At 37.7% G+C, this 138,786-nt stretch overlaps 3 protein-coding genes across 5 annotated transcripts; 2 read left to right on the forward strand and 1 right to left on the reverse strand.

The window, feature by feature from the left end:
* Positions 1–30,525: 30,525 nt before the first annotated feature.
* prox1a (prospero homeobox 1a) lies at positions 30,526–64,131 on the forward strand. 3 transcript variants are annotated; one of them, XM_036563722.1, is made up of 5 exons: positions 30,526–30,810; positions 32,682–34,471; positions 38,610–38,717; positions 44,260–44,454; positions 60,207–64,131. In XM_036563722.1, the coding sequence occupies exons 2-5, from the start codon at positions 32,750–32,752 to the stop codon at positions 60,390–60,392; spliced, it is 2,211 nt and encodes a 736-aa protein (XP_036419615.1). In that variant the 5' UTR covers positions 30,526–30,810; positions 32,682–32,749; the 3' UTR covers positions 60,393–64,131. The 3 variants fall into 3 exon arrangements, with proteins under 3 accessions (XP_036419615.1, XP_036419616.1, XP_036419617.1); XM_036563723.1 differs by lacking the exon at positions 30,526–30,810 and adding an exon at positions 30,866–31,079; XM_036563724.1 differs by lacking the exon at positions 30,526–30,810 and adding an exon at positions 31,439–31,758.
* Positions 64,132–80,130: 15,999 nt separating this feature from the next.
* On the forward strand, positions 80,131–102,768 carry smyd2a (SET and MYND domain containing 2a). Its single transcript, XM_036563714.1, has 12 exons — positions 80,131–80,526; positions 80,684–80,747; positions 83,601–83,711; positions 86,302–86,362; positions 88,573–88,697; positions 97,526–97,593; positions 97,685–97,787; positions 98,110–98,220; positions 100,558–100,681; positions 101,098–101,272; positions 101,420–101,528; positions 101,946–102,768. The coding sequence occupies exons 1-12, from the start codon at positions 80,354–80,356 to the stop codon at positions 102,027–102,029; spliced, it is 1,308 nt and encodes a 435-aa protein (XP_036419607.1). The 5' UTR covers positions 80,131–80,353; the 3' UTR covers positions 102,030–102,768.
* A 4,165-nt stretch (positions 102,769–106,933) lies between these two features.
* On the reverse strand, positions 106,934–119,722 carry ctsba (cathepsin Ba). Its single transcript, XM_036563707.1, has 10 exons — positions 119,576–119,722; positions 116,941–117,064; positions 116,702–116,787; positions 116,074–116,188; positions 115,782–115,897; positions 113,196–113,281; positions 112,974–113,120; positions 112,521–112,637; positions 109,197–109,325; positions 106,934–107,387 (listed from the first exon to the last, which is right to left on the reverse strand). Exons 2-10 carry the CDS (start codon positions 117,061–117,063, stop codon positions 107,314–107,316), a joined length of 993 nt encoding a protein of 330 aa, XP_036419600.1. The 5' UTR covers position 117,064; positions 119,576–119,722; the 3' UTR covers positions 106,934–107,313.
* Between the last annotated feature and the right edge of the window lie 19,064 nt (positions 119,723–138,786).

Below are 138,786 nucleotides of genomic sequence, written 5' to 3' on the forward strand. Positions count from 1 at the left end.
AATATAGTTTATTATAATTACATGCTAAGAATCCCTGTATAAATGTGTGTGTGTGTGTGTGTGTGTGTGTGTGTGTGTGTGTGTGTGTGTGTGTGTTCGGTGGTGTGAAGGCTAGTTGAAGACATGCATGTGCACCCTACTATTTAACTGATCATGATGCTGATTCTGACATAAGAAGAACAATCCTGATGCATTTTGCCTCTAACCTGTCATTTTGCAAACGTTAATGGGGGACTTAATGCCTAGTTCAGTGTTAAACACAATGGTCCTTGTCTTCTCTTGGTTCTGTAAGCCTGCTCCTCAGGCTAAAGAAAACAAATGCAAGCTGTTTACTCTTAAGCATCACACACAGAAAGGTCATGATCCACACGAAAGACAGGGGGAATTGAAGCAAAGGAAGAGGGTTGGCCTTTTTAATCCTTGTTCTTTTCATTTCTCTTATCCCATGGGATTGGGATGATTTTATTTAAACTGTCAGCAGGAGTCAAGGGATTGAAAATCAGGATTTGCGAGTGATTATCATTTTATGAAAAAATATTGTCTAGCCCTGGAGTATTAAGACATTTGGACAGAAGAACATAAAATCTCTTTTTTTGTGAAACAGTGTTGCAGTGTTACAACAGACATTATTACACTACTATTAGTCTGAATAATTACATGTTTCACCTCACAAATTGTGTTTTCCAGCTATTTACTCAGACTAAAACATTTTTTCTGATATCTAGACAAAATGTTAATGAATAGCATGTAATGAATTATTTCAATTATAGTATTTAGAAAAAAATGTTGCATTAAAATTTGCCATGCTGACAATACATTAACATGACCATTTTTCTGTTCTAAAGACTTCAGGAACATCAGGAACATCAGGAACATTTTTCACCTCAACTCTCTCTCCTACTGCTGTACACTTTTTACAGAAGAATGGGAACTGCTGGATGGTTAAATCTCCTCCATTTTTCATGTGTTTTAACAAGAAGGGGGAAAGGCGAGCAATCAAGTGTTCATTTTAATGAGTTAGCCATGACTAATGGTTGGGAAAGATACTTTAAACCACTCCAACCACCCAATCTCACACAAAACAAGGCAACTGTTTGAAACAAAAAGGACATCTGGTAAGTGTAGTTCACATACATTAAGAGGACTGTTGTGCTGGCTTAACAGGCCTTTTAAAACTAATTGACACTTTTTGGCAGAATCCATTTACTTTGTTGAGAAGTAACATTTTGGCTTCAACCAAGAGATCCTCTGCGTCCTTGACACACTTTTTAGCAGAGAAAATAGAGGTGTGCAATTTTTGACTTTGATGTTTTAAGTGAAATAAAGAAAATGAAATTGGAAATATTTGTTCATAACTGTTCAATATTTGTTTCAAATAATAATAAGGTTAATTAATTAATAATAAATAATTAAGTCTGTTTTGCCTGAGTGTTTTCAATTTTCTCCATAAAAGATTACTGCTTGGTCAGTGGGGGACCTTTATTTTAAAACAATGCATAGCAATCTACAAATACAAATCCAATTAGAATTTCTCATAGATAGAGTTAAGTCAACAAAGAGTCAAGGATGCCAGGCTGATTGCTTCATCTCGGTTAATGACTTGAGACATATGCCCCCAGCATCCATGGTCAACTTAGAGTAAGATGTTATTTTTTATACTATATGAAAAGATGACTACTTAAAAAAGCTTGCGTTTAAACAAATACAAAAAAACATTGCAATATATCAGGTGACATCAGGTAGGAAAATCTTCCAAAACATAAAAATAATTTGTGACATTTTATTTGGCTTTGGAGATGCTTACCTTGCCTTCAATTTAGAAAAAAATAATTTGCCTTGATTTCACCTAACCTTTATCCCCTAACTCTCATTCTAACCTTAATCTGAGTTTCTCCAGACGGATCGTTAAAAATTTGAACATCTGGATAATCCAATAATTTTGTGTCCTTTAATTAAAAAATGAATAGAATGAATATATTCTAATGAGAATACAGAGATACACAAGATTCACACATTTTCTTACCACATCATGACTTTACTCTTCATCTATGATGGTCATGTTTTTTGACAACGTGAAGGTCCAAGTTCTATTGTGCTGACTAATGAACGCCCAGATGAAGAGGTTATCATCTCACAATCACTGCCATCCATCACCTTTTTTATAGATCTCCATTCGCAATTACCTCATCAGCCCAAATAAACTATGTGTCATCCCCATTATATCTGATTCACTGAAGCTAAAGAAGCTTGTGGGTGTTTGTCTAAGCAAGTCCATTATGCCATTCATACTTAATTCCTCTCAATATCCTTCCTTTCCTGTTTTCTCTTCCTCTCTCACACTCTTTTAAAACAAAAGCAAGACACTTTTACCTACACATCCATTCTATAATGCATCTCAGATGACATACACCTACAAACAATTGACTTCAATCCTAGCATTTAGTGGGCACTTCTGTGTCTCTGCTACCATAAAAGGAAGTCCCATATCAAATCATTCGGAGTGGGCTTATTGTAGCAGATGGAACAATGCCTTTCAGTTTTGCTGTCTATCACTTCCTATGATTTTTGTTCACCAGAGATTAATGCTTTCCACAACCTCACAAGAAAATAACTGTCATCATCCCATAGGGAAAGATCAAAGAAGAATCGTCTATATAAAAAATCTCGAAAATTAGCACCTCTGCATATCCACCCTTTCCCAAGATAGGAGTACTGAGTCTTCTCTGCTGGATGAGGCTGGAAAACATAAAAAGAGACCATTGATTTTGATATAAAATCTCCTGCTATTTGAAGATGTGAATGAACCATCCTCTTCACTGTAAGCAGGGGCAAATGCATCCTGGCAAGTTTCAGTTGTTTGACACTTTCTAATACATTAACACCCTAAAATCCCAGGATTATTACATACTAAGTATTATTATTTAATAACTAAATGGACTACAATGCAAGCTGGAGTTATTCTTATAAAAGTCTGTTGTAAAACTTTGGAGCCACCTGTGGGTCCTGGCTACTTAAGGGGTTCAATTCAGCCTGAAGTTAGAAATGACTTTTTTTGCCTTGTTAGTTCATGTGCCTGATCGTGTTAAGCACAATTAATCATATTATATAATTTAAAAGACATCATTTTTGTTTTTCTATAATCCATCATCAAGACATAATGAATTTCGCCCACCTCTAAAATGTCTTCTGACTTTTGGCTACATCATCATGCACCTATGTAAAACTATTTTTGGCTCTGAAATATGTCATGGTATGGATGAAAAATGTAGTATGATTTTCGGTTCATGTTGACTTTTAACTGTATGTGAGACCACAGTTCAGCTCCTAACTCACACAACTGCATAACTCACTTTTTGTTTTATAGTAGTTACTGAATAATTAGTAGCTACAAAATAAAATGTTTGAAGCTTAATTATGAAATAATAAGCCAACGTCTTATAGTGCAACAATCATATTTGACTATTTTTTTTTTTTCATAGTGGAAAGTGTTTTTTATTCCAGAGCTTTGAAAACCCTAGACTTCAGAAAAAGCAGACCAATAATTATTATGCACCAAGCAGCTCCAAAGAATCAATCCAGTGGTATGACAGGCTTGGTCTAACCATTCTCATCCCCTAACTGAGTGGTTCCCCACTCTAGTCCTGCAGAGCTTTACACATTTTAATGCATATCATTCCACAACTTTGTAAAAAATAATAAGCCCCTTAAGAAGCACTGCCTTAAACAACACATAGCCTGCAAGTATCACAGGAAAACAAAGGGAAGAAGACCTGCCCTCACAAACAAAATAAAAATGTTATGTTTAAAGGCTAAAGAAACTGTTCAAAACTGATGTTTAAAGATGATGCATATTTAATATGTTAAACATAATTCATATGTGAGCAGTGATGTTCATACTTCATAATAATTTCTCCGTTAATTTTCACCATGTTCTGTGTTTTAAAATGGTTGCTTATATAGACATATTCTATATGCCCAAAAGTATGTGGACAACCCTCTTTATCATTGAGTTCAGGTATTTCAGCCACACTAATTGCTAACAGGTGAATAAAATCAAACACAGCCATTCAATCTTCATAGACAAACATCGGCAGTAAAATGAGATGTTTTGAAGAGCTCAGTGACTTTAAATATGACACTGTGATAGGATGCAACCTTTGCCACAGGTCAATCATGAATTTCATTAACATGAAGCAACATCAGCACAAGAACTGTGCGTCAGGAGCTTCATTAAATGGGTTTCTGTGGCTGAGCAGCTGCACACAAGCCTAAGATCTATCTAAGCTATTCAAAGTGATGGCTGGAGTGGTGTAAAGTATGCTGGCACTGGACTCTGGAGCAGTGAAAAACAGATTCTCTAGTGTGATCAATCATGCTTCACTATCTGGCATTGCGAGGGATGAATCACTAAACGCCACCACCACGTCAGTGTCACTGCAGTACTACCCAAATAAATACCTGCTCTGTGATGGTCCTGTGGGGGTCCTGACCATTGATGAACAAGGTAAAAGGAGGCTTACATTGTATGCAGAGAAATAGATGAACTACAGTCTGTAATTGGGGAACTACAATGTGCATCTATATGGTAAATGCAGGTGATAAAATGGACAAAGAGTGTAGATACAAGGAGGTGTATATAATAATGGGCAAAAGCTTTAGGTACCTGAGAAAAGTATATTTAAAAAGCTATTTATGTGTGGAGTAAATGTTTATTTGCTCAGAAAAACTACAATAAATGCAAATACAGTAATACAGCTAATACAGTAGGTACTTATTACATATGTCAACCTGTCAACCTGCAATCATTTAAAAACCTCGCCTCATGGAGGTCAGTATTATTTGTAGTTATCATGCAATACCTGGTTTAGCTCATCAGTCCTTGTACTATCTAATAGCTAGGGGGCATTGAGGAGAAATCTGGATCCAAACTTTGTTCTTCAAACTAGCTTACAAGACATCACTTACTTTTTTTGAAAACAATACATTCTTGTCCATTTTTACTGTATTTGTGCTCATTTCTATTTATTCTAATGGTGTTTTTTAAAAGCACAAACACACTTATTGTGAGGATAAGTGGTTTTAAAAAATGTGCTGAGTAGTGCTGAAGTGACTAAGACTTTTGCACAGTACTGTATGTGAATATGTAATTGTTTGTAGATTGTGTGGGACATTTAACCTTAATTGTGGCTTTTTTTTACTTGAATCTTAAATTCATTCATAATAATAAAATAGTAAATGAAATAATACTAGCATGAAATCTGAGTTTTTATGCCTCTTAAGATTCAAAAGGGAGGAAAATCATACTGTAATTAGAAAACAATGCCTTATTTTCCAAAATGCCTAAATTTGCCTGTGGCGACTAGGATATCAGCCAAGGCAGCCACACAACCAAAAAGAGAAACAGAAAGATCCTTTCCTTCTCTCAGATATCCTCTTTCTCCTCTGAAGTATTTGGGGAAACACTTACATGATTTGTTAAAAGTACTCTTTGAAACTCAAACAAACATGATATTGAATAAATATTGAACAATACAAAAGTAAAACATCCCCTTACTGTACTGTAACAGTTTGTGACTGTTTCACAGATTCAAGCTTCTTTGTGTAACTTCTATGAGTTTGGTATAGAGGGATTATATGTAGTACACCCACACACATGCAAACAGACAGAGGGGAATGACCTCTCCTGCCCAGACACTTTCTCCAGGGTCCATATGGGTTTGTAGGCCACACGATATACAGGATGTTATGGTTTACTTTAACATTTCACAGTGGTATCCCGACAAGGTGCATGGTGCCCTCCACTCATGTCTAACTGTGATTTATGGCAATAATGGCTACATTTTCCTCTGGGACAGCTTTGGAAGTCTTTATGAAGGATGCAGCTTCATGGTTTGGAATCCTGTTGTAAACACAAGTGAAAATTCATATGTGACAATATACATTAGACATGAAAAAAGGATTCTATGGAAACACAAGCAGAGAAAGTTCTTAAGGTTAAGGATAAATATAATGTAATTTAAAAGGGAGAGTAAATCATAAAGTGGTTGTCTCATTTCTAGCCAACATGTATTTTGCAGTGACATATGGAAAAAAAATATAGTTTGATTCTGAGTGGAATCTGAATCATTTTATCAAATTCTTTCTGCAAGAAAATGTTTCAGAGGCAGCAAAAAACCTTACAGTCCACTGTAAAATGGTCCTATTTATGATGTAATAAGTCTGCAGCTTGCCTTAGTGAATGTTTCATAGCACTTTATAGCAGTGGTCACCAACCCTCCTCCTGGACATCCACTTTCCTGGAGAGTTTAGTTCTAACCTGCATCTAACATGTTTCCCTCCCCTTATATAACACTAAAGCATCTGATCCAGCCAATCCAGGACTTGTGAAGAAGATAATTAGACACTGTGGCAGATCCTGGTTGAAACGAGAGTCTGCAAGACAACAGATCTCAGGGACAGAGTTGGTTACTACTGCTTTATGGTGACCACATAGACATGAAGTATTCATGAAGAGTACAGTACCTCTCCAGTACAATTGTATAATCATTTTAAAACAGTAATTAAAAACTTTGGTTAACGAGTGAGGAACCTGCAAAGTAATGTATAATGTTACAGTTCAGTGATGCTTAGTGTATACTAATTAAAATGTATTCAGGAAATAGAGAATGATACTAAGCATAAGCTAAAAGATATCCCAGTTATATTCATGAAATGTTTATGTTAATAAAGCATTCATGTTTAATACAAAATCTTTGCAAATGACAATACCTACTTGTCCATAACATATACATGTAGAATTCATGAACTGTATAGTAACATTACAGTAAAATTAGATTATCTTTCCAGCTCTCTATAGCTCAGTTGAACTCTTTTGTTTTTCTGCAAAAAGTTTGAAAGTCTTAAACTTAAAGGGTCAGTTTCTCTGAGAGGGTTTAAGCTTATTCTTCAATACAGAGCATTCTGACTGGAGATTGTCCATTGAAAAAAAATTTAGTCCAGGACTAGGCTTAATCCTTGCTTAAGAAACCATGTTTCAGTAAAGGATTAGCAAGTCAAGTTAAGTCAAGTTAAAGTTTATTTATATAGTGCTTTTTACAACAGGTGTTGTCACAAAGCAGCTTTACAGAAAAATCCAGGTCCAAGCCCCCATGAGCCAAGCCAATGGCAACAGTGGCAAGGAAAAACTCCCTAAGAGCAAGAGGAAGAAACCTCGAGAGGAACCAAGACTCAAAAGGGGAACCCATCCTCCTCTGGTTGACACCGGACAGATTAGTTTTAGTTTAGAGGGTAGGAGGTCAGTGTCCAGCTGAAAACATAGTTTTTTCTTTTTTTGCAATCTTTTCTGAGGTTGTTCTGAATATGATTAAAAGTACATTCATGTTCTTTGTGGAAAGTTAAAATCATAACACAAAATACTATATATTAGACACCCATTCCTTGAATTAGCTTTTATTGTCTCTCAGTAGTTCGTAGCTCATAGCTACCTGTTATATGTTTGTGCTGTTTGTGTGGCAGACTGTTAGGGGCTTCCTGTGCATTAGACAGACTCAGAGACTGACTGATTCCAATACCCTGTGTCAATGATGAGTCAGATACCTACTCGCTGAGCCATAAGAATCTAAAATCAGTAAACATGCCAACCTCAGAGCCACTATGGGGATCTGACCAAACAAGTTCTTATCATAATCCGTTCACTTTGTCTAACTATGTAGACATGATGGTTTCTACCACATTCGACTGGAAATGAGCCAGAAGCATTAAAAGGGCTGATCCCACAGAATGAGAGCTATGAAGGCACCCATGCCAATAACAAAGACATGCAAATGTGAAATAAATCATAAGATATTGCAGTCATTTAATTACCTTTTGCATTTCATTTACACTCAAGGCCACCATACACCAAGTTTGCCACACTGTGCAATGTCACGTACCCTTGCGCAGCAGTTACAGTACAAAGCACTGCTATACCAAATAGAATGTGTTGTGGTGAAAGCGCCTGTAAATGTAAAGCTCAAGTTTATTTTTACACTCTACTTGTATTTATCATGTTTGGTATCAGCTTACTATCTCTTCACAAACTCGCTGTTTTTGAGCTGAAAGATAGATAAGAAGTGGAAAGAGACTAGGCTAGTAACATTAGCTGATGTAACCTACCATTAGTCTGTTTATCTGAAAGATTGACTGCATCTCCATGTAAATTTTTATGTTATTTACTACGGCTTTCTGTGATCTCAATGTGGTTTTAATTTAACATAGTAATGATAAGCTGTGTTGCGATGAGAAACCGAATAATGCTTTGAGTTGCCCAGTTCTGCCATGTCTGCTCTGCAGTTTGCACCTTAATAAAAAACAATGTTGTGGCTTTTTTTGACAATGTGTGACATGATGAGGCAAATCCAAAGCCTTAAAAGTTACATGTTGTCATAAAATTTTGAGCATATGCTAATCAGAATCAGAATCTTTATTCGCCAAGTCCCAGGTGTACAAGGAATTCTGTTGGTGCAGGTGTCAACATAAAATTAAATCCAGTAAAATACATAGAGAAAAAGATATACCATACATTAACTTAAAATATACAATACAGAAACAATCTACAAACAGGGGTGTAGTACAAGTACTGTTACTGTAGTGATAATTTACTCAAGTACAAGTAAAAGTATCAGTAAATTAAATTACTCAAGTAAGAGTAAATGAGCAGTTCATTAAAAAACGTACTTAAGTACTGAGTTACTTCGTTACTTTTCCGTATTTCTGCTGTCACAACCTGAACATATTTCTGAGCTGACTCGGGTACATCGCTGGAAATAATCTGTACAGAAAAACACTAAAGCAAAGCATGATAATATGTGGGAAAAAGTTCTGAGAGCTGAAACTGATTGCAGTTCGTTCTGCTAGTGTACATTTACACACCTTTCTGTGAACTGTGTAAGGAACAAGGTTTACCTTAAACTGCATGCATTCCATGGTCGGATGATTATGTAAAACCTCCTAGTTTATCTGTTTCCAATAAAGTATTTTAGAATCCCTGAAAGACTGAGCAGAGGCGGTTACTGTTTAATTAAGTTAATTTAAGAGAAAAAACCTGAGTCAAAATTATGAGTAGATTGGTTAATTAATAATGTAATTTTAGTGAGAGTCCTGCTGCCCATCAGCTCCCTGGACGCTAGCTCACGTTAATAGGTGTGAACCTCTACAGACAGTAAACACATTCACAGCCTTCAAGCTGTATATTTTCAGTGATATCAGTTCAGAACATTTCTACTGTTAAAATCAGTAGTAACATCAGCAATTTACCCAGCTTTGTTTTTACTGTAATATATTTCACTAGTAATCAGGCTGATGACTTCATACAGAATCAGACATTATTACTGCATTTCACAGTTAAACAGCTACACAGCCTCTCACAGTTAAAGACAAACACCAAGGCAGAGAGAGAGAGAGAGAGAGAGAGAGAGAGAGAGAGACAGAGAGACAGAGAGAGACAAAGAGAGGAAGAGAGAGAGAGACAGAGAGAGAGGAAGACAGAGAGAGACAGAGAGAGAAAGGAAGACAGAGAGACAGAGGAAGAGAGAAAGACAGAGAGAGAGAAAGAGAGAGGAAGAGAGAGAAAGAGAGAGGAACAGAGAGAGAGAGAGAGAGAGAGAGAAAGAGAGAGAGAGGGGACAGGGAGGTGGGGACGGATCAGACTAGGCCAGTCAGCTTAAAGAACAACAGCATGACAGAATCACTGTCCAGAGTTTATGAAGAGCCTGTATTAGACTAGATTTCTTGTCTCACAGCTGTAAACGACCGTTTATCTCCAAAACAACAACTAAACTAGGCTGTATAAATGGGTAAACTGTAGGCTGTGGGCGACACCTGTTAACTGAAGAAGCTGACAGACACTTGTAATAAAATATACGCAACAGATTTCAAGCTTAATAAACAGAAGCATTATAAAAAAAAGAAAACCGTAAACACGGTACCTGTTCAGCTCGGATCAGCTAGCTTGGCTAATGCTCCCCCTCAGGCTGGAGTCGAGCTGTGAGAGTGGATCTCAGCAGGTTTCATGTTTGGCCGCTGATAATAACGCTGTTTTCTTTAGTTTATGTGAAATTCAATACAGATGACCATTTGAATGCTCCTCATGTGTGCTGGTTCAGTTCTTCTCTGTCCTTCTCCACTAAACTGGACCTCTCTGTAGTGTTTTTCCTGCCAGAGCTGCTGTTTTTTGATTGGTGAATCTTTTAAATTTAACGGCATTTCATTTGTACTGGTTTCTGAGCTGATACACTCATAATTTATTTTTACTCTGTAACGTTATGAAAATTAAAGTAGCAAAGTAAAAGTATTGAATTAAAAATTAACTCAAGTGAGAGTAAAAGTACTATGATTTAATTCTACTCAAAAAAGTACCATCACAGGGAAAACTGTACTCAATTACAGTAACAAGAGTAAATGTAATTTGTTACTTACACCTCTGTCTAAAAGTAATATAAAAGATGTGCAATGGGAGATAAGTACAGATGCAGTGAAGTACTTAAGTACTAAAGTGCATATATACACTATGTAAAATATACACTAAAAGAATTGAGCAGCAAATATAAATATAAATGTAAAGATATTAAATATGTGTCTTGCAACAAGTTGAGTAGAGGAAAGTGGCAGAGGCTCTTGTTCATTCAGAGAGATTATGGCATGGTATATACTGTGGTTAGAATACTTGCTTAGAGGATTATGGCCTCTGGTGCTAGCAGAGCATGTTGTTACATTACAATGTTTATTGCAGAAAGAAACATTTTAATACACTTAAAAAAAAATCCCCTTTGTTCATTCAGTGGCACAGTACTAATTCCTGCTGATGCTCAAATGAGATTTCTTATATTTTGTTAGCACCAAGCTAACACATTAGCATTAGTATTTAAGCTCTGGAATAAACACAAATATCTGAAGCTTTGAACAGACATTGAGGTATTTTTTTAACTTTGTATTTTGAGTGTTTGTATGTTGGAGTCGTAAAATAAATATCAGAACTTTTAAATATAGATTGTCTGAATATTATTGGCCTGTCAGCATATTAACTATTTGCTGGTCACTGATACTTTAATGAAGCCAGAATATAGTCCAGTTAGAAAGAATATAAAATAAAGACTAGATAAAGAGAGCCTGTTAACAGCTGTTTTTGTTTAACTTTCTCAGAATAAGCTCTGTCATGAGAACAAAGTGTCGGTCAGATTGAATGACGATTAAATTGTGTTGATTTTCTAGGTGAAAATAAGTCAACACATCCTTTGTGGAGAGCAAACTTGTCATTTACTACCAATTTTAGTGGACATGTTGGTTTAACATGTTGGAAAAATATGTTGCAATAATTATTGTGTCATAATTATTGAATAGGCCAGATTTTGTTTTATGTTCTATCCAATATAATGAATACAGTTAATAAACAGCACTTGTGCTGAAAGATTTTTAGAAATGTGTTCTCTGTATAGAATGTGTACTTAGAAAATAAACAAAATACTTATACATACATATATTATACATATAATTTGACCAGCGATGCCCAAACTTTCACATACAACTATAAGTGAATATATAATTGTTCCAGTATGTTTATTACTGTATCTTACACATCATATACATACAATTATAATGTAGTAAAAAAATTGTGAATATTTTATGAAACTCATGCACAGAGTTGTGTAATGTAAAGGAATTTAAAATGAGCAATAATAAATGCATAATTTATTACAATATAAATAATAAAAGCATGTGCATTGTATTTGCACCCTGAAAAGAAAGGGTGAAATCGTGACGTATACACTGTCACTGAACATGTGTTCAGTCCATTTCATTATAAAGTAACTCCTTGATGAATTCTATAATTAATGTTTTTATTGGAATGTTACTATATTGTTCATGAATATAAATGTTCTGTGTACACCGTAAAAATGTTTGTCAGTTTAATGTAAAAATTACTTTATGTGGTACAGTGTAACAGTGTAACAGGTCAGAAGTTGATTTGAAGTGCTTTAAATGTTTGAATGTGTTGTTTTTATTCATCTAAACGATTTTTTTTTTCGTTTACAAGAGTTAAATAAAACCAATTAAATTGCTAATTACTGTATGAAGTCATTTTTAGATTAAAGAAACAGTGCAACAATCACCATAACTGTTTTTATTCTAATCAAATAAATACTTTGACTGAAATAAAGCAAAGCAATACATTAGATGAACAAAAACAATATTTTCATCATTCCAAAATGCAAAAACACTTTCAATCAACTTCTGCTCTGTTCCACTATTCACAGTGTATGTAGTTACTGTAAACCATTACTGAAATTCCTCTTGCTTTCCCAAGGAGAAGGGTATATGTAAAACAGGGACATTAAGGCTGGTATGGCAGCAAAAAGATCATTTGGATGAAGCCTTTCTTATGTATTAAGGTAAATAGTATTATGGTAAATGGCAAATTATGGCAAATTTTCGAAGTGTGCTGTTAGAAGTAAATAGCACCTCCAGTCACGAGGAACCACTAGACAGACGGAAGACTTAAGGGAGTGATGACAGGAGGGACGCGCACCTGTTGTTTGCTTTCCTCCAGAAGGAGCAGGTTGAGGAAGTCGATTGGCTCCTTGGAGAGGCTGGAACTCATGGATAATGCATTAGGCTCAGATGATGGAGGTCATACAGTCAAACACCGTTAATGAGCAGAACAACACGTAACCAGCATAAAGAACAACACAGAGCTCAGTTCTTGTGATTTCTCTCTTATTTTCTCTCCTTCTTACTCTTTGAGATAGATTCCCATATTCTCGATCATGCCTTCACTATAGTAAGCAGTTTAAATGTGACAAATATTAACCTTTGCTGGGTCACCACAGAGAGTTGAGGATAGGACAAAAGCCATTGATTAAAAAACATGCTTTTTTCTTGAGTCGTATTTTCATATTTTGTGTACATTTTCCATAAAACATTTCACATGACCTTAATCTGTAATCTGTAATGGAGGGTGTTATGATGTAAATGAATTAATTAAAGTATTAATTCATTTATTCATTCATTCACTTCAGAAACATTCTTCTTTTTGTCACTTTTTTAACACTAGTCTAAAACATGACATGAATCTCTTTTTGTTATCTATTTTTTGTTTATTTGTTTTTTATTAGGGTTTTTTTGGTGATATGGGGTTTTGTTCCGATAGGGATGATGTGAAAACCTGAGGCAAATATAACACATAATATTTAACGTGAGAAGTCTGAGTAGACCCCTTCTCCACACCTTCCCAAAAGCCTGTATCACAGTATAATTACTGGCAAATCAATATAATTATAATGGATACAATCCATTTTTGTGGGTGCATTACAGTCGAACAAATGAGTGTGTAAACAAATCAGAAAGCACCAGGAGGGGTCAAGCCGTCTGGACACATCACCATTCACCAGCACCACTAAGGTAAATCAAGCGTGGGGTATTTCAAAGCCTAATTGCCAGGTACATCTCAGCAGAAAGAAGTGTTTATGGGTAATCATCGGCAGGTGGGGTACTTAATATGGTGGACGGATGGCCAAAAAAAAGACCCTCTCTATTTTTTCCAAGCCCTAAAAAATGACCCAAAACAAATTCAGCATGTTCACAGAGAAACTTGGTAAAAGCATGGAGCTGAAAGCATCCCAGGTTCCCAGCCATGACTGCTGATGAGGAGCTGAATGATTGGCTTGAATGGTAATGATGCTGAAGATGCTGGAAGAAGACATTTGTCCTAAAGAGTATGACATGTTTATGGTTCTGTAATTGTTGTTCTCCTAAAGTGTTATGTCTTATAGACCAAGTCATACCTGACAGCATTCTTAATAACACATTCAAGCTACCTATGCCTTTCAGACTGTTGACAAAATGGAATTAAACTGTTTTAGTCATGAATGTATGAAATCATGAGGGGTTTATATCACCACTCAAATAACTTTCACTTTTCACCACCAAACCTCTTTCATTTGCGAAACCAGGACATCACATGCCTGAATATTATATAGATGACAAAACTGAATACAAGCTGGGAAAAAGAATTCTATAGTTTTTATCTGTACATAAAATATCTGTCATAAATATCAACCTGAGCTCAGTCCTGTATTTTGCTTGTCTCAGCTAACCACCCTGAGTAGTCACTCAGACATAATAATGATGATAATGATAATAATGACTCTCTAAATTCTTCTCAGCCACATCAAAACCTTTAGCAGAGGTGAGGGGGTTGGGGTAGTTTAAACTATTTTTTTTTTCTAAAACTGGACACAAATAGAAGTTATTTTAAAGGGCTGATTTCCCACGTCATAATGTATATAAAGAAATGTCTTTCTGAAAAGTAAACAAATCATTTATTTTATTTCCAGTCAAAATAGACATAAAATTATTCATTTTTCAGTGTCAGAAAAAAGCATGAAAATCATACAGGAGCCTCAACAATTAAATATAATATCACATTTTTCAGTATGTAGTATGTAAACTTTTGGACATAGTAAATTGCCTTTATTACAGCATCCATTCATTTGGGAGACTTGCCTTCAGTTTTTTGAAGAAATTTGCAGGGATGTTTTTTCCATGCTTCTTGTAGCATCTCCAAAGTTCAGGCTTAGAAGCTGCATTTTCTGCTTCTCATGAAGTAAACAATTCCAACTACAAATTAGACTCAAATCAGTCTATAAAACCTTCCTCCACATCGCAGATTTCCAGTTAGATATAAATAGATAGATAGATTCAGCTTTATTGTCATTGCTCAGTACAAATACAAGGCAATGAAATGCAGTTACGGTGTTCTAGTGCAAATTTTCTTCCTTTTACCCATGAAGGCATCTTTTCAGAGCCGTAGAATTGAGTTGTTTCTCACAGTGGAAAGATAGACATAAGCTCTTGTGGGTTTTTTCAGATCTGAAGCAAGAGTGGAGCTTGATTTTCTCCTCTCTCACAAAGATGAAAGCTTTAAGCACTGTTTATCTGATGCTGACATTTTTGCTGGTTAAGAGGTCTTGCACGGTTGCTGGGAGTCCCTTTTCATCTACATCTTTAAATAATATTTTGTGCTCCAGTTTTGGAAACTCCTCTGTTTCACTTATTCTCCTTTGAATTTCCCCTTACTTATGCAAGTAGATTACTTTATATCTAACCTCAGAAATATCTGCATTTTAGCCATAGCCATTTTAGATGCACAAGAGAAAAAAACTGCACAGCAGCTAAGGGTGTGTAGTTGCTTTATATGAATGTTAATGTCTCTTTGATAGGTAACAGAATGTCAGGTACACCTTTGGGAAACTTTTGTTTTAAGAGTGGAAGGACAGAATAGTTAAAGTGGCAGTAGGGTCTGCAACAGTATACTACTATAAAATATACCACTATTATACTTAATATGTTTTGAGGCGTTTTGTTGTTTTGTATAATTTTCTGAGAATAATATGTGTTTCTTGTTTTTCATGATGCTGAAAAACAAAGAACTTGTACTTAATGGCTCTTTTGACTGGAAATTAAATAAAGCAAAGGGTAGTCTCTGCACAATATTGTATGCAGACCTTAAAAGAAGCTCAGTGTTCTTATAAACGGTTTAGCATTGCATTATTAAGAGATCTGACATAATATATCCTCCAAAAGTACCTCTTGGAGCACAACATCACATTTTAGTACTTATACTAACGTAATAAGAATGTGTTTTCCTTCAAGACATATTTAGCTAAGCTTGGATGAGCAGATCTCTAATTAGTAATTATTTACATATTTTCACTGTTAACATCAGTATAATTCTTTTGTTACTGGCCAAAGAGCCTCAGGCATTTCCTTATGTGCCTATGTGGAAGAATACATTTCGATTCTGATCATTTTCTTTTCTCTTTCTCTCTCTTTTAATAATAAGAAGAAGGAGTAATCCTAACTGATTTAAAGTGCATGACAGGAAACCATGACTGGCCTAGTTTCTAATACATTTAAATGAACTCCTCATCACAGTCATTTATCCAGGAATACAACAAACTTACAGAACATTTACATTTACAGCATTTTGCTGATGGTCTGATTCAGAGTGATGTACAAAAGTGTTTTGTTGTCTACATAGAAAACATATGCTAGATACCTTCAAGCTGATACACTGTCAGAAACCAGGGATGGTGCTGATATATAAATACATGAATCCAGAGTAGCTTACAAGAAGGTTCTTCAGTCTATGGTTGAAGACAAGGAAAGTTCATTCCATCACTGGGTGCCAAGAAGAACCTTGATGCTTGTCTTTCTTGGGTGTAGGGTGGTGGCAGTTCAAGCCGTGTCATACATGTGGTTCAAAAAGCTTGAGGTACAGTGAGGATTTGACCAAGCTATCAAGTATGGGGAGATTGGTCCATTTTTGGCCTTTTAAGCAATGGATTTTTAAATATAATACAGGAATCTATAGAAAGCCATCGAAGGGAACGGAACAGTCGAGCGATGTAAATGAACTTAGGAAGCTGCATTCTGGATCAGTTCCAGGTACCTAATGTCACTAGCATAATGATTTATATGATTTTATGTACTGTATACTTCTATCTTTATAAGAGTCATATATACTTCATTATATATTTAAAAAAAAATGTTATTAAGGACAAGAAAATATATAGTTACAAATTTCCTTCCTTTCTTCCTTCATCTTTTATGTCCTTTTTATTTAGACATGCATAGCACATAAAAAGCATATTGCATAATCACTGGCAACCCAACATTTGCGCATTTCAATAAATGAAAACCTTAATGTTTCACATTGAATGTCCATATCAGGCTGATTAAGAGTTAAGGAGGCTGATGGACAAAAACTCTCTTTTGTGCAAAATGTCCTTTTTGGTGGTTTGGCAAACAGACCCCAGCGCAAATAAAAATATCCAAATGGAGCCAATGTGATGATTTTCATTTTATTCAGGAAAAAATGCAGTCACACATGACCCTGATAATTTCATCAAAGCTGGAGCCAACACTATTGTATAGTAACCCAAGCCAAAGGTCCTCTACTCCTGACGCTTTTTTTTTGGGCTGTCATCTTTCTTTCTCTATCTGTCATGAATGTGTGAAACACGAAGATAAACACACAAACACACACAAAACCAAATTGCTGAAGCCTTCCCTGAGCTCTGTGGACAAGTCAGTGGGAGGAAGAGGAGCCAGATAGAATTGTCTGCTTAAAACGCTGCTTCAGTTCAGTGCATCGGCGTCTGAAGATCTCTATTCAACCTGGAGGCCAGAGGGGTGGTAGTGGTCTGGGCAGGGCCCTGCAGGCACTGAGGCACAGGGCCAGGCGCCTCTGCCAACTTGCCTCAAATGCTGACCTACCGGCTAGACTCAACAGGGGGGGAGAGAGACAACGCAGGCAGTTTAGTCTCAGTGGCAACTCATTCATTCAAAAGCTTATCACAGGCAAGGCTGACAATTGTGTGTAGTTATGTGTTAAGTATAAGACCTCTGTAGTGACTGAAATAAAAAAAATCACTGAAAAAACACACATGGACACTAAGGAATTAGTTTAGAGTAAAACCACTGGACTGTTTTTGAAGTTGCCCAAACTGATTATTTTTTCATCTCTTTAATTGTAAATTGTTAGGCATCACTATGCAAAACTTGAATATGGATACAAACACCCCAGACTTAAAGATGCAATAACTAATATACTTCCTGTCCTACTATTATAAATAACCTGGAAAAACAGTATGTGGAATAATTGTTAAAGTAGTGCCATCAATGCAAGTCATATGCCTGAAAACAATCCTTCATTGTGTTTACAAGCAAAACTCACAGTGGATATCTATGGTAAAATATTACTTAAGTAAAAGTAGAGGTTCTCTATTTATATTTCTACGTGAGTTAAATATGTTTGTGCACAAGTATCAAAAGTAAATGTACGCAGTTACTGCTGTATATTGTATTTTGATGATTTCTATTAAGATCAGTGTGGCCAGTTCAAAAGAGAAAAAACTGTTTAAAACAGTTTAGAAGGCAAACAGTCCTGTTTTTTTAACCAAAATTATTTAATCAAAACCAAGTTCCATTTTCAGAGCAGAGGCAACACAACATTATACCAGACACCTTTCTAACACAAAATTACTACATTTGTATTATGGCTACAAATCTAGCTTTCTGCATAGGTAAAACAATCAGGGAATTGACCCTTCATACCTCCTTGATTACTGCTACTACATCTGATGAGCTTTCTACTATGCAGTTTTCAAAGGCAACAGCAGACAATTTAGCTTGTGAAATTTTTGATAATTTTTGGATCAATGCAAAATTTCAAAAAGGTAATTGGTACCAGTGTGCATGTGAAGGATATACATAACATTGTGATCTATCAGCAGCTTTATATCACTTAAAGGATAAAGATAGAAAGGTTTAAGCCTACAGACTGCAGTCAAAAAGTAAGAAGCCCGTGACCCATGAACAGTAATTACATAAAAATAAAACAGCAGCACTGCTGATGTATTGGATGGAAGAAAAATGTTTGATTATATGCACTAGGGTTTGGATATTCAGGAGTAGGCTGCACATTCACAATGCTACAAACAGCTAACTTAGTCATATGCTTTGGTGTTCTGTCTGATTTTTAATTATAGAATTAATAAAGTTACATCAGGGGTACAGCCTTTTCATACAAAGCCCCTCAAGCTTTGGAATAACCTTGCAGTCAGTGTCTGGGACTCAGACACAACCTCAGTTTTTACGTCTAGGTTAAACCCCCTTTTCAATTAGGCTGCAATAGCTAGCCAAAGTCACTGCTTACACTATATACTGTTCCCAGTCACCCAAACAGAACTAACTGTCCGTGCGTTTCTTTGCCGAGCTGAACAACTGCCCATCCTGTGCAGTCTGATGCTGTTGCTTCATCTGCCTTGATCAGGTGGCCTGCTCACCTGCCTTCTGGACCAGTTTGACCACCATGGAGCTTCCTGCTGTCCAGTGCTGTGCAGAAAGCCTCACCTGCATGCCACTCATCCTCTTTATGAAACTGGCACCTGCACAGACTCAGACATTTCACTTGCCTCACAATACAGTGAACTCTTCTCATACTAACAGATTATCAGGATAGGCTTCTCACAGTAGTCAGTGATATTGATGGACTCTCATTTTCACTGTGATATGCTCCTAACAGTATTCACTGGTTTTCACCTGTAAGAGTGACTGATTTCATAGATTTATTTCTCATTGTTTCTCTGTCCCTAACAGTAGTTATCAGCTATCATTGGTTAATCAAAATACTTCTGTCCAGTGACTGGCTGGCTTCTTTTTTCTTTGTATTCAATATATTATGTTGTATTTTAATTGTTAAATCCTATCCTCTATTCACATTGCTTTTGTTGTGTTGTTGTTTTGCTAGCCAGTGTTGACCAGAACAATTCGAATCATGGTTCCCCTCAAAAGCCGCTTTTCCACTGCATGGCACCGACTCAACTTTTTTTTTCATTTACAAGTAAGCAAACCTAGTACCAGGTACTTATCATTATTTTTGGTATTACCTCTGTTGAGGTTCCAAGCAAGCTGAGCCAATACCAAAAACTGCAGATTACTGAATAGGTGGACAGAATGTTGGCTACCAGGTTAGTGTACCCTCTTGCATTGTCTTTGAGCAACCAGAATCATCGCATCATCTGAACTCTAATGCGGTATTTCCCAAACTCTCCTGTTTTTGTCACCTATCTTTTATCTTGCTGCCATCTGAACGAAATTTGTCTCCTTCGCGTCACTGCAGTTGCATGTGGCGTCGCTATGACGATTGATTTTCATGGATCTATTTCTCACTGTTACCCTGATTTGCCCCTAACATTAGCCAACAGTTATTATTGTATTATATCTGCAGTGGAAAATGAAGTAGCTGGCACCAAAATCGAGTAGAGTCAAGTTGAGCTGGTACCATGCAGTAGAAAAGCAGCTATAGTTTCCTCCTCTTGCTCTTAGGGAGTTTTTTCTTGCCAATGTTGCCCTTGGTTTACTCAATGGGGCTTAGACCTGGACTTTCTGTAAAGCTGCTTTGTGACACTGTCTGTTATAAAAAGCACTAAATAACTTTAACTTGACTTGATTTTTGATTATTTAATTGGTAATGTGGTCTTTCACATTGTTTAATCCAGATTCTACACCTTAACTTCCATGCAGTGTTGGGTAGTTACATAAAAAAGTAATCTATTCCAAGTCACCAACCAGTTAGAACATTTTTTGTTCTAAAAATGTTTTGAGAATGTTACGCACATGTTCTATTAATGTTTTCAGTGCAAAGTTTGTTCTGCTTGTTTCTGAAATTTTCTTCTTAACATTCTCTAAAACAGTATCATGTAAAATTATCTGTGGCCTTGATAAAATCCTCAAAACATCCTCTGAATGTTGCAGCTACAACATCATGTCTGAGTTAACATTTAACCTCATAGGAACATAAGTAGCCCACAAAAAACGTTCTAAAACAGCCACCTTGAAATAAATTGCAAAGATTACAAAGAGCCATTTCTGAATGAAACTCCAGTCTGGTCTGTTTAGGTAAGTTTGGGTTTACCTCTTCTTCAGCACAGGGATCTTTATCCATCAGTTTTATATTAGTGTGATTAAATGTTGCGATGGATTGTTCACTGATTTTACAGTGCTTCCCACGCTCATGGAGGTCATGTTCACAGAATCACGCAGTGATATGTAGAGATAATTTATGAATTAAAAACATTATGTGTCATTTATTTTTGTTCTTTCGAAGACTAACAAGTAATGCAAGTAACGCAATTCTTATTAAGTCAGTGACCGTCATATAAATTTAAACTGTAAATTCCTTTATTACAGGAAAAAGTAATCACATTACTGTAATATGTTAATTTGTGTTGGGCACCCAAGGCTCATTGATGCACGAGGGCAATGAAGGCCATCCCATTTGGTCCAAGCCAACAGAAGGGCCACTGTGGCACAAGGCACAAACTTTTTTAATGATGGTTGTGAGAGGAATGTGTCACAACACATAGCACATCACACACTGCTGAGTATGGGACTACGTAGCTGCAGACTGGTCCGAGTGCCTATGCTGACCCTTGTCCACCATTGGAAGTGCCTACAATGGGCACACAAGCATCGAAACTAGAGTTTGGAGCAATGGAAAAAGGTTGTCTGGTCTGCAGGGTCCCATTTTCTTTTACATTAGGTGGATGGCCTTGTACATGTGCGCTGTTTACCTGGCAAAGTGATGGCACTACGAGAAAAAGACAAGCCAGTTGAGGGATTGTGATGCTGCGGGCAATGTTCTGTCATATGGACATCAATTTAACACGTGCTACCTATCTGAACATTGATGCTGACCAGGTACACTCCTTCATGGCAATGGTATCACCTGATGGCAGTGGCCTCTTTCAGCAGGATGATGCACTCTGCCATACAGTACAAACTGTTCAGGAATGGTCTGAGGAACTTGTGGAAAAGTTCAAGATATTGCCCTGGCCTCCAAATTCCCCAGTTTGCAATACAATCAAGTACCTATGGGATGTGCTAGAACAAGAAATCCAAACCGCAGTAGCTCTAGAGAACTCTTGCAGAGTTGATGGCTCAATGAGTTGGAGCTGTTTTGGCAGCACTCAGAGGACCAACAGCATATTAAACTGGTGGTCATAATATCTGGCTCATCGGTGTATATAGATTTATTGTTGAAATAATGAAATAAGGCCCAGGAAAGACACTCCTTGATTGTGTTTACGTGTACCTTTTGTCAGTCTTAGAGACATCCCCCAAAACTTTGCTCCACCCCCGTGTCAGTCTTTGGAAAGGTAAACATAAGGGAATCCAGTGATGAGCACCAGGACTAACTACAAAAAACACATTCTTCTACAAAACAAAATAACAACATAAGAAGAAAACTGTCTCAAGTTGATGGACAACAAGCCTGTCAGTGGCCCATGGATGTAAGTTAGCGTGGCTAAAAAGTCCCCAAAAAAATGTTATTATGCATATAGTTCTCATGTAGGTGGAGACATTACATGTGCTAAAAATAGGCATTACGTCTCGTCAGGGAAAAACAGTTACATTAAACCAGACTATACATTAGCTCTATGATATCACTGGGCAAGTAATAAAAGCTAACAATGGGGTACAAGCAGCTTTATGGGGCCTCTGTCATTCATAGTTATTACAATACAGCTGGAATAAATGTGATATGGAAAGAACTGGCAGCTATGTTTAAGAAAAGAAGAGATCTATGATTTGTTTTTGAGCTAAACTTCGTCCACAGCTATTCCGGCAGGCTGCTGATGGTATAAGTCTGTCTGAAATCACCTGAAGCTATTTTCTTGTCCATTCTCATGATGTGACTTGTGTATGTAGCTGGAATCCCTTTTGCATTTACAAAAAGAACGTCCATTATGGACAGTAATGGATATATAACTGAGACCCTTTTTTTATCTTTTAAACATTAAGTTGTAAACAGCTGGCCAGGCATGGTAAACTACTTTTTACCATACCCTGTTGACAAAGAAGCCAAGACAATTTTGAAGCACACTTCTGACAAAACTAGATCAAAGGTAATTTTTGTGAACGTGAGCTAATGATAGTATTTCGCTAGCGTTGTTGATTGTACTTTAGACTTTAAAAGAGCATGTGCTAGATGAATTTGGAGGCGAATTTTAGAGGGTCCCTACCCCAGATTCCAATGGATTTCACCATAATCCAGCACCAGTAATTTAACGGGTTTTGCCAGATGTGTATTCTGGATACAAGATCCCATCTGGCTCCATGAGATTACGTTCCACCTGGACAGGTAATATAATTGGTATAAAATGGTAAACTCAATCAATAGCTGGCTTTATGTAAAGAGTAGAGGCATTTTGTCCACTGGAGCACTGCCCTAACAGTTACCACAAGCAAAAAAGGAATCAATAGCTATAGTGAAAATTACAACAAATTTTCTATTAAACTAAATTAAAGTGTTTGTTTCACATTATGTCTGTGAAACTGGCTGGAGGGTCAAAAAAATATTGTCACATTACAAATCATATTTAAAACAGCTAAAAGCTGTCATTGTGGCCTCTGTCTCTGCAATGTGGCAGCTGCCACAGCACCCTGAGTATTCCAAACTCTCTGTCAGATTCAATGCACTGCCATTAGTCAATCAGCAGTGCAAAAACATACTGGCTCAGGGGGATGGAGAAAATGCCTTTGACCAATTGAGTGGCTGTTGCTAGGCAAAATGAAAACTTTCCTTTAAAACAATTGACTAATTGCTAGCACAGTTGAAGTTGAGCAACTTTTAAACATATTTCATGTTTACATGAGCTTTGGTGAGTATCCCCTCAGTTTTGGTGAGTATTTCAAAGGGGTTTGGTTTTACCAGTCTGGTTTATTATTGCTGTATAATTACACTGGTGACCTTAAAACCCAAATTCAAAATTTTAGTTTTATAAGTGAGGCACCTCATAGACCTAGCTTGTAACCTATATTAGCTTGTCTCAAGTACATCAATATTCTGTTTGAAACTGATCTGAACTGTCTCATTAGCACTAGTGAAATTATACACTCTCAGTTGACAAAACTATGCCACGCCACACCAATAAATCAGGCTTATACAGCTTTATCAGCCTGATGAAGCAATGCTTTAGATAAACTACCTTAGATTATTCAAAGTGTTAGATAACTGCAATTTACATTGATTACAAGCTAGCTGGCTCACTTTGCTAGGCAATAATAATAAAAAGCAAGTCATTTTAAGTATATTTTAGTCTATCAGCAGTAGCTAGCTAGCTGGCTTTGATTATTGCTTTATCAATTAACTATCCAGATAAAGCAATGCTTTTGGATTAACCACTTTCATAAATTGTACGTAATGATAACTGATAACTGCAGTTAACAGTACTTGCAACCTAATAAATTTGAGCTGTAAACTTCCCAGTATTAATGAGAGCTCATTACAAAGAAGAATGTCTTCCTCTCTTTCTAGGCAATTCATGTCATTGTGAACAAAGTATCATATGTATCAAAAGTGATCTACTTAATGTGTTGAAAACTAATAAAACTGTTAGAAAATCAACAGTTGATGTGATGTCTTGAAAAATATGTTTAGTCACCTTTCAAGCCACATCAACTTAGAATAATACTAGTTAAATAATTTGCAATTTTGTTAGTTATATCATGTTAATGTTATTTGTGAGGAAATCTACTATAATTCAACTCCACCATTTCCCCAAATCTGCAGCACCAGAAGCACTGCTCTCAGAGTCACACAGGATCTCTCCTCTGCTCCATATCCCTCCCAGTCAAATACGTAAAGTAATCTAAGTGATAAGCTGCCTTTCTGTGTCTTTCCATGGACAGGTTTCTTCAGGTTAATGTGAGTGGATGGCCAAACTTCTTACTAACCTCTTACTAGAGATCCAAGAGATCCAAGTTGCTATGTCTCTTTGGACTGAGCATGCTGCACATTGGTGTTCATAGAAAGCCACCAATAAATCAATGGCCACAGTTGGATCTTGTCCTTATGGTTTTATGTGTCAAGAGGCTGGGTCCTCAGGTGATGCCTCTCAGTGCCACTGGAGCAAAGACCCATTTTAACAAGCATTTGTTTATCAAGCTAAACACTAGCTTATCACCAGTAGCATGCAGATGCCAGCTCTGAGTTTGTCAGGCAACAATGAGTTTTAACTTCACATGCAGTCCTTTTAAAATTTCTATTTCTGTGGAAAAGTTATTCAGACTGCATTGGGCATTAAAGCCGACATGGCTTAGTTTAGCTTGTGCAGAAATCAGTTTGGAGAGGCTTAAAAACCGTCACCAGGGGTGAACACGCAAGGCTATTTCGCTTAGTAGCTTCTAAACACTTTAGCTGAATAGTTTTTAAATAAAATCTCCATAGTTGTGACCAGCTTAAATTGCGATAGATATCAAACGCTCTGTACATCTTCAGGCAGAGCATCTGAGGCTGAGACTAGGAACCAGCAACACTGCTGTGCCTAGTACACTACCAGTGCAACATTCACTAGCATGGCAGTATCACTGTTGTGTTAGAATGGTCTGTTACACAGATAGTATGTGGTCAGCAGTGGTCTTGTGGTCAGAAACTGGCCAATAATGAATGGAATAGAATTTGGCAGACATATTGTGCATAACAATAGATATACTACTTGTACCACCCAGTTGATCATGAACCTCTTAAACTGGCCAGTATATATTTATGTAAAACAGGAAAATAAATATAGTTTGCTTTAGATTGTAGTTTGTCAGACATTATATATGTTGAAATGTTAACTTCACAGGAAAATGTTCCTTACTTTGAATGTAAGTCAATGCTGTGCTTAACTGATGCAGAATATTTTGTTGTGTTGTTGTTGTTGTTGTTGTTGTATATCTGGCTTGCATAAATCCAGCCTTATTAGTCCCAAACGTATAAATTGTCTTACCTAATATCCCTTTCGTTATACCAAGAGAGCATGTCTCAGGTGCCCAGAAACACTTTAGAACAGCTTGCATGTTCTGTAATCACTAGCTTGTATAATTCACAGTCTTCTTGCCTACTTGCCTTTTTACCTGTGTTTCTTTGCCCTCACCTGACTGAACTTGGTGTGACACTGGCTCTTCATAATAGTTCCATATCACAATATCATACTCACACATTCAGACTCATGCTTCCTCTGTCTTGTAAATGAGTCCTAGACCATGTCACATTGTCACGTTGAGAGGCTGCCATTTTACACGTAACAGGGGTCCCTTAAACACTGGCCACTTTCAGTGCCTCATCCTTTTTCCTGAAGACCTCCAAGACCCTTCTCAAGCATAAGAGCTTTTAGCTAGCCTGCGCTAATGTGTGGAATAATAGCTACTCCCTGAATCTTGATGGCCCCCCAAAAGCTGTCTGAATTTGTACACAACAGCATCTACAGCACAGTATTATCCTCCTTTTTATCCATTCTTGTGTGCTTCCATACCTAATCTTATCTTATTATATCTCTCCCCTGCTATTCCCTTTCCCTCATTCGACCTTTCTGTCATATGATTAGTGAGGTGGAAGATATTATCTCCTCACAAATATGATGGAATATTATGAAATGAGAATAATATTACAATTATGTTGTGCTTTACAATTACAGACAATGAGACAGGAGTTATCATATCAGCACAGTGCTTTTAAGTGAATTGGTGCATGAATTGTTCACATCTTTTTAGGACATGTTCACAATTCTTAAAACCAACACTGTCCAACTGGTAGAAACACAAACTAACATGATGTAAAAGTTGCACTTTTAGAGCAGGTTAAACAGTTTCTTCTTCTGGAGGTGTTATTGCTGCAAGAATTGCTTTTTACTTACTTCCGTCATTATACTGGAGTAAAATTAGCAACTAAGATCTTCAAGATGATATATGTTGCTTATTCAGTGTTGAAGTGACTTTCATTTGATGTTTGCTGTATATGTTTTTGTGATCCGTGATTGCCACTCACGTGTAAAAATACTGCATGTGGTTCTGTTCAGGGTATAACGTGTAAAGAGATAGCTGGTATTAGCCGGCAAAAGTAAATCTACTTCACAGTTTAATGTCCACACAGCATCATGTTGATCTACTTACAGCTAGAGTGTGTTCCATTGATCATCTCTAAGCGTCAACATCCAAGACATGTGTAATCCACTGCAGTGACCTTTTGAAACCTGGTTGCTTTCCGTTCTTCATTGTTTGTTGATCTAGCATCTGAATTGCTAATGTGTTAGGATGTCAACTTTGGCCATTTGAATAAATGCATGTTTTAACTGCATGTTTTTAAAATGAGAGAAGCAGAGACTTAGTGAAACTGCGTGTTTTTAAGGCAAAATGTACCTCAATAGCCCCCAGTATCAATTTCATTTTCATCTTTATGACTTTCCTGTATTGTTCAGTAGCATAATCCCTGTGTGTCTACAGTATTCACCTTATAGGTGTGTGGTTATTGCTGTAAGGTCTTTTGAGGAAACATAAAAAGTCTTAAAAGCGTTTACTTTCATGTAATAATTTGCACGCATTATGTTTATCCACAATGCTTATATATTTTTAAGGCCCACTATACCCCCTCCCCCAAAAAAGTAAAACGCACCCACTACCATATAATCACATCAAATAATCAGTAGCACTCGTCTGTAATGAGAATATTTATTTGCCTTTAATAGGTTTTACAAATGCTTTGACCTACAGCACGCATGCAACTAACAAATAAAAACTTCTGGAATATTATCAGGTTTGCTTCAAATACCTTCCTGTGACTCAGTCACATAGCTGAACGACCTTATAATTGTAAAATATTCTGCCAAGTGAGAATGAAGCTTATATGTGGAATCTTCGGTAATTATGCACAGTGCAATACACTGACAATCGCATGGCAGTAGGTTGTCGCATTGCAGCATACAGTAAAAACTCATTAGTTAATCCATATAAGCTTATGAATGGAGAATTATTAATGAGGTTGTTACATTTCATTTACATATTACATCAATACACAGGAAGACAGCTGATAACCCGTCAGCACCTCCAACTCTGACAACGAGTGTCAGTAAAGCAAACTCAGGAAGGGAACTATGTGTCCACATATGTTTTGGTTTTCTTATGTTGGTATTATTTTTTTATTATTGTTATTTTAAGGTCAATGAGATCACAATTCTCATGAAACTATTTTGGTTCTGCTGTCCCTGCTTTCCCTTCATCCCTGTACTGCAGTCATATTAAGTATAAAGTCTTCTTTAAATTGCTGCTGTTTGTTGTTCTTCTTCTTCTTCTTCTTCTTTTTCTTCTTCTTCTTCTTCTTCTTCTTCTTCTTCTTCTTCTTCTTCTTCTTCTCTGTATGCTTCTTGCAAAAATCAACATAAGTACCGGCACCTTTCATTTAGCAGTTTTTCATATTTTGCTACCGAGATCATGCCTTTCGCTCTCTTGTGACAGATTCGTACCAGCCACACAGTGAAGTCTGCTGAAAACTGTCGGAGAGAAGCTGAAAAGCTGTGCTACGCTGCCTTAGTATCGGAATTTTATTTCATTCACTTTTACATAGCTGTGTCAAATGTTCTGTAGTGGCATGTTCGTTTTTAAACACTTCTTTTTCCCTGTTTGTTTTGAATTTGCGAAGCTTTTAAATCTTTTCGACACAAAGTGAAGTTTACCGGGAGAAGAACAGGTGAGCGCGCTGTCGGTGCGCGGACAAATCAGAGGTCGTCTGCGCTGGAGTCAAAGCTTACTCTGTCACAAACGACTGAATGTACTTAATTTGAGTCCAAAAATATGCGCAACGTTAATATAAGAATCATTTAAATTGATAACAGAAGAAGACGGACGTGATTGCTCCCGAAAGAGCTGAACAACATTATATTAACTAGGACATCAGACAGTGGCAGTCTTTTCCTCTTTTCCTTATTTAAACACATTTCCTCTACGCTGTAATGTGTTTTCCATTATACTTGCGCATCACTGACGCCTTTGGGGAAAGATGCCAGCGGGGCCAGCAAACACGTGGAAAAAGAATTAATGATACCGAAATCCAGTTTCGCCCAAAATAATGTTGCTGTAACTTGGAAATAGCTTGAAAAAATAAATTCTGTTGTCCACTTGGACAAAAGTTGCATTTGAAGAGGTAAGATCATAACTGTGCTTACCTACGTACATTTTGTTTTTTGTTTGATGAGCTTAACTTGCACACGGGACACAAGGAAACTTATGTGTATAAGAGTACAAAATTTCAAGGAGATGAAATGTCATGTAACCTACGAGAACACTATTATTATTATTATTATTATTATTATTATTATTAATAATAATAATAATAATAATAATAATAATAATAATAATAATAATAATAATAAATAATAACCTGGCCGTTGAAAAATGATAACTCTGAAAGAAAAAAATAGGAATTATAAACTGGGGTTTGTTAAGCTTAACACCCGCGTGAACTGGTACAGTTAATAATCTCATTAACTGGTCAAAAGGTTGAGCTGCGAGCTGCTGTGGGGATCCGCTTGGACATGCTGGAATTTGCTCAGAATCATCCTAAACCTGCTTCTGAATGACTGTGACCACTTATATGAGTTGACATAAAGCGTTCTAAATTTAAACATTGTAATTATTAGGGCTAAGCAGTCACTGTAAGCCAACACTGACCCTAATATCTACATTTTTGCATTACATACTTTTCCTTTAAATTATATGGCACCACAACTCCTTTTTCCCTCATCACATTAAGTTCATTTGATTGGGCAGAATGTCAAGATGAACCCGAAGAAATTAGTGTCAAGGAGAAAATCTGGAAGTTTTATATTGTGCCTGAAATCCCAGGTATCATGCAAAAATGCGAGAAAAGACAACCGGACGGTCGCAGAGCTCTGTCCATCTGTTAAACTGTAACAAAGAGCAAAACATAGTTCAAGGAAAAGTAGGTTAGGGCTTTCAGAAATCTGCTTACATAGGCTGCCATGGCGCCCGATTGGATGCCGAGAGCACTCACCGCTGAAAAGTGACACAGCTTTTGATTGGCTGAAATTATCTATCAAAATATGAATATAAAATATATTTTAAAAGATCGTGTTATTGGTAACTAATTGATGCCTTGTTGACTAGGAGTATGTAGAAATGCACTATTCATCAAAGCTGATTCTCAAACTAATTTAGCAAAAGTCATACAAAACCTCAAAAGACCTCAGATTATATATATATATATATATTATTATATATTATATATATATATATATATATATTCTTTTCCCAAATCCAAAATCTTATTAGTACCCCTGAAAGAATGCGGCTGTAAATTCTGCGCAAAACTGCATGCTGCCGAAGTTGTTGGATATGTGTGCTCACTGGAGACCAACAGACGGACAGTGTCTAGCAGGTTCGGACTTTCCACAGTCCGACAGAAGCCTGGTCAAATGGATTTTGATGAGGAACGAACGCTGTAGCAAGTTGTCAAACGGACCATAGTTTTGTCAGAATGTTTTTAAAGATGGCGAGAAATACTATGTAATTAATCAAAACGATGATGAAAGTAGACAAAGTGAAGAAAGTATGACTTTAGGAACCTCTTGGTGGATTTGAGAGGAGTTTTAAAACAATAAGCAAGTCTCATTACAGTCTTCTATATCAAAGAGTTTGCTTTTTAAAAATGTATTTTATTTAAACATTTATTACCCTATATACAATACATGTGATCACCAAATGCCCTTTAAATGGATATAATATAAAAATACAGATTTTTTTGTCATTATCCTTCTTATTATTTATTTTTTTGCAATTAGCATTTATATAAATGGGATAACAAGTAAGCCCGAGTGATTCTGAACATGATAAAGAAATGAGTAGCGAAGTAGCTCAAAATCCAAGTAACGTACTTAAATTACCCCTCGTCGCTTTGCTGGTACCTATGTCGACTGGCCGTCTTCGTCCTCGTCTGTGAAGTTCAGTGTTTTGTATCGCTCCAAATCCAGCGGCCTGTTCTTATTGGTAGGTGAGAACGTTACATCACGCTGATTATGACGCGCCGTCTTCCTGCTTCCTTCAGCTGCGTCTTAAAGTGAATCTTGTTGGTGCGAGCGCGCGCTCCGGCCTCGCGCTGCTGCTCTTCGCTCAGGCGGTCTATTTCCATCTAGAGAGAGGAGCGGCGCACAAGAGCTCTCTCTCTCTCTATCTCTGTCTCTCTCTCCCCTCTCTCTCTCTCTCTCTCTCTCTCTCACTCTCTGTCTGTCTGTCTCTCTTTCTCTCTCACTCACACACACACACACACAGCGCTCGCTTATCCTGAGAAATTACAATATTCATCGCAGGGCGAACAGCCCTCTCTATTCTCTGTAACACTATTGCAAAGAAGCTCAATTCGCTCTCATCTTCAGAGTAAGTAACCTTGTCCTCACGTAGCTTGCCTTTCTCTCTCTTACACACACACACTCTCTCTCTCTGTGTGATCCGAAACGTTCGTTCGCAGCGGATTACTTTTCATGAGGTGCAGCGTAGCCTATTGCTTTATCTGTAGTGAGCGTTAATTGGTTAAGTAGGTGTACGAGCTCAGAATGATTAGGATTTTTAAACGCACTCTGACGTTTATTAGGAGTGTTTTGTCGTTCACTCAGGGAATTTACTCGCTCACTTTTCAAAGCTTACAAGTAAGTACTGATAACGTGCTTTGATGATTTTCTGTACACCTTCACGTCTAGAGTTGTTTTAAACTCATCAAATCAGTGCTTCGCCTTGTAGTTATGTCTTGTATGCCTGAATTTGGGTTTGTTTCGTATCTTTCTCGATTTTTTCATCTACATCCCATCTCTGTGTTGGCTTAATGGAATATTTGTCATTGTGCCTCACTGACAGATTTGCTTTTAATTTGCATGGATGCGCTTGCTTGTTCCTTGTACTTTGTTGTTACTGTATCTGTTGCAGTTCCTTGGCAGTCTAGTTTGCCACTTCGCTCCCAGATCGAAGCGCGTATTTCGCCAAAACTCGCACTGCATGTGAGCTGTTAGCGCTCGGTGGTGTTCACGGCTCCATCATTACGCATGTCTTTACCTATAATTGTTTCTTTTGTTCACAAAACGCGGACAACGTGTAATATTTAGTGGTTGTTTCTTTTGTTCTCTTGTTTTTTTTATTGTATTAAAACTGTGCGAAGTACTGATGTGCCGTTTCTAGGTTAGAGGTTTCTCTGACGACCTCCGTTAGTATCAGTTTTGTTGTCAGTTGTCAATTTTCTGTTTAGACATCTCAATACTTGAATAGTGTTGTAGAAATTCGCGAACATCAGCTTGCCTCCACAAAGGTCCCCAGGAGAGAGGCAGTCTAATTGAAGTAAGAGCACGCTCAGTGAGTTTTTGTTCAGTGTTAAATTTTTTACTAATCGTGCATATATAAACTTTTCGTGTCTGTTTGAGGAACTTCTTTCGCCCAGAGTTAGACTTGAGCAGTTTTTGAGCACTTTTTCTTAGCTGAGGAAAAAGTTATGGGCCTCAGAGGCGTTTGAAGACAATAGCAGAGACCAAAGTGTTTATCCTCAGCATGGTGAGACCAGTGAATGAAGAATTGACATTAGCCTAACAGTGCTTTGTAAGGTTACAGCAACAAAGGATTTCATAAAGTTTGCCTATAAATGACTGTATTACTTCTTACTAATTAATGTGTTGTTTTTTATTTATATCTGGTGAAAGACTTGGATTATATCTTTTTGTGAACTAATTTAATTTGTAAAATAGGATTAGGTTACACAAATGATATAGACAAGTCTTGTTGACTAAAGTTGCTTTTTAGCACTTTTTTGTTTATTGCTTTTTATTTCTTGTGAACAGAGGGTTCCATATAGTCAACTGTTTTTCCAGAGAATAAAGCAACGTCCTCACTGCATTGTATAGCAGTTCCCCATAAACTGGTAAAACGGAAGGGGTTGTGTTAACTTGCATTGTTGTTCTGTTCATATGCAGTTTTTTTAATTAAGGGTTCTATCTTCATCCTTTATTTAAAAAAAAAATCTTTGTTTGCATTTTGCCTCATTGCTTACTGCAGTGGAAGGTACTCAAGATGTATAATTCAGTTAAACCTATAAACTAATACTACTTAGATATTTGCAAATGCTTTTTATCCTAAAGAGAACAATTTGTGATGCATTTGATAACAATATGCACAAATTACCTGTAATATTATGCCTGTATCATAATTTGCTGAAGTCTTGGACATAGGTAAATAAACTTATTCATTAGTGTTGTTTTTGCCTTGGCCAGGTTCACAGGGTTCTCAAGCTATGTCCAGCTGACAGGCTTTTAAAGATGGCACAATAAGAGTTCCAGTGATGCCTGACCATGACAGCACAGCCCTCTTAAGTAGACAAACCAAGAGAAGAAGAGTTGACATTGGAGTGAAAAGGACTGTAGGGACAGCGTCAGTGGCTTTCGGCCGATCAAAAGCAAGCATTTTCAGTGCCATGAATCCCCACGGATCTGAACAAGATATTGAGTGTACAGTTGTGCAGCACGCAGACAGTGAGAAGTCCAATGTGCTTCGCAAGTTGCTGAAGAGGGCAAACTCCTATGAAGATGCCATGATGCCCTTTCCTGGGGCCACCATCATCTCCCAGCTGCTAAAAAACAATTTAACCAAAAATGGAGTCAGCGAGCCCAACTTCCAGAGCAGTGGCCTCTCTAGCACTGGCTCAGAGATCCACCAGGAAGATGCCTGCAGCACTTCGTCACGGGGCAGCCCTCAGGAGTGCCTGTCCCCCTTCAGCAGGCCCTCCATGGCCCCATTTGACATCGATCGGCTGACAGACGAGCACCTGAGGGCGAAACGTGCCCGAGTGGAGAACATCATTCGTGGCATGAGCCACTCTCCCAGTGTCACACACCGCACAGGTGAGAATGAGCGTGAGGGGGTGCCCCAGCCCCCAAGTCCCCGTGAGGGTTACAGAGAAAACAAGCGTAAGCAGAAACTGCCCCAGCAGCAGCAGAGTTTCCAGCAGCTTGTCTCAGCTCGCAAAGAACAGAAGCATGAAGAGCGCCGGCAACTCAAACTGCAACTGGAGGACATGCAGAAACAGCTCCGGCAACTGCAGGAGAAGTTCTATCAGATTTACGACAGCACTGACTCTGAAAATGACGAAGATGGGAACCTCTCAGAAGACAGCATGCGTTCTGATGGAATGGACAATCGTGCCCGTGATTCTGCCCCAGACCGTTCAGACAATGAGATGTCTGACCTGGATCCAGGACATTTCTTGGACCGAGCCCGAGCACTCATTCGTGAGCAAACCATGATGACAGAGGGAGATAAGCCCAAGCGGGACGGCTCCCGCGGAAAGGGACCAACGTCCATGCATTCAGAAGGGAAGCAGCTAGCAGAGACTCTAAAACAAGAGCTGAACACTGCCATGTCCCAGGTAGTGGACACAGTGGTAAAGGTCTTCGCAAAGCCCCCACGTCCACTTCCTCAGATCTTTCCCCCTGTGCAGACACCTCCAGAGCGCTTTGCAGTCAATGGCGAGAACCCAAACTTCCACACCACTAACCAGCGTTTGCAGTGTTTTGGCGATGTCATCATTCCTAATCCACTTGACTCTTTTGGCAACACGCAAGTGCCCAACACAAATGACCAAACAGAGGCCCTGCCTTTAGTGGTGAAAAAGAACTCTGCAGACCAGGCTGGGTCTTTGCCCACACCTGCGGGTCACCATCACCCTGCTCTGCACCCATCACCATTATCCACAACTATGGGTTTTAGTCCTCCGTCCTTTCGCCATCCCTTCCCTCTTCCGCTCATGGGTTACCCTTTCCAGAGCCCTTTAGGTGCACCCACTGGGCCTTATCCAGGCAAGGACAGATCTTCTCCTGAGTCCCTGGACCTGTCCAGAGAGACCACCAGCCTACGGACCAAGATGTCATCAAACCACCTCAGTCACCATCGTTCCATTTCACCATCACACCCAGGGAACCCCGAAGGCCTTTCCTTATCACTCATCAAGTCTGAATGCGGTGACCTCCAAGATATGTCTGACATCTCTCCATATTCAGGAAGTACAATATCCTTTCACAAAAGCTTAATATCCATTTGATTCTGTTTATAATTATGTGTTTGCTTTAATATTTGTAGAATTTTACAGGCATCAGATCTCGATAAGCATTGAGCAGACACAGAGGGCATGCATGAGATGGGACTTTGAGCACTTGCATAATGTATTGCATATGACTAGGACAGTTCTTGCAGAGGGGTTAAGAAATGCAATTTAATTTCAATTTATCTCCATTAATTGGCACATGTTTAAAACGCTGTGTTCATGCAGTGGCTTAAAGATTAAAAAACAGCTCTGTGGTTGGGGGCTTTTAACTGTGCGCTATAGGGAGAAGTGCTGAAAGGCCCCGCGGTGGTGAAGATACCTCCCATCTTCTCTGTTCTCACACTATCACAGAGAGACTCACAATAAAACCCCCTCTTTCATCACAGCGCATGCAAGACTTTGTACATAAATGCTCAAAGCAAATCATATTTCAAAGCCAGGAAGTAAAAGGACAAGTGGGATCCTTCGCTGAGAGGTCTTAGCATCTTGTGTTTAGAAAGACAAGAAAAGATATCTGTCCATGAGGGGGCATTTTAGTTCAGAAAAATTTGTCCTTGTTTAATGATAAATTAAAGGAACAGGAGGAACCGGAGTACAATTTATTATTATTTTTTCTTTCTTTCCTTAAACAGCCCTCATTTTTTCCCAATACTTCCTCTTCAAGGTATTGCTTCAGAGAATATCTACAAATTGTCTTATTCCTTATGATTATAAACAGCTCGCTGTAGTCGGAAGCACTTGCAGTACTAATAGCTGTTGCCTGGCAGCAGATCTTTTCTTTTCATCCATCTCTTTTTTTTTGGTGTGAACAGGTGTTTGCAGGTAGCTGTTTATCTTTCATCCCCTTCCCTCTTTTTTTTACCAAAAAGCCACTAGATGTCTAACAAGCTTTGAATAAGCCCATTTTAAGAACAGACAGATCTGAAAGAGCACTATGTGCACTTTTAAATTAACAATTGTTTTTAATGAAATTCACTTACTCCTTAAATGTGACTAATTCTTGCATAAGCTATAATTACCTATGAGTGATTCTTTTAATTACGTTATGATATATACTTTAATTGATAAATATATACTTATTTGCAGGTTGTGTTTATAAAATATTCGTAATTGATTATTTTTATCCCCATTAGAGAACAAGCTTAAAGGCAAATGAATCTACTTCTGAACGTCAAAGTCAAAGCTCCTATTATTCTGTCCAATAAACATGCGTGCACCTGCACAGTTGGGCTCCTAACAGCAATGTCTCGATATTTGCAAAATAGGGTGTTTAATCAAATATTAAATTTTATTCAAATACTAAGAGTAACAGGCAGCCAATTGTCTTCAGCCGTGGACAGAATGATCTTCCTTGTCACGCGCCCTCTTTGCATCTCAAGAAAAATAGCCTTGTTCAGTTTCCCTCCAGCATTTGCATATAGAGAGACCGAACAGCTCTGGCACGGTACGCCTGTAAGACACACGGGGGTGGGGGGTGGGGATGGGGGGTTATTGAAAGCAGTTTGCATGTCTAATGTAGCAGACAGAGCTGAGGTCCGCTGTTGTCCTAAAGACATAGTTTAAATTTATTTTATTTAGCTGAAGCTACAAGCCGCACAGTCCCATAGAGAAGCAGCAATTCAACAAATATTTAAGTTAAATACACTCAAGTGAATAAAGTTATTAGGCAGATTTTTTTTAACATGGTAGTATTACAATAGGAATCCTTCAGATTTCATCATCCGCTTTTTCTCTGCCGAATTAAAAGAATAATGTGTGTTTTCTTTTTAAATTAAAGCTGCCACACTTTAAACACTCAAAAAGATTCTTTTTCTTTTTTTTTTTCAACAGGAGGTTAGGATCAGCTGTAGTGCATTTGTTGTCTAATCTTTTATGTTGCCGAGCAGATGTCTGGCATTAATTTATGGATTTATCATCCCTATGTTTTCCTCCCTCTCTCTCCTTACACCTGGCAGTTGGATCAAATTTCAGTAGTTATTGTCTCCCTTTCATGAAACACAGTGAATCCAAAACCAAATCCAAAAAGGGCTGATGGTGCACAGCATACATGGCACTGCTGTTTATGTAGCATCCCATGTGGCTATAAACCACGGTCAACCTGTTTTCCTCCCTCTCCTCCAATTCTTCATATTCATGTTTGCGTTATTTCCTTGACTGACCTTGGCTGTGGCCCGGCTTGTTTTACACCGAGTGGAGCAGTGTTTACTTGATCTATTTTGTCATTGCGCATATTTTCGTATCCTAGAAACGGCTGTATTTTTCTTGGAAGAGAGGTTTCCTTGTAGGAAATGGGCATTAGGTGAGTCAGCTCCATCAAGTCATGCTCATATATTGTTCCAGGACCTAAGCACTTACGTCTGTTTCAGAGAAGTGTTGAAATGACACTTTTTGTCCCAAATGTGTGTTTTTCTTTAGAAGTTGTCTTCAGTGTAGATGGAGACGGTGTACCAATTACTTACTAAGAAATTTAATTGCACTGCATTGCTGGTGAGCCTTGCTGCTTATCTGAGCTTTCTGGGGCATTTTCAATAATTTGAATGGGACATTTCAGTGTAATTAATATAATGAAGAGGGAGCCGGTGAGGATGTTACTAGTCCTTTCTCTCTCTAATCTAACCCAATTCTCAGTTCTCCCAATACTCTCTCACTACTCTACTGGTGTATCGTGGAGATGCTCTTTGCGCTGAGGCCTTCATTCAAGGGGCTGCATTGCATTCTGTATGCTCCTGAGTAAGCCTTGAAGTCCTTGAAAATCAGACTTCACTTTCTCTTCCTCTGTCTCTCACTCTCTCTCATCCTCTTCCCCTCTCATTCACTGCTGTTATTTGCTGTATGCGTTATGACAGATGGCACAAGAGAGAGGCTAATGCTCTTTTAGTCTTCCCTATCAGCCTAATGGAGGTCACACAGGGTTCTACTCCTCCCCTTCTTTCCTAGCACAAGGAGCATGTCAATCAACGTGGACAGCATCATTGCAGAGCCACTGCAACACAAATAGCACTGAGTCTATTTGATTACTTATAAACAAAAATCGATTTCTTAGAATATTTTTTATGCACGTATCAGGGCACATAAAGCATTTCATACTAATCCGTGTCTCTCCACACAGTTTGTCAGCATGATTCTTTGTATTTGACGCCTCGATTGTGAAATGGACACAATACAGATACACTGAACATATGAACTCACTTGAAGGTGCCACAGTGGTGAATTAGCGCCCGCTCTCTGCATTGCAGGGAGGGGGTAGGCCTCCGCCGGGCGAGCCTCTTAATTGACCTTGCAGGGGCCCATTGATTTAGCCCCACATGCATCTTCATTTTTGATAAATTATAAAGCCGTTAATTTGCCGAGGAAATGGCATGGCCAGTCTGCAGCGCAGATGTGGCTAAAGCCGGCCTAACTGGCAGCACGGGGGCCGTGCCAGGAGGCTGTGGGGGGCTGAGGGTGGAGGGCTGGGGGTTGGTTTGGGGTGAACTGTAATGGGTAGATGGCTCTGGTTAGCCATGACTCCTCCTGGGACTCCACTCAGCAGCCGTCTGTTTACCAATCTAGAGGGCAATGCCACCTCTAGATAAACAGAGTTTTTATTGGGATAAGCAGGCATTTATTGACCAGCAAAGCTGAGTATATTGACTAGGACTCTTTTAGGACCTTCAAAGGTCTTTTAATAAACCAGTCAGAAAGAGGAAGTTGTTAAGTATAGGTTGCGATTTGTGGCTTGAAAACATAAGCTGCTGGACAAGGAAGTATTGTTGGACTTCTTTGTCTTAGCATTTTAAAAATTTAGCACAATTGTTATGTACTGTATATACATAGTGCAGTGTGTTAACTATAAATGTCTTTCTCTGGAAAGTTTCTGTTTATTATTTATTGTGTGTGTTTATTTTACAATTATAGGTACACACACACACACAATTATATATATATATATATATATATATATATATATATATATATATATATATATATATATATAATTTAGTGTGTGTGTACCTATAATTGTAATATATATATATATATATATATATATATATATATATATAGTATTCATAAAGTTTTTTGTGTATTTCGGTATACTTTCCTTGACCTCCCATTTTCCCAAATCCAAGAAGGACTCTCCCCTAACCACCTGAAGAAAGCCAAGCTGATGTTCTTCTACACGCGCTACCCCAGCTCCAACATGCTGAAGATGTTCTTCTCCGATGTGAAGGTGAGCCTGTCTCTGACCGTTAACCACATGTCGTGAGAAGTGGCTCTGCCACACTAGCCCAGATGGGTCCTGAACAGACGGCCAACTCTCTCTCTCTCACTCACTCTCACTCTCTTTCTCTTCCAATTAAAATAACTGGCCTTAATCTCCTAGAGAAGGACAACATTGCAGAGCTAAACCTAAAAGCCCACTTTCCCTTTCTCTTGCTTTCACTTAAAAACAGCTCATGAGAAAAAAAAATGCTAGCCTGCATTGTTTTTTTAATAGCTATCTGGGTGGTGTGAAGTATGCTGCAAAACTACCAGGGGACCCCCAGTTCCCACCCACATCTCTTAACTGTTGCTGTTGGTTGGAATACCAGGAGGGGGGGTAGGGGGTGATAAGCTATGATGAATCTAAAGGGGTTGGGGAAAACCAGGCAAGTGAAAGGAAGAGAGAATGGTGGGGGCAATAAACAAACTAGAGCACGAGAACACATACAAAACAATGGTGTCTCTTATTTACAACTTAATTTGTTGTTGATGCATCGTACAGTGAGCATACGGGGGGAGAAATAATGTGACAGATTCAGGCCACATTATTCAAATGAGGAAAGGAGGGTCCTCTCACTCCCAGCTGGCCCTGTCCTGGGTCTGTTGCGACCACATCATCATGGCTACTATCTACTGTCCTGCTGAATATAGTGGCATCAGTGCAAGAAATACTTCTCAGCGGTCATGAGAACTTGCTGTCACTTATTCTGACACTGAGCTATTAGATGTAAAGAGATGATGCGGATTTAATTAAATAATAATTGAAGTTGTCTATTTACATTGCATTTTTAGACAAGGTCATGCCATTCTTAATACACTACATGAAATTATTCTGAAACAAGGTCAGGGTGCTGGGAACATTTTTTTCAGGGGTGCATTGGCACAGTGGAACAATGGGAGGCATGTGTTTTCTGGATCAAAAAGTGTGTATGTTAGGGAATTAAGCATAAATTACTGACTAATTACAGTGGAATAAGCTCATGAAAGCTATGGGAATAACTAATTAAAAAGATGTATTCACCACAATGATGGGATCTTAATAGAAAATAATGACTGTGGGAAATAGGTTGATACGACAACTGTTTCGCAAAAATTGTCTTCAATGACATAATAAAAGCCCCTGTCGTTTGACCACATTATCAATAAAATCTCTTTCAGTTTGAATATTGTTCATTACCTTATTAATAAAGTAAGTCTGATCTAATAAAGGTAATAGATTGTTATGGTTACATTAAGCCAGAACAACACAGTCCTGTTTGCATTTGTATTGTAAAACAAGTAGGAAAATCGACAACTGTTAAAATAAAAAATAGACTTGGTTTGGGGGGAAAGAAATCATTTTTTAACATTACATTATACATACATATTTGAGCGGTCAGCAAATAAAAATTGGTTCTTGTACTTAAAAGTTTAGTGTTTCAAGATTCCTAAACCAGCTATTTTAGGCCAATTACTTAAATGCATAAGCAATAGATCTTCTCCCCTGCTCTCTTTTGTATTCAGTTGTCAGCTGAAGTAGGGGTGGTTAATATGACAATATTTTATCATTATCATCATAAATTCTGTCACAATGAGCTTTTCGGAGCTTATCATGGATTTCATAGAACACTCAAAGAAAACTGACTAATTATGTTTAGTTACAAAGTGCACATAATGAGGCCTGTTTAATGGCATTTTGTGCAGGGTAACATAAATATAAAAATCATTGTAGTTGTATGTTTTTTATTATTATTATTATTATTATTATTATTAATAATAATAATAATATTAATATTGCACTAGTATTTTTATTAGTGGCACTACAGGTTCTATTTTGTCTATTCCAATGTATTAAATCTCAGAAAAACTAAATATTGTGATGCATATTGTGTATCAAGAAAGTGTCTTATCAGTATTGTGATGTCAATATTTTGCCATTTCACCCAGCTCTAAGCGGTAGTGTTTAAAGATGTGGGGAAATCTGTGTATTCTCATAGTGATTAAACTGTGGGTCAGACTAGAGACAAGGATCATGATAGCTTGCTTTATTTCATTGTTTCAATCTCCAATATCCAATATCTATTTTCTGACCATGAGTCTATTGTATAAGACTTGATATGGTATATTCACTACTAGCCTTTTCTAGTCTATGCTGAATAGTTGAATAGGGCCAGAGGTTACTCAGGAGGAGGAGAAAGTGTCTACGATTATGAAAAGTCACAGTAAGTGTAAAGATGGTTGTTATTTTTTAATCTCTGTGCCAGGGTCAAGACCTACAATTGACCAGCAACAGGGGCAACAGCAGTAAGGTCACCCAGAGTTGAGGAAAATTATTTTATCCTGACATCTTTTTTCATGAGCCATTTTCTTGTGCTGAAATAACAACATGCCAGACACCATTAACAGATGAATATCGAGTAACCTACTGGGGCACTTGGCATACTAGGTTCTGTAGAACCTGACTTTTCCCACATTCAAGTTAAGAGTGCAAGTCTTAAGTGGTGGTGGTTCTGAAGGTAGAGGTGGTAGTGGGAGGGGTAGAGTCCCCATATAAGTAGTGTCTCAAACAGGCTTGCGAGGTGGATGTGAAAGCCCGTATTGTCCATGGCTAACAGAGGAAACGTGCAGAGTGACGGGTCAAATCTTCCCCCCTGTGACTCAGAAAGAGGGATCTCTATTGCTAGAGGAATAATCTTTCACAGGCCTGTGAGCATGAGTGTGTGAAACGCTCCTGTCAGCGCACACACCTATACGCACACAGGTTCTCTGAGTCGATCGCTCCCCAACTGCATTGAACATAGATTGGATAGTCTTAAGTTACAACACTGGTAACGTATAATTTCATATATATTACTATGTGCCTATAAGTGTGTTAACTTTAACCTGCTGCTTTGTGTTTTGTTCAGTATAAGAGAGGCCTAAGAACTATATTGGCCATGTTTGTTTGACAAGCAGATGACACAATCCTTAATTGCTGACTTGTCACGTTCCAGCAATGCGGCCCTTTTGTCCACTGAATCTCTGGCATTTCTATTCGGCAACAATGCGCTTTAAATCTCCTTTTATACCACACTGCCAAACAATGTCATGCGGACTTACTTTTCTGTGCTCACCATTATGTCATCCGCTGGCCATTCTAGAAAAAAAATCCTCCCTCTCTCGCCTTTCATTCCTTTTCTCTGCAAGCTTCGCTCATATGAGACAATGTCTTATGACAATGGAAAGGCCTAATCTCCATGTCAAAGCAATTTTCATTCCCCAGTGAGCAGGCTGCTATCATTTTGTACTGTTTTGTTTCTTATTCTAAGAGAATTAAGACGAGGGGGGTGCAAGTGAATAAGTCGTCACAGGGTCCAGGGATCCTTATCTCAGTGTCTGGAAATTTGGACAGCGAATGTTTGCTGTGCAGATGTAACGGAAAGGTTGCCTTCCAAGTTCAGTAGATACTAATATGAGAAGTTCTATTGTAAGGCAGCTAACCAGGAGATCAGATAACCCCACTTTCTCAATCTCTCTCTCTCTCTCTCTTTTTCTCTTTGACACACTCTCTCTCTCTTGCTGGCTTTCTCTTTTACTCTCTTGTTCTTTGTGCTGTGAAAAAAGGCAAAACTGCCATGCAACCAAAATGTACAACTCTTGTGTAGGTTAAATACATGTTTGAACTTGTGCAGACTAGAGCATTTGAATGATGACTTAATCATTTTCTGGTCAATTATGTGTGAAAAATCCTTACAGTGGTAGTGTAATTACACCCATGACCTGGCCTTTTGGGGGAAGCCATCAGCCTGCTGTAGCTTGGGTCTCTCCTTCTGACTGCTCCCCACTATGAATTCTCACTCACTTCATTATCGTAAATTTGAGAGCATGGAGGCAAGTTTCTACATGGTAATTACATCTACCCACACACAACATGACTTTCCTTTCTCTCTCTCACTCTCCCCCTTCCTCCCCTCTCCCTCCTCAGCTGTCATCTAAACACAGGCCTACACGTTCTCATCACTACAGATAGATAATTGCTCACTGTTAGTTTTAGTGATTAGCGCTCTCAGAGGGAGGGGCATGGAGTGGAAGGCGACTCAGGGCTTGATGATCACCCATAATAACTAAAAGCAGCCGACAGAAAGCCCACTGGATTTCTAGCTTTTAACTCAGCTACATACACCTCAGTTGTCATGCGTACTCACATACTTGACAAAGCTGTGCCGACACATCACTAAAAGATACAGCAAAATGTAACACACAAAAACTAAAGAGCTACAGTGCTTTTGTGGCTGTAGGTCACTTGCTGAGGTTTTAGAGTAACTATACAAAGCCACACAGTTTTACATGGTGCACACTACACTCAACTTACTATGTAACACCACTTTGTTGGTGTATGGTTTGAGACTATAATCTGTCTGTTGTCATGCACAGTTTTTGTCAGCTGCCATCTAGCCCTTTATCAATGGTTTGGTTCCGACCACAGAACCACTCGTAGATTTTCTATTTTACTCTTATTTGGACCTAAAAATAAAGGTGACTGACATGTAGAGAAACCCAGCAATGCCTGATACATTCATACCAACACAGCACATACTACTATGTCAGTGTCACTGCTGTTGTGAGGAGAGTCCACCACCCAAAACATATGTGGTCAGCCACAGCCCTGTAGTTAGAAACTGAGCAATGACGTATCGAGTAATTGAATAGATATAGCGTATCTGTAACATGTGTATGTATAAGGTAGGTGTTTCTAATAAAGTAAGTGGTGAGTGTAGCATTAGGTTCACTAAATTTCCTGAAATAGTGCAGCTTCCAAATTACCCAGAATCACTCAATGACCCGTGTTTTACATACACCTCCTCCTCTGTAGCACAGCTAACTTGTTGCAGGGTTTTTATTTAATTTTGTGTGTTCACTCAATTTCACCCTTTGTGCGGATATTATTAGTGCTGGGGGATGGGAGGGTGGGGTAGCCCTAGGGCATATCAGAATTAACTGAGCTGCTTGATATGGAAATTTGCTGTCAGTGCTTTAAAGGCTGTTGACACAATTATAATTTCATCCACTCAACCCTGAACTGTTTGCATTTGTGCACAACAGCAAGTATCTGTGCCGATCTTGCAAGTCTCCATCAAAAACCCTGACCACTCTGTCACAGCTGAGGGCATATTTTCTTACCTGTCATCCTCAAGGACAATATAAAGTAAACAAATTTGTAGAAACTAATATCTTACCTTGTAAATGTTGTTAGCATAGCACTAAAGCGCTAATGGAACCATATAGATGTTGCACGTGTTCATTTTTTATTTTTTTTTTTAATTTAATGAATCGTTGATATGTGAGCTGGACTAGTATTTACAAAAAAGAGAGAAAAGGAAAACAAAAATAAGAATTTAACACATGTAAGTGCAGTAGTGAAAATCTGCCCTTTGCCCTAAGATAAAATGGAGTATCCAATCTTTCTGTGAATATTAAAATCTTTGATATTTTGTGACCCTATAGTCTTGTAACTAATATTAAAACACAGTGCTTCTGTTTTTTTCTTCAAGTTCAATCGCTGCATCACCTCTCAGCTGATCAAGTGGTTTAGCAACTTCCGGGAGTTCTACTACATCCAGATGGAGAAGTTTGCCCGGCAGGCCATCAATGATGGTGTGACCGGAGCTGAGGAGCTAACCGTCAGTCGAGACTGTGAGCTGTATCGCGCCCTCAACATGCACTACAACAAGGCCAACGACTTTGAGGTGAGCTGTTGTTTATTGTGTGTGTGTGTGTGTGTGTGTGTGTGTTTGTCAAAATTAAAAGAAAAGTTATTAATATAAAAAGGGCACATGATTTCTGTGATTAAGCAGATACTATATAAATTCTCATGTAGAGAAATCTCTTTTTTTGTATCTCTTGTGTGTATGGTGTATGTCTATGTACACAACACAGTTACATGATTAGTACACATATACACTTGTTTATTACTTGAGTAAAAGTATGTTTCAAATACGTACCATCAAAAAGTAGTCTTCAATACATTGCTAATTTATACATTTGAAAACAATTTACAATTGTTTATTTTTAAACAATTTGCTGCCAAGTGCCTTCCCAACCACTCTTCTCCTCCCCCTCGCTCATGAGGTAAACAGAATGAGCTAGTCTTTTGTTTTTAGTTTTTTTTGTTTTATTTATTTATTTTTTTCTGCTGAAAAAACTGTCTTTTGAAAAGTCAGGCATAACAATGCTTGAAGTCCACGTGTCCTTATCAAATATAATTTGCCATGTTCATATTTAATGCTCAGAGCACCACTGGTAACTGTCCACAGGGACTCTAAAACATTAAAACACTATTCTTACATCATTATTTAGCTGTTAGCAAAAACTACCCACTCTACCCCCTATACAAACCCCCTGTTTCATTGTGAGTAGTTCAAAGTAAAGCCAAGGTTTATGAAGACTGAAGATATAAAGAAATGCTCTTGCCACACCGTTGCAACCAGGAACATATTTAGGGGAGGTGTTCCCTATTTCCATACATAAATGTGGAATTTGCATGGCTAGGGAAGAAACTGCCTGGTGCCATGAATAAGACTGTTGTTGCAGGAGAAGTTGAAGTCAGGGAGAAACTGATTTGCATAGTAGGAGCAGACTGGGCAGGTGTGCAAGCATGTCTATATCAAAGACCACTGGATTTATTTATTTATTTTTTGCACAAGGAAAATTTGATCTGTAATGCAAATCACACAAAGAAAGCCAGCCCTGACTGCGTTTTTTTTCTGCCTCTGACTTGCATGCGTTTTGTCTAGTAGATAAGAAGTCACCCAGCTTTTTTTCCCACTACGCATTCCCACTGTGCAAAAGGACACTTTTTTTTTTGCTTCAAATTGTACTCTTTGCTACCTGTCAGGCCACAAGGCATGACACTGGAACCTCAGCCAATTCAGCAAGTCACTCTTTATGACAAATTTAGCATCATCAAGTTCCATCTTGCTAGTTCCTCCTGAATGAATATGTCCTCTGTTTTGCTGATCATTTGATGTTAATCTAGTCTGTCAATGTGCACCACTGATGCACTTCCTCCTCCTCTGAGACTTTCTTTGTAGTTGTTGGGCCCTCTCATTTCTTTGGTTCTCTCTTTCTCTCTCTTTCGTCCAGTTTCCTTCTGCTGCCTTGTTTCTTTCATCCTCTTCACATTGTTTCTCCCCCTCCTTCTGCCCTTCCTCCTCTCTTCCCCATTACAAACTTTTTAATGACATAATTGTCGCATTCCTCATGGTGGAATGAGCAGAGGCCGCAATTAAAGGAGCTCCATTAATTGCCTTGCCCGCTCTCATGTTGCACACTCTGTGCTTGCCTTTTTCTTTCAAGTTCAGCTGTTTATCCTTCACCTCCCCTTCTTGATGCTGTTCCAGTATACCACAGTTTTACTCATAATTATCACTCATTTATCAGCTTGACGATGCAATTAATGAATACAGTTAAGGCTTAACTCAGAGCATCCCATACAAGAGTTGTCTAAAGCCTAAATTAAAACTGGGAGTGACTGTTGTTGCAGAGATCCTCCTCTGAAAATGTCAGTGTAATTGCTAACCACATATGGGCACATCTGTCTGGTTACCTGGATACATGTTTGCCTGGATACATCATCGAAGCTACACATACACTTTTCTAAAATCAAGGTGTCAAACAGAGTTATTTGGAACAGAAACACTTTTGGCTCCCTAAAGGACCTTTTGACGGATGGTTCCTTAAAGAAACGTTTTTGTAAATGAGATGTCTACTATACAGAGTATAAAGAATACTTTAAAGGTCAATGAACAGTTAGAAGTTGTTTTTAGAACATCCAAACCAAGAACCTTTCAGGAACCTTTATTGTTAAGAGGGTATTTAAATTGTGTCTTGCTCTTTTCCTCAATAAACATATTATAACTTTAGGCAATGCTGTAAAGGCAGTCTAAATATCAGCAAAAAGGAGCGAGGAGCAACTGAAACTATTCCTACATTGAATAGTGAGATTGTGTGATAGAGCGAACACCTGTTTAATCTTGCAGCACAGTTTGGCATTGTTAGTCAAAGTGGTGTTTCCTGGCCAGACGACTGTGGTCCCTGGTTCTCAGGAGCAGCCTTCACACTTACTGTATCACATCACAAGCGCCATTCAAGAGGTCTGAGAGGGTGGGGTCCCCGGGCCCCACTGGGATAAGGAGACATTTTTATGACAGCTCTGGGAGGGTCTCATCTTTCACCCACAAAATAGTTCAAGGCTTTTCTGTCAAAGCCCCTTGAGTCTACACCCGGCCTGGCCCAAAGCCCCCTCTCCTTCCCTCTCCGTTTCCCTCTTTCCCTCCCCTCCCCACATGGCCAGTCCGAGGAGTGTATAGAAGAGGCTAAGTCTCTTTCTCTCTTTCTTTCTCTGTCTCTGTGATCTCTGAGTCCTTTTGAAAGAGTGTTGGTGGCCGTATCCCCACAGCAGATGAACACAGACCTCCTTTGACTTCAAGAGCTCTCATCCTTGTGTCTTTGGCCTATCAGGTGTCCACACTTATCATTTACTTGCTCTGTTTTTATATAAAAAATGGGAAAGTTTCCATTTTTTGTGACTATTTTGCCTTGTTTTGACAGCATCCTCCCTTCACTTATCTTTATGCTGAGAAGATCTGATGAAAAGAACATCAGATGAAGAACTTTTATTTCCCTTTTCTCAATACACTTTTAAATCGCACAGTTTCAGAGCGCGTGCACATAAATGTACGAGTCTCTGATCAGTGCTACCTTACCCCAACACAAAAAGATCAATTATCCAACATCAGTGACAAGTCTCCCTCCTCCCCAGGTCTCTCTTCTCTTTTGTTTCTCTCCCCTTCTCTCCTTCATGTCTGCTGCTCCTCTTGTCCGTGCCTGGTGTGACCTACCCCAAAGGCCTTCATTATTAATTGTCCTTTGGAGACAGGGAAAAGTTCAAAGACTGTGCGGATACTGCCTTCACTTGCCACCGTCTATTGTCTGACATTCATCTCCCTTTACCCTTGTTCTGGGAGTGTATTATCCAGGCTGGCTCACGAGAAAAGGATGTTATCAATAAAGGCATAGAGAGCTGCCACTGCGCCTGCCACAGGGGGTGCCGGCCTCTGAGTCCGCTCGTGGCTCTCCCGCAGAGGGCTAGTTTTCCACACTTTTTCACCACACTGCTAGCCTGTGCTGTGCTATGCTAGCATGAGCATGAAGAAAGCTCTGGTTTCATTTCCTCTTCTTTCTGACCACTGACTGACCTACTGAAAGTTTCCGTCTCTGGGCAGCCTCACTCCCCATCTTGATGTCACTCACAGTGATGGACAGGTATGTTACAAAAATTGAAGAGAAGGCAGCTTCAGCAGGCAGTTGATGTCATTACTACCCACTGATAAGTAAGCACTTAAAAATGTTATGTAAGTACAGAATCTTGCTAGAGACACTAAATTGGTGCCCATTGTAGTGTTGAAGCCCATGCAGCTGGGATGGCAGCTATCACAATAAGTGTTCTGTAGTGACCTCTGGGCTTGTCATGTGATATAAAGAGTCACTCTGGTCAGATGATGCAAACTATTGTCTTTGAGAGCTCTCAGGTCACAGTAATCTTCCTTGCGCTAGCTGGATTTTAAAGTATGGTAGAATAGTACTTGGGCTTCATTTGTACAGGGAATTAGAATGTTTATTATAACATAACAAATATCCCTAACAAATATATCTAAACAGATCTTTTTCATTTGTATATCAGTGAGATTTATATACCCATCATTAATATCAGCAAATTGTTATATGCCAGTATGCCAATTTGATGAAGGTGAAGTTTCCATAAAGCACTGCAGCGCATTTAATGTAATGTTGCAATATAGGTAATATTGCTATGAAAAGCTATTAATCCTTGGAAGTCAAAATAATAATAATAATAATAATCATTGGTGATTACCAAAGCATCTGTGCACACATTTGTGTTCTTAAGTGAAAGAGGAGGTATTTCATAATAATATACATTTTGTGGAAGTTATTGTTGTGCATAAAGTTTTGATTTGCAAAGAAAAACCTTTATATTTTTGCCATGTTGAAACAAGCTGAAAAATCAGAAGCTGTCAACACAGAATGTAAATAAATGTAAATGTAATCCACTGAGTAACACAGTATGTAATTAAATGTGTAATCATGCAATTATATTTGATTCATGGAGCACAATGAAAGTAATAACCCTTGACATCTAAGGATTTGGGTACTTTTATTTTTGGATTACATAAGAAGTATCAGAATCATAGACTGGAAATGTGCTTTCCATCTTTCTTCTGGAGCTCATTTGTTAATGTTATGCTACATAGTTTGCTTTCATGCTTTTGGTCATGCTTAATAGTGAATGAAAATGAACTTCTGTCATATTAGCCCCTTTATTATCATACCTCACCTCAGAATAGCTTAATTGTCTTTGCTGCTGCTGGACTCACAGAGTTGTTCTCCTTAATCGCCCTCATATAAATGAATGAATTATCCTCTTTGTGCTGCATTGTAAATTAGTGGAGAGATTAAAATCAGTTAATTTAAAATATATAGGGTTTCAGCTAACAACATTTAAAATAGGAAATTCAAACTTTTAAATCTTCAGTGAATTTTCTTTCAGTATTTCCTGTCTTAGTAAATAACCATATCATTAAGTCAAGAGCCCTTTATTGTCATTCCATCTATGTACAAGTACACAGTGGAGTGAAATTACGTTCCTCCAAGGAACATGGTGCAACATTATTACATCATTAATTCACTTTTTTTGTGGAATTAAAAGTTGTCTAGCTGTTCAAATCTCTATTGATAAGGTTGTTTGTTGGACTTGTATGATCCCTCTCTAGCACTCTAGTGGGAACTGATCTCCCTCTTTGTGCTGGTTAATCATTAGCAAAGGTAATCTGGAGAACTACTGTTCCCCTCATGACTTTGACTGGGGGTTTTAAAAGACTGTATAATCACTGTTAATGCAGTATCACATTTGATCTGAGCATTAACTTCTATAAATTAAATGAACAGTACTGCTTAATAAATAAACAAATATTTTATTATATGAAAAAAGTCTGTTAAATAACAGAAAATTCTGTTAAATCACTTTATCCATGGAATGAATGTGTCATCATGTCATCATGTATGTCATCAGACATACCATTTTTACATTCTGCTCCTTTGACAAGTAATACCCATTAATCATCATCATTAGGGCTATCTAGCCACTGATAGCTAACATAAGCTAACTTTGGTAGCTAGCATCAATTCCATCAGGTGTCATGTTTAGGAGAAAATAACTTCTGAGCAACTGTAGCACATGCTTACTGTGATTATAATTATAAGCAAATTATAATTATAATCAAACTAACATCAAACCATGATGATACAAATTGAGAAACAAAGGGAAAGAATTACTATCTATCAACATTACACTAGCTAAGTAGCATTATGTCAGCTAACTGAATAACATTACAATAGCCGATGCTAGCGAACATTACATTAGCCTGTTTGCCTAAATTATGCTAGATAATATTTAAAGTTTTCAATATAGTATCTGCATGTCTAAATTAATACTGTCCCTAATGCCATCGTGTAGTTGCAATGTTATTAACATATTTGAGTGAATGAATTAACAATTCATGGTGAAAAAGTATGGTGCCTTCTCTCTCTTTTGAATGGCGACCCAACAGTGCATTAAATGTAAATTGTTAGAATTCTGTTCAGTTGTAATCAGAAGAACAACCCATATTTGGAGGTTATTCAATAAAAAATATGTAAATATTAATTTACCTCACAGACTGCAGGTTATTAGCATACAGCACATAAGTTGATTACTAACTTACTTGATAAACACAAAGAACTGTATGAATGTTTATGTTATTCAGTCTCAAGTCCTGATGATTAAACACTACAACCCAGGTATGTACTGCTTTCTTTTTTTATGTTCATTCAGTTTCCCAGTGATAACAGCAGTATATGCACAGAAAGACAAGGTGCTATAAACAGACTCACAGTTGTATTTTACAAAAAAGAAGCAGCCAAATAAGTGATTGCATGGTTGTGTGTGATACATTTAGGCTATACTGTATCTTCCAGGCAAAATAACTTATAAATGGTGACAAAGTTACACAGTCCAAGTCTTTCAGTTAATAGCCAAAGCCAACAACCGCACACACACAAAACACATCATTTACTTGGTCTTGTTTTGTATCAAATTATACTATATAATGTTTTCCCATGAACAAATGCACATTCTTCTTTCTTTAAGCCTTAGAAGTTGAGTGATTTCATTTTATTATGCTATTCAAATGTGTATACTATTCAAAGTGAGTTATGCAATTCATTAAATTTACATTTGATTTACATTCTGTATCTACAGATTCAAGTCTGCATGTTTGGCCTTTTTGAATTTGTTTCAACAAAGGACAAAATGGGACAAAACATTGTAAAATATTTTTTTTTCTTTCTAGAAAACAATACTGCATGCAAAAGAATAGACTTCTCAAAACAAACAATAAATAAAAAAAAAATCTAAATAAATTAATAAATTCTGCTAATGAACACAATATGGTATAAACTCAAAGTTTAGAAGCTACACTTCTGTAAACATTTTTGGTAACTGTAATTACTTTGATAGCTTAAGATCAGAATAATTCATTAAATATATTACCTAATTTTATCAGAATCGTTCCAAGGTGATATTGGAAGTTCCTTGATTAGGCATTATTTAGGTATTCCAGCTTACTTTGTAGAACATGAAAACATACTCACATCAGCTAAACTGAGTCCTAAAGCCAGAAGGGCATCACACTGCTCCTTCCCTAATGTGTGACATTATACAGCTGAATGTCTACTTCCTTTAATTGCCTCTCAGCGTTAAGTGCTTGCTACCATGAGCTGAGGTCTTGTTCTTGTCATGAAGGGCCTGGTGTCAGCTCATAAACAGGGCTGTTAATAGATGTTTGATGGCCTGCAAACCTGCTTAAAGCAGAGTTTTGGCATGGCTAAGACTGAGACATAGTTCATGTAAACCTGCCTCTGTAAAAGCAGATAGCCATGCAGGCCTACATGTTAAATGGCCCATTTATTTATTTATATATTTAAATTCAAAACTTTTTTCAACATAGAAAGTATATATTTAATATACAGTACAGTATATAATGTATATTAAACAGTATAAATAATGTATACAAAATAGGACCATTTGGACCATTTCTATTAGTCCTTTCATCCTGACAAACCTTTTTTAATGTAAAAGATTACAGGTGTTTTCAAAACGTGAAAAAATAAAATGTGAAAAAAAATGGAATTCCAAGTATCGATATAACATCAACAAGAAAAGTTTTGGCATGAGGCTAGGTCAGAAAAAAATGGAAGGGGTTTAAAAGTTTCCCTCCTGGGAGTTCTGTATATGGCTTATTTGGCTTTATGTCTATCCTTTCCCACATCACCTTGCATGCTGCCTGTTCAGTGATTATGTCATTATTTGCTTGTGGAGGGGGTTGAACACATCCATATCACTTGTCCATGCTTTTCTCCTGGCTCCACTCCCACCCCACTACCACCCCCATTCTCTCTCCCCTTTTCTCTTTCTCTCAGTCCCTCTCTCTCTCGCGTGCTCTCACTTCATCTCACTATCTCAGTGCCAGATCCTTTTTTTTCTGCCATACAAGAAAGAACTCCAAGCTGCCTCTATCCTCCTCTTGCCTGCTCCAGCTCCTTAGGCCATTCTGTCCTCCCTCTCCCCCCTCCCTTCTATCCAGATGTCCCTCTTTCCTTCTCTGCCCACCCCCACATCTCTTCTTTCATTGGACTGCAATGTGAGACAAATGACTTTATAACCTTTGGCCCAGCTAAGCTTGACCTTAGACCCTTCTCCCTCCTCTCCCTTACAAATTTATGTACACATATCACTGTGGGATTGTTTACTTTCATAAACATAGTTACATGTAAGTACATATGGCCAAATTTAATCAAAGTCAAGGTACTCATTAGAGGTCATTTTATATACAAACACTTACACATACTCACATGGATGAAAACATATACACTATGAAACATCCATCTTCATATAAGGGCACTTGCATAAAGTTTTGAAATATGAAAACTAGATTTTGTTAAGGCTGATGCCGAATCAGCAGCAGTAGAGTAGTGTGTCTAGCTGTGCCAGTGAAACTCTGCTTTTGACCTGGAGGCCACTGGAACGGTTTGTAGAGCTCCGTTGCAAAAGAGCAAGAGTGGTTTTTGAAAGAGAGGGAAAACGACAATCTGTTTTTCTCGCTGACACTTCCAGCCAAGAGTTTATCATACAGGAAGGGTTATACATGCTATCAAATAAGCCACAGGCACCTGGCACACTGTTTTTTGTTCAACAGGTTGTTGTTCTTTTGAAGTTAAACTCAAAACACAGACCCAAGATAGGCTCTGACTTATTTTTCACATTCATAGGAGAGAGAGAAAACTCTTGTCCACCCACCCTCTGGCCTTGAGAATTATTTGCTCACTGTCAACTCATTATCTCTTGAAATTACTCAGCCTGCCATGTTACTCCTATGTCAAATGCCTGCTTCAACTTTCAAAGCAAGGCTAAATATGTAGATTCTGCTGTGATGTATTTAAACAAAGGAGATGTAGTACAACAACACCTTGTTTTGTATGTGTGTGTGCGTATGTTTCATAGGTTTAAGTGGATTTTGGAGTGTTTTGACTAATTTTTTTATTATTTTTCACTGCAGCTATCAACTTATGTCCTATTGTGTCATTTTCTCTACAATAGGGAAGTCTTTCCCTGTCAGATTTATGGGAAGTTTTGAGGTAGCATCAGCATATGGAACATGATACAGTATGCAAACTAAGAGATAGGGCTCCTATTATTAAAATCTATCTGCCAGCACGGTGAAAAAAGAGCTGTCGATCTCAGAACAAGGAGAGGTTTATGGACACAGAGTCGTTGAGATTTTCTTTTCTTATTAATGTTAAATTAATTTGACTCCATATCCTTCATTGCAAATCACATACACTCTGCTAAAGAATAACAGCAGAATTAAATATGCTGCCAGTTTTATTTTCTCTCAGAATTCAGTCTCACAGGATTCTTACTGGACAACAGATGAATTTATCAGAGTTGACTTGATGGCTTTGCCTGAGCAAATATAAGCATTGAGATACAGCATACTTGAGTAAGGGCTGTCCAGCCAGGGGCAGCGATGAAAGGGAAAGCAGACTCTTCTTGTTTAATGATTAACTCTAGAGGAAACCAGGACTTTTTCTAAAGAGAAAACTCAGGGAGCATGGGAAAGAAAGAAAGAAAGAAAGAAAGAAAGAAAGAAAGAAAGAAAGAAAGAAAGAAAGAAAGAAAGAAAGAAAGAAAGAAAGAAAGAAAGAAAGAAAGAAAGAAAGAAAGAAAGAAAGAACAAGACAAGCAAACAAACAAACAAACAAAAAGATCCAGAGTGGGGTCCTTGCCTGTAGTCTTTTGTGGAGGGCTAATTTAGGATGTTTAAGCTTTTAGTTAGAGAGTCCTGCCTGCTTGTACTATTGAATGTCAAACAAAGAACAATGTTGATCATTTCGATTGAGCAATTTTTTGCACCTTTGTATTTTCTCTTTTGGATTTGAACTGGGCAGGATTAAGATTTTTCTGGTGTTACTTTGCCAACAATTGCCAAGATTGCTTGAATGATTGATGGCTAGCACTACTACACTTTAGCAAATGCTTGGGGTGGAAAATACTTTTTAGTGTAAAATGAAGTGAAAATACTGTGTAGTGTAGTTGTACTTTGATACTGGACTTGCGTATTTCTTTTGGAAAGAAGATGAGATTTTTTTCTCTCTTGCCATTCAGTCGAGTTACTATGCATTTTTTATTAAAATATTCAGTCAAATTCATGAAGTGTAAAATGAAACTGCCCACAATTATGCTCATTTGTCTTTGTGCAAGGACCAATCCTGCATATTAGTTGCTGCTCCACACTCATGGCCTGCATTACTGAGGAAGATGAGCAGGAGTGTAGTGTTGTAATAATGATGGAGGCAATGCAGTGGTTGTCACAATACCACGCTATGTATGCAATGAATACACTAAACTTCAAAAAAGCTTGCCATGACTTATATATGGATACTTTTGACTTTGACTCAAGCATAAATTTGCCTTCTTACTTCTGTAGAATTTTGACACAACTTTCACTTAAGTATAGTTTCTCTGTTCTTTTTCCAAGTGCTAATAGTGTTTGGATAGTTGGCCGATTTCCTATGTTACACATGTACCACAGTTACTGTAGTCGACACTGGTAGAATGTAAAAGTCCAAATTCTGCCAGAAAATAAAAGCTTTAAAAAATGGAAAACACCTGCTGCTGTGGGATTGTGCTGCTTGGGGGCTTTGTGGGCTGGAGGTTAGGGAACCACCCTTGTGACCGAAAGGTTGCTGGTTCGACCCCCTGAGCCAGTATGTGACTGAAGTGCCCTTGAGCAAGGCACCTAACCCCCAACTGCTCCCCGGGTGCTGTGGATAGGGCTGCCCACCGCTCTGGGCAAGTGTGCTCACTGTTCACTAGTGTATATGTGGTTTTTTACTGCATGGATGGGTTAGGTTGCAGAGGTGAAGTTTCACCATTGTGGGACTAATAAGAATATCTTAATCTTAAAAAGTCTATGCTGCTGTCAATCACTGTGCAGTGAAATGCCCACACGGTCCTGATAGGACAGAAAAGTTTTTCCTACATTAAGGTTGATTGGGATTGTTGTTTAGGGTCACATATTTATACATCTTTAAGAACACTGATATGGTTTTAATATTTTGACAGCCCCTTTAACGAACCACATCTTCATCTGAACCTCCCGTCCATGACACCACCTCGTCCATACGCAGACACACAGCTCCCCCTCCTTCCCTATGCAGTCCGTGGTTTGTGCGGCAGTTATCAGGAACTAAGGCACTCTTCAATCAATATTTACCCAACAAACAGAGGGATTTAGAGGGGGGGTAGTTTAGAGGGACCAAGCACACACACGCACAGCAGGGTGAACGAATTCTGGGTGAAGTGCTGGGGCCACTAGTCTCAACGCTCCTGCTGTGCTTTCTCTCCACCCTAACCCTCCCCCAGCCACTCAGCTTGTGTTTCTCAGTGGAGGGGCGATATAATATCCCTCTTTTCATAAGGTGGCCTCTGCGTCCTCTCATCACTGGCAGCCATGAAGCAGAGAGCGCCACACTGCGAGATCACACAGGAGCATAGGCGCTGGTGGCCCATTCCTGCATCGATGCACACTTAAACAAAAGCTTTATTTAGATAGTCACTGGTAATGATCATTTGCCTCTTCTGATAAGTTTTTATTCTGTGAACAAAAGAAACGCATTAGTAGTCTCTCAGGATTTATTGTGAATTTGACTTGATAATTTCAGGAATTTGTAGGGTCTGCCAGTGTTATTAATGATAGGCCACGAGCTATATATATTGTAACTGAATGAGAGACTGTACAATATCCTATTTGGTAATTGCCCTCCTAAATGCACTTGTAGCAGAACATTCTCAAGCACATGAGTCAATTCTGGTGGTTTTGAAGGGAACCTTACTTGAGTGGTACTTCTGAGAAGTCTTTAGATGCAATCTGTGACCCGTCAGGTTTTTTACTCTCATTTAATCTTTGCAAACGTTTTGAAATGCTCTTTTAATGAATTACAGAATTACAGAATTTTTAAGAAAAGATCATGCAGTGTGTCTGTATACACATTAAAAAAAATGACCAAATGGCAATTAATGGAAAAATGACATTGATGACATTTCCTGTGCAGCTACTATGCTGTTTTGTACTACTGCAATCTGCAAGTAGCCCCAAAAAGCACTGTTGTGCTGTTACCAAAACAAAATAAGGAATGCAAAATATAATACACATCCATTCACACTGTTGGACTACATTTAAAGTCAGAACAACAGTGGATCAAGTGACTACCAACATGGTCACTGGTCCCTGTTAAGGGCAATTAACCATGACTCTCTCTCTGAGGGTCTTGATAGTGACCTGTTTAAGCTGTGCTTTGTGTATTTTTCTTTTCAATTTGACCGAATCAGGAGTCATAAAGAGGACGTATGAAATATTGATGTGGAATTGTCTGCTGCACGATTCAGCTGTGTTTACTGTGAGGCAGAGGCTTATCCTACACAATGGCTATAACAAAAGCACAACAGCTGATCCGTGTGAGGCGAGGAGGTGACAAAACAGTTAAAGCATGCTGCTGGCTATGGGCAAGCAGTCAGCAGATGCAGACAAAAGGGTTTGTGACAAGAATAACTCTCTCTCTCCCTCTCTCTCTCTCTCTCTCTTTTCTTTCCCTCCATTTCCCTCTCCATCTCTCTCTCCTGCTCTCTCTCTCCCTCTCCCCCCCTTTTTTTTAAGGCGGGCAGTCAAGAGGATCCAAAATACCAATACCCTTTTCTCCTTGACATTGTCTTCTCTTCTGCAGTCAGCATTTTACTGCCCTTTTATAGTAAAAACAAAAAAAAAAGAAAAGCAGTAGAATTTCTCACTAGAACATTCTTAGCAATTCAGCGCTTTATATTTAGTGACTATGCAAAAGAGTTTAGCTAACTCCTTTAGCTAAATTTTAAGATACAGATAAGTTAATAGCAAGGCAATTTACAACTCTATTACACTGGATGAGGCTTGGCAACACACACACATTTTCTAAGCGCTTGGGCTTACAGTACAGCAATTAGCCTATTGTTTTCTTGTATAAAAGTAAGAAAAAAACTATTATTCACTACAGTCATGTTAATCTGAACATCCAATTGAATTGTCTTATAATACTTCTGGGAGATCCAGTCATGATATCACTTTTGTCAATCAAGATATTCTCTCTTCTCTATTAATAATTGCATAATTTACATGAAGTACAGACTAATCTCTCACTACAGCAACTATTTTTTTGCTGTCGCTTATATGACTTGGATGGCTAGAAAATACTTAGAACAGATCCAATCACTTACAAGAGTGTTTTTAATGAAGGGGAAAGTGTCATAAATAATAATGTGAGTAAAGAAAATACTGAAAATAGGACTGAAAACAGTGATAAATGGCAAATGCACTATTTAGAGACAAATTTGCCGTAAAGGTTTATACACCCACAAAACATAGCATTCTAAAAAGATTCCCAACAAGAGTACAAAGAAATTTAAGAAAGACTCTTCTCTCTCTCTGTCTCTCTATTTCTATCCATTTCAAGATTGTTCTGTTGTTTATCCTAAAGCTTTTAGTAATGAGGAGCTTTAAAAACAAAGAGGATGGGGTAGGTTGTCAGTTGGGTTGTAGGGGGTGCTTGGGTGGTGGGATATCTATAACCTTTGTAATCCCACTCCCTATCTTTTCCTTCTCTCTCTCTCTCTCTCTCTGCCTCCCCCCCTCTATTCCATGTGACATTCATTCATCAGCCAAGTGCGTTTGGCAAGCCCTTCGCCTACAAGCGCCGTCCCAGTGACCACTAACCTTGGTATGTCCTGACACTCATGATGAGTATCTGCAGGACACAGAAGGCAAGCAGGCTGCTATGTCAGGCCTTTATTGTGTACCGCCGAGGCTAGGGACAGTCAGCATAATCAAACAAATGACCCCTGAAGGCTGTGCCCCTTGGGAAGGGAGAAGGAGAAGGAGACAGAGCCCGAGCCAAAAGCACTTGGGCAGGTTCCCCCCTCCCCCTCCACTCTATGATCTTGCCCCAGGAGAAGGAGTAGGGAGGAAGGGAAAAAATATTGTACTGCACTGTACAAAAATGTTGCCCAATTGAGAGAGTTTGAATACAAGGATTACAAGAGAAGCGTGTTGTACATGTAACTGTATAAACACATTCAGCCCATCCGCAACGTACGACCTGTTACCTTTTTTATCTGATTTCTTCAATCAGATATTTATAGGTGCACTGTAAGTTAATGCTGCATCACCAGAAGTCAGGCAGTTGTTATGGTGGTGAAGCACCCAAAGCTGACCTACCAGCCAAGGCCTTCTAAAAGGGTATGCCTTTGATGACAGTATATTTAACACACTTAATGGAAAAAGAGGGCTGTGAATGGTTAGGGTCACATGGATGGCATGCTTTGTCCAGACAACTGCTCACCTGGCAGGATCTTTGAGGAGTGCTAGTCAGGCCATGATTGATGGGGCTGATGCTAAGCTAGGAGCTGACACTGCTCCACATGAGTGGGTCACATTGATAAGCCCAACCACTGGACTTTAACCCTGCAGAGCAGGACAAATACAGCATGGTGTCATACACTTTTAGCAGTATTCGAATGCCAGAGTGAATTGAGCAATTGTGTTTACCAGTCAGAAGAGTGCTGGGATATAGTTTTTGTCCATTATTCCTAAAAAATGTGAATTGTATGAACTGGTGGATTTTCACTTTAATTAAAGGCAGGGTTATATTTGGGCCTTATTTATCAAAGATGGGGTATGAAGGGTGCTAAACAGGAGTTTGTGAATTGTCAGTGCCCAAAGCCCAAAAAACTGATATGGGTATGGCCTTCTTGGGTGAAAAAAAGGCCAGGCACTTATTTTTATAGTAAATAATCAAATTGAAATCACAGTTGCAATAACTGTCTAAAAATTGCAATTAGATGTTTTCCCCAAATTATTCAACTGTAAGCTCTGAGCAGAGGATGTCTTCTGATTATGGAGCACAGAATTAGTATAGAGGGACCCTCTGCACTGCCTGGCATGAAGGGATTAGATAACTTTCTTTAATAAATAACGTATACTTTTGTGATACAAGTTCATTACAATATAAATAGACACTGAATCTAGGCTGCTAATAAGCAAGATAGCTGAAAATGACAGTGGCATGGAAAAATATCTTGAGATGGCCTGAGGAAGAAATTTTTAGAGGATCCACGACTCAGAAATGAACTCACTCACTTCTGGGTGGCATCAGATAATAAACTTTTAGTCAAAGGAGATGCGGTTGAATTGTTCATAAGGATTTTTTAAGCAATAAATGACATATTAGAAAAGCTTAAGAGATAAACTAGTGATCATTATTTCAAAATCTGCAAGAGTTCATATATATATATATATATATATATATATATATATATATATATATATATATATATATATATATATATGTGTGTGTATGTATACTTTCTATGGGCTTGTTAATGCATATGTTATGTATTTATGATTAATAATTAATTACCTCCTTTTTAGTGGGAGGTGTAGTAAATATTCAAATGAGTGTTCAGGTCAGCCCTAGCAGAGTGTGCTTCAGTTAGTGAAACAAAGAGGAATTAGCGTAGTGAAGCTGTTGGGAGATTTCACTGGGTCCCAGCAGTCTTGGCAGAGCAGTTCTGCCCCACTCAGGCGCTGCCAGGGAGGCTTTAGGCTCGGCAAGCGGCTACCTCTCTTGTCTTGTTCAACCTATACTGCAGCCCATTTTGCTTTTTTTGGTTAATCAGAGACCTGAGATTGAAACATAATACATTTATTAATGTCATTGTCTCCTTGTGTATCAGCAGGTTCCGGAGCGATTCCTGGAAGTGGCGCAGATCACGTTACGGGAGTTTTTCAATGCCATTGTGGCAGGCAAAGATGTTGATCCTTCCTGGAAGAAGGCCATATACAAGGTCATCTGCAAGCTGGACAGTGAGGTCCCAGAGATTTTCAAATCTCCCAATTGTCTGCAGGAGCTTCTGCATGAGTAGTAGTTGGTATTGCTTGCCACTTTACCATCCCCTTCCTCCCCAGGATCTGTATGAAGAATAAGGTAGCATTTCTATTTTGAAGCCCCAGCTACTGTTAGCTGTTCATTTTTTTGTGGTTTTTTTTTCTTTTTTGAGAAAAAAAAAGTCTATAAACTCTGATTGTTTTAACTGTGTTTAATCTTTACTCAGCCCTTTCCCTTTGCCTTTAAATGGGCATTATTATGTTTACCACAAGATGGTAAGTAATGAAACCCCAGAATTCTCTCTTTTATTTTTTATTTTTTGGTCAATTTGTTGAGGGTTTGTTTCATGCCAGGATGTTTGCAATGTGTGATTACAGTTTCTGAATAAGACTTAAATTTTTAGCTTGTATAGATGTAATTATTATTTATGATTAATATAATTATTACCATTAATGTTATTAATGCTTGCAAAAAAAGACCCGTGGTATTCTTGTTTCTCATGACAATGCTACATAAAATAAATTATTGTTTGAACAAAAAGATTAAGGGGCTATACCTTTTCTAGTAACATATATTTTTCAGTCTACCCGTTCTTCAGTGTTGGCTGAGGTCCAATGTTCTTGTGTTTTGTGTCCACTCTGATAGCACTGGCTCTAGGGAGGGAGGCCTACTCATAGGCTTTTTCCTTGACAGAACAGCCTCTCCTGTAACTAAGCAACATGGCTATTTCATACTGGGGCAAGCCAGTTCGGCACAAAAAAGATGGACGCCTTCCCACTGAGAAACCATTTTTGCTCATAAAAAGCATGTTGTCACAGTTGCTCACATTAACGCACACACAGAAACACACAATGCTCATGCATAAACTGATACAGAAGCACAAATACACACAAAGTCTAACACACTTTAAGGCCCATTATTACTGATGTTATCAACCTGCTACAGGAAAAAAAACTGAACTTGCTCTTTATTTTCTAATCATTCACTGAACATATTTTTTTGGTGAATTTAACGCACATGCTACTTTTTAGCATTTACAAGCATCAGATTTTTACGTATAAAGATATGGGAAGGGGTTTGGTCATTTACAGGCAATTGCTTACTCTGACTGAAATATAGGGGTGCATTTCAAACATATAAAACAGGCCATGTCCACAGTAGCATCAATTAAAAAAGCTACAAGAAGGTGCAAAAGAATTCCTTGTATATTTATGTATTCTGTGTATAATTGTATTTATATTGTTGACACGGTGAAAGTTTGGGTATCAAATATTTATAAAACTCTGGAGAGGAGGGTTCTCTTCTTGTTCTTCTTAAAATGACCATTCAAGAAAAGAGGGCCTTAATTCTAGCACATCAGTTTCTAGATCATAATAAAGGATGGCTCAAGAGGGCAAACGTCCAGACATGTGATCTGCCCTGGAAACCTTTGCATTGGGCAAATCCTGCTGATGAACTGAAACACAGGCATGCAGTTATTGTCATCACAAAGCCTTAAAACCTGCTGACTTCTAGATGAATGAGCACAAAAGAGGGCGAAGTGTTGTCATTCTGCTGCCAGACCTGGCACCATCCGCAGTCACTGGACACACACACAATGAGTGTAACAAAGTGCCAAGCTTTTCACTATGCATTGTGGAGGTGGAAAAAAAGTTCAAAACTGATAAAACTGTATAGCCCTCTATCAAAGTTTTGGCTGGTCCACATTGATTCATGGTCTCTTTTGCTTGTGCTGGCCTTTTACCTGTCACGGGCAAAGCAAACTTGTAAATTGTGATATTAAATAAAAATTTGACACCACCATACATGCACATACATACACACACTTGTATACACACATTTAAAAACAAAGCAAACAATAAACATGTAAATTGTGATATCAAATAAGAATTTGACACCACCATACATGCACACACATACACACACACATGTATACACACTTTTTAAAGCAATTTAAAAAACAGCAGTGCATGTTAAGTCCCTTTTTAATACATTGTGCCGTTATAACCCACTGTAGATACACTGAATCTTGTTTGATGACTGCCCTAAAGTGTGTTACTGACCCAACATGCTAATCATATAGCAAGTAGCAAAATCATCAGGAAATGCTTAAGTGTAATGTCTCACATAAGACTATTATTCCCACAAAAAATTAGTCTTGCATTTACTGAAAAAAATAACCATTTGCTGTCAGTGCCTAGAACTGTTAACACCAGCAAATGTTTTTTTTCGTAAAAGAAAAAATATATCAAAAGAATTCTGTATATGCCTTGTTGTATGTATATTGAAATGAGGAAAACGGTCAACAGCCTTCTTTTTAAAAGACATGCTCTTATTGCTTAGATAGTAAATAAGTGAATCTTTCATAAAATTGATGTATTTTGTTAAAGTAGGAAGATGAGAGCTTTTTTACCCTTTCATTTACTTAACTGTATGATTTTTATTGAAGCACCATGCAGAAGCTCTCAGTGCATCAGGAAAGTTTCTGGTTCTAGGTCATTAAAGTAGCACCAAAGCAATACTGCATCATGTGTGTGTGTGTAGTGTGTGGGTGGGTGTGTGTGTGTGTGTGTGCCCATGTGCACATAACTATATAGGCCCTATATAGTTTTTTTTAAATGACTATATACGTTTTTTAAATTTTTTTTTTTCACTGTAGACCAACAGTTTTTCACTGTTTAAGTTTTTACACTGGCATCATAGCATCATCATAGTTTTTGGAGTAATTTCTGCTACTGGAAGTGTCTGGGTTTTGATTGTGGGTTTGACATTCATGCATTCCTGCTATATTCCTGCTGTGTTTTAATGCATAAACATGCTCAATTAAAACATTTGCTTTTTCACTCTGATCTTTTTCACTTGGTCCAGCGAATTAGCTCTGCGGCCACAGCTAATTGTCAAGTTTATCTTGGGTTTGTTGCACTTTAACACCCAACTTCATTTTCATCAGAAGTCACAGATATATAACTGGAAACTGCTTTTAACAACAAAGAAAAAATAGATAGATAGAGAGAGAGAGAGAGAGAGAGAGAGAGAGAGAGAGAGAGAGAGAGAGAGCTGAAAATGAAAGATTTATGCATAGATTTGTTGCTATATTTATGAAATATTCCATTTCCAAAAGGGGTTGTAAACGTGTTTTGACATTTATGTAAATATAATACCACTGCCTTTCTATTATTTAGCAATATAATGTAAATAGTATTGTTACACTTTTTGTATGACAGACTTCTTCAATTCTAGTACAATATTTAAAGTTCATGTCCATTTTCTTTAATGTATTTTGAAAGATGCTCATGACTCTATTTGATATGTATACATAAACAGTCATGTTTACATTGTGGATTTTGCTGTCAGTTTTCCATTCAGAATTTTGGTAATTTATTGTTTTAATTTATCATAACTTATTTGGTGTACAATTCGTGAAGATGTACTTCAATATTATTTGGTAGAATTCAAAAACACAACAATGTCCTCTTCCAATTCCACAGAGGCAAAAAGTTATTGAAGTGTAAGTAGCCATTGTGATTTAATAAACAGTAGTTGCTTGAGGAACTTGATTTACTTTGTTTGGGTTGGAACGTGAAAAACGTTTGTGTTAGAGGTTTTTTCTTCTTCTTCTTTTTTTTTTTTTTAATTCTAACTGCTCGATCTCCTTTGCTTTGTACCCCGAACACAACACAGTAGTCAAATTGCCTTGTGTGCCTTCCATCTCCTTGGAACTGAATGTACGTGCAGTATATATGCAAGCTTGTGCAAAATAAAAACAAAGTTCTAGATGTGGCCTCTTTTGTGATCATTCAGAAGGTACCACACCAATTTTATATTGGCAGGGGCTCTTGAATCTCCTATAAAGAGAATGGCTGATGGTGTGTATAATATGTACTTAGAGTTCTTGTTTTCTTAATTCTACAACGTTCATCATTTTTTCAAACTCTCCTCATATAAATAGGATCCTGAAATTAAAAAAAGCAACTCAATAAATATCATCACCATTGTTCTCACTCAAATTGTCCAGATCAAGGGACTGCAGTAGAGGTTTTCTTTTATTGTTCCATAATATAATAGAATTAATACTGAAACGAGAGAAAGATTAATTCTGCCTAATAAACATAACAGTGTTTGGTCACATTTGCGAGCTAAAATGTATGCTCGGCAAAAGTGGGAGAAAAGAGTGGTGTGTGACTATTGTGGCAGCACGGTGCTGAGAGAAGTGAGGCAGCCACCGCTATAATTTATAGGCTGATACAAAGAGGCACTTTAGCTGCCCAAGCGCTCCAGCGACTCCACTGAACAGGAGGTAGGGTCACTCCCCCTTCTGCACCATAATGACAAGCGGAACTGTGCACCGCTCCCCTTCTGTTTGATTTCATCAGCGCGGCTTTGAAAGGCACATCTTAACAGCACAACAATAAAACAGCTGTGTTTGTGTTGGCCCGTTCATTGTTGAAAATTTTACCACCTCCCCCTCTCCTTTTTCCCTCCCTAAAGAGATAACACAAGAATAATGTTGCTCCCATGTTCTTACCGGTAAAAAAGGAGAGAAAAATCACTGTTATTAATTGCACTCAAAGCTGTGGGAATAAAGGCAAAGGCTGTGTGAAACATGTACGCCTTTGCAATAAAATATTAGATGTCTTTCAATAAGTCAAATGAATAAATTTGACAATGATGCTGTCTTGTTGTTCTAAACTGAACGCATTTTCAGATTGTTATATTGTGGGAAACTGATTTGTCCAAACTGAAATCTCACCTTGAATTGCTTTGCAGTACACAGACGGCAGCCTGTCACTACTCATGGCAAATCTGGGCCTTTTCTTTTTGATAATTATTTAAGGCCCAACTCAAGCATGTGTGACAGTGACTTTGTGAGAAGACAGTGACCTCATCGTTCCTCCTGGCATCATAGTCTATTACAGATGCTCCTACAGCTGTTTAGATTTAAATGCCACTGCTGCAGACAGAGGATAAAGCACCACAACCAAATCCTAGAGGAAAAAGCATTGCACAGACATGGCTAAATGTGCCGAATTGTTTCTTGGTGGTTGTTTCCTGTCACCTGTTATTTTTACCTCCTCTTTGGAATGAAGACAGAACCTCTGGGGCCACCTGAGTCCCCCTACTCCCTCCCCCTGAGCTTTAAGCAGACAGGCTCCTTGCAGTTGGGCTGAAGCAGCATCTTTGCATTACATGAACAGTCTGCTTCATAATCAAATACCATCTGTCGCTACATCTGAACCTGTTTTTAACATCTGTGCTTTCTGGTCTTAACAAAGCTTTAAAAACCAATTCACAACTTTCACAGTTCACTGGGCTAGATGTGTATATTTACTGCCTTTAATACATCTTTGTGCTACTTTTACGAGATGCCCTGCTCTCTTGTGACTAAGAGGTTGTTAGGGGAGCTGCTGGTGGGATGATATTGCCTTGCTCAAGTACCGATTGTCCTGCCATGAGTAGCCAAGTGCAGAGCGCCACTGCACACTGTGGCACAGAGGAGGGCATGAGAGAGAGAGCGAGAAAGAGAGAGCGCAAATGGGGGAAATGTTCAAAGCGAGTGAACACTTTTTGGCAAAAAACAGTTTTGTCCATTCTGCCTCCGATGAGGAGTCTCGAAGTTGATCATGCTTGAAGTCCTATTACTGAAAATGACATTGCAGACTGAATGGCAACCAGGGGGAGAATCAGTAGAATGGTGGTGGTGAAGCTGAAATGCATTGTGGGAGAATGGGGATGTGAAAGGTCTCTCAAAGGATGGATTCGGCAGCCACCTCACAAATGGCGAGGGCTCTGGCAAGTGTGTTCTGCCTCAACTTCAGGCCTATTCATAGGCAGATGTCAGTGGCTCAGGCTCCAAAAACATGATGTTGCATTTTATACAGGGACCAAAGGAGCCAAATAGGGCAAGGGCCAAAAAAAGTCCATATGATCACTATATTAAAGTCAACCTTTTTCCTTGTTACGTCATATGAAGCACATCATATTATTTTTGCTTTTCCAAAATCTTTGATTGAAATGAAATGCCTGCCTCAAAAACATCTTCTGATTTTTGATAACATACCATGCTTCAGAGGGTAAGAAAAATTAGATTAACTAATAATATCATTTTCTTTTATCACTCCTACCTATCCTTGAGAAAAACGCTCTGCTAGCTCAGGCATACATGATTCTGTGTTTCACTTGCATATCGTCTCTGTCCAAAGAAAAACGGGTATCTCCAAAATAGGAACTTTACAGGAGAGGGCAAAAACACACTTATGTTTCAATGTAAGTTAATGTAAAGAGATTTTATGTCAAGTGATTTTAGAGCATTTCTATTGGTCCATTCATCATAAAATAAAAATTGACAAAAATGGAGATACTTGGTTTTCTTTGGACAGCAGCGATATACTCCATGATACAGAAGGAAAAGGTGTTAGGATTTTGATTCACATAGACTTTAAAGATACACAAAGCAATTGTTTTATGATTTGCTTTCAAAAACAACTCAAGGACAACTGCCACAAAGGAAAACCTGAAATAGCATGAGAGTGCAACCTTGAGAAGAGCCAAAACTCAAAAGTAGAGCCCATCCTTTTCTGAAAAATTTAAATACATTAGGATGATGGGGTAGAGTGATCTTTGAGACAAGCCAGAAACCAATATTAAAAGTTTGGTAAAGGTCTAGGAAGAGATTTTGAGTGTGCAGCACTGAATACAGGATGTATAATGAACACATGGCAGGTTAGGAGATTACAACTTACCATGTGTTCTTCTTCAGGGAAGCGACAGCAGTTCATTAAATTAAATGAAGAGGTCCAAAAACAGACACAGCAGGACCACAGTAGGGTTACCACAGCATCAGACAAGACATCAGTGCAGTGGTGCTGGGTTGGACCAGGCAGAAGCAGGACCACACATACAGCTGAAAAGTAAGAAAGAAATCAAAGATATTGTTACATCTAATACCTAAAAAGAGAGAACCAGAAGGTAGTACTTGGTAATGTGGAAAAACATTATGTTAAATATAAGTTTGTAGTCATTGCAGCCTTGTAGGGTAAATATATATATATATATATATATATATATATATATATATATATATATATATATATATATATATATATATAAAATTTGTAGTTGATTTATTATATAAAACCTTATTCCATCTCCTCAATATGATAATTTTGTACCAAATTATCACAAGGAGAAAAGACACAGTGTGTCAGAAAAAGAAAAGACAAATCATCTAATATGTGATGTTAACAGGTATGTAAAGATGCTTGATTTTAAATTTGACATCTCATTAATCTACACTTTTGACTATTTGTTCTTTTTTCCTTCATGTCAACAGAGTAGCTCCAGCAGTGTATCAGATGACTTAGTGACACCTAGTGGCAGATTTATCGCTATGATCTCTCTGATCTATATAAGATCATGAAAAAGTCAATGCACCTTAAAGTCTCTGAGGGTTTAAGTATGCTGACATTCACATAGCCCTTGACAATCAGATACTGAGAATTACCGCAAGCATCTTCTTTTCATTTGGCTTTTGCTGCTCACTAGTATTATTATTATTTTTATTCTGTTTTTAATTTTCCAAAGGGACAATGAGGCATTCTAATGCATCAAAGCAAATAATTTATCATCGGATCTCCATTTCTATGTCTGAGGCTTGTGTTTGTCCTGGATATGCATATTCAACAAAATACGATTTCTCCACAAATGCTTTGTTAAAATGCAGAAAAAACAAACACCAGCATGTGCTTCTTACATAACAAAAAGGGTGATTTTCTCAAACTTTCAAAGTGTAATCAATATGTGTTCATAACCAAAAAGTTCTATTGTCCCTGTTACAGTGTTCCAGTAGTGTTTATGTCTGTGATTTGATGGTTTATTTTATCATTCTTGAAGATGGAGCTCTTAACAGGCATCTAGACAACTAGATTGTTTCTGCCTAAACAATCCAACCTCACTGGGGCAAAATAAACATGTATTCCAGGGACATTGAGCATATCTTCAAATTTAATTTCTTACTTATTGTCCTAATAATCTAGCCTGTATGGAAATGTATGCATGTTACTCTTATAGTTTATATATCGGTTGTGCAGCTACAGTATGTGGCACTGATGTTTTTCGTTCATATACGTGTCCAGATTATGCCTGCTTCAATTCATATACCAATATGGTTCTTTTACAAATGATTAAATGATGATAATGTATTGGGTTTAGAAACACGTATAGAAGAAAAAGAGAAACACATTCACTTTAAGCTTTTCACCCTGCTGCCTAAACAAACACTTTGAAGGACTGTAAAACTGCTTTTTGACAGTGTTGTGACAGGGCATCGCTGAGGTTACTGTTAATCTTAGAAACAACAATATGTACAACTTTACCCTACACTGCCTGTATGAATTCTGTACACACACTGAGGCTTTATTGCTCATATGAATGCAATTCATTCCTTCTTATGCTTGAAACAATCTACGTTGTTTTACAAAATGTGCAAAGAGCAGCAATTTGTAATTTCCTCTTAAAATGTTCATTCAAGGCACCACATATATAGTGACAGTAAGTCATTATCATTTTACCTGGTTAGGACCTGGTTAGCAGTGTTCCGAATTTATACTGCTTTGCCTAGAAAATGCAGTTTTCATGACATTTTATTTTGCCATGATACAGTAGCTCTCACAGCACAATGTGAAACAGCCATTTGCGAGTGCTGATATCAGATGTAGCAGTGCCTCTGTTCTATGTAATCTTTGTTTAGAAGAGGTGTGAGAAGGCTGGAGAACCACAAGACAAGAGATGACAGGCTGGACAGCTGCAACTCACTAACTCCCCTCTTTAAGCTGACTACTCTCAGCCCTATTGTTGCAGGCAGGGCCAAGGAATTTCATTTATCATGAAATGAACACCACTCCAAGAACTCTCCTCTTCAGTACCTCACTATAAATAACTCTCCTGCCATAGAACAAGGGGATGCATCAGAGACATACCATTGCACAGAAAGAAAGAAAGAGAAAGAAACAAATTAAGGTTTTCAAGATCACAAGCATCACTAGTTTGTTATACACATCATTACCAAATGACAGTGTAAAAGTTGACACTGTGAAAGTCTGTAAGTATGGCTGCATCTGGTGGCTGAATGAAACTTCAGTTATCTGCATTCCTTGATTTTGCCTGATCTGTAACCCACTGCCTCACTAAATATATGTGCAGAGCAGATAGCATGTGGGTCCACATGGCTACCAGATCAGCCAAAATAAAGGAACGCAGACCAGAAATGAAATTTCTTTCAACTATTCTGATGCAGCTTATGAGTACTGTTCATTGAACTTGGCAATGTTTAACTGTTTAACCCAGGGGTGTCCAATCTTATCTGCAAAGGGCCGGTGTGGCTACAGGTTTTCACTCCAAACAAGCTGGAGCACACCTGATTCTAGTTGTTTAATCAGTTGGTCTTAGTCTTCAAACATTTAACAGGTGACCTCCTGCTTTGTTGGAGTGAAAACCTGCAGCCAAACTGGCCCTCTGCGGATAAGACTGGACACCCCTGGTTTAACCACATGTAACAGGATCATTGTGGGGATCACAGTGCAGACACAAAACAGTAATACATTAAAATCTTTGGAAAAAAAACAGCATTGTTCGGTGCAAAATGACAATATGATAGTGAAGCAGGAGGAGTGAGGGATAAAATATTATCTGCAAAAAAGGATATAGCATAGCATACTTAGTGTGAGCTCCAGTGAAGCCAGGGTACCTGACAACTGGTAGGTGACATAAATGAAAGACAATAGGCGGCCATAGAAGAAGTTCCAGTCTATAGCACTTAATTATGGCTACTGCAGTTGTGGCCACACACACACAGTAAATAAACTTGCAGGGGGCAGATCTAAGGGGTGAAAAAGCGTATCAGCCGCTAACCCCTACATAGTGCTTGCTACCCCAATTCTGCCGCCTCTAAAATGCAAAACTGTATTAAGAACATTAGGCCTCAGAAAGGTCCTAAGAAAGTCACAAAGGACTCAGTGATAAAATCAGTGCAGTTGAATCTAAAGACAAAGTTATTTTCCACATGCATCAGTAAAGATAAACTACACATATTAGTTGCTGTTGTTTTGCGTGTTTTTAAAGTTTGCTCAGCGGTCAGGGGGTTGCATGGCTAGTTAACTATATAATTCTGTACAAAATAGACACAGGTGCCACATGAACATGCCACCCCTGGTAAAGGTCTTTCTAGGTCTGCAATTGTAAACCAGTAAATAAGACAGTAAAACATTGTTCACTTTCATGTTTGAATGATGGGTAAGGGAAAAGGTCATCTGACAGAGAACTCTTGTTAGCCAGGCACAAGCAACATGGAAACAATACAAAGGCATGCCAAGTGGCACTGTAGCTTAGCTCACTATCTGTCTATATCCAGGAGTCAATGTAACAGAATGATGTAACACATAACAATCAGCATATAGCAGCACTGAAAAACAAAAGCCTTTTCTCCCTTCATCATTTATGCCATGTTCTTAATATTTTTAGTTATAGTTAATAGTTATGCAATAAATACAAGTATCTAGCTTCCTCCACTTTTCTCAAGTGGCTCTCATGTTACTGAACTGGAAACACTACAGCATCTTTCACGCCAATGAGGTAGATTATATAAAGACGACAAGGAGTGTAAGTTCCTTTTTGCCATTACAACATCCTGGACATAAAAGTATATGAGTTATCATTAGTCATTTTAGATAAAGTCAAATGCTTTCATGAAAGCAAACATACTATACCTTGGGCAGTTTTGCATATTGCTTCTCTTTCTGTGTATTGCAAGACCTGTCAGAAGACTGGTCCAAAGTAAGTCATTAAAAAAAAAAAAAAAACATGATATTTTTCAAAAATGTTTTATGTCAAAATGTTGATCTTGTTAAGCAAGAAATGTCCTCATCCATATGAAACAGGTCAGAGAGACATCTGTAAATAGCCATAAAACAGCATCTGTTTAGCACACATAATGACTCACATTTAAATGTCCAGATGTTCCGTTTGGTCCAAATTAATAAAATAATTGTGACAGTGGAATAAAGCAAAACTGCTCTAATCAACTCTGTAAAATGTGATCTTAGAATGACAATATGAAGCAGAAGTCAAACTTTTGTGTCTTTTGACCTAGGCTAAATATGTCACAGAGGTCATTTAATGTAGAGTACTGAATATAATAATCACAATACTTCCACTGTTTTGACTACTATCAATAAACTACATTTGTTATTACATTTTGCATCTGGAAAGTGTGCATCTGGACAAGGAAATATACAGGATATGTAAAAGTGTATTCAAAACCAAATATAAAAAAAAAGGCCTAGGGCAGCAGAAAAATGCCATCAAAAATACCAGGCAACTCTTTCTTAAAGATGCCATAGGTGTTTACTTAGTATAAAAATCAAATAATCATTTAGTTAATCCACTTGCAAGTTGCAGGTAAACCATTTTCATAATTCTAGGTACACAGAGAGCCTGCCCTTTATGATGTCATGGCAGATCACAATACATCAGGAGTTCACTAGATAATGTGAGGTAAAAACATGTATAGCATTTAGGTCAATAAATAAATACATAGTATTAAATGTACAAGCATAGAATTTAATGGGTAATATTGTCAACCTTGGTGGTTCTAATAAGACTGGCTGCTGCATTCTGGACTAAATGGAGCACCTACTGGAACCAGATAGCAAGGCATTATAGTAGTGCAACCTAGAGCTTATAAAGGTATAAACAATTTTTTCTGAATCATGTGAGGAGAGTATATTTCTTCAATTATCAATGTTTCTGAATCAAATAGCATAATAGAGGCAATAGCAACACCATTGTGTGTAGCCGTTTTGTTTAGGTGTTTGTAGTGCGGTTAAATGCTGAGTGGAGGATGTTATTGTGATATATGCGATCTGTGGCTCGGTTTAGTGAACATTTTGTTACCCGCTGTTCATTTTACAGCCACTTCATCTCTTAAACATAGGTATATGCCCTCATATTGGATGCTACAGTCTTTATGAGTAAAAATGAAGAAAGTTCATGCCTCTACCTCCCTAAGCAGTGACAGGAGCTCCAGAGTGATCCACACCTATAATAAAATAACACAGAAACATACCTAATATTCAGTGCTTATAGTTATTAATTTTAAGGTGAACATCAACAAAAATTGTGAGGTACACTGTAGATATATACATATGTACACACACACATATATATATATATAATGGTTTGTATGCATATATTATAAGTCTAAATGTCTTACATATGCATCACGACAATATACACATGTGTATGTCTTAAAACTTGAAAACTAAAAGCTTCTATACTGACCCTACACTAAATTTTTACAAAAGGAATTGTGCTGAAGTCTTTTGTGGTGAAGCATGACCTATAGTGGCACAAATCTAAGCCACAGACTGGTAATGACAGATGATGTCTCTACAGTGACATGTGATGCAAAAACTGTATTTCTAGAAAAAATACAAATAAATTCAGGTGGAAAATCAGAAAAATACTTTGGAGTATAAGAAGTTCATTAAGCCAGGTCATTTTTGGCTGTTCAAATATGGGGAGTTTATTGAAAATAATACAGTATTTGTATAATATAGTTTATTATGTACAGTGGGGTCCAAAAGACCACCGAGACCACTAGTGAGACCTAAATGCTTCTATTTTACATTCTGCTTTAAATTAATACAATGTTTTTCATTACAAATTATATTATCAGCATAACTATCCAAGAGTAAAGTAAAATCTTTGCTATATTTACATTGATTTCCGAATTTCTTAGTGTTTGTCCCCCTTTTGCTTTAATGACTGCATGTACTCAAGCTGACATTACTAAAAAATCTGACCTCTGTGTACAAAGGCCTTAACACGGTCAATGTCACAGATGTATACACATGGTATGCAAAACCTTCAGATAATCTTCGTATTCACATGGGAAAGAAGCCATGTCTTGAATTTTAATCTTTCACGAAGATCATAGAGCACCAAGTAATTCTTAAAGCTTATAGAAACATGGAAAGCAAGAAACATGCAGTTGTTCTCAAAGGTTGGTCTGCATGCATCTTTGTCGAGTAACAAGCCACATTTATTGTCTTTGGTTCTACCTGAAATATCTAATGTTTTTCACACATTGGACAAACAAACTGATAGCATACTTGGTATTACCTTGAATAGCAAGTAATATGTGTGAGGAGGTTTAATTAAATTGGCTTTAAAAAGTTGGTGCTTTATTATTATATTACACTCAAAATTTGAAACGTTTCACACTCTGCAGCTTTCGTACTAGAACCACCAAACTTTGCACAGTTGTAGAATCTATAACGTAGATGTATGCTTGTGCTTTTTGAACCAATTTGATGTACGTATTCTTTTAAACACAATTTTTTTGCCTAGGAATGAATGGGGACCATTCAACATAGTGAAACTCAGTTATACGTCTATTCCCTTATATACTATATACGCCTCACACATTTACCTTATACTCTACCACAGTCAGTCTACAACCTGTAGCCAAGTTTTATATTACCATCATACACCAAACACAACACACAACACACACTATACTATAAACACTATAAACACTTTACGCACACCACTTACCACACACTCCACACACACATCAAACACATCACACATATATCACACACCACACACACTCTACACACATCACATTGTCCATACCCTCCACATATACCACCGACATCACACACATGACACACTCTTCACACCTTAGCAACCACCTGAGATACCACAGCAATGGCCTAGCAATACCTTAGCAATCTCCTGAGATACCATACCAACCAACTAACAAATGCCCTAGCGACCACCTGGGATACTATAGCTACTATAACCGCCCAGCAACAACTTAGCAACTGGACACCACAGCAGCGGCAAAGCAACAGCATTGCGACATGTTAGCATCCACCTGGGACCTCAGAGCAACAGCCTAGAAACATCTTAGCAACAACCTGGCAAGCCATGGCAACAGCCTAGCTATCACTATATCAATAAATTATTAAATTTTTTTGAACATCAAAACTTTAAAGCTCTACTATGAAACTTTTTCACATGCTCCTCTAGAGGGTGTCCTTTTTCTTTCAAGATAAAACAAGTACAACCTCATTTCCAAAAAAGTTGGGACACTGTGCAAAATGTAAATAAAAACAAAATTCAATGATGTGCAAATCATTTAAACCCCATGTTTCATTGAAAACAGTACAAAGACAACATGTCAAATGTTGAAACTGAGAAATGTTATTGTTTTTTTGAAAAATATATGCCCATTTTGAATTTGATGCAAACAACACGTTCCAAAAAAGTTGGGACGGTGCAACAAAAGGCTGGTAAAGTTGTGTAATGCTAAAAAAAAAATCTGGTGGTTGATTGGCAACAGGTCAGTAACATGATTGGGTATAAAAAAGAGCATCCAGAGATTCTTTCAAAAGTGAAGATGTGGAGGGGTTCACCACTCTGCGAAAGACTGCACGAGCAAATAGTGCAACAATTCAAGAATAACGTTTCTCAACACAAAATAGTAAAGAACTTTTGCTTTTCATCATTTACAGTACATAATAACATTAAAAGATTCACAGAATCTGGAGAAAACTCTGCACGCAAGGGACAAGGCCAAAAACCAGTACTTGCTGGCTGTGATCTTTGGGCCCTCAGGCGGCACTCCATTAAAAACTGACATGACTCTCTGGTGGAAATCAATGCATGGGCTCAGGAACACTTCTGAAAACCGTGTGAAAACAGTTTGTCGCTGCATCCACAAATGCAAGTTAAAACTCAAACGCAAAGAAGAAACCACATATAAACAGGATCCAGAAATGCTGCCACCTTCTCTGGACTGAGGTGAAGTGGAAAAGCGCCCTGTGATCCGGCGAATCAACATTTGAAATTTGTTTTGTAAATCATGGACACTGTGTCCTCTGGGCTAAAGACTCGGCTTGTTATCAGTGCACAGTTCAAAAGCCTGCATCCGTGATGGTATAGGGGTGCATTAGTGCACATGGCATGGGTGACATGCACATCTGTAAAGGCACCCTTAATGCTGAATGATATATACATGCTTTGGCAACACATGTTGCCATCCAGATGATGTCTTTTTCAGGGAAGGCCTTGATTATTTCAGCAAGACAGTGCCAAACCACATTCTGCATGTAGTACAACAGCATTGGCTAAACTGGCTTGCCTGCAGTCCAGACCTGTCACCACTGAAAACATGTGGAGTGTTGTGAAATGAAAAATATGACAAATGAGCCCCCGAACTGTTGAGCAGCTAATCCTATGTCAAACAAGAACAGGAAAACATTTCACATTAAAAATTACAGCAATTGGTCTCCTCACTTTCCAAACACTTAGAGAGTGTTGTTAAAAGAAGAGGTGATGAAACACAGTGGTAAACATGCACCTGTCCCAACTTTTTTGGAGTGTGTTGTTGGTATCAAATTCAAAATGGGCAAATGTTTTTCAAAAAACAACAAAATTTCTCAGTTTCAACATTTGATATGTTGTCTTTGTAGTATTTTCCTTTAAAAATATGGTTTACATGATTTGCATATCATTGCATTCTATTTTTATTTACATTCTGCACAGCATCTGTAAAGCAAAGAAAATGGCAGGAGAGTAAAGGTTCCACATCAAGTCTATGGAACACCCCATCTGTGATGATGCCATATCAAGATCATGTAATAATACATTGAATTGTGAATAGGCAGAACCTACTGCTTTTATCACAAAAAATGGTAATTGTTATGAATAATTCAACTGTTCTGCTCTATCATAATGGTAACTTAACGCAGGAAGCCATTTTGTAACTTTGCCAATTAGCTTAATTGATGATTTGCATTTGAATACTGCTCCTACATTTCCAATCCTTTCATAGGGGAACAGACAGAACCATTCTGGACCCTAAGAGCCCCCAATATCTTACCCCCCCAATGCCACCCACCCACCATACAAACACAAATAAATGCACTGCATGTTTGGCTCATTTTCTCTGACAGTAACCAAATTGTTCAAGCTTAAATAATGCCTTCCACATTCATACAACCCGTCATTTTTTTTTACATTTGGTTACACACATTTTTCAATACTGAGGTCACTTTTTCAAAACTCGTCATACAGTTAGAGCAAGAGCAGTCTGTGGATTAAACTATGGATAATTTTTCATTGTTTTGGCATAAAATTCATGACCTCATGTTTTAAAATGTATGTAAAATATGTTCAAGTTTAAAAAAAAGACATAAAACATTGAAAAAAGCACTACTAATTCCCATTTTAGCTGAGGACCTAGCCAGGTGATTTGTTATCTTTTGCATTGCCATGAATATTCAAATATTTAGAATGATTTTTAGGTAAATATACAGCTGAGTAGACATTGGGAGTGCGGGGGGTTAAAAAAGAAAAAGAGTGACTAGATGACGAATTGAAAGGCCTAAGCAAGGTCTCATACAAAACATGAACATATTTCAGTAGGTGCAATAGCTCTTAGCTCAGATGAGACACACATTTGTAAATATGGGAATATGTGGCATTTTACTGCTCCCTTGCAGTTACAGAGTGGTCTGCAGCCCAGACTTGAACAGGGTCACAAAAGGTAAAACTAACAAAGGCAAACAACATAAAATAAAGAAAATTTGTAGACAAGTATTTTATAAGATGAGGATACGATGATGAGTAGATGATATTAGTAGTTGGTTATTCTGATTATTCTGTCATTATGAAAATCTGATTTTAAATAACCAGACAATTTACTGCACACCATCCGATTTCATGGCTTATTTCCACACAAAAAGTTGGTTCTATCCCTCCAATGACAAATACTCAAGCCTCTGATTGATGACAGTGTTGCCTTCCACCACTTTCAGCCTTTGTTTTAAGAGTATGGGGAAAAAAGAATTTTGGATTTTTTTTTTCTTTGCAGTACATGCAATCTATTAAATGCAGTGATATAGTTGTGCTTTGCTACATTATAAATCTGTTTATGGTAAAGTATCAGCATTTAGTATAGCATTCACAATGTACTACACTGTTAGAAATAAAAGTACTGTGTCACCCCAGGGACAAAAGGGGCCCCAGTGATAGTTACATACATTTTTTCTGAGAGTGTAATGAAGGCAAAATACATCCAATTGAAACCTAAATTTTATTTTTTGGTAGTTGTTTAGTGACTAAAGGAATTAATTAATTTATAAGGACACAGTATAATACAGTACAGATTTATACAATTTGATTAAATCTTTGTAATATGTCATGTTATTATCTGACCCTCCACTTTTAAGGAACATCAAGAACAAAGCCAGAAAAAATGTCTTCCTCTTATACCTCAATAACCCTTTTTAGCCAGCAGGTGGAAGCAGAGGGTGGAATTTTCGTAGGTGCAATATTACGGTGCGTTTCAGTCACAAGATGGCATTGCAGAGCTGTGATGATGGTGGGCTTCATTACGCATCTATTGTATATTTTTTTCATACACTTCCAACAGTGTTTCATTTTATGCTCAATTCTTTTGTTTGTTTTATGATTTTGTACTTAACTCTTCTTATTTCAATGTATTTTATTCTATCCTATTTACAAAATCAGTTCTAAAAAAGTTGGAACAGTATGTGAAAAGCTAATAAAAAAGGAAGCAGCGATTGGTAAATTCTATTTGACTAGTATCGAATTGAAAAAATACAAAAAACACAGTATTTTATGTTTTAACTTTTGAACTTTTTGTTTTTTGTAAATATACGGTCATTCCAAATTTGATTCCAAAAAAAAAAGTTGAGACAAGAGCATGTTTACCACTGTGATTCATCACCTTGCCTTTTCCCAACATTAATAATCGTTTGGCTGCTGAAGACACAATCCACTTTTGAAAGCAAAAGTTCTTCTGTTATAAAGGAAGGCCAGTCTAGTGCCCACGCTCTTTAATTACGCATCCATGCTGTGGTACCATATGCAGAATGCGGCTTGATACAGTCATGTTGAAATAAGCACTGGTGTTTCTAAATGAGACAGTGTCTAAAAGGCAGCTTTTGTTGCTCCAAAATGTGCTCTGTGTTGATGGTGCTTTCACAGATGTGGAAGTTACTCACTATTAATCTTCAAAAGCAGACGGCAGACCCCCTCTTATGAACTTTAAGCTGGTAAAAGTCTGGATTGGATAGTCCTTTTTTGATTTAGCTCTGAGAACACAGTGTCCATTATTTACATAAATAATCTGAAAAGTTGACTGGTCAGATCACAGTACTCATGTCCACTGTGCATCAGTCTATTTCAGATGAGCTCCAGCCCAGAAAAGCAGGTAGCCTTTCTGGACACTGTTGACATATGGTCTTAATTTGCATTTTTGGATTCAGCCAGCGGACAGTGTTCATTGACAATAGTTTTTTCAAAGTATGCTCGAACCCATGTGGCTGGAATAGCCAGCACAGAAACATGCTGGTTTTTAATGCAGTGCTGTCAGAGAGGTCAAAGGTCACAGGCATTCATTTGTAGTTTCGCTCAGAGATTTCTCTGGATTCCCTGAATCTTTTAATGATATTATGCACCGTAGAGGGTGAAATATCTAAAAATCCTGGCAATTCGTGGCTAAGAAACATTAACAGATAAACTATTTATTGATGCCTTTTGGGCAATGTGGTGAGCTTCAACCCATAAATATAAGGACTCATATATATGCTCATATATATGAGGACTAGGCCTTTTCTGGATGCTATTTGTATATCCAAGCATAATTGCATTACCTTTTTACAATGTTTTTGAACATTTCACAATGTTTCTTGTCTTTAATTACCCCTGTCCAAACCTTTTTGGTGTTGCAGGCATCAGTCTCCGTATGAGTATATATGTAATTTTTACCTTATTAACAAAGACAAGGTTGATGAACGTTTTCAAATACAGTCAAAGCAGATTTATATGTCACTCCTTTCTGTTTTTCTTTGTATTTCACTTTCTTTGTACTGTCCCAACTTTTTTGAAACTGGGTTTGTAAATTTATTTATTTTGTTTCATTCAGTATTGCTACTGTCTGCTTTGCTTTGTGCTCTCTCTGTAAGGTATGTATCTGTGAATGTCCACTGGTACGCATGTTTGCATGTGTAGGTGACAGTATATGTGACAGAAGGTTTGGAAAACATAAATGCAGTATATTCAGAACAGCTCAGCATGCTAACATTCACATAAGTAAACTAATAAAGATAGAAAATATACTTATACAAAATTAACATATACACATTCAGAATCACACACACACACACACAAAATCCAAGTCCAGGTGACACAATGCTGTTCAAATTTCTGCATTTTCTCTACACTACCCAGTCCATTAGGGGCCTTGTTCGTCAGTTAATTGGTTGAATCAGGCGTGCTACATACGACTTGTATTGGTGGTGCATTATTTTTGACACCCTATTTGGTATGGTAGTATGCGTTTTTGAACATAGCCAAAGTGTCTCCAGGTGTGGGGACTGATCCCCGTCTAACAGGGCAAGATCTAATATGCAGTGCCTTTAAAAAAAGGTCTTATGATCCAAGACTTGAAGTTCCTCTAAATAACCACACGATGGCGGTGCTGAACACAGAAACAACTTACAGTCACTGCGTTGTTTGGACATGGATATTTCTTGTTGAGCGACCTGTTGAATTTATATTTCACTTCAACTGAACTATTTATTATGAGCAGTGTAAGGTAATGTTTTCAAATAAAATGAAGCTAAGACTTGGCCAAATGTCGCACACCCGACGGGCTTTAGGACTGCGCAGAATTCTGCAGCTTGCTAGAGTCGTAAGCCGCTGGGCTAGCCATTTGTCTCTTTACCATGTGGTGTGCCTTGTTAGCGTCACCAGACTTGCCGTAGCCGTAGCCACTATCCTGAAACCCAAAGACCAAAATATTACCTTTCGTCTACAAATAGTTGACGACCGACAGCGGACGACTGTGCCTGCACCAAGCTTTGAGAGGGGTTCAAAGAAGTGAAGAAGGCCAGCGACCACAAAATGAAGTCTGAGGGAATTGAAGGCTGTGAGAGATTTCTGAGCCCTGGCAAAGGCCGAGGGATTAGAGCAACGAAACACTTCAAAGTTGGCGATCTCATTTTCGCGTGCCCGGCGTATTCCTACGTTTTGACAGTGAATGAGAGGGGTGGCCACTGCGAATTTTGTTTTACGAGGTAGGTTTCAGTGTCCGCAAGGTCTACCTGATACTTTGCATGAGGGCCAGGTTAAGAGTGTAGGAGTGTGGCAGTACACCCGGTGCAGCCCTCATCAGCTCTTGACATTGTAGCTAATTAAAATTGTAAGGCTTTTCTTTCACATTCTTTTTAACAGAAGGGAAGCTTTGTCCAAGTGTGGAAAATGTAAGCAAGCCTACTACTGCAATGTGGAGTGCCAGGTAAGAAACTACATCTTTACCATGTACCATTTGGATCCGCTTGGTTTTGACGTAGGCTGTAGCTCTGTAAAAATAGTGACAACTGAATATGTGGTTTCGGTTTTAGTGTAGAGATGGACAATACCATTCTCTTTCCTTTCGATCCAAAGGCTAATATCCAGACGTCAGTGCTGCTAGAGATGCTTTTAAAAGTCTTGTAGTACATGCAAAAATGGGGATAATTTGTGACTTCTACAAAGAAAAACACACAGTTAACACACAAAATTGTCACAACGTTGCGACAATGTACTTGTACTTTCTTACAAAGTTGTCAAATAGTGGTGTTGTTTACGCTGTCATAACGAGGTTGTCACGTTTTCACAACCTTATTATGAAGCAGTGTTTGTCATATGGTATTATGACTGCCTGTTAGCTTAGCCACTTAGCAAAATTCCCTAGAGCTCCATGCACAACGTAATGGAACTTATGAGAATTCTAGAAGGTTGTGACAACTTACTGCCAACGTTGCCATTACGTTGTCACAATGTTGTAAGATAACGTAGTCACAACTTTGAGATATTACGTTTCAACGTTGTGACGATGTTGTGGCCCCTAAAATAATAGGTTGTCACAAAGTTTTAATGACCTAACTGTGTTTGCTGGCTAGTCTTTGAGTTGGTATTAAGTAATTGCCAAATGAAGTGACTACAGTAAAGTGACATAACCCCAAATGATTTGTCAGTATTCACTTAATTTTATTTGACTGTGTATGAAGGAGAGCGAGAGAAGCATTGGGAGGGTGCAGAAACAAAACAATGAGTGCATTTACATGCACGTAATAATCCGATAACTGCAGAAAATCAGATTTTGTCAGTAATCCATTCAGCCCATTTACATTCACTTGAGTAATCAGACAATGGGACACTCCAGGTCTACATGAATCAGACAGTAATCAGATTTCTACTTTGCAACCAGCCAATAAACTCACAGAAGACGACGTGACATAAACGTAACATAAAACTCAAACTTCATGCTGCATTTTCGTTTCCCCTTTTTAAACGTCGCGACGCTTTACCTGAAAATACGAACATACATCATTTAGAAGATGAAGAATATTTAAATCCGTTATTTTTCTGTTTGGTTTCAGTGCGTCTCCAAAAGTGTTCTGCTGCCATCTCATAATATCCACTGTCTGTTCTCGCGCATGCGAAGACTGAGAAATCCGATAGAAATCTGAGTATACACAAGTATACATGCACTGAGGAATCTGTTTACTGAGCTAAAATTCAGCTCTCTTTATCAGATTTCTTAATTGGATTTCTAGATCGGAGTATGGTGTTTACATGGCCATTTGAATAATCGGATAACTGCAGAAATACGGTTATGATCGGATTATTGAGTGCATGTGTACACACTCAATTTTGCCAATGCCTAAAAGCCTCTATACCTGTGGTCAACCCTCCTCCTGCAGATATACTTTCCTGCAGTTTAGCTATAAGCTGCCTCTAACATGGTGCACCCCCCTAACAATAATGCATCTGATGCAGCCAATCAAGAGCTTCTGAAGAAGTAGCAGGTGTGGCAGTTTGGGGTTGGTGGCCACTGCTCTATTATCTGCGTTCTGCACAGGACATGTGCTGCAGAAATCATGCGGAAAAAAGATTGTTGAGGTTTCTCAGCTAAATAATGCATCAGTATATGTAAGTTTTGTACTGGATTTGTTGAAAGAGCATTTATAAATGCATTATGTTTAAGAGTGTAGGTGCCATGACGTGTCACAGATGAAATACTGAAGAAGCCCTGCTAAATGGGAGTGGGTGACTCCTTGTAAGCAATAAGAAAAAAAATGTATTTGATGTTCAGTGACCTATGTAACCAGTGTAACTGAGAATAGGAAAGATATTCACTGCTTGTTTAACGCTGATGACTGAGTTTTAGGTTGATGAAAATGTTAATCTCTTTTATGTAACAATTTTGAGTAGATTGGAAGCAGGTTGTTTCAGATGAATGGCTTCTCCGGGTGAAGAAAGCTTGTTATAACACAGGGGTGTCCAATCTTATCCGCAAAGGGCCAGTGTGGCTGCTGGTTTTCATTCCAACAAAGCAGGACTGCACACGATCTGTTGTTTAAAGGCTGAGCAATTGATTGAATAAGTGAAGTCGGGTGTGCTCCTGCTCGTTTGTAATGAAAACTTGCAGCCACACCGGCCCTTTGTGGATAAGATTGGACACCCCTGTTACAACATAAGTATAATCTATAAATCAAATCTCAGCTAGTCTCCATTAGAATTTGAAAAACTGTTGAGACAAGTCACTCATTGCTCATCTAATTCTAGTGAACTAAATTTGAGTCATTATCACTTTGTAGGCCTCATTAGAGGATTTGGCATTTGATGTGAGAATTCCTGAGATGGAACTTGTCTTCACATTAGTCTTGCCATTACTGTGACAATCCAATCTAATCCATATCTTCCGCTGACCAGAGCACAGGATTTGTTTGTTTGTTTGGCCCCAGAACCTTCTGAGGCAGTCCGAGATTAATTAATACTTTGCAGGCTGAATGAAAGGCCTTTCATTTACAGTAAACCTGCTTCATTTGTATCAGAAGCATTAGTTGGCAAAAAGGTTGCACACACAGAAAGACCAAATGACTAAGACCAGTTCTGTTTTTGGTTATTTTTTTTCATGTGTTAATGGTTTGACTTTTTTATTATTATTTTAAGAGAGAGAGAAAACAGCTTGCAGAGGTGCAGGTCTTCATTATTTGGTTTTTTGCGGTGTTCAATCCACATTGTTTTGTGTGTGTGTGTTTGTGTGTGTGTGAGAGAGAGAGAGAGAGAGAGAGAGAAATTATGCATCTTACTCTTTTCCTAGAAAGGAGATTGGCCCATGCACAAGCTCGAGTGCTCTGCTATGTGTTCATATGGTGAAAACTGGTGTCCTTCAGAAACTGTGCGACTTGTGGCTCGAATCATTCTGAAACAGGTAAGCAGAGGTTTAAGTGATTTGTTGGTTTTGTGGTTTTGTTGAAAAATCTAAGTTGTGCGATTAATGTACTTTTCTCACAGGCAGTGGTTGTTAACACTAATTTGCTGTCTGTGGCTCCAAGTCATCTGGAGATATTTTGAAGAGAAAAAAAAAATCTCAGAACCTTTCTGTGTGTTCTCCCAACTCATTCAACATTATAGGAGAAGACTCAGTGCTCTTATTTTGGGAATGGATGGTACACTATGTACTGAATTCAGAAGTGCTTATAAATGTGGCACATGTTTCTGACAAAAATGTCTCTCTTAGCATTTATTTTTTACTAATTTCTTAAAGGTTAGATTTTTCACATTTTCAGTGACGATCAAGCTAATAAACAGGACATTTTTCACTGCCTTTTTTGCTCATACTCACTGTGTATGTGACTTCTGACTCATTTTGATTTTGGCACATCCATTTTAATAGACAACTATTCATAAAAATGACATTGATATACCCACATTGTAGCTCTAATAATACACAATTAGACTGGCAGGTCTAAAGCAAAAATTATTATTTACAGAATTTATTTACAATGATTTGTTAGTGATCAAACTGCACTTCCCTAATACGTAGCCATTTGACTGTGAAGTGAAACATTTTATTTTTGCGCTTTTGTTGACACTGATTTAGCACACATCCTCCTCATGTGGCCTTTTCTTAAAGTATTTTTTAATACACATCTGTTAAGTAAATATTAGATGAATCTTGAGTAGTTCTAATAAAGACAATTTGCATGTAGTAGCGAGCTAACATTATACCAGGGCTGTATTGACTCTTGTTGCTCACTCCTGCTGTCTCATTCACTCTCTATCGCTCGTGCCCTCCCGTCTCCCAGCCCTGCGTTTGTATCGCAGTTGAAGTCAAAATGTGGTGTTTTTTCAAAACCATTTAATAAGAAATGCTCAGTACTTTTTGAACGGGATAAGATACTTGGGGAGCTGTCCGTATACCTGGGCACACCACCAAAGTACAACCCATGTGTTGGAAACACTGCACAGATATGAGTGAACAAGAATGTCATAAATATATTTAGTTCTGTTGGTAAACTCTCTATTTCAGACTTAGAATTTCTTCAGCCGCATTGTCAGAAAAAAATGTGCCCTTCATATTTTGATCTATGGATTCAATTAAAGACACTGTCTTATTAATCATATAACTTAATAACCATACTTCTGAGGGTCTCTTACTCGTCGAATGATGGTCTGATTAATATTTAGAGAAAAGATTGGCCAGTGCCCCATATACCGCATAAGAGTTTTGTATTTGATGAGATGTACTAAGATCAGACATTTTTGCTTATCATTATGTATCTGTGGTGACAGTTTTTAGGTTGAGAATAACTCGTTTTCCTGGAAGCAAGTTCCATTGTTATGATGTAGTGGCTCAACTCAGAGTTAGGTTCTGAGATCTTTATACGAATGTCATTGTTTCTGACAAACCCCCAAATTATTTGACGAAGAACACATCTATTGGTGGCAGTGAAAAGAACATTGGAATACTCACAATGTCCTCCAATGTAGAAGGAATAACAGTGTAATTACTAGCTCTACATCTGTAACACACTGTTATTAGTATACTCATACTGAGTACAGAAATGTATTGCAGTGCGCTGTGTTTAATCCTTTTTCTCTAGGTATCAACATGGGCTTTTGTTTCTAGCAATATTTGAGCTTAGGAATAGCTTTCTCTCTAACCTATTTGTATCTAGCAAAGATACTTTCTCTGGGTAGACAGCAAAGCACTTTTTATAAGTCACTCTGGGCAATTTGCTAAATGCTGTACATGTAAATGTAATACTAAAGGGCAAATCTACCAGGTGCTGTAGTGTTTCACTTTTGATTGGTTAGTTGCAAACTTTTGTTTAAACTGCTGTAGAAAATAAATAATTCTAAGCCTTGCCCAGCTAGAGAGAATTGTTGCTGCTGAGAAAGAATTATTAAAATTGTGAAGTGAGCTGATCTGTGTGCCACAGAAGGGAGTTTGGTGTATAAACATTGCATGCACTGATGTAGAAATGTATGAATTGATTAATAATAAATATTATAAAGATATAATAAATGTTATAAAGATATTGTAAGTAGGCTACAAATCAGTTTCATCACCACAAATATAATTTTGGTAACCAAAATTTAATGGTGTGTCTAAAACGTTTTTGAATGCAAATGGAAGGAGATGTGTTATTGTAATATACTGATGTCTGATATCAAAACACAGCATGATGGACAATGATTACTAATTAGTCCACATTTACCCTACATTGAAATGTTTGTAGATCTGCTCTTGACTGAAATGACAGCAAGTGGTAAAAACAGTTCAATAGTGCATATTTCTAGATGATTGTTTAAATGTCAAAGTACCTAGTTTACCATTTTATGGGCTCAGCTGTGCTTTTATTTTACTTGTCCTGTTTGCTTTATTTTGGAGACATACTAAAATAAAATGAAAATGAGTTATCATTTCTTTAGATCCAAACTACCTGAATATTGTTTTGTGTTTTTCAATTACCAAATCAGTTATTTGTTTATTATTATTATTTTTTTTTTGTTAGAAATTCCAGACAGAGCGGACCCAGTCAGAAAGGTTGCTAGCACTGAAAGAGTTCGAAGCACGTAAGTATATCTTTGCTTACGATAAATATCAAGTGTGCTTTTTTTTGGAAAATGCAATGGAAATTTCATAAAGCAGTGCATTGAAAGATCATTAGTCTGAAATTCAGTAATTTCCATATATTGCATACATGGGGAGACATATACATACATATCTCTACATATCTAGTCTTAACATACTTAACTGTAAAACATCTTTATTTTGATTTTGTTAAAGGGCATGTCCAGGGGCATGTGACTTGAAGCAGGATTTATTGTTTAGATAACTTAGTTCAATCTAAACCTGATTGTTTTGTTTTGTTTTATGATGGTTAATCACTTTTAACCAAGCTACATCACCTTGGCATCTTATTCTGCGCACCTGCTTCTGTTCAAATTTAGGATTGCGGATCATAAAAAGCTCTTGGAGCAGTTCAGGGCTGACTTTCTGGTGGAGGTGTAAAGGGTTGGGTGGCACCCCTCTATTTAATACATTCAAACTGCCAGATACTAGCGGGGTGCAGGCGGGTGGTTTTGTAAGTGACGTTAATGCAGAAATACGAAATCGCACAGAAGTGTCACAAATGCCTTATGTCAAAGTCAAGGAAAAAAAAGAGTTTGATTACATGGTAAAGTAAACACTGCACAGTTCTGAAGCCATCTTACAGTAAATGTCAATCCATCTGTCTAACAATGGATAAATGTTAAACAGCACTGCCGAGTGGGTAAGAGGAGCTGGTTGGATTTAGCAGAACATTTGGTGTTTGATTCTAGCTAACTAAAGCTAACTGACTCACTTGGTTGGTATGGCGATGACCAGGCAATTGTCACAAGGTTTGCAATCTCAATAGCAGCTCAAACAGGGCTGTAAACATCTTAATTATATGTGGAAGAACTCAAGAGGTTCAGCTGTTGAATGACATGATAAAGCTCTCTGTGTTTCACCTTTCCAAGTGTAGGTTACCTGTTAATAATTTTAACATTCAGCTGTGAGTGCATTTTTTGGCCCAGCATGTTAGATATGGCAGCTGTGAAAATCGCTGGGATATATCTTTTAAATTTTTTGTTGCAATGTTTAGTGCAGGCAGCTGTTTGCTATTGCTCACTAGAATTTAGAAACAGCAAAGCTCTCAATGATAAAAAAATAAAAACGCTACACAGAACTGTGTATACACGGATGTAGCTTTGTCTGCATAAGACATCAGATGCTTAGTCTGAGGCTAAGACTAATTGAGAACAATCATATGTCAGTAAAGCACTAATTAACTAAAACTATTTTTATACTAAAAGTGAAAAAAACAGTTATTGTAAGATTGCATTTTCCCAGCAACAGCAGCTCTTAGATTACTCTATGTAGTTTGTTTGCAGATGCAATTGGCCAGTGGAGAATCCGCACTAGTGCTGTGTTCTGGAGATTAGTTTTTCATGAGGAAGAAACTTTGAGGGGAGCCAAGATTCAAAAAAGAATGCAGCATTATCTGGGTTGTACCAGATAGTTATGAGCAAAAGAGGTATAAAGTAAATTTGCATATCGCTGTTGTAAGAAGTAAACCTTGTATTTCCAAAATGGTAACTTTATAGGAAAAGGAAAAAACATACTTCACTTTTTATGTAAGTCAATGAACCCAGACTTTTTTTTCCAAGTCACTTTGGGCTGTTTCTTTTGGTCCATTCTTCATGAAATTTACACACAGTTTAAGGGGCAACAGGGATTTTCAAATTATGTCAAACTGAAAAACGAGAAAAAATGGAGATACAACTTTTTCTTACGACAGCAGCGATATGTATTTTTTGTGATCTTAAAAATCTACAATGACTAGATTCCATATTGTCTTTTCAGCTAAAAGAGGTAAACATCCTATCCCATCTCACAGCTGGCCCATGTATTGCTATTCAGCTCAATGTTGTTTCTCACCCAGATTCTAACTGATGGAAACAGGTGAAGGCCTGTGTGGAAACATCAGACATTTGCTCTTTCTGTTAAAACATGAACCTGTTGGAGGGCAGGGTAATGGTACTGCATAGTCTGCATAGTCTGTCATGCTTAACAAACACAATCTGGGTTAAAGGAGACCATTAAAATAGAATACTGGTTACACTTATTTAGATAATTGTGAAATGACTCAATTTATTTTTTACAAAAAGTCCTTACTACTGTCATCCCTACTGAATGATAAAATGTGACTTGTGTTTTTGTATGCATTTTAATTGCAGTTTCCCTAATATTTTATCAGATCTGGACAAGTTGGACAATGAGAAAAATGAGATGAACCAAACTGATATTGCTGCACTCCGTCATTTTTACTCACGGCATTTGGAGTTCCCTGATAATGCTGCTCTCACAGAACTCTTTGCCCAGGTAAGGTGTCCACTGCTCATGGTGTGGTTTCATCCCACTACTTTTACAGTATTTTTCAGCTGCTTCAGGGGAGTTGCTGAGTTCATGTTTTCAGAACAGTTGTCAAATGCACATTTGAAAGTAAATAATGTCCATTGGAATGTTAAAGCTACCTCTGCTGCGGCTCCTAGGGTTTCAAGCTAGTTAGTTTTCAAACAGCAGGGAGAACAATGCTGACCATAAATAAACAAAGCAAATTTATGCATTTTGCCTTTAATTAGAACAGTATGGGGATTTGCAAACATTTAAAACTTTCTAGCAGTTTGGTCATTTGGAACAAGGCGATAAGCTGAACAAAGCTATATGGGTCGAAATATGTTCTTGTGTGAGTCAATTCAGGATCTGCTTCAGATGGCAGACTTTTTCTGACAAGCCAGTGCTCTAAATATAAACGCTTTGTAGTGCAGTAAATTAATAATCACATAACATTTATAAGGTAGTGAAGTAAGGTGCTAGTTTAACTGTGTAGCTAAGCTGATTCATAGCTACTGCAGGAAACCCATGCCTGCCTCGGGCTTTTTCTCTCACTACAATTGGTGTCCTCACACTTCCCATGCAGTTGCACTGTTTACCTTACAATGACAATGGGATGTCACTGGTGTGAGGTTTTTATGGATAAGTAAGTCTCACAGATATGTCAGAATATGCCTTTGGACAACTATCTCGAGGGTTGTGACACTCAGGTAGAGAATTGCTAGCTTTAAAACAGGATGATTTTGAGGATGCTTGATAGTTTATGCTGAGCACCCCCCTTAGCTTTTTTGCCTGTGTACCTTTTTGACAACCATCTCATGAGGCAGACAATTACAGGTTTAAAAATAATAAAAGTTAATAAAATATGAATTAAGAATAATTTCAAATGAGCTGCTTTAAAGTCATCTACCATTATACCATATACTATAATATTGTTATTCTATGCATTTTTAATAATTCCCTTTTTCTATATTTAACTACAACTTTAGAACCATACAAACAACTTGGAGCTTAGTTTTGGTATTTTGAGTTCTTATTCAGCCATGGAAAGAACCTGCTACCTGGTAGGTAAAAGCTAAAATTAAAGATGTTTCCTGTTACTTTAGGTTAATAAATCCAGAATATGCTATTCTTGCCAGAATGGCTATAACCCCATTTCTGCTTTCATGTTTAATTGTTTAATGAACGTTATTGGCGTCAGACAGATGTTTAAATTTGACCAACATTTTAAACCGATATTTGATGGTGTATTTTTTTTTACTTTGGAAGAGTAAAATGTTTAGGCAACACTGGGCTACTGGTTTAAAATGTCTGCGTTTTATTCATGCATTTGTAATCGTATAGAAGTACATGATATGTTTCTCTGTATGGCTAATTCAAATGAATTTATTCCAAATTTCTGTACTTTATATATTTTTATGTATCTGCTGATATATACATGAAAAATAGGATGGTGGCATCAGCCCACAGTTTCCAAATCAGTGCAACCCTGGTTTCTTTGCAAGCACCCTTCACTCCATTACTACCCCCACACCCCTTTGGACAGCTGTCCTATTTAATATGCATACCCCTGCTGCATTCCTGATTTTGATGCACGCCCTTGCTGCAGATGGTCTCTGGACAAAAGTCTGATTAAAAATTGTGCCTAATAACCATGCAGATTTTGCGCAAAGATTGCGAAATCCAGGAGTTACGGCAAAAGTGAAGGGTGATATTTCTTTTTCCGTTTCTGCTTGTGTATCTGTGCAAATGTAGGTGAATGGCTAACAGATATCTAGCAACTTTGACAAGACGCTTATAATGAAGAATGTAGTTTTACTTAATTTGTGTTATAGTTTATTCTGTTTGTTCGTTCTTTTTGCAATCAGAAACAACTTTTAGGTCCTTATTTCTTTTTTGTAATGTCAATAAATTATGTTAGTGTGAGCATGTACTGCTTTGGTCACACCTGGATTTTGAGGTTTATTTTATTTTTTGGCCAAATGAAACCCAAAAAGAAAAGAAATTGCAAACTTCAGTTTCAGGAGAGCAATTATAGCAAAGTGAGCAAGCAGCACTCTTAAGATAGCACACACAAGGCATAGTGTAATTTTTCAGTGGCAGTGAAAGCGTATTTTTGCTATTAGAATGTCCGAATTTGTAAAAGATTTGAAAGCATTTGATTGTCTTATTTCCAACAAGACAAAATACTGTTAGTGTAATATTGTTATGAGTAAACACAGAGGCATAAAAGCTCTGAAGGTCATCCAACATAAAAAAGCACAGAATACTCAGTCATTTTACGTACAATTTATCCTAATGTGCACCTACTGCGTGTTTTATTTCACAGTTTAATGTACAGACATTTGCTTTTATAAGTAGGCTTTTTACCCACTTGGCACCAAGCTAGCAGTGTTTTACTTTCACAAGCTAGGTTTAGCTTAAATATGGACATTTTAAGCGTGTGTAACATTCAAGCAATATTCTTTACTTTGCGTGCTACAGTTTTATAGTTTAATAGATTAATGCCAGCTCCTGCTATAGAGAGTTGTTCCCTTTCGTGTAGGTATCAGCCAGCAGATGTAGTCTTAGTGGTGTTTTCAAGTGTAAATTTTCACAGGAGACACTAAGTCAGTCATTAGTCGGTTTTAGTTGGCGCTGTTTCTCCCTTGTTGGTTTGATGTGTCTTGGCTTGTCTATCTATTAAAGTCTCTTTCCGTTCTATTTTGTATGACCCTATGGAAATGCACACATGCGCACACAGGCATTGGAGTTGGATGGTATGACAGTATGCGGTGCAGTAGCAGAAATTTGTCCACCGAAATTTGTCCAACATTGCAGGGGATGAAAATCTGCTAATGAGATTTTTGTTCTTTTACGTTCAGGAAGATGTGTATCTGTTAAAAACAAAAAAAGTCAAAAACAAAAAGCATATATTTTAACACTCTTGCTGTTTTTGAGAATTTTTTATGCTTTAAATCTATTCATGTTTGATTAATGGTACCACAGTAACAGCCCCCAGTGACGGTAAAAACTCATTTACTGTACTAAAAACACTGTTAAGCTGTATGGTTGAATGTGCTTGACATCCTCCAACCAGTGTTACTTTTAATTTAGTTTTAATTTAATTTAAGTAAGTCTAGATACCTACCTAGCTCACAATAAATTACTGCTAGCAACTCAGTATCAGTTATTACAGTACATTTGTGTCACATTAATTAATATGCTACGTTATCTTGTTTACTGAGCTCGCTAATGGAAATTTTATCGTTATCGTCCATTCTGTCACAACTTTCAGTTCCGGAATGGGGTTCAGTTACATTCCGGCCTATTTCTTCCACTGTATACCGTACTGTGCAAAAGACACAGGCCAGCCTTCATTTCCCTCTTCAATTCCATCTCATATGAAACAATTTTGATAAGCAAACATGAATATTGTTCAGGATGGATGTCACTGAGTAATTCCAGTGTTTAAACATATATTTGGCTATTTCTCTTTGCTTGAATGGGGCAGCATGGTGGGTAACACTGTCGCCTCACAGCAAAAAGGGCCTGGGTTCGATTCCCGGCTGGGCGACCAGGGTCCTTTCCGTGTGGAGTTTGCATGTTCTCCCCGTGCCTGCGTGGGTTTCCTCAGGGTGCTCCAGTTTCCTCCCACAGTCCAAAGACATGCAGTCAGGCCAATTGGATATGCTCAATTGCCCCTAGGTGTGAGTGTGTGTGAATGTATATGTCTGTCTGTCTGCCCTGCGATGGACTGGCGTCCTGTCCAGGGTGTATCCTGCCTTCCGCTTGATGACTGCTGGGACAGGCTCCATCTCACCCCGCGACCCAGCTTAAATGTCTGCCAATAAAATACCTTTCACTAACTTATCTTGCTTCTTCAAGTGCTGGCCTTATCATTAGGTGATGCAGAGTTCAATACCCAGTGAAGCCTCAACCATCCATGGCTGGGAGTCCAAGAGAGCATAATTGGCCTAACTCTTTTTCTGTATGTGGGATGGTCCTCCCTCTCCCCATCGTCACTCAGTGCGATGCTAGCCAACACAGGCGTCTGTTAGCTAACATGACAGAATTGGCAGTTAGCGTTCTCATCTAAACGCATTGAGCTATCCAAGTACGTGGTAGCAGCCATCCTGAAATATGCAGTGGCTGGCTTCACATGTCTCGGAGGAAGCATGTGCTAGCCTTTGCCCTCCCAGCCTAACTCGGGGAGACTTAAGAGGTGGAATTGGCAAAGATTAAATTAGCTAACGTGGCTAATGTTACATGGATGTGTCACAGTTTTCTGTAGTCTAATATCACGTCTGTCGTTAAGTTATAGCCATTTTGCAAGTCTTCTAGAATTCTTTTGGGGTCTATAATGTTAACAAATGATGACACTTCTGAAAATTAAATAAGGAAAAGAACACTGACATAACAAATGAATACTTGTGTGTTCCAATTATTCGGGCCAGGCTTAATTACCTTTACAGTACTCTTTAAATTAGCAACTACAGTACTGTGCAAAAGTAAGAGACCACCATTCATTTATGTAATTTCATGTCAGAAGTACAAGATATTCCTTTTTCAAGTTCAAAACATATTTAACAAAAAAATACACAGATGCCTGTACAAAAGGTTGTTACGGTGTCATTATTTCACATTCTGTAATTGGATGCTTACCACACTGTTGGCTTTTTCAAGATGCAGATTAAATTACAGTTCTGTCAGTTCTACAACTTAAAGTTCCTTAAATCAGTGATTCTCAGCCTATTCTAGCTGCAACCCCCTCCCTCTCGACCAACTTCATGTTTCGCCATGCCCAAGAGACAAGGACTTCAAGTGCTGGTAGTGAACTAAGAGGTATTAAGTAGTAAGTAAGAGTGAACCGTGTATACACTCGGGCTGCAATAAACGGCTAATTAGATAGTCAAATAATCTTTCGATTACTGAAACAAATAATCAATTATTTGGATTATGAATCACTGTATTACCAAATAACTTTTATGTAGCTATTAGGTTTCAAATTTAGCTGGAGGTTTTAGGCATTTGCTAACTAACAATGAAGACAATATAGATCAATAACATTCAAAAATGTACTGTTTTAATGAACTTTGCTGCTAATACAAAAGATGAAAAAATAAAACTCCAATATATTTCTCCTGTCAAAATTTATAACCAAGGATGTGCAAAGTGGCAAAATGTAACAAAACTAAATCAGTTTTCCTTTAATCAAGTAAATAAAAAAATCAATCTAAATTTAAATGTTAAATTTAAACTGTAGTCTGTGCTCTGCATTCTGCTGTCTGTCTACACTCTGTTACAACTAAATTCTACAATCATAGGTCTTTATTGAAACGGTGGAAAGTCAGCATCTGTGTGTGCTCTTGTGAGAGCCCTGATCTCCTCCAAGAGTGGACACTACAGGGAAGACGCGCTCTGATGGGAGCGGAGGGGGAGGTGGCGAATGCTTGTGACAAACTTCTCTGTGAACAGTAAAATTTGAACGATTTTGTGTAAACACTTCATTTCATCGGTAACCCTCGTCCAGCTGCCCTGTATGTTCACAGAGAACTACCTCCTTAAACTGTTAGCCAGTGGTGCTAAACGTTCGCGGAAAACAGAAAACTGTTTGCAGTTGTTCTCCTGTGTTCGCCGAAGTTTAACGCACTGGTGGCCTCGACGCTAAGACGACGATGCAGTGTTTAAAACAACAGGGTCGCTGTAAATAATAGTTACTTGCTTCTCTGTTCCAACTTCATTAACGATACCAGCGAACACACATTTCAAAACACAAATGCAACAGCTCATAACATGAAGTAGGACGGAATTTAGCATCATCATTCGCGTTAGCTAACTAGCTTGCTAGCTCAACTATCGCAGCGTCCCAAACCACACATCTGTACTTCACATACTACACTAGTGAGTGCAATTCTAGGTATATGCGCTATTTTTACACACTATTTAGTGTGCTAAGTATGCGGTTTGGGACGAGAAGTATCTTACCGAGATTAATCATCTTCATAGCCTACAAGTTTCCTCTTCAGATGCTCCATCGTGGACGATGTGATCTCATGCCAGCTAAGGTCGGCTTTACAAATAGCACAGCTGACTTTTTTTCCTGAGTTTAGCTCCCGCACTTTTGCGGATTTTGTTCTTGAGGCAGCCATCGTGCTGTTGATAATGTGCGGTAATGTCAAAACGTTCCTAGTGAGCGCGAGAAAGACGCGTAATGACGTCACCAACTAATCGACTACTAAATTAGTTGCCAGCTAATTGGGTCGTGGACTTTAGTCGACTAAGTTGAATAATTGTTGCACCCCTAGTATACACAAAGGGAAATAACCAAATATGTTATTTTTTTGGGTCTAGTTGTGGCTGCTGAATGACTCCCAGTGTGAGGAAACTGAGCATTCATGATGGTAATAAAGTATTTTGAACACTGCAGTATACGGGTTTGCTTATTACTGTACAACAACACATTCTGCTGCATAAACTCTATAAACAACAGGCCACCAGTCCAGTTTAACCGCTGAGTTTGACTGCACACATGAGAAGAGCATTCTTACATCTGTAACCGCTCTGAAGAGAAGTCTGTGGAGATGCTGCCATTGTAGCTGTGCTCAGTAGTCCTACTCGGAGAGGTTGCATGTGAATTTTTAGACCAAATAATGCAGTGCATTATGGGTATCCCCTGTTCCTTAGGGTACATCAGTTCTAAACAAGTTTTTTTGCAGTGCATTGTGGGATTGTTTGAGTGCACTGGATCTGCTGCACTGTTTTCAGACACCACTACAAAATGGCAAACTTCAAAATAGTGCACTATAAAGTGAATAGGGCACACAGTTACAGAGATATCAGACTAGCTAGCCTGTTTAGCTGTTACATGTAGTCTATTAACTGTTCCTGTAATTCAATACAAAGTGGTATCTTATTTGCTTATTCATTATATTTAATTATACTTTTTTTTTTTTTCAAAGCATCGGAAAACAGCTGCAGATCAGTAGTACAATTTCTACCAATATGTTGCTGATTATGGTTAAAAAAAAAAGTGAAGAATTTACAAGATTCTGTAATTTACTTCACTTATTCCAAACGATATACAATCCCTTCCACTATTATTGGCACCTGTGGTCATAATGAGTAAAAAGGGTTATGAGAAATTCACCATTTGGTGAATTACCTTAATCTCACAGTGAAAAAATGAGAAAAATCTTTTAATTGATGTAGATTCATCCTGATTGGAAAAAATCTCTTATCAAGAATTATAATTATTTTTAACAAAACCACATGTAGCACAAATGTCGGCACCCAGCATTCAATACTTTGTACAACCCCCCCATATCATCAATAGATTTAGTGAATCTAGAGGAATCTCTGCATAAAGCGCAGACTGAATGGCCGTGACCTTCAGTCCCTCAGATGGCACTGAAGTAAAAACTGAATGCTTTTGTGATGAAGATAACCACATGGGCTCAGGAATACTTTAACAAACTATTGTTACCAAGCACCATTCACTGCTGCACGGTTAAGACTGTATGCTATGCTATATGTACTGTACTTATATATACAGTGGAGTCCAAAAGTCTGAGACCACTAGTAAAAGTGCTTCTTTTTTGCACTCTTTTCTAACTTAATGAAATTATTACAAATTATATTATCAGCATAATAATTTGAATGAAAAGTAGAATTTTTAAAAATTTTAATGTGAAGTTTAGAATTTATTAGTATTGGAAAGTCCTTCTTTTGCTTTAATGACTGTGCACTTGAGCTGGCATGGACTCCAAGTTTTTGTAAAAGCCTCTGATTAATAGATAAGATCTTACTGAGTTGTCGGAACACCTGTTTCAATGGAAGAGAAGTCTGGGGAAAAAAAAAGTCTGACGTTGTTCAAAGTCCTCAACATAGTCAGTGTCACAAATTTGCTTACATTTGAATTATGATCAAGAAATAGTGCAGATCATTTTACTTCTTTGTAAATTCTAAAATTGTTCTGTTTAGTTCTATATAAACACACACGCACACTTTCCTCTAGTCCTTCATCAGTGGTCACAAGACTGCCCACAGGCTGTTGGCTTGATATTTCTTGTTGGTCGACTATTCTCAGTCCAGCAGTGATACCGAGGTGTTGAAAAACTGATAGGAGTCAGAACCATATATGCATTTCATTTGTTAGTTTTAGCCTGCCCTTTACAGCAGCAGACTGAGCTACAAGGGCTGTCAAAACAAAATTCTACATTCATATGTTATTTATTAACGTTAACACACATCACGGCTACCAAACGGTTGACTGAACATGCTGTTGCTGATCATAAACCAAACAACGATCAGTTTTGGTTTTACATACACGTTTGACAAACAGGGCCGCACAGTGGTACAGTGGGTAGTGCTGTCGCCTCACAGCAAGGAGGGCCTGGTTCTGATTCCCCAGCTGTGTGACCAGGGTTCTTTCTGTCTAGAGTTTGCATGTTCTCCACATGTTTACGTAGGGTTTCCTCTGGTGCTCTGGTTTCATTAACATTTAGCGTAAAATGCTAATCATATGATGAGTCAGGTAGTATTCCCCCCTCAAATTTCAAATGAAACCTTCTCCACTGCATTAGCCTAAACAAAACATTTAAACACCAGGAATACCCTCTTGTTGTAGTATAGTATTGCTAATATGCTAATTACATTATTTCTTGCTGTTGCCAAGTGTGTCTTTGCCTAACATTGTATGCACAGGTACTTATTGTTTTTGCTGTGTGACCATATTTGTGATCATAATTGTTGTAAAATGGCCAGATGTGCAGCAGTTTGGGGCAAGAGGTGGGCTCAAGACACATGTACAAAGTAACTTTTCTTCTTCATCACAGGTGAACTGTAATGGTTTTACTATTGAAGATGAGGAGTTGTCTCATTTGGGCTCTGCAGTCTTTCCTGAGTAAGCAAGACATTATGCTTTCCCTCACAATCAGGTGAAGTTATTTCAATATTGATTTATGCTGACTGTGCTTTTGTGATGTCGCTTACAGTGTTGCTTTGATGAACCACAGCTGTAGTCCAAATGTGATTGTGACTTATAAAGGCACAGCCGCTGAGGTTCGAGCTGTTCAGGAAATCAGCCCTGGAGAAGAGGTGTGACTGAGATCTCCTCTTCAAATTCTTCCACCTTGTCTAGTAGAGAGTGCTGAGATTTCAAGAGCTGATTGTCCAAACATATGTGTGATCTCCAATCAGAAATGCAGGCACACCACCACAACTTCACCGGAATTATCTCTATTAAATCATTCAGCTCTGTCAGCAGTTGTTACATCTGTAATATTTAAACACATTTAGCACTTTTTGTTCATACCTGAGAATGACTACTGATATATTGCAGCTACAGTTAAAGTATTATAACAAAGTTGACCGTGTTAAGTGTCAGTGAATAATTATGGCTTTCACTTTTCTCTTATAGATTTTCAATAGTTACATCGATCTCCTGTATCCAACAGAGGACAGGAATGAAAGGCTGAGCGATTCATACTTCTTTACCTGTGATTGCAAAGAATGCACCACCAAATCTAAGGTAATTTCTAGTTTGTTTTGGTTATTGCTGTTGTTGCTGCTGTTGTTGTTTTCAGAAAAATGAGGCAAAACACACATTGTGGAATTTAGTAAAGCAATTAATAAACAAAAAGTACAGGAAACATTAAGATAAGCATAAAGGTAAACATGTTGCTGAAAACACAGATTATTCAAACACAAATAATCATTTAAATGGACAGAGTTACAGATTTGATATTTGAGAGTTGAAATTCTTAAATTGTCCAAAAAGTGCAATTTTGAATTCAATAAGTAGTTCTTGAAAGGCTTGCCGCTTTGCCAAAAAATACATCAGCAAAAAACACAACTGTTTAAAAATATTTTTTTTAAATGAGTGATTGCTTTTTGGGTATTTTACCATGCACAGTGCATAATAACATCAAAAGATTCAGGGAATCCAGAGAAATCTTTGTGTGTTAATGGCAAGGCCACAGCTGAATGCCTGTGAGTCACTCACCAGGATGCCTGTGACCTTCAACACCTCAAACACTGCATTAAAAACCAGCATGCTGCTGTGATGGATATCACGTCTTGGGAATACTTTGACAAACCATTGTCAATAAACAGTTTGTTGCTGCATCCACAAATTCAAGTTAAGACTGTACAGTGGATGTTACGTCAACAGCGTCCAGAAACACTGCCCTTCATTGTGCTCAGGCTCATCTAAAATGGACTGATGTGCAGTGGCAGTGTGTATCGTGGTCTGACGTATCAACCTTAAAATGAAAGTAAAATATTTATAGTTATCATCAGTATTTATAGTTATCATATTTTTAAATAAAAAAAATAAATAAATTCAAACTTAATTAAAAAAAGCTGTGTTTTGAGTTCTGCTCAAAATTAGGTAATTTTGCCACTACTGACATTTGGTACAGTTTTGGTAGTGATGTAATTGTTTTGATAGTGACAAATTGGAATGTTTTAATTGTTGTTTTTAATTTAATAAAAATACAGAGAACATTATTAGAGTATGAGGATGGAGGATGAAACATGCCATAATAAGTAGATAGTAAATAAGTAGATTTATTTATTCATAGACTTCATTCTCAAGTATGCTAATAAGAAAAACTAAGCCTACAAGCTATTGGTTAATAAAAGAGTGTGTGCAGTGTGTTTACTTTTGCCTTGTTTCTGGAACACTGCTAATAGTTGAGTGATGGTGGAGCATCTAAACCAACTTCCTATGCAGTTACGCTTGATAGCAGATGAATCAGACAGTGGACAACTGGACAACGATTATGTTGTGTTTCAAGTAGAGGGATTAATTGCAGATTTGGGAGAGCTGAGCTGTTAAATAGATGTGTCAGTGTTGGATTCCCTTCAAGACGTTGCTCACCAACGTCAGCATGTGTCTTAGGGTGCAGGAAGACATTTTATGAACTTGTTTCTTTATCATTTTTTATCATTAACAAATGACCATTGACTGGTTGGCCTGACAAGGCTCAGCCAGGAGGATTCTGAGCAGTAGCATAGTTTGACTGGGCAGCTGCAGATTTCAATGCTGTAGGGATGTGGATAGCTAGATCTGGCCACTTGTAGGTCATTTTTTTAATTAAACGTAATTTAAAAATGTAGTTATGCAAGTATTCAGTATAATTGCTTTATGTCGTTTAACAGAAACAAATAAACACAAGAAGACAACGGTTGTCGAGATGGTCTGCATTATCTCGAACAAACTGACAAATTTGTCAGTTTCGTCATACTGGAATTTTCTTGCACATTCAGTCGACCTTCTGTTTAGTATTGTCTGGTCCGCCTTGCAAGCCAACAATAGTTTCGACCAGTAGATTATGCTCTAGCATGAACCATGGACCTTATGGAAAAATACATACAAATATTACATCAAAATAAATAAAACATGAATTCATTTATTTTAGTATTTCCACTCATTTGTATTTACTCATCTGTTTTATTTATGCGTTTGTAACCCACTTTTATTTTTAGCTTTATTTATTTGTTTGTTTGTGTATTTTCATATCTATTTGTTTACTTTTTCTACTGTTTATTTCTGTTTTTTGTATTCATTCATTCATCCCTTCCTTTGGCATGTTTCATCACCCATGTTAGTCTCATGACCGAGTCAGTTAAAAGTCCAAAATGTGTTTTCAACTCTTGACTTTGAACCAGTTTGTTAGAATGATCCATATATATTTGTATTTGTGTGCTACTAAAGAATTAACAAATTCTCACTCAACATCAGATAGAAATTCACTTCCAAGATCCTCTTTTTGTGATCACAGCCAGTACATACCTACAATTATGTATTTCCATTTTTGTCACACAGTACTTTGCATCTCTTGTGAAACTGACATGCTTGCAGGACAAAGCCAAAATAGAGATCCGCCGAAAGCTGAGCACACCACCAGAGCCAGAGGAAATTCGAGAAATGGTGAGGTACGGCAAGAATATCATTGAGGAGTTCAGGAGAGCCAAGCACTACAAGAATATCCTTTCCTATTTTTTTTTTCTATGTGTTTGTGCCTCGGTGTCATGGAACACCTGATTTTAGAAACATAGATAACTGGTTACTAAAATCAGAAGCAGTGAAAATAAGTGGCTGTACATAGGCCTAGTTGTTTATCCGGTCTTTTAGTCACCATTGTGAATGACTGTACTCCTGTTTATTTTTTTGATGTTGTGGCTTTGATTCAGTTAACTGGTTTTAATTTCACATCTGTGCTCTTGTCCATTAGCAAACTCTTGTTGCTCATTTTTAGAGAGTAATAGTGGAAAAACAGGGAGACATTAAATCTGGAGCAAGTCCTGGAAACATTTGCGTTCATTTTGACAATTCGTGACAGGAGCTTTAATGTAGTTGTAGACCCAAAATTAAATTTGTTAGTCCTTGACTACACAGCACCTCCCAGTGAACTGCTGGAGATTTGCGAGTTAAGTCTGGAGAAGATGGGATCCATTTTTGAGGACACCAATGTGTACATGTTGCATATGATGTACCAGGCTATGGGTGTATGTCTCTATATGCAGGATTGGGATGGAGCCATGAAGTATGGCGAGAAAATAGTGCAACCGTATAGGTATGACTGATTAATTGTATAAATAATGGTTGTCAAATCATTTTGAAGTATTGAAGTGCAGTGCACTTGTGCTGATAAATGTTAAGACATGCATGTATGTCTGTTTGTGTTTGATCTTTACAAGTGTTTTGTGTTTTTTTTTGCCAGTGTACACTACCCTCCATATTCTCTCAATGTGGCTTCTATGTACCTGAAACTTGGAAGACTTTACTTAGGACTTGAAAAGAAATCAGAAGGAGTTAAAGCTCTAAAGAAGGTATTGTGGGTTTTGTTTGTTTTTTGCAACTGTAATTAAAGCAGGGAAATATTAAGCATACTCTATATCAGAGGTGACCAGTCTACATCGAAAGATCTACCTTCCTGCAAAGTTCAGTTCCAAGCTAATTCTAACACACTTCATACAGATAAACAAGGTCTGCTGAAAGAAACCTCTTTCCAAGCAATTTGGCTACAAAAGACTACAAATGACTTTATAATACTGGATGCACACGATTCAGTCATCTTCACGTTACTCATTTTTTCCTGTATTGTGCCCACACTTAAAAAATAACTCTCCTGTTGTTTTTTTCTGCTTCATGGTTCTGAAAAAGAGTTATTTCATTTTCTAAAATTTGAACTGACAATGATCAAATTTTTCTAGACTTCACTTATGTGGTAATCAATTTCGTTTCAGGCTGTGTCTATCATGAATGTGGTGTTTGGTAAGGACCACCATTACATTGCTGAGATTAAGAAGGAGATGGAGGAACAGAAGTGAAAAAGAAAGTGGAGAACCTTTGTAACAGCAACAAAGGCTGCATGGCATGGATCTTATACCTCTGCCTGAATACAAAGTGATGTCATTATTATATGTTTCTTTCTGGTGTTGTTAAGATATGTTTTGTTTTACTTGTTATTGATGACCTGAATGTTTGATTTTGAGGTGCTGGTATTGTCTGTCTTCAGTTGGAAACAATGTTTTGTGTGAGCAAGGGCTAATATTTAAAAAACCAAATATAACTATACAAATTATAAATTCTTAAGAGTATTTATAAATTACATTATTGCTTTCCCATGTAGCAACCAGAAGTTGAGACTCTGGAAAACCAAAATTAAAATGCAAAAATACTGTTTGAACTAGCTCTCTTTCTCAGAATGTAAACCATGTAATGTGCTTTTTGTACCCCTCACTCTCCATATTAATTTACTGTGTGGTGTTGCATGATTGTTTTGCAAGAAACAGTGTACTGTGTTTCAGGCCGAAACTGTATACCAGGTGTCATCAGTTCCAGCCCTGGAAGGCCAGAGTCCAACTCAATTTGATGATTTCACTGCTGGAACACACCTGTTGCAGCTCATCTGTTAATTACCAGTTTCAAATTTGTGTGTTTGAGCAAGGAGATCACCAAACTGTGCAGGTGCTCCAGGACTGGAATTGATGAGCCCTGCTCTATACTACAATACAGACGATGCTGCAAAAAGTTCTGTACAAATAAAATTGAATTTAATTGAATATAGACTCTGGAAATTATCACATGGTTTTCAGATTTCCACTGTTTTTGCTGTACTGTACTACTTAAAATGCGACCATTAATGGCAACCTGTCTCCTAAAGTTTATTTTGTGTGAACAGAGAGAAATAAATAAAATAGTAAGGACTCAGGACTTGAGTTCCGTGGACAAAAGGTCATAATGTGACACATAGGAGAAAATGGGGAAGGATAATGGTTGGGGTAGGCTGGAATTTAAATATGGACTATTAATCTTGGACAACCATACATTATTTACTTTATAAAAATGCTGGGCAATGTGCAAAAACATATTTTGCCATATCATTTGATGTAATTAATTAGCAGTAATTATTGGAACATTGCTACCTAGTGAACCACTGTTCAAAGTTTAGTCCTTTGCTGCTAATACTGGATTGTGGGAACAGCAGAATCATGTTATCAAAAATCTCAAACAAAACATTTAAAAAAGATGGGACAGTTAGTAATATGCTTATAAAAACCAAAAGCAGTATTTTAAAAACTCTGACCTGTATTAAATGATGGCACATATTCCAAATTTGATGTCTGCAGCACATTCGAAAATATGAACATGGACAGGCAGTGTACGTTTTATGCAAAACAAGTTGATTGTCTTAATAAATAATGCATCCTCTACAGAAAACAAACGTAAAAATGCCTGTGCACAATTTCTTTCTATTTGCTGAGTTTTACATATTGGAAAAAATATAAAGTTTTTGCACAGGCCTTATTTAATGTTTTATTTGTTTTTACCAGTATGTTACTTTCAGTAAATAAACAGTAATTGTGCATCAAAATATGCAGTTTTGTGTTATCTGTAGAGGATGTGTATTTATTTTTACTTGGAATGTCAACAAAACATAATTTGACTGTGGCCCAAACTTTTTCATATGTCTTTCATGTGTCAGTCCTAACTTGCAGTTGTGGATGGAGCGATGAACAGTGTTTATTGACAATAGCAAGTTATGTAGCAAAAGCACCTGAGCAACTTGCTGAGAAGTCACTTTACATTTTACTGTGTAATAGTAGCCCAGAGTTATATCTAACTATGATGAGAAGTACATAATGTAGGAGGTTTCTTTTGCAGGAAAAAAGAAAAAACTTTAGGCACTAATATGTAGGCTACTTTGACCAAGCCTAGCGTATTGTGTAAAGAGCAACACAAGCGTTACAGCTAGCTTAAATATCTAGCAAAAGCAGCCTACATTTATATCAACTTTAATAATTTACCAGTGTCCCTTTTAAAAGTTTTTATAGCTGCCTAGACAAATTACCCTACCGTATCATTTTTATGACAGTATGTATGTATTCTTGTGCCACATGTCAATCGTCACACAAAAAAGGCCTTTGTCCATGATGGAGGTTTATATGAGCACAACCTGTGTACAGAGTGACTTGTTCTGTGATGTCACGTTACTATGGAGCCTCTAAAAAGAAGTGGTGTATTTTATTTTAGATAAAAATCTGGTAAGCGCCAGATACTATTTGGTACTCACCACACAGTATCTGGTGCTCACTAGATTTTTATCTAAAAATACACCACATCCTTTCAGAGGCTCTGTAGCGTAAAAATTTATCTAAGATTGTTTCTTCTTCTGTGTTAATATAAAGACGTGTAGAGAAGTATTGTGATCCTTGACGGTCTTTTTACCCATGGTTAATGAACTGAGGTGGAAATTATTTCAACTGAAAACTAAAGCTAAGCTTACTATTATGCTGCAGATGAATAGAAAGGAGAGCAGAACCACAGCTTAGGACACAGCAAGAGGGAGAGCTTAGAGAAAGACATGAGTGGAGACAGAAGAAATGAGAGAGAAAATGAAGAGACTGATAGCCGTATTACGGAGACAGAAGAACATCAATAAAGCTGAAAGAAAGGGCGAGTTTTGTCTACATGCAAAATTGCATCAATTTTTAACTGTGAACCTTTGAATCAGCCCTTATTTTCTTAAACTTGTATAAAGAGTGTCTGCAAAACTATCAGGAGTGTTTGGGATGTTTATTAAACAATTGTGGTAATGTGTGTTAATCTATTAATACACATAGGTTCCTAATTAGTCATTGGTGACAAAGAATGTAACAACTTTTTAACTTAATACACGATTATGGCTGTGTCAGAATTAGGAGCAACCATTTTACTGTAGGAATAAGTGATGGCACCAGGCCTGTGCTTAAGGGGGTTAAGCCCTGGATGTCCTCACTGGGGAAAAACGTGCACTGGCTAAATTCAAATATGTACATCGGTTCCACGTAAATGAAAAATGTCATTTCTTGCCAAAGGTGAGTAAACTGAAAGAAAAAACATTTTGATGTAATGTTTAATTCATGTAGAATTTTGTATGAATTTAAATTAAGTAAAGTCAGAACTAACACAAGTACTGCCCGTGTAGCAAGACCTTAAATGGGCAGTTCATGCTTGAAAGCCCTCCAAGAAGGCTAAATTTAAGAAATTCAAGAAGAGTGGGCCAAAATTCCTCCACAGCTATGTGAAAGACTGATCTCCAGTTACAGCGTTTGATTGAGGCTGTTGCTGCTAAAGGTGGCAAAACCAGTTGTTAACTTGAGGGGGCAATTATTTTTTTGACATGAGTGATATAAATGTTGCAAAACCATGTTTTGTGTTTCCTCTTGTTCTCCTTGTCTTATATTTTGTATGAGGATTTAAAACCATGAGTTTTAACCTATTAATACAAAGAAATGGCATTTTATTTACATATTACATGAAGCATGTACTAGTTAAAGCAGATATTTTTGTAGGCCGCCAATAAAACAACAGGATTTAGCAGCTTGTGAGCCAGTGGCTGCGCTCCTAGGTGGAGTTTGAGGTCCAGCAGTGAGTGCACTGCTCCCCCTACTGACCAAATGTTAGCGTTAAAATTACAATGATAGAAAAGAATAAAAACCAAAACGTCTTGTATGGTGTGATTATTTCTCTAAAATAACATTTAAACGCTGTGTTGTTGCAGTGCATGAAACGCTTCTGCACTGTTTTGTAGCACCCCCTGATTTCAGAATTCCAACTTTTAAATATTAATAAAAAGTTCTGAACATTAGAATGATCCGAGTATAATAAAGAGCCACGTGTGCTTGTTTTAGACAGGAGTTTGTATTTTTATGTTTTAAGAATCTGCTATGGTCGTGCACTGTTTAAGTGAACGTCGTATTTTCATTACAGTGAGCTGAAAACAGCTGGCCGCTTTGGGGGCGCGTTGTTCAAATACACATAGGCTGAGCTTCCAAAAGAGGAAGATAGAGACTGATGCAGAGATGAAGGCCAAGTCTGAACCTAAAGGCAGCCTTATGTTTTTTAAACTTCAAGAAGTCATCTATTTACTAATAATGAAGCTTTTATCAACCATTATTCTCACGCTCTTTGCGTTTCAGTGCTCAATCTCTGTGTGTCTCTAGGCGTGAGACAGCAGTGTTGATGTGCGAAAGGGTTTTGTGTGTATGTGTGTGTGTGTATGTATGTATATATATATATATATATATATATATATATATATATATATATATATACACACATATATATATATATATATATATATACACACATATATATATATATATATATACACACACACACACACACATTGTCCTCTCACCTCACTACAGCGCTGTATGGACACGCTCAATTTCATGTAAATCAGCCAAAATTAAAGAATCAAATAAAGAATGACAAATTACATTGAGGGACGTCATTAGTCATGTCACACTGCTTAAACTTGCAGCACCATTAACTTAAAATTTCTTCCTGCTTCCCTGGTTGTAGCTGCCTAAACGAAATAGCATCTAAATCCTGCAAAATCGGCCACTGTTCCGGTCAGTAATTCTAGTTTATTTCAAGTAAATTTGCTACAGAGCAGGAACAGTTTCATGGCACAAGTTGCCATAGTATTTTGTTAAGTGCTTGTTTTTCAGATATTTTCAGCATTGACACCTTAACTTTATGAACATAATTCAATTTCAACAAAATGTCAGATAGAACCTTATAACTCAAAAAGCCCTTTTGTTGTCACCTTATGAAAATTTTTTCCATGTTTCTCATTCCTCACTTGGTTATGACACAAATGAAAGCTTAACTTGACCTGGATGGCAGGATGCATGCACCTCTTTTTCCTGTGACTGTCTGGGCAAGAATGATAATGGTGTTATATATTTTGGTAATATTTTATTTCAAGCTTCTGCAGCATCATTTATTACATCTTGCTGGAAATAGTTAAAATTTATTTCATACAATTTAATTACGTCACATTATAAAAAAAATTAAAAACTAATTGAAAGTCATTGAACAAAAAAAAAAAGCACATAAAATGTCAGCATCTTGAACAGCAGTTACAGTATCTTTTTTTTTTTAAAGGAAATCTCGGAGTAAAATGACTGGAGGACATTCTAAAAAAAAAGCGGAACTAGATGGATGATTCTAGTCCCATAACATCAGGCACTCTGAAATCTACATCAAAAGAGAAAAAGAATGACTTTCCCTAGTGCTGTAAAACCTGAATGTGTATATTCATTTTTTTGTCTATGGGACTCACTGAGGGATACCAGCCACAATCTCAGACTCAATGCCACAGTGATCCACACCTCTCAGGATCTTGAAGAAGCCTAAATGAGAAACAGAAAATGCAATATAATGAATCACAATCACAAAAATTAGTTTAACATTTAAAACTTGTGTTAAAAAGTCAAAACTGAAAATTAGACAAGGATTTGGATAAAACTAAGTATCAAGGGGAAGCATATCATGGGATATCACCCAAAATACCACATTGTACAAACACAAAATTTTGTTAACATTTTCACTAAATGGTGCCTAAAGCTGGGTGAACACTACACATTTTCTAAACGCCTAACAAATCTTGAAACATGGCAAGGGCCCCAAGCAGCACAGACAGGCCTGAGGATTTAATGTAAAACATTCAATATTACATGGTCATGCAGCCAGATGGTAGTTTCTAAAATTCTAATACTAAGTATAGTAAAGGAGCAGCTATAATTATAGTTACTGATTTAAAAAAACTGCTATCCTATCACTATCCTAAATTCATGCTGATGTAAGATTGAAACAAGTGGAAGGAGTGAGCATATAACTTGTCCTGTTTAAACATACCAAACAAAAATCTCATCGGTGCACAAAAAGGCAATTTCTACAGTGGTACATGACATTGTGGAAAGTAGAATGAATGAAGGCAACAAAGTGACAGTTGAAACTGCGTCTGCAGTTGTGAGAGGATTCACCCACAAAATGTAAGAAGGGGCGTTTTGGTCATTGTTTAATGTAAACGTAATATGAAAGAAATAATTCACTTGAGACCACGTTATGGTGATTCTCTCAGTTAAGGCATGACGCAAAGCCAAGTAAAAACACCAATACATGGCCTCAAATGGTTTATTGCTTTCATAACACAGCTTTCCTGTTTCCCAAAAAGTTGGGACACAGTGCTAAATGTAAATAAAAACAGAATTCAATGATATGCAAACCATTTAAACATTATATTTAACTGAAAATAGTACACATCAACACATCAAATGTTGAAAGTGAAATTTTGTTTTTTGAAAAATATATGTCCATTTTGAATTTAATGTCAGCAACACATTTCAAAAAAGTTGGGACAGGGGCATGTTTACCACTGTGCTGCATCACCTTTTCTTTTTAACAACACTAAGTGTTTGGGAACTGAGGAGACCAATTGCCGTAGCTTTGAAAGTGAAATGTTTTGACATTCTTGCTTGGTATAGGATTTCAGCTGCTCAACAGTTTAGGGCCTCCCTCTCCTCTTCGGCCCAGAGGACACGGCACCATGATTTTCAAAAAGAATTTACACATTTTGATTTGTCAGACCACAGGTTTTCCACTTTGCCTCAGTCCATCTTACATCTTACATGAGCTCAGGATGAGAGAAGGCAGCAACGTTTCTGGATCTTGTTTTTAACAGAGTAGTGAACCCCTCCTCATCCTTACTTCTGAAAGACTCAGCCTCTCTGGGATGCTCTGTTTATACCCAATCATGTTACTGACCCGCTGCCAATTAACCTACTTAGTTGTGAGATGTTCCATCAGTTTTTCTTTTTTTTGCATTACACAACTTCACCAGACTTTTCTTGCCCCAGTGTCATTTAAAAAAAATAAATAAATAAAAAAAAAAAAAAACGTTGCTGGCATCAAACTCAAAATGAGCCAAAATCTTCCAAAAAAAAACAATTAATTTCTCAGTATTAACATTTGATATGTTGTCCCAATACTGTTGTTCACATAGTGTATGAATAAAGTGAAGTCTGAAATGAAAACCTTGATTCAGACACCTGTGAGGTACAGCTGTGCTTTGTCTCATCTGCTTTGCCATGCTGCATAGCACCTCTCAAACAGTGTGCAGTAGCCTTAAAGGAATTCAAAACTGAAATAACTTGTCTTACCATTATCACCCCAGTCAGTGTTCCATGAGTTAGCAGCTAGCCAGTAGGGGGTGCCATCTTCCTCACCCCAGCCCAGGATCTTAATTGCATGGCCTCCTACTGCAGAGCCACTGACATGCTGATAGACACCTTGAATATGCAAAAGATAGAAGGTACATACATACTGAATAGCTTATCAAGCACAGCCACAGGTCCCCCACAAGCCAGACAATCTGTCCATGAGGAAAACACAAAAAAAAATTTACTCAAAAAAGTACCATAATGTTAACATTCAAGGGTGCCTTAGGGTACAGAGGACTTTCGGATCAGATATATATAAAAATGAACCCAGTCCTAATCACCTCAGTCCCACAAATATGTACACCCACTCCACTCCGGCAAACTGTGCATCATTCTACATCAAGTGATATAACATCAGGCGATTCAGAGCAAAGGGGGTGAGAATACGACTATTTGAAAATATGAGTATTTGAAAAATGAATTACGGCCTTGCAAAAACCCTGTCTGTCTCACCATCTATCTCAGTTTTCGATTCGATCGGTCCCTGGCTCAGAAGTCCCAAGTTTTGCACTTTTTTTATATAAGTAGTCATGAAGCTAATCAGCTACAAAGCAAAATGACAAATCAAATGTCTCACATCTTTTTCTCTTTAAGTCAGCAAATCACCATCAGTGTAGAAAATTATGGTGGAAAACAGCTTGAGAGCTGTGTTAGCCATGAGATTTTTTCAAGTTAAACACACCTAGACACCTTGGTATAAATGTAATAAATATTGTTTAGTGTACTGTTATGCAAGACAAATTACTACAACTTGAAGTTGAAAATTCATAATTCATTTGTGTTTGATCAAAAATCTATGCCATGCACTGTTATATATAGGGGTTGGAACCAGTCCAGTTAAGTTAGCCTCTTCAATGGAAGACACTTCACTGGCATGCAGACCACTAATCTTGCAGTTTCCTTATTGCAGCATAAAAGCAAGTTATATTAAATAGGTAGAGTGTAAGCAAAATTTGTCAGGTCAAATACAGGTACCTTCTGTTTCTCCATATGTCTTTCCTTTCCTGCTCTGCGCTCAGTCAATGTTTGTCTTATTTGGGGCAATCTTACTCCTTGTAGAATCCAATACTAGCTGGTACATCATGAAACTCATTTCACACACTATCATTACTGTAGTACACTGTTCTAGTCCAACCACTGCTATATGCATTGATAAAACTTTGTCCAACTTTTTCTGTAAAACTGATTACAGAGCCACTTGTACTGGAAGCAACTTGAATGCAGCACCCCATCTAATTTTGGGTTTATTTTCAGAGGGTTAGCATGAACACGTGGATAGACTGAGAAAATACATTGTGTCTAGCTGCACCTGTACAATGTCCAAAGTGCTCACTGGAAATTCTAATGATTGCATATATGCAAGTAACTAGGTATCCTTTATGTATATAAAAAATAAAAATGAATACTGTACAGAAATTCTGTAGGATATCATTATCTGTAATTGCTGCTGCCTCTGCGGCAGACAAGAGGAGTAAAAGAAAGTAGGTCATAGATGTGTTTACAAGACATTATATCATTTAAATATTATGGCATTTATTATAAATGCTTCTGTAGCTTATCTTATCAAATGAAACCAGAAAGGCAACAAACATGGCCTTTAAAAGTGACCAAGCCTTTAAAAGGATCAAAGATCACACTGTTCATTTTCACAGCCTTCTAACTGCAAGAATCTAACCTGTCCTATGGTTTGTTAGCCTGCTAGCTAAACTCCTGTTTGCACCAGAACCAGCTCCTGTCTCCTGTCTTAGTTGGTACTGTTTAAGCATTTTTATTGGTAAAGCTTGCAGTATACATTAAACGAAAATTACGTTTCAAAGCAAAGCAATTTCTTTTTGGTCAAACTGATTCTATGGCTTGAGTTTGTATGGTGTGGTGTGTGCCACTTGCTGAACAGAATTCCTAACCACCATGTTGTTTGAAGCCTCCTAAATGACTGCGATTGGTCCTAATTACTACTTTGTTCATTCTGAGGCCTCCCTCTGACTATGACTGGTCCTAATCACCATGTATGTTCTGAGACCTCCTTGTTGTACATAAGTGGAGCTGATAAAATGGACAATGAGTGTAAATATAAGGTAGGGGTCCCTTATAAAGTGCTCATTGGTGGTGGTCCTGTGGGGGTTCTGACCATTGAAGAACAGGGTAAAGGGGGTTAAAGAACGCAGAGAAACAGATGGATTGCAGTCTGTAACTGTAGAACTACAAAGTGCCCCTATATGGTAAGTGGTGCTGATAAAATCAAAGAGCGTAGACGCAAAGTATGTGTACCTAATAAAGTGCTTAGTGAGTGTATATCTTTTGTTTGTGTACTACTTATGTGAAAATCATTTTATAGCACTGTGAATGCACTACGAACTCTCTCTCTAACGCACATGCAGTAGCCTGCTTCTCCTGGTTTTAAATGTGCCGTTTCTGCTAACACTGCTCTGCTAAACATTTGAAACATTACTTTTAAAAATACAAATTACTTGTGGACAATGTCTGCTTATTTCAGCTCTGACAGTGGTGTAAATAAACCATAAAAACAAGAAACAAAGGATCAGAAGTGGATCGGGTTTAACATAGCCAGCACGTAATACATTAAAATATGCCTGGGTCAGTGCCGATCCCAATCTTTTGGAAAGGATCAGAAAAAACCCTAGTAAGTGGTGTTTGTTGTTTAATGCGTATAATGTAAGATTACGCCTGCTGATGAAATAGCCTGAAACAAACCTTTATTAACTGATTGACGACTTTTTTTTAGCAGTAAGTACCTTGCTGCTTAGCTGCCAAAAGAGTTGTCTATTACCAGGTTTTGTAATTAGTTTACTGTGAGATTGAGTGGCATCTGTTGTTAACAGTTGTACTGTTATTGTTTTTAATAGTTACCAGGTATTTTCTGTAAGGAAGCATGGCATACAACCAGACGGTGTGTAAAATGTAACAGATTTTATGTTGTTTAAAAGGTAAAATAAAAAGTAGAATGTGGTAGATCTGGCCACTTTCTTGTATTACCATAGCATAGTCAAATTGTCACAGCAAATCAGACATTTCTTGAGATTCACAACAGACAATTTCTTATCCATGAAAGCAACGTTTCATCAGAAGTGTTCAATTACCGAGTGTGTGTCTAGGTAACAGCATACACACCTATATTATTTTGAGTCATGCTTTCATTGCCTGTGAAATACCTAAGCTAACCTCCATAGTGAATGGTTAGATACAACTAAGTCTCCAACTGAATTAAATACTGCAAATGTTAGCGGATCATAAACAACTGCTCACCGGACTTGTACAGAAGAAAGTCTTCATATACAGTAAAGGCTCCCTCTACTGGGCCATTCTTGTAGAGCTCTTGCATAATCTGCTTCTCGTCAGAGGGAACACCATAGGATTGTTTTCCTATGACAAACAACATTATTAATATGCAGAAAACAATATGGAGTATTTTACTTCAATTTCCCTTTAAATCCATTCGTCTAAGAGCATTAACACCTTTAAATTCCAGCATTACACTGTAAGGCATGTTTCAGTAAATGTAAGGACTGCAGACTGGCTTAGTTTTTTAAGGTACATAATGTGTAATAGACGTGGCCACTTAAGCAGTTATATAGTTACATACATGTACTCATCTACAAAAACTCTCATATAAACTTCTGACAGATGCTGTTTAATATGCAGCAGTTGCTTCAATATAGATAAGCTATACACAAAAGGTCTATAAATAAATATATATACCAAAGTGTTTGTCTTGCTTGTAAGTGACACCATAGCCAGGTTCACACTTTTGCTCACAGCTAGGAGTGTCTCCACCCTCCCCTGTGCAAGGAGGACGGGTTCCATTCACGTGATGCTCACAAGGCTCAATGGAATATGGCCGACAGCCTGAAAGACACAGTGAAACCTCTATTTAGCAAACGGCCATGACTAAATCCACAAAAATGCAAAATGACCACTTACCTATATGAGAGTTGTAAAGTCCACCTGTCACCAAGCCCTCACTTGTCCAGAAGTCCCAAGCAGCAGAAGGATATCCACCATTACATCTGAAGAGTGAACACACCAAAAAATTTAGGGTGTATCAATACAACATACCATACTGTATTTTTCAGGGCTCTGAACGCAATTTGCAATGGCTATCCAACAACACATCCAACATCAAACAAAGTACTCCTTTCAATTCTACATTCCTAGCAAAAAGGTTCTATATAGTATTGAAAAGGGTTCTTTGACTCGTAACAATAGCTGAATAGCTTTTTGTGACTCTATATAGAATCATTTTCTGTCAAGAGGCCACTCAGGTGCTAGTTCAGTCTCTTGTAGCTGCCCACAACAGATATAAAATCCTAATGCTTGCCTACAAAGCCAAAAATGGACCAGCCCCTCCCTACCTAATGGCAATGGTCAAAACCCGGACTGCACCTCGAGCCCTTCGACCTTCAAGTACAGCTCAGCTTGACCCGCCATCCTTTAAGACGCATGGAAGACAAGCATCAAAACTCTTCTCTGTCCTGGTACCCAGGTGGTGGAATGAACTCGCACTGGCTGTCTGAACAGCAGACTCTATCGGAGTCTTCAAGCGCAGACTGAAGGCATCTCTTTTTACAGCACTTAAGTAAGAACAAATAAGTACTTACTGAAATGTATTGTACTGCACTTATTAAAATGTATTGTATTGCACTTATATTGTGTCTGTTTCTTTTTCTCTAGGTATCAGAGACTTTTGTTTTCAGCAATATCTGAGCTCAGGAGTAGCTTTTACTTTAACTTATTTGTACTAGCTAAGACACATTCTCTGAGTAGACAACAAAGCGCTTTTGTAAGTAGCTCTGGATAAAAGCAAATGTACAAATGTAAATTTTTAAAGAGCCCTTTAAATAACAATATACAACTGGCTTTCCATCATAGAGAAGAACCATTTGACCAAGCAAAGAGAGTGCCTTGAGAAGCTGACAACCTACATTACATTTTATTAAAATTAGTTCAGAGGTCTGCAGCAGAAATGTGTTTCAATTTATTATGAAACATGGAAAACACATCTCACTGGCCTCACTGCTCTCTGAGACAATGGCTATGAATACATTGTTGTAAATTCACTTTAACCTCATTAAACGTCAAAACTGCTCAATGGACTGAGATAAGACCATTTTAAAATGTTTATTGCCATGACTACCTTCATATTTTCACCTGGATTCTCTGTTATAAATGATACATTTTCAGCATTAACTTTCACCTCGAGGCGACAGATAGATACATTCCCAGTTTAGTAAAGTTAACCCTTTACTGAATCATTTATGTCTTAAATGAGAAAAACATCAGGCTACATTTTATCAAATAATCCATTTAGTCCAGTCTTAGACTTATAAATGGCATTCATGAGCTAACAAATATGGCTTGAAACCTTGAAAGTTCGCTCCTGTTGTTCCTTATTCCACAGTACAACTGAAGTGAGGTTATTATGCAATCACTTGCTAACAAGCTTAAGGATCAAACTTCAGTCTGGATATTTATTACTTATTTTATGGCATTATCTTTTTATGATTATATCTTAATTTATTGTTGTCATTATATTAGCTAACATTTGTCAGACTTATGAACAATGTTAAAATTACATGGGTTTCTTAACCACTGCCACATACAGCTTTTTCTTCACTGCACATAATAGGAGCTGTAGCAGTGTTAGCAAAAGGGTGTTCATCTGTATTTACAGTAAAATATTTATGATTGTACATATATATGTAAAGATAAAAAAAATCATGCACGAAAGCACATTACAAACAGGCCATTTTCATACTTTAACTTATGATAAATACACTTTACACATGACCTTTTCACATAGGAAGAGTTCATGCTCAAACGAGCAAAAGCCCAAAATCTGGCTTGAGGAAACAAGGACAACAATCAAATAAAAATGGCAATTCATTTCTTTTTGAGCTGCTATAGGCCTGTGCAATGTAGATTTTTAATAACAATTAAAACATACAGAATTTGGGGAAAAAAAAAAACAAAACAAAACAAAAAAAACACTAAACCACCACATTTGGGTATTTAAATATAAATTTGGATATTGAAATAGCACAAATGGTTAAAATAACCATGTTTTACAAGCAGGTGTGGCTGTGTATATAGCTAGTCTTAAAATACATACACACACACACACACACACACACACATACATATATATATATATATATATATATATATATACACATACACACACATACATATATATATATATATATATACATACACATACATATATATATATATATATATATATATATATATATATATATATATACACATACATATATATATATATATATATATATATATATACACATACATATATATATATATATATATATATATATATATATATATATATATAGACACACACACACACACACACACACACACACACACATATATATATATATATACACCCTTTTTACAGCATAGGGTCTTACTTTTAAAAATACAGTGTTCATAAATGTTTTAATATTTATAAATATTAAATATCAGTTGTTCTATAAGCCTACTCACCCCATCCCACAGGAATCGCAGCAGGTCAACAGGTCCTCAGAAGAGATCTCGACACTTACTTTGCCATTGTTATGAATACAGATTCTGTCAGAGATTGCTTCAGCTGCCCCAAAAGCCTGAACAAAGAACCAGACAGACATTCCTTAAACTGACGAACAGCTAAAACTGTTATTCGTGGTGCTCTGTGCCTTTTTCTACATTATATTAAGCACACAAAAGCTAAATACTACATCACCAAACACACTAATGAAAATGTGGTAATCATTTAGTTTTGAAAGCAGAGAACACTTACCCAGCACGATCCACATGAGCCCTGGTCTCTGATCTCTTTCAAAGTGGGGCAGTTAGGCCATTGCTCCCTAGGATCAAAATTTTTTGGAAGTTTGATGTCTCCAGCATACTGAACCCTACATGCATGGAAAAAGGGGTTTCTTCAGTAAAAAAGAATAACCGACCAAGAACAGTATGTGCAATAAACACACATGCAGAAAAAAAGATGACCAGTTAACTGAAAAAGCAGAAACAAGGCATGTGAGATGATTCATCCTGAAGGTGCAGTAACATTAACTCTACTTGGATCTTTCAATTAGCTAGTGTTGAAGGGGTTGCTAATAACAGACGCAAGTGATGCAAACTCATCATGCATATCATAACTTTATGTCCGAAGTGCATCACTCATACACACAGAGATATATACAGAGAAGCTGTCATTGGAAAAACAGCAGACTCAAAAGATGAAAACTTCATATATCTATTAAAGTGATGTTCATCATAACTAATAATTTATGTCTGAAGTGTATTGCATACATATAGACAAATGCAGAGCATACTAAGAAAAGCTGCAAAAGAATAAACTGCAGCATCTTTTCTTAACACCTTGGCTATACCCAGCAGGCTTCCTTCGGCAACAATATACTCACATGACTGGGAGTTTGTATCCATTCAGTTTGGCTCCACACAGTTTCTTCACATAGCTGTAGTCCACATTACGGAAGTTGTGTCCAGCCTTTAGAGTAGATTAAAAACAATTAATAAAGCATCACCAAATTGTCTTCAAATTATATATAGCTGAGTTAAGGTTGACTTGATATCCTGGAAGTACTGGATAGCTACCACCCTTTTACAAAGTCAGACAAATTATTCCAATAGCAGCACTTACTCTCCAAGTAGTGTTAACTTTGTTGATATAGTTGACCATCTCATCAGAGAGTGGAGCGAGACGAGGGCGAGCTGAGCTCATAGACAGAGCTGTCAGCACACACAGGAAAGACAGACACCTCATTCTAGAACAAAAAACATAATACAAGTTCATAATCAATTTGCATCTAATTAGCCACATCTCACAAAAGTATTACCTAAGATACAGTCTGATTGTAAGAACACACCAGAAAGGACCAATCGACACATGTCAGTGTTCCACTTAGGTATCAGTCAAGGAGAGAAAAGGGCTCTGGGCATCACTTCACAGTAGAGCAGATTCAAGCAAAGGGGAACAAGCCATTGCTGTGGAATTTAGTTCAACAAGTACTGTCAAAAATTGTACCATTTCCTAGATATTTTGCTTGTGTTAAATCAGAAATTCAGCAGACACCCCCTTCCAAAACCCCTCATCAACATCTAAGACTAGGGTATATGTCTAAAGTTTTGCAGCAATTGGTCAAAGCGTTTCTGAGTTAGAGTTGTTTATGCAGATGTAATATAGGCAATGTAAGCACCACCCTTACCTTTGGGTGGTGCCTGGAGACTACACTGATTAAATTCCAACTTTTTTTTTTCTTTTACAATTATTAAAATTCAGTCTCTTAAAATTCATTAGACAAACAATGTGGAGACTGTGGAATCAAGGGACTGCAAAATATACAAATTCTCCAGGTCAAGAAGGTGGGACTACATGGTTCCAGCTGTCATTACTGTTCTATTTCCATATCTATAAATTTGTCTTTTTACCTATCTATTGTTCTTCACTATATGACTTTATGTTGTCTGTATGTTAAGCCTTTGAAAATCAATGTTTAAAGGGGAACTCCATGGATTTTTCAAAATGTCTGCACAATTAAACAGTTAAGATGTAAACAAAGTCATTCAGAGTGGTTTGGTGTGAAATTCAGACACCCACCTGTAAAAGCTCCTTCACAGAAAGTATTACACAAACTCTTCAACTTTTACCAATATTTCACCATCATCAACATTACATATAAGAAAAGCTCATGTGTAGGTTCACTGGTGGTTTTGGATAGTCAATAAAATCGCTATATTTCTGTAGACATCATGAAACCTGGGTCCTATCACCACCACCATTGTAAAGAAATCTGGTAAGCTTCTCTACAAATGCACCACTTCACATCAAAACACTGAATTACTTTGTTTACATCTCAACCACTGAATTATTATTTTGAAAGGTCAGTGGAATTCCCCTTAGAGAAGGCTTTATGGTTTCAGCCAACTTTATGGCGTCTCCTTTTCCGCCTAAAAAGCCATTATCTGTTTGCCGTTCTTGCCCACTGATCCAGAAAATCTAATGGTTTGAAAGTATGTCGTTTGACATGATCACATGATTTTGTACTGCACACCTCAGCATTTTTGTTATATCTGGATTTTTTTGGGAAGATGCTGACATTATGCCCATAGGCAAGCATTCATTTTACAGTGCAAAAAAGGAATATGGCGGCCTTCACTTCGATTAGTATATCGTGACCTTCATGCAAGAAAATCTTTATGGTTGCCTGATCTGTACCTGAGCTTAAGTATAAATTCCTAAAATATTTTTATTTAAAACTGACTGAATTCTTGGCTAAATAAAATTATACTTTTGGCAAAATATTACATACATGAACGCAGAATTCTTTTAGCATTCAAAAATAATTCGGCTTTTTATTACAACCCCCCAAGAGCCATGTGTATTAAAGTTGCCCTTAAACTGTGCTCTTTATTGCGAATGTATTTTGAAAGTTAATGCGTGAACACTTTTGCTTTATATATTTAGGCATTTATTTTGTTACTACTAATTGCTGCGTCGCTGTCTCTCATGGCTGTTGTATGTACATATATATATATATTTCTGGCGGTCCAAATAAACCGCAGCTTCTGCTTGAGATGAAAACTCAAGAACGCTGCTGCATCCAATTCAGTTCTTCCTCAAATTTTCGTTGCTCATAAAGCACTGAAAGAACGGAAAGCGAAAATGGTCAAAAAGTCTTATGCTTCAATTTAATAATCCAATCAACGTCAAAGCGCAGATGTAAACCCTTCTTGAACCTTTTCGCTTTCCGTAGTTGCAGTGTGGTTTGGAATTGATTTCTGTTCGGTATATGTGCGTTCAGTACTTGATTCGTGAAGGGGAAAGTGAACTCAAGTGGGAATCGAATCGGACGCAACAGCGGAACCAGTGTCTCCTCCTCTGGTCGACACCGGATAGCAAAACACAAAAAAGGCAAAAAGAGTTATCACAGTGATGAAATAAAGAAACGACTACTATACAATACAGTAATGAAACTACGTGAGCAATCATTCCAGAGAAGTTTTTAGATTAGCCCGTGAATAATTTTAGAAGCCTATCAGAGATTATCTCAAAATACTGAGGATAAGAATTATGTCAAAGAAATGATTACGGTGAAGAAAGCACCCACCCATCGTTCCGAGAATTGGGAAGGGTTGGGGGGGATATGGAGGGCAGAAAAACACATGGCCATGGCCGATCCAAACCGAAATCAATTCACTGTGATTTAGCAACTTATCAAGGTCACGCAACTCACAAAAATAAAACATAAAAGCCTGATGAAATGAAGTTACTGTACCTGCTGTTTGCTGATACTCTGTGATGTTCTTCTCGCCCCTCCTTCTCGTAATCTTTAGTGACACAGCAAACTACAGAAGACGAGCCTGACTATTTGATACCCTTTTATATGCAACTGTCGTTCTCAGTGATATCACGTGACTAGTCATGTGCGTTCCTGTCGGATGACTAAGAACTGCGAAATTGCGAAACGGGCGCCGAAGTCATATGACTTTTCCGTCAAAGTAAAAGTCAGCATGTACAGTGCAAACAGCTGGAACATGCGAGATTGCATCTGTGTATTAATAGGACAGTTTACAGTAACAACGAAGTGCTCATTAGTTTTACGGTTTAAGGTCAACTCTATATTTTGGTCAATGCCTGAGTGTTCCTTTTAAATTAAACGTTTCAAAGAAAAATACACTTATTTGGACCACTGGCACCACATCCTACATGTGATATTTAGCTAAAACATATTTCAGTGTCCCTTTATTATCAATGGTCATAATCAGGACATATGAAAATTTAAGGAGGTCTTTAGGACAGAAGAAAAACATTTGGACTAGATAAATAGCCAAAACATCAATTTTTTTATATGTACTACTCTAACACAGTGTTTCTGAACCCTGCCTTTGACAGACCACTGCACTGCACAGTTTCAAGTGTTTCTTGAGCACACCTGAACCACTTGTGCAATGCTGTGAGTCATCAAGAGCAGGATAAAGAAACACTGCTTGGGTTGCTTGTAAAAGAAGAATGAAACCAGAGATGTTTTCCCAATAATGCTGTATAAGGTCCTCTGTTCATTTCCTCTCTCTTTTCAATCTCCTCTGAAATGTTTCGCTAACACAAAAACATTTTATCTATAATTTTCAAATATTGATTGAATATTGATTCAGTACTGTATCACTACCACATACACAGCAGTTCAGAAAGAGTCCAGTGATAAATGCACACACAAACATGTGGGCCATTATCTAGACACATTGTCAGCTAGCAACTGACTAAAATAGCTACTCTGGAGCTGCATTCTTTCGTTCTTTTTCTGAACTACAGTTAAAGTCATCTTAAGACCTATTTTCTCAGCCCACGAAGCACTGCTTAGCAACAATTGATATCAAGATTCCAGTTCTTTAGCAGTGTGCCATATATTTTGAATTTAAAGCTCCAGCTATGGTCAAAGGATGTGCTTAGATGTGTTAAAATTAGACTGCGACAGAGTAGAGTATGTCATTTTCCATACCCATTCACAAAGCCAATAACCACTAACGTGCCCTGACATGCACTGCAATCCGGGGGTTAAACTGGGACAGAGTGAACCAGAGTGGAGCTTCAGCACTTTTGTTAAATTGACAGGATATTGCAATACACATATTCAGATCTTAGTTTTTTCACTATGTAATGTAGGTCACTTTTCTGCAGAATGGACCTCACTAAAAAATGTATCCCAGTTATGGCCCTGGTTACACTGATAATTTGAAAAGTTGCTGTGACTTTGGTCTGTGATTTTGTTGCACTTTTACTACAGAAGCTAAAAAAAAGTCAAGTAAGATATGATCCATAAAAATATTTTCATGCTTGCCATGGCAGTATGCTTTAGTTACGTTTTACGTTTCTGTGTTGTTTTTTCCTGGACATCTAAGCTGTCTAATTTGGATTGTATTTTTTTTTTCTTTTAAAACCATCAACATGGCTTATTTTTAGGACAGACTGTATTAAGTTTTGAATGTTTTTAGAATTGTAGTGTTATTATTTTTACATTCTTAGATTCTGTATTTTTTTATTCAGACATTTAATGAATTTGTAAGGATTTTGAGTTTGGATTTGTCCTCCTTGTCTATAGCCAATCCACATTCACTGTTGAATTATCAAGACAGTCTGGGGCTTGACTTTACACTACAATGTCTTTGGAAGAACTTTATAAAAACCTATGCTTTTGGCTCAGTTACATGTTTTAGATGTGGACTGTTCCCCTGTGGTAGTCATCCATCTGTGTTTACTGCAAAGTTTCTTAGAAACTGCAATCTAACCTGAATGAATATGATATGAAATGCAAAATGAATATTGTCATGACTCCCTCCAGCTTCGTAGTGCTGCAAACTCGGTACACCAATTCACTCCTGGACTCCAACTCCCAGAATCCCCTGTGAGAGCATGTGACACTCACTCCACTGTCAACTTCCAATCACCCACCATTCTCACAATCATTACCTGAATACTAATCGGTCACACCTCAACTTCATCACTACTCATCTGTAAAGACTTTTTGTTTTCACTTCCTCTTTGCGAAGTATTGCCTCTAGTTCTGAGTATGCACGTCTTTCCGTTTGTTTACACTGTGTTTTGACCTGGCTTGTATTTTTCACCTGGTTTTTGGTTTGAACCCCTTTTTTTGGCTTTGTTTGCAGTGTTTTGTACTCTCCAGTTCTTGATCCTTGCCTGACCTTTTTTTGCTGTATCTGATATTCGCCTGTCACCTTGTTCTGGTTTTGACCCTGGCCTGTTTCTTTACTATATGTCTGGATTACCCTTTCTATATTAAAGCCTCAGAGCTTTGTTTTTACCACAAACATCCAATCCAATCTGTCTTATTACAAATATAAAATGTATACATGTATAAACCCTAAACAAATTTAGACATGTTGTAGTATTTTATACGTAATTTAGTACTCAACTGCCATGAAAAATTGCTATGTATAACACACACACGTCATTACATTTCCAGTACTGCTGTGTCTAATCCACTTGTACCAGCGCAACATACATCAACATGCCACCACCACCTCAGTGTCACTTCAGTGCTGAGAATAATCCACCACCCAGATAATATCTGCTCTCTGGTGGTCCTTTGACCATTAATGAACAAGGGGGCTAAAGGGGTGAAAGGGGGCTAACATGTATGCTGAGAAACAGACTACAGTCTGTAATTGTAGAATGCACCAATATGGTAAGTACAGCTTATAAAATCAACAGTGCAACAGTGAGAGTAGAAATAAGGAGATGGTTTTAATGAAGTGGCCCATCGGGGTGTGTGTGTGTGTGTGTGTGTGTGTGTGTGTGTTACATACCCTGTTAGAGTCCACCTGCGGACATTCATTCAAATTGTGTTGATATACAATAATAAATCATTTTACAAATTTGCTATAATTTCTTTTGGAATTATGTAATTAAATTTGTTTTCATTTTCTTTTGTTTGCACAAGGTTGTTAGATATGTTGTGCTAGAGCATATTTTATACCTTTAATTTTCCTATAGCATGAAATATAGAAAGTTTCTAACGCAGTAACTAATGTTATTAGGGGAACCTTAATGTAAAGTGTTACCAAAAAACAAGGAAAAGAAAGAAAGAAAACCCACAGACAATAAGAGACAAGATAAAAAAAAAATGTTTTAACTCAGTTAAATGTAAACTTATTTGTATAGTGCTTTATACAATAGACATTGTCACAAAGAAGCTTTTCAGAAATCTTTAGTAAGCAAACTAAGGACGATAGTGGCAGGAAAACCTCCTAAGAGCAAACAATCCTCCTCTGGTCAACACCGGATAACAAAAAGGCAATACCAATGAGTTACAAGAAATGGAAAAATAAATGAGGTGAGCCTAAATATTAAACATTAAACATTCAGATGAAGTGGCAGTGAGGCTCTGTGAAAAGGACAGAAACAGTCATGTCACTTACAAGTGAAAATAAGCACATAATGAACAGTGAATCATGTTCAGTAGCTTACTTCAATGGTTTTCAACTCTAGTCCTGGGAGCCCACTGTCCCGCATAGTTTTAACTGCCCCGACACACCTGATCCAGCATATCAGATGATTATCAAGCCCTTCCTGAGGCAGGTGTTGGGAGCATAGAATACCTGAAACTGTGCAGCAAAGTTGGTCCACGACTAGAGATGAAAACTACTGGTCTACTTCAGAAAAGATACTTTCATGTTTCCAGTTCGAGTCCAGGGGACCTCCAAAATGTGCACAAGCCCATCTTGTGTTAAATCACGTGTGTTATAGTACAGAAAAAAAAGGGGGCAGGTGCTCAAGCACGCATAGTGCGTGCCAGACAACAATGCTACATCTCAGGATGTTCTCTCTGATGCATTTCTAGAAGCAGCTGAGGAAGCTCCTACACATGCACACAGGACACTTTTCCACTGTTGCACTGCTGATTTGCAGAAGGGTGAGAGCCACGTGGGTCCACTCTCCTCTCTCACTTCCTCTCTGTGCATTGTCTCGCTTCTTCACTGTAAGATGTATCATTATTGTTAAGAATGAGATGCACAACTGCAGTGTTGTCAGCACACTTTGGAAATTTTTTTGGTTTGCAAATTTTGCTTCCTTCACATCCCCCACTTTTAGTCATTGCTCATCACATGATGCTACCAAGCTGGAAACAGCAAGGACACCCACATACTTCTTCTGCACTAAAAAAAGGTGATTGGTTGATCTAAATGTTTTAATGTGTCTTCATTAATTAAATATATTACATCAACACAATGAATGTGGTTCATTTTACTCACTTTTGGCAAGAACTGTGTTGATGTAACATATTTTATTTATATAGAAGTGATATAAATATTTAAATCAAGTAAATTCAAAGGAGCAATTTTTAGTGTGAGACACAGGAAGCCAGCAGCCACATGTTCTAAAACTGTCATGATGCAACATCACTGAACTGCTCAACCCCTTGAAGGAGAATGCAAACCGGCGATTATGTTATATAGCCAGTAATGCTCTGTTGGACACTTACCCACAGATAACTGTGTCATCACTGGGTGAATTTGCAGTCTACTGATGATAGATGTCAGAAAACCTTGCTGCAACATCTGACAATGCAGTCATGGGTGAGCACGGGACTCAGTACCTTCAGACTCTGGGGGCTCTGGGTGGAGCAGGAAAACCTATTGTGTTTCCTAATTGTCTTATTCTAGCTGATGCCTTTTCCTCAGAAACTAGATGCAAAGTGTAGAGGAGTTCTATATTGAAACATAAAGTGTTTCTACAGCACGTTAAATGAATTGTGATGCCACTTTTGAGGTATTTACAATAAATATAGTGTGGTTACATTACACAACATATGTATATTACATTGACAAAAAACACAAAGTATTTCTACAGTATATAAAATAAAGTGTGTAAAAGAAATGTTTAAATGTTAGTTTTGGATTCATAGTTCTTCAGCATTTATTCATGGGGTTATTCTGCTAAGGAGTCTTATTGTGAATGTTAGGCTACTTCCACCTGGGGTGATATGTATGTAGGAGCAGGTAGAACTAAGAGTCAAACAAAGCTAAGAGCTGAGAAAGTGAGGCATGTGCTGAGTAGTGAATGAGCTGTCAGTAAAAGAAGGCCCCTACTTGAGAATAGCATAGATGTGGCCAATAACAGCTGGTTAATAAAGCACCACAACTTATGCAAAAGTTGTGTTTCTTTTAACAGTGGTGAATGCTACAGTATAATAAATGTTAAGAGTTGTTATGTTATTTTGTACAATAAATATAAATATTGTTGCATTGAAATCTGTTTTATCCTGTATTGTCCCCATACAAAAAAACTTGAACCATGATCTCCAGCAAACCCCTAGACATTTAAGACCACTTCCTGACAGTCCAAACCATTTTATAGCCCATTTAGTATTGTGTGGTTTATGGTATCAAAGGTAGCAGAAAGGTTAAGTAGTACAAGGACTGACCAGTGTTGCAGCGGGTAATCAGAAGATTGGGACTGGTAGTGTTTTAGGCCAGTAACTGTGAGTAATAAATGCTTAAACTCAGGCATATAAGAACACGAATGCTCAGACAAGCTATATATGTAGCTTCTGATTCTCATTTCCTGTTCCATTTTTAATGATGTAGCAATAAGTTTCAAAAGCCTGTACAGGTGTCACTGTGTAACTGCAGCACTATTTATTGTAGAATGGAAAATCCAATAAGAAACCTAACATCAGCCTTGAGAGATTCACATATCAAATTTAGCAGGACAGTGTGATTCTGGTACTGGCTGACACAGCAGACACAGCACCAAAAAGGTTCTTCTATTGTTACGATATCAAGCTTGAAATAAGAACACTTTGGGTGCTATATAGAACCCTTTTTTAAAAAAGGTTCTATATAGAACTGTCACACAGTTCTATTTTCTATCAATCTGAAAAACCTTTTCATGATGCAAAGAATCTTTTAATCATGCAAATAGTTCTTTGAGTGTTCATGGTTCTATATAGAACCATTTTCTTTACTAAAGAACTCTTGAAGCACCAAAAAGTGTGCAAAAAAACAGGGCAGCACTATAAGAAAACAAGAATGAAAAAGCTACTCAAGGAGGATGAGGACATGTTCAAGAAGGTGAGCATTGAGACACCCTGACTTTAATTTATTTAGTTAGCATGAGTTTGTAGCATATTGACTGTCATGATTATGTCACATTTGAAAGTACCCTCAAAAGTACAACATTTTTTTAAGGTCCAACTGCGTACCTCAAATATGTTTTCATAATTTAATGATGTCAGCAAATTCAGTTGCAGTTGATTCTTTAAAAATATTGTTTAAAAATCTAATAATCTTTATATTTGCTGTGTTTGTTTTAGGTGATGTAGCTAGGTAAAAAATTAGCAGTAATGATCTAAGATTGCTATGGCAATAATCTTGCACACACTTGCCCTTGTTTATGGGTAGGCTTAGTGACATGTTGAGAAATGTCAAAGGAATGAAAGATGTCAGACCATGGTTGTCGACATGAAATTTAAATCTCCAAACAAAGCAATCATGTACGGAGCCCCGCTGGTGACATCCTGTATAAATAAAAATAATGCGTGGCCACGACTTAGTAAGGCATGGGAATGAGATGATTAAGTCGTGGCCACAACTTAGTAAAGCGTGGGAACGAGATCCTAATGCGTGGCCACGACTTAGTAAGCAGTGATCTCGTTCCCACGCCTTACTAAGTCGTGGCCACGACTTAATCATCTCATTCCCACGCCTTACTAAGTCGTGGCCACGACTTAATCATCTCATTCCCACGCCTTACTAAGTCGTGGCCACACATTAGGATCTCGTTCCCACGCGTTAATAAGGTGTGGCCACGCATTATTTTTATTTATACAGGATGTCACCAGCGGGGCTCCGTAATCATGTGATACCTCATCGATAAAACTCTTGTGTCACAGGTTATGACAAAGGTGAGAAGAGTTCTGAGAAGTTGGGTAGAAAGGATGGTGCATGTTTAGGTAGATACTAAACTGTTAAAATCAACAGTGATGTTTAAGTATTCAATAAAAAATGTCACATACTCGAAAGATGATTTTTTTTAAGTACAATTTTTTATAGAAAATTAAATATACATTTTATATTAATAAATTTAATATTTATAATATAATTTAATATAAATATATTCTGAGTATATTTAATAATTATTATTAAATATATAGATATTAAATATTAATATTTAATATGAATGTGTCAATCAAGTCTAACTGATTATGATGTATATAATCAAGTAAAATGGTTGTTTAGTTTAAAAGAGCCAAATTATGTATACGGGGACTCCATTTCTCTATAAAGGATACACAGATATAGAGTGACCACATCTGTTCCTAATTACATTTGGGTTTATTTTATTTTTTCTAATTGATACTAAAACTTGTATTTTCCACAACATTTCTGACTACATACATCTGGCTGACAAATGGAATCCAAGGTGTTAGCATTTATAATTTTTTTTTTCTATTGTTTACGCATTACAAGCACTGCTTGAGTATTTTCAAGGCTAAAGTTAGATGTACCATACTGGTTTGAATGAAGTCTGTCCCATCTGAAAAGCACAGGTCTTTACTAGAATGACTTTCTTGAGCCAGTCTTTTAGGGCAAAGAGACAACTAAAGGCCTCCATGGCCCAATTAAAAACAGGAAGTGGGTCAGATATGATGAGGCTGCATTTGTTTCTAAACTTGTCAACTAGAGAAGTAATGTCTTTCTTCAGAATTTCTGACTGTTTCTATTTAATGTCATTAGTACCTACATGGATTAAAAATAAGAATTCTATCAGCTTGTTGGACAATGTCAGTAACTCCCTCCTAGAAAAAAACAGCATAGACCATCATAGCTGTTCACTAGCAAAACCAGCATATGTTGTGTTTTGGATGCTGGTTCGAGCGTCAGCAGCAATGGAAGTTAATATGCTGGTCACCAGCAAAACGGGCATATGATGCATTGTGGGTGCTGGTGTGAACATGCTGGGTGACCAGTTTAACCAGCACTAAACCAGCTTAAACCAACATGGAATTCATGCTAGTCTGTGCTGTTTTCTCAGCAGGGTTTAGCTCTGGTAAAACAGTGCACAGTAAAATAGGGATTCAAGGTATGTTAGGCAGAGTGAGCATCAGCATGGTTCCTAGTCCAACTTCTGTGCGAATTCTGCATGCCGAGCTCAGCTTCAAGTCACCTCCTCCTGGTGTTTATCCAAGACTGCTGCTCCAGAAGTTCTCAATTTTTCTTTCCAAAATCCTACCATGTCCTATAAGCAAATGACACAGGCAAGTGACAATGACAAAATCAAAATGCCTCCATTATAATCAATGAAGCTGTCTACACCAGCTGCAAACAGCAGAGGGAGATTCTGACATTTTTGACGGACACTTTGTTTCATGTTGCTCTGCCATTCCACGTTAAAATAAAAGAGACAAAACTCATCCATGAAGTGAAGTGAAGGATCTCTACGATCCTTTCAGTAGATGCTATAAGGATTCTACCAGAAAAGAAACCCTTTGGAGAGAAATGAGTGCTGGAAGTTGTAGGCAAGAGAATACTGGTAATTTTATGTCACTAATTGATTAATATATTAGCTAGCAAATACAACCAAGCTCCCCAACATTAATGCTATATGAATGATACATTACATATTTTATTTAGAGCAGGCTTTTTTTCAACCTGTGGCTCGAGTACCTGTCCAGGAGGGTATGTTTAAAGGAAGGAGTGTATCCGATTAATCTCCCTGACTATGCATGCTACCCCTCTAATGTTATTCAGCTTACAATCTACAAAATGGAAAGCAAAATGTGAGGGTAGCTCTAAGATTGAAGATAAACTTGTTGAAGCGAGTGGCAAAAACAATGACTGCCTTGTTTCAGCCAAGGAACCCACAAGCAAGGCCAACCATTCTGACACCATTAATACAGATGAGACCCCCAGATGAAGCATAGGGCTACCACAACATGAATTTCTAATACCTGATTGTATTTAAACAATGAAAGTATGATGGACGTTACATAAAATTTGGATTTACATGCATACTAAATGAATAACAATACACAGAATATGTTATATGTTCAGAGGTACTTGAAAATGACAAGCAAAATTAATAAGGCCCTTAAACACCGAACATCTGACATTCAAAGATAAGCTAGTTGACAAGAATCATTGTTGGCTAATCAGAAATGGACAATAATTAGGCAAACCAAAATGATGGTCACATCCCTGACTGCATCATATGAAGAGGTGTATTTGAAATGGCCAAAACAAATGGCCCTATACAATTGCAGAGACTCTCATTCATCCTGCAGATGTGGCTATTTTTAGAAGTATGCACAAAGCTAAGTTTGCCTGCGACATTGAGAAAATTCCACTTTCTGATAACAATATCAGCCACCATGTTGCTGAGATGGCAAACAATGTTATATGTCAACTACTAGAGAAACAGCAGCAAATCTCTTCAGAGATGAGCTACAGTGCTGCACACAGCAACATAGATGTAAATTTTAATAAGACTCATTGAGTGAAATCAAGACTGGTTGTCCTGTTGTGCAAAGAAATTAGGTCAGAACTTGAGTCGTAAAACAGCTACTAACCTTTGGGATATTTGGAGAAGGGGAACAGAACTTTGTATGCAGACGACATGATCTTTCAGTCAAGTTTCAATTATTACCTTCTTCATTCTACAGATACCTTCAAATTCGGAATTTTATGCGTAATCAGTGCCCTTATTTTCCATCCCTGCCACCAAAAAGTCCCCTGGAAGATATTCTTGAATTACCCATGATAAATAAAGGTTTAATTTCAAGAATTTATAATAAAATTGCTCCCCCACATAACACTCGTTTAGAGAAAATTTGCACAATTTGAAATCAGCTATGAACATAATCAACAGATCTTTGTCATGTGCACGACTTGACCTAACCCTAACCTTATTCAGTTCGAGGTCCTTCACAGTGTTCATTACTGCAAAGTGAAACTGGCAAAAATTCAACATGGGATAGATGAGCTATGTGATCGTTGTCATTTTAGATAAAGCTGACCTAACTTACGTTTTGGACACATATGTTTTGTCAGGTTTTTGGTTGGCAATTACTAACTGTTTATCAGACGTATTTGATCTAGAGACTGTGCCAAGTTTAGAATTATGTTTATTTGGGTTAATTAACATTGATTAAAAAATTCCAAATAGGATTAAGGAGGCCTTGGCCTTTGCTTCCCCTCCGGCACGGAGGAGTATATTGATTAATTGGAAATCACCATATCCACCGAAGACCTCACAGTGGCTCTGCGATCTTATGCTTTTCCTTAAATTAGAAAAGATTGAGTTTTCAGCTAGAAAGCCTTCTGTAAAATTCCATAGGACTTGGGATCCCATGATTGCATATTTCGAGAAGCTGAAATGTCTCCCCACTAACTAGCATTCCCCCCTCCTCTTCTATGTAAAGGTTACTCTTTAGCTTAAATAACTACAATCCCAATATCTGTATGAACAGTGATATGACTGTATTTGTATTTTGTATTCATTTGTTTTCTTCCTAATTTATAGTCAAATCATGTACAAGGTATGAGTACTCCCTGACCTTATCATTACTATGTGAATATATATTTATGTAAGGTTTTTTTTTCCCTTCTTTAATACTGTTTTAGTTCTGGTTATGATGTAAAATGTGAAACATATACAAGTGTCTGTAATCCTGTATCGGCATAGACCCACAAATAAAAAATAGTGTTAAAAAAAACAAAATAACTCGAGTCATTACTCCTTCAAATGGGGGTGAGATGACTGTCCAGAGGAAAAGTTATTCAGGAGATATTTTTGTTATGAGATAAACTATGGATTTTCCTTCCTGATTTTGCATCTTCTTATGCATAATATTTGAGCAACCCAAAGTGCCTCACAAATGTTGCATCCCTGTCAGGGCCAATTTCAAATTTGCAAATGTTTGACAAAACTGAATTGTTTGTCATGAGAAAAAAAGAGAGCATTAGAGAGGCCAGGTTGAGGAACTGTTTTCTTGGCTAGTGACCAAATAGTTATAAAGAGCCTTGTCTGGTTTCAGAAGCTAAGTGGGGCTTAGCCTAGTCAGGGACTGGATGGAAGACCAAGTTGGATTTCCAAGCTACTAAAGCTAAATCATAAAAAAAAAAATAATCTCTATCTATTACGTTATATAGAGTGCTGAAATAATGGTTCAGATGTAATGAAATACAAGTTTTGGTATATTGGTATAAACAAAACACACAGTCTTCATAGGGAAGCACCATCAGCGCTTGTTTATTAACTATATCAGTGCACAGCATGTAGCTAACATGCTTGTCAGACAAACTCTAAAGAGGACTTTAAATAATGGCTTCTTTCCAAATACTAAACTTCCTGCTAAAGCCTGAGTGCCCTGAAAAATTAATGTGATAAGCCAGTTATTAATTTCAGTGTTACTGAAGTCTGCTAAAGCCTGAGAGACTGATAATTAATGTAATGATCACTTATTAATCTCAGAGTTACTGAACTTTTTCTTGAGTGATCAGTAAAGTAAGATGTTTGTGAGTGATAAGTTTAGCATCAGTGTTGTACCGGACTCCTGCTTGGGTGATTTTGGGAGCAGCAATGGACGAAAGCAGGTGATGGTTTAAAAAAAAACAGAATTTCTGGAAACCATATTTAAATGATTTTTTCCATGAAATGTATTTACAGAATAATTATGAAGAAAGGTTTTGAGCAGTAACATCATAACACTGTGTAAATCAAGTAAAAAAAACATGTGCCTTATCAGTATGTATTCTAAATATATTCTATATACATCACCTGTTTATTTATTGTAATAGAATACATTACTTAATACATTTAGGACACTGTATTCAGTATTCAGCCATCACTACTTTTTCAAATTACTTGGCCCAATTTTGCAAATTTGGGATGCTGTGCATAATGTAAATACAAACAAAATGCAATGATGTGCAAATCATTTAAACCCTATATGTAATTGAACATAGTACAAAGACAACATATCAAATGTTGAAACTGGGAATAGGGATAGGAGACCTGGGTGCATATCCTTCTTTCAGAACAACAGGTTTGATGTTTTTAGCTGATTTGGAAGAAGACTGATTACTGATGGACAGTTTTAATTTGTTCTTTCTGCCACTGCTTAAGTTAATGTCATTTTGCATTGTTGCACTGAATGCAAGGGGTTTACCAAATATAGAAAAGTTGAGTAGTGCTTTATACATGTGTAGGAGGGCTAGTGTTATTCCTGTACAAGAAACTTACTGGATTGATGACATGCTCAATGCCTTTACCTGTATGGGTAATGTAATCATTTTGTAATCATGGTTTGAGCGAGTAAGGGCGAGACTTGGCTATTCCACTGAAGTGGGAAAGCTACGACGAGGCCGATATCATCCATTTTGATGCGAGGGTGATTGACAGGCTGGATCTAGCAGACAGTATGTCTTATAAGGAAAAAATTGAAGGAAGAAAGGATTAAAGAGATGATAACAGATTTAGATTTAGTGGATGTATGGAGGGATTAGAATGAAGGGTTGAGGGAGTATTCTAGGACACAGTGGGTGCAAGTATTCTATGCCAAACCAGAACTGATTTTGTGTGTCAGAAAAACTGTGGCTGATAATATTAAAATGATTTAAAGATTACATCTCTTAGTGATAAAGTTTGTAAATGGTGAGGTGAATACAAGCAAGGACCAGGAGTATGGGTGTTGAATGCACAATTCCTAAAAGAACAAATGTACTGGGCAGGGGTGGAAGATATTGTATGGAGGGGGATTGGGTCTGTTTTGCACAAGGAAGATGTTTGTATGTGGTCGGATAATGCAAAACACGATCTAAAATTGTTTTAGTATCTTACTCTAAAATTCTTGATCAATTCAAAAGAAAGGAGAAATAGGACATAAGGCAACAAAAAGGAATGGAGAGGCTGATGCAAACCCGATTAAGCAGCAAGACGATGAGTTGGGGGATACAGAAGAAACCAAGTGCAGAGGCAACATGATTAAAAGCAGGGCTAGGAATGTGGTGAGAGGAAGGGTGCACAAAATTATTTTTTAAATTGGAAAAATCAAGACAGAGGGCATATGTGATTAACAAGATTTTGACAGTAGATGAGAACAGAGTTACTGATATGAAGAGTATTCTAAAGCAAGGTTGGGGTGGATCTTAATGAGAAACCCTTTTCCAGCACTGTTATAACAGGTCTCTGCGAAGGCATCAGAAGAGTTTTAATAAGATTTAACAGTAGGAGAGATTGAGATATCAATATTGCAGCTGAACAATGGCAAAAGCCAAGCATTAAACAGATTGCCGAGTGAATTTTTAACTTTTTATTCCACTTCTGAAAGATTTGTGTATGTCTATCCTGGAGATGGAGGAGCTCAGTCCTACTATGACGTTAGGGATAGCTGAACAGGCTTAAATGGATTTAGCTAGATATTATAATGACTATTCAGCCATATGCTGTAGCAGGGAGAGACATCACTGGCATGAGCATAAAAGACACCATCATTTATACCCTCATTCCAGACTTGATCAGTTTAGCTCTAGAAAAAGCCTTCAAATAACTTGAACATAGATATTTATTTACTGCACTACAGACATTCAGCTTTGAGGGTAAAATAGTAAGATGGCTGATGCAGGTTTGGAAGGGGATGGGAAGGGGACTGTACTTTGATCTAGCTAGGTGTATAAAATGTAACAGATTCCTGTGTGATGCCAACAACGTGACATGGTCAGTTACACAAGGCTGTCCTCTGTCAGCTATACTGTACTCTTTGGCAGCTGAGCAACTGGGTTTGGCTGTCAAGGGGACATTGGGTTAGATGACCCAGGGCAGAGGGAAGTTATTTATTAGTATGCAGATGACACAATCATTTAGCGAAGGAGGTGCACAGCGTTGAGAGGGTCATGGAAACAGTTTAGAGATACTGCAGAGGGTCCAGGGCTAAGGTTAACCTATATAAAAGTGTGTTCAAAAGGGTGGGGGCAGTGCAGCCATTGCCTATGCACCTTCCTTATAAAGAGCAACTAGACAGCAAGACTATTGTTTCAGTAAACCTCAGGGAATACAGGTTAGTAAAGAAGAGAAGAGGGCAGATGAGTTGATGTGGGAGGAAATGGTGAGGGGATAGAGAAAAGATTACAATTTTGTAGACAGAAGTGGCTACATCTATGGGGAAAAGTGCTTGTTGTTGATACCCTACTGAAGTGGTGGGTATTAGGGGTGGGCAGCACTACTAGCTTTTTAGGTACTGTTTTGCTATGCAGTGTCCAGAGGAGGATGGGTTCCCCCTTTGAATCTTGGTTCCTCTCAAGGTTTCTTCCTCTTGCTGTTATGGAGCTTTTCCTTGCCATTGTTGCCATTGGCTTGCTCATGTGGGCTTGGATGAGGATTTTTCTGTAAAGCTGCTTTGTGACAATGCCTATTGTAAAAAGCGCTATATAAATAAACTTTGACTTGACTACCATCATGGATCATCAGACATCTCAAAAAGTGTGTTTTGGATTTCACATGGGATGGGAAGACTGCACATATAACATACAACAACAATTGATATTAGAAACTGGAGAGCTTTGGATGAGATTAAAAGCAAACATGGTTACTGGAATACCAGAGTTTCACAACGGGGTTATTTTTGCATGGGGAAGTTTTATCACACATACAGCGTAAAAGCCTCATCTGTAAAATAAAGCTTACACGCTTAAACTCGCGCTGTGAATCCGGAGAGAGTGAAGTGTTGGAGCTGCAGCTCATCACAGTTCAATTCTCTAAGTGAAACTCTTGATTCCCAGAAAAAACACGCAATTTACACACGTAATCATAACAGAGCAGCAGGAGGAGGAGGAGGAGGAGGATGCAGCCTTCATCTCCACTTAGTAACGCATCTCTCTGGATTCGGGTCTTCAGAACCTCCCAGAGACAAAGAACAGTAGAGGTTCTAAATGAGCTTCAGAACTTTCCAGAAAGAAGATGATCAAAGGAATAAAATCATTCCTGGAACATTCCTGATTAAAGGGCTTTAAAAACCAAACCTACTAAAGAAATAAAGCAGAAAGAGCCACAAAGACTAAAGGCACCAAAGTAGACTCTGAAAAGGAGGATCCGCCATAGAAGACCTTCCTTATAGAACTGATTTAGACAGGATGGAAAGCAGTTTAAGGTTCTCCGTCTGTGTGGAGGTTCTTTAGGTTTTTCACACAGAAAAAAAACATTCTCTAAACTGAAGGGTTCTTTAGGGAACCAAATGTGATTCTTCAACGGAATCGCACAGAGAAGCTTTCTGACACCTTTATTTTACTTCAGGTAACAGAAAATAAATAGAAATAAAAATTATTATTCAGCTGTGTAGATAGACAGACAGATAGACAGACAGACAGACAGATAGACAGACAGAGAGACAGATAGATAGCCAGACATACAGACAAATAGATAGCCAGCCAGATAGATAGACAGACAGACAGACAGAGACAGACAGATAGACAGCCAGACAGACAGAGACAGACAGATAGACAGTCAGACAGACAGAGACAAAAAAAGATAGACAGACAGAGACAGACAGACAGATAGCCAGACAGACAGAGACAGACAGACAGACATAGACAGACAGACAGACATAGACAGACAGACAGACAAAGACAGACAGCTCCACATCCTTGATAAAGTGATAAAACAGGTCTCTACTCTTTTGTATCTTACTCTTATGTGTTCAGCACTTTGCCAATGAAATAATACATATTAAAAAGTTGAAATATTAAAATATTTACAAATATTCATTTTTCAGTTCATTTTGAGGACAGTTTGTAGATAAAAGCTCAAATTCACTATAAATAAAGTCCTATATGAAGCTACAAATATTTGACAGTAGTCTTCGAGTGTGGCCACAAAGCCAAAATAGATAAAACGAGTTTCTGGCTGAAAACACAAAAAGTACAGGCTGTGACAGTGGACACCTTAAATCACTTCCCATGAGGTGTAAATAGACAATGGACCCTTTTCACAAAGAGCTTACTTCTGGTTTAAAGCATTAACAGGTGCTGTGCTGTAGCCCCGGAGGGCACCTACAAGAGAGTCACACAGCTAATATGATTTTAACCTTTATAAAACTGTGCCTGAGAGGTGGAACTGTATTCAAGACCAAAACTGAAGGATTGAGTTATTCTGAAGGACTCTTATTGTGAAGATGGGGCTAGCCCGCAAGTTGTGTTTATGTGTAGTCAGAGGCCCTCCTCCAGAGGGAGACAATAACCATTGGTCTAAAAGGTGTAACAGTGTGTGACTCTGAGTGAGTCAATGAGATTAAATGGAGGAAATGCCTGAGTACCTGAACAAACTGCAGATCATAATAGAGTAAATTGCCTGTTCTGTCGTTCATCATCATGTTATCTATCACATGTCCATTTTTAAATGGTTTCATGAGAGGAGTAATAACAAGATGGAGTTGCGACAGTTAGGGTTCATTTACAGCACTGCGCCAAATAGAGACGGCCTGCAAAAGATTAAATAATGTGGAACAGTATGTGATGACTGACTGGTCCATACTTGTACACTCGTTTTAGACGGTAAAATAACTGAAGATGGTTTACTTTGTTGTTTTTCAGATATTAGCCCATCAAAAACACTGCGGTGAATTAGAAGCTTCAGCCTTGCACTTATTAGCTAAGTAATTTGCTAAGTCTAAGCTAACATTAGCTCTGCTGACTGACTAAACTGAGTAAACGAGGCTGAAGTCAGCTTACTTGAATTTCCCCGTTCCACCTTAAATAGTACAACAGTTACAGTCCGGCACATCAGACTTGCCTCAGTCACCAGAATGTAACTGCTGCACCATTTAAGGTGGAACAGGGAAATTATAAACAGAAGCTGGTGAACAAGAAGCTTCAGCCTCGCACTTATTATCTAAGTAATTTGCAAATGCTAAGCTAACATTAGCTCTCCTGACAGACTAAACTGAGTAAACGAAGCTAAAGTCAGCTTCTTTTTTTTTCAATTTTTACCCGGTTTTCTCCCCAATTTAGTCGTAGCCAATTCCACCCGCTAGTTAGGACTCCCCCAATCACACACGACGCTATCAACGCTAGGAGGGCGAGGCTAACACAGGCTTCCTCCGAGACCTGTGAAACCAGCCACCGCTTCTTTTCGAGCTGCCGCTCACGCAACGTCATTGGACCGCTGAACGCGCTCGGAGGAAAGCGACAACCGCCAGATCTGTTAGGTCAGCTAACAGACACCTGCGCTGACTAGCATCGCGCTTAGTGAGTGATGGGGGAAGAAAGGCAGCCATCCCACCCACCCAGAGAGCGAGGCCAATTGTGCTCTCTTGGACTCCCGGCTACGGATGGCTGTAGCATCACCAGGGATCGAACTCGCGATCTCCTGATGATAGGGCCAACACTTAGACGGTTGCGCCACTCGGGAACCTTTAAAGTGAGCTTCTTACTCGAATTTCCCCGTTCCACTTTAAACAATGGACCCTCCATCTAACAGTTACGTTCCGGCACATCAGACTTTCCTCAGGCACCAGAGTGTAATGCCAGACCAATTAAGGTGGGACGGCGAAATTATAAGCAGAAACCGGCGAATAAGAAGCTTCAGCCTCGCACTTATTAGCTAAGTAATTTGCAAATGCTAAGAATTTGTACTGAAGAATTTATGCAGCATAAGAAGCGCTTTAGCCGAGCGCGCTAACGTTATTCCTCCTAATAAACACACACACATTCAGTTCCGTCTCCTCATTATTCACCACCATCACTGTAATATTTTATCATCAGCATTAACAGATGAAGGTAATCAGAGGGACGGTGGAGTTCGAGTCTGCAGCGTCTGAGATTTTAAAACGCAGAGTTAGAAAAGAACATTCACAGTGAAAGCAGCGTTTTACAGTATGAACAAATGTAGCTCATTATGCTAATAGTGAACTAAGCTGCCTGACTCAGCTGCCGAAAAGCCAGATAATAACGGCTCCAGGCTCCCTTTGTAGTGCAGGTCAGACGATGGCATCTACACCAAAATAGTGAATAACATGTTCAGTAAGAAGTCGTGCAGCCTATGGCTGAATCCCAAATGACTTTCTATTATATTTACAGCGGCTTGTTTGGATGTAGAAGCTATTAGCTGTTATATGAGATACGTAGTGCACGTTCGTCCCACTGAAACTCTCAGCAGTGAACAGCAATAAACTCCAACCAGCACCGATAAACATCGCCGAACGGCTTAGAAATGGTCAATAAAAGCTAAGAGTTTTATTTAATGGGGTTTATTCATACACACACACACACCCACACACACACACACAGACACACAGACGCACACACACACAAACACACACACACACACACACACACACACACACACACATATGTATGTATAGAGTGCAGAGTCTGGTTTCCATGGTAAACGAGCAGCGTTGATGACGTCACAAAGGGGCGGAGCTAGCCTATAAATAGCGGAAGTTTTCAGCCTCGTGTTCAGTCGGATTGATGACCTCATTGTGTTCGGATGTGTGACGTCATTTATCCGGACCCCCGAATTATTCTGAGATAGAACAGCGTGGATCTTCTCCCGTACCACTAGAAAAGAACCACTATAGAGAAAAAGAACCAAAACAGAGATAAAGAACCAGTATAGAGATAAAGAACCAGTATAGAGAAAAAGAACCGAAACAGAGATAAAGAACCACTATAGAGAAAAACAACCAAAAGAGAGATAAAGAACCAGAATATAGACAAACAACAAAAACAGAAATGTATAGAAAAAGAACCAGTATAGAGAAAAAGAACCAGAATAGAGAAAAAGAACCAAAACAGAGATAAAGAACCAGTATAGAGAAAAAGAACTAGTATAGAGAAAAAGAACCAGAATAGAAAAAAAGAACCAGAATATATATTCCCATTCTCTCTCTCTCTCTCTCTCTCTCTCTCTCTCTCTCTGTCCTCTCTCTCTCTCTCTCTCTCTCTCTCTCTCTCTCTCTCTCTCTCTCTCTCTCTC

The sequence above is a fragment of the Colossoma macropomum genome, unplaced genomic scaffold, assembly GCF_904425465.1.
Source record: "Colossoma macropomum unplaced genomic scaffold, Colossoma_macropomum, whole genome shotgun sequence".
Taxonomy (NCBI): domain Eukaryota; kingdom Metazoa; phylum Chordata; class Actinopteri; order Characiformes; family Serrasalmidae; genus Colossoma; species Colossoma macropomum.

Excerpts from the sequence above, each read along its gene's own strand:
- prox1a (XM_036563722.1), top strand. The coding sequence starts at position 32,750 with ATGCCTGACCATGACAGCACAGCCCTCTTAAGTAGACAAACCAAGAGA. Across the intron at positions 38,718-44,259 it reads TGTTCTTCTCCGATGTGAAG|TTCAATCGCTGCATCACCTC; the intron begins GTGAGCCTGTCT and ends TTTTTCTTCAAG. Across the intron at positions 44,455-60,206 it reads ACAAGGCCAACGACTTTGAG|GTTCCGGAGCGATTCCTGGA; the intron begins GTGAGCTGTTGT and ends GTGTATCAGCAG.
- smyd2a (XM_036563714.1), top strand. The coding sequence starts at position 80,354 with ATGAAGTCTGAGGGAATTGAAGGCTGTGAGAGATTTCTGAGCCCTGGC. Across the intron at positions 86,363-88,572 it reads ACTGAAAGAGTTCGAAGCAC|ATCTGGACAAGTTGGACAAT; the intron begins GTAAGTATATCT and ends ATATTTTATCAG. Across the intron at positions 101,529-101,945 it reads GAGTTAAAGCTCTAAAGAAG|GCTGTGTCTATCATGAATGT; the intron begins GTATTGTGGGTT and ends ATTTCGTTTCAG.
- ctsba (XM_036563707.1), bottom strand. The coding sequence starts at position 117,063 with ATGAGGTGTCTGTCTTTCCTGTGTGTGCTGACAGCTCTGTCTATGAGC. Across the intron at positions 115,898-116,073 it reads GCTCATGTGGATCGTGCTGG|GCTTTTGGGGCAGCTGAAGC; the intron begins GTAAGTGTTCTC and ends TTCTTTGTTCAG. Across the intron at positions 107,388-109,196 it reads CACTGACTGGGGTGATAATG|GCTTCTTCAAGATCCTGAGA; the intron begins GTAAGACAAGTT and ends TTTCTCATTTAG.